Here is a 144,179-nt window from a genome sequence, read left to right as displayed (position 1 = left end):
TACCTTCAAGCTTCACCCCTGCTGACTGGCTCGGTCCCTAGCTTGACCCACTTTGGCAAATTTGATTGGACTGCAGGCCGCAGTCCCAACCCTGCGCTGCCCTCTTACATATGGATAGGCCCTCACACAGCCTGATGCCCCCGGGATAGGCCCAATCTCTGGCCTAGAAGCCCGGGGCAGACAACACACGTCCACCCAGACAGCGGTCTGGGTGGCACACAAAAATACTGGATCACCTGACCTCACCTGAATATATATTCTCTCCCAACAGGCCAAGTGATTGAACAAAATTCCTGCCCATTGGCTGAGATACCCCATATACCCATAACCTGACCTTGAGTTGTCCTTCTTAATCTAATGCCTCCAAGTCCCTGGCCACCTGGTGGTAGAAGAGGAAAGTACAACCAGGCAAAACTTAGGGAGAAGTCATAGGATCCCTAGTAATTAACTACGATAGCTACTCCTGACAAGGAATTTGGCAAGAAGCTCCCTGACTAAACCCCAGGGCGCTACATACAACCTGTCTGTCGGCATGGACCATAGGGCGAGTACCTGGTCTTGGATGGACCTGAAGTATAGCTTTTTTGCCCCAGGGACCTCTATGGCAGAGCTTCCTTTAGCACTATCCTCATCGCGTCCAATCTTCTTAGACACCGGCGGAAAAACTAAGGTACTTCCTGTATGGGTGGGGTTATATGGAGGGAAACTTGTTCTCATTGCTTGTGCCAGTGTCTATTTTGTACATCATTTCTATATTTGCATAGGGTCACATTGCAGCAATTTTGCACGCGATTTCTCAAATCGCATGCCAAATTGCCAGCAATGGTACCGTCTGAATCAGTCGTATAAAAAAGTAGTTTATGTACTACTTTTGGCGACTTCAGGGTGCGATTTTCATAGACATATGTGCAAACCGCACAGATGTCTCTGAAATCACCCCCGAAGTTGGGACTGACATGCGGGAATGAAATTGTGCGAGTTCAGCTGAGCTCGCACAAATTCATTTCTGCCGTCAGTGTGAACCAGGGTTTAATCTGCTTTGTACGAACAATTAAAAAACAATATACAAACAAAAAAAATTATAGGCAAAAAGAGTTACTAGAGTTCCATGTGCCGCCCTGTGTCCACAACAACTTTCCTCGCCTGGCAGACATGCTGGGCAAGTCAGATCGAGGTCATTCAAGATGAAGTGACAGGCGGCTTTCATCTCTTCAGTCTGTAAGGGTCCCCTGAAGGGCCCGATTGTCCTTTGGCACCACACAAACTGCAGCAGGCATACTTGCTCATTTCTAGGCTGGCAGGCTGTGCCCAGTCCATCCCATGCTGGTACCAGGACACTGACACACAGCATGGCCTGGGTTCATTTTGTGTCAACTTGGCTGTCACAGTCAATCACTCTGTTAATTCAACAAGTTTGTTCCTACAGAAACCCATTACCTATTCTCTGACTGCCACAAAGAATGCCAGCACAGCGCAGTTTTATTTTTTGCATATTTACCTTTTGTATTATAAAAATGAATTGTAGGATAAAAAGTGAACTCTGGTGCAGCAAAATGAAAACAAGAAGCTGATAAATAATTCTAATGGTCAATGTTTCCATCTTCTCATCATGTTGTGCAATTGCAGAATGAGGTCCAATATCTTCCTATGGCGATGCAGAGAAAATGGGGTCCCCCATCTCACCATTGGGGGTGCAGACATAGTGTGATATACCATTTCTCTATTGGGGTACAGAGAAAATGGGATCCACTAACTCCCTATTGACGTGCAGAGAAAAAGGGATTGGCTATCTTTCCATATGGGAAGGGGGGAACCATATGGAAATCGCCATCTTGCCATGGTACAGGCCACAGAGAAATGTCAACGATTTATTAACCACTTCCATACAGGGCACTTATACACCTTCCCGCCCAGACCAATTTTTAGCTTTCAGCGCTGTAGCACTTTGAATGACAATTGCGCCGTCATGCTACACTGTATCCAAACTAAATTTTTATAATTTTGTACCCACAAATAGAGCTTTCTTTTGGTGGTATTTGATCACCTCTGGGATATTTATTTTCTGCAAAAAAAAAAAAAAAATGACCAAAAATGTAGAAAAAAAAAAGTTTGTTTTTGTTTCTGTTATAAAACATTGTAAATAAGTACGTTTACTCCTTCACTGATGGGCACTGATGGTACTGCACTGATGGGCACCGATGAGGTGGCACTGATGTGGTGGCATTGATGGGCACTAATATGCGGCACGGATGGGCACTGATAGGCGGCACGGATAGGCGGCATGGATGGGCACGGATAGGTGGCACAGATAGGCGGCACGGACGGGCACAGATAGGCGGCACGGATGAGCATAGATAGGCAGCACGGATGGGCACTGATAGGCGGCACGGATGGGCACTGATAGGCGGCACGGATGGGCATAGATGGGCACAGATGGGCACTATTGTATGTGTTGTACTAATGGATGCCAATCAGTGCCAAACAATGCCTGTCAATCAGTGATGCCCATTGTGGGCACTGATTGGCATCCATTTTTGTGTCCTACTCATCCCTGGTGGTCTAGGGTGGCATCTTTTTTTTTTTTTTTTTATCCCTGGTGGTCTATATGGCCATCCCTGGTGGTCCAGTGGGCATCCCTGGTGGTCCAGTGGGTATCCTCGGGAGGGGCTGATAATCGATCAGCACAAACCCCCCCCCTGTCACAGGAGCAGCCGATTGGCTCTCCTCTACTCGCGTCTGACAGACGCGAGTGAGGAAAAGCAGATTACCGGCTTTTCCTGTTTACATCGTGATCAGCTGTGATTGGACACGGCTGATCACGTGGTAAAGAGTCTCCGTGAGAGACTCTTTACCTTGATCGGTGTTGCGGGCACCCTGCAACAACGATCGCTGCGATGCACGTCCCCGGGGGCGCGCAGCGGCTCAGAATCCTGAGGACGTCATATGACGTCCAGTCAGGATTCTACAACCACTTTGCCGACGTCAATATGTCATTGGCGGGCGGCAAGTGGTTAAAGTTATCAGATATATTTTTTCACTTTAAGTGCAATATGTGCAGTAATGTGTTAGTTTAACACTTTTAGGTATTTACTGCAACATCCCTCCTAGAGATCACAGTACCCACCCTGACAATGCCTCCAGAAGGCTGGCGACATTGTTCTGACACCATTCACAATCATCATCTACTTCCTGGGCTAGGATAGTGCCTCAGATATGACACAATCATAGTTCCATAGTTAGTCAGGTTAAAAAAAAAGACACAAGTCCATCCAGTTCAACCATAAAAAAAAAAAAAAAAAAAATTATCATACAATCCCATATACCCAATTCTATACCCAGTTGATCCAGAGGAAGGCAAAAAACACCAGCAGAGCATGATCCAATTTGCTACAGCAGGGGAAAAACATCCTTTCTGATCCCCGGAGAGGAAATCGGATTTTCCCTGGATCAACTGTCATATAAATCCTGGTGTCTGTAGTTCCTAGTTATGTTCTTAAATGTTTGACACAGATCAGTCATTCCATTCAGCTTGTTGCTAAAAAGTTGTTAAATGTTGAAATCTAACCACTGGGCAGTGGCATATCATCCATGTGTTCAATGTGTGCAGTGCACACTCCTGTGCATCCCCATGTGCGCAAACACACCGCTCACATGTGCGTACACTTTAGTACACCTTATGTGATTGGAGGTCACTGGAATTTAACAGGAATTTAGTGCCAATAGTGATTAGTATATTTTTAGTGAAAACTGATTTTTTTAAAAGCAATTTGATAAACATTTGCACAAATTTTGCAGGATCTAAAAAAATAAAAAATAAACCACTGCAGGGACTGTACAATCAGTATGTTCCTTAGTATAATCTCCCTTGGCTTGCCTAATTTTGCGGGGATTGTACACATAGACTGACCTGGGAGGGGGGGGGGGGGGGGGTTATGCTGTTCCTGGGACAGGGAAGTGACAGACTGACATGGCGGGGGATTATACTGGGGGACAGATTGACCGGGGGGAGGCGAGTCCTCTACTGGGGGATAGACTGACCTGACTGGGGAGGGGCATTTATACTTGGGGGCGGAATTACCTGGGGGATCTTACTGGGGGGACAGACTGACCTGGAGGGGGGTAATTATATTGGGCAACAGACTGACCTAGGTGAAGGATTATACAGAGGTACAGACTATCCTGGGGGGATTGTACTGGGGGACAAACTGACCTGGGGGATTATACTGGGGAACAGATTGACCTGGGGAGAGTGAAGGATTATACTGGGTGACAGAATGACCAGACTAATGCGGTTTTATTTAACCATGCCACTGAAGCCCCTTCCACAAATAACACAATTTGTCCAAACCCACTGTTCACCACTGCGCACTATACCCTTCCTCCGGCCTGTAACCAACTTATGACATCATCCAAGCCAATGACTGGAGCTGAAGGATCTCTTTTTAAAGATTGAAGCTGGAGCTTACATGTAGACAGTTTTTTTCCCACACGGGAGTCATTGATTTGGTCAGTAAAAACATACTTGTTCCACTTGTACACCAGCAGGCTGTAGTTGTATAGAGTCCTCGGAACTCCGATAACCTATGATAGCAGAACACTGGCAGAATGTGCTCAGAGGTCTCCCTGAGACCGGGTGCCTGCAGCGCGGAAACAAATTTCCAACATCCCTGTCCTCAGACCATTGCATCATTAATAGCTGTCTGTACAAATTGAAAACAGACCGTGAACATTTCACAGGATAAAATGCAATTTTGTTTTGAAAACATTGTGTCTTAGTTTACTATTGGAGATATTCTAATGAAAATATTGGCTGGTCTTTTGGCAAACTATTCCAAACAAAAGACTCCCACATACCATGTGACCGAGATGTGAAGGTCAACAAAACCATACCAGGACTCACACTCTTCATCCCCAGAGAAACGGTGAGAATACAAATAGAAATGTGCTGAAACATGTCAAAGTACAAACTCATTGTGAGAGCATAATATCAACATAGCATTGCACAATAACACAACAATAGGATGGAAAAGGAAGCAGTCAGCTCCCCCGATATGTCTTGCTCTGTGTGCAAAAACTTTAAAGGTGAACCCTGCTCATACACTTTGTGTATGCGGAAGCCTGACATATAGACATCACACTTCATCATACTAACATCCCCACACCAAGCACTTCAGTCCTCCTTCAGCTCCCTCTGTCTGAATTAAAGGGCATCTCCAAATCAACTCCTTCGGCTCTCTCTGCCTGAGTTAAAGGGCATCTACAATCATATATAAACATTTTAAGTTCCACAAGTATGTAGACCGTACCCCTACGGTTACATTTCATCTGGCATTTACTTTCTGCCCTTCTTGCTAAATCACAGATACTGATATCATTATTTTCTGAAAGCCCAAGAACTTGAGCATTGATAATGTAGCCAGGGTGTTGTGGTTCCAGCTCTTCCACCTCTGACCCAACCCAAAATATTAAAAGACCAAATTCAACAGATCTGTGGTCTTAACAACTCTCCTAGCGAACCCTTAAATGGGGGTCACAAGGAATACTTTGTGGCAGGATACTTTGTGGCAGGATACTTTGTGGCATTTTTGTAGTAATGCCTTTCTTCTGGCAACTCGACCATGCAGCCCATCTTTCTTCAAGTGCCTCCTTATTGTGCATCTTGAAACAGCTAGACCATGTTTTCAGAGAGTCCTCCACCTGAAGTTATTTGTGGGTTTTTCTTTGCATCCCCAAAACATTTCCTGGCAGTCGTGGCTGAAATTTTAGTTGGTCTACCTTGGTTTCAACAGAACTCCTCATTTATCACTCCTTGATTAGAGTTTGAACACTGCTGATTTGCATTCTCAATTCCTTGGATATATTTTTATATCCCTTTCTTGTTTTATACAGTTCAACTACCTTTTCCCGCAAGATTATTTGACAATTCTTTTGCTTTCCCCATTACTCAGAATCCAGAAACGTCAGTGCAGCACTGGAGGAAAGATGAAAGGGTCTGTCAGGAGTCCAGAAACTCATTGACCTTTTATACACACACACAAATTACAATCAAACAGATCACAGATGAAGATGGTTACCTTTAATAGCCATTCAAACCTCTTTGTGTCAACTTGTGTGCATGTTATCAGGCCAAAATCACCAGTGTATGTAAAATTTTGATCAGGGTCATGTGGGTAGTTTCTGTTGCCATTATGATTTAAAGAGTAAACACAGTTGAATGATAATAAATGGCTTCAGCCAAACACTAACCCTGAGTGAAAGAAATGTTTTTGTGCTATTTATATTATTTGAAAAATGGCCAGGAAATCAAATTCTTATGAGCACAACTGCAAAAAAACATTAAAAAAATGACGGCTTTCGAAACGTTTGTTGAATTTTCTCATGGTCAGTGCGGTGAACTCAATGACTGTTTTTTGTCGAAGTAGGAAGGAAAATCAAAGGAAAAAGGATGGACATTTTTTCTCATTTCTTATCTTTGTGAAAGAAGTTCTTTTTTTTTCAAATATAATTTTTTTTTATTGAGAAATAAAAAAAATAAAAAAGGGGGGTACATACAAGATACAGTACAACTGAGGTAAATTTCGACAGTTCAACAAATATACAGAGGTCTACAATAGAAGACTCGCAAACAGTCTCCAGGGAGGGTAGCATATCTTATGTCAGACATAAAAAAAAAAAAAAAAAAGACATATTAGTTCAGTGTATGAATTGTACCATTCCACCCGACAGCCAGTCCATACCACCTATTCAGATATACTCAACATTGCTATAATAACTGGTTAGCATACACTGTCGGGCAACCAACTACCCTGTGACCGTAACCAAGCTGGAGAAAGAGAACGGCCTCAATGTAACGGGAGGCAAAGCCCACAGTTGAAATGATAGAAGGTAAAACAGACAGAAAGAAAGAGAAAAAAGTGAAAGAAATTCTAACTATGAAAGCAAATCCCATTGGAATAACATTCATTCACTTCTGTCCATCCCAAAATCAAATTGTTAAAATTTGTAATACTGCCATGTCAAATTAAATTTGTAGTTACAAAACTGATGAAGTTGTTAATATTTATTTTTGTAACTTAATTCTGCATAAAACATTTAAGTTAAATTTAATGAGATAATTAGGGGTGGGAATAGCAGCGACACAGGGTAGGGGTTGGGTGGGGCAACTGGTAGCGAGTAACCCTTAAGGCCAGGCTAGGAGCTAAGGACTTGAAATGTTGAGCCCTGGGGTGGGGCAAGTGGTACAGAAAGGTTGTAACTGGAGGGGAATGAGCTGATGGAAGTGATAGGAGATTATTTAGAGGCGTGTAGGAGATGCGTTTTCAAGGATTGCCAGAAGCCAGCCAGAGTAGGAGAGATTGAAGTAGAGACTTCCAGAGGATGGGAGAGGCTCTGAAGAAGTCCTGGAGTTGAGCATCGGAGGAGACAAAGGAGCTTGAGAGCAGGAGGTCTTGGGAGGAGCAGAGTGAACGGTTTGGGTGATATTTGGAGACAAGATTGGTGATGTAGCTTGGGGAAGAGTGAATGGCTTTGCATGTAGTAGTTAGTATTTTGAATTTAATTCACTGGGCGATCAAAAGCCAGTGTAAAGATTGGTGGAGAGGGGTGGCAGACACTAAGCGGTTGGTAAGGTAAATTAGTCTGGCAGCAGCATTTATGATGAGGAAGAGATAGCCTATGGAGAGGTAGGCCTATGAAGGAGGAAGTTGCAATAGTCAAGGCAAGAGATAACGAGGGAGTGAATGAGTAGCTTGGTGGTTTTATTAGTCAAAAAGGGGCACATTTTTGAGATGTTACAAAGGTGAAGTCTATAAGCATTTGACAATGATTGGATTCGGAACTCAAAGGACAGGCCAAAGTCTAGGATTACACCTAGTACCTTGGCGTAAGGGCAAGGATTGATGGTTACAATATTGATTTTGTTGCAAAAGTAACGGAGGGGGGCACGGGCAGGAGGGATTATCAGCTCAAGAGATTTAGAAACTGACAGGGGCTATAACCCTCCCTTACTCTATCCAAAATGAAAAAGAAAGTGTTGCCGATAGTTCTAATTTAAGCACACATTTCTGATCATTTTATGGAGAGGACTAAGAAGATATAACCATGCCAATGGTGCAGCAGAAAATATAGCACAGTGAGGAAGGTTTGTGGTCCAGGATGATAGGACAGTCAAAAAGCAGCTTGCGATACACTAACAGTGTAGCACAATCCGGCGGGGCCTCTTGCCATGCTGCCCTAGGCCTGGGCCTTGTTGGCCTAGGCCAGGATACAGCTTTGATTAGAGATAGATTAGATAGGTGTCATGTTAGATCTGTTACATTCATCTTGCTAGAAAATGTGCAGTGGACTTTAGCACAATTTCAGAGCTTTCTGTTTTCAGTGATAACAAAAAGTGTGCGTTTGGTGAAGCAACCTGACCTGTTGTGCCACATTACCCTCAGGGAACCCTCTGGCACTTAGGTAGGGTGACCTCGAAGCACCTTATGCAGGACCAGCTCCAGATCCCATTAGTAGATAATAAAGAACATTGGCATCAAACAGGGTCCAGACTTCCCATGCTGCCCCTCCGATCGCATGCACAGCAGTCCTGCCAAGGTGTTCTCATTTTGGAACAGTCTCCTCCTCAGCACAATAGTTCATGGCACAGCACTGCTGTAGCCGGGAAGGGGGCAGGCAGCTGCCGTCTCTTGTAGATGTGGGAAAGTGGCAATTAGTTACGGATAATTGAGCTGGGATAACAGGCAGCAGCATAGCCCGCTCTCTCTAATCAGTCAGCCAGATATACTTCATGATGAAGGAACAGATCACGCCTGGACCTCTCCAGAGCTGACTGCAACCTGACATCCCCGAGAACCAAATTGGACTGATCTCTGGCCAGCTGTTCCCAAATCTCTCCCTTGACAGTAACTCCGGGCCACAAGAGAAATCTGTCAGATAACTTCCAAGAAATATTGCAACCAAAGGGTTTATTAATTTTACCTTTATAAAAACAGATTCAGCAGGATTTTCACAGCTGCATCTTTGTCACATGATAATAGCTCCTAATTGTTCCCTAATTTGAAAGGGACTGTCTCACATTTGGATCTAAATCACTCTGTTCCACTTTCCTTCTCAGTTGCCCCTCATTTTTTGACTGATGCATGGACTATCAAAAGCGTTAGATGCATAGTTGTGCGCATGGGGTGTACCGGGTGTACCTGGGCACAACCTAATCACAGCATGTGGCACAGATTCCCCCTGCTGTATTAGTACCGATCACTCTCTGTGTTCATTGTTACCTGAAGCATAGAACTGTGTTTACTATGCTTCCGTTTGTGAATGAAAATGAGAGGTTGCTCAACACAGTACACGGCTCATTCAATCACTGTCCAGTGAAGCTGAGGCTGCAAAGAAAGGGAATTGGTAATTTATGTCTTTAGTCTCTTTCTATGGCTCAAAAGTAAGACATCAGCGGTCTGTTTAGACTCATGATATTTCACAGACGGGGCTCCCAAAAAAAAACAAAAAAAAACCTTCTTATACCATCCACTGCCCTACTGACACAATCCACTGCTCTACTGACCGACACCATCCACTGTCCTACCGACACCATCCACTGTCCTACCGACACCATCCACTGTCCTACCGACACCATCCACCGTCCTACCGACACCATCCACCGTCCTACCGACACCATCCACTGTCCTACCGACACCAACCTCTACAGTATATATTATATACACACACACACATTCATACGTGTTTGAGCTCTGGGGTGCACACCCTAATGCAATAAGCTGCTCACACCTATGGTAATACAGCAATAAATATTTAATCCAACCTCTATACCAGGGTTTCTTAGCCAGGGTTCCTCTAGAGCAGTGGTCTCAAAGTACCGGCCCGCGGACTGGTTGAAAATGGCCCGCAGGCAGGGCAGGGGGTGCTGCGGGAGTGGGGGGAGTAAATTTCCTTCACATGCAGAGTAGCGCAGGAAGCGTCTCTGTCATAAGTTCACTTCTCAGTCTCACGCTGCGGCTGCTCCCCACCCCCCGGCGCCCCTCCTCTCTTCTCGTCCAATCACATTTGCTTGTGATATCACCTGGGATGGACGAGAAGAGGGGGGGGGGGCCGCCGGGGGGCGAGGAGCAGCTGCAGCGTGAGACTGAGAAGTGAACTTATGACAGACGCTTCCTGCGCTACTCTGCTTGTGAAGAAAAAAAACACAGAGTAAACACTGACATGTGCCGTGATTGTGCCCCATGTACCCTGAATGTGCCCTGATTGGGCCCCCATGTACCCTGATTGTGCCCCATGTACCCCGATTGTGCCTCCATGTGCCCCATGTACCCTGATTGTGCCCCATGTACCCTGATTGTTCCCCCATGTACCCTGATTGTTCCCCCATGTACCCTGATTGTGCCCCCATGTACCCCGATTGTGCCCCATGTACCCCGATTGTGCCCTCATATGCCCCATGTACCGTGGATGTGCCCCATGCACCCTGATGTGCCTTAATGTGCCCCATGCACCCTGATGTGCCTTAATGTGCCCCATGTACCCTGATGTGCCTTAATGCGCCCCATGTACCCTGATGTGCCTTAATGTGCCCCATGTACGCTGATGTGCCTTAATGTGCCCCATGCACCCTGATGTGCCTTAATGTGCCCCATGTACCCTGATGTGCCTTAATGTGCCCCATGTACCCTGATGTGCCCCATGTGCTCCATGTACTCTGATGCACCGCATGTACCCTGATGTGCCCCGATTGTGCCCCATGTGCTCTGATGTGCCCCATGTACCCTGATGTGCTGGGCTCTGTACCCTGATGTGCTATGCCCTGATATGCCATGTGCCTTGTCCTGATGTGCCATGCCCTATACCCTGATGTGGCCTGATGTGCTGTGCCCTGTACCCTGATGTGCGCTGTGCCCTGTACCCTGATGTGCGCTGTGCCCTGATGTCCTGGGCTCTGTACCCTGATGTGCGCTGTGCCCTGATGTGCTGGGCTCTGTGCCCTGATGTGCTGTGCCCTGATGGTGAGTGGTCAGTGTGTAGTGTAGTGGTCAGTGTGTAGTGTAGTGGTCAGTGTGTAGTGTAGTGGTCAGTGTGTAGTGTAGTGGTCAGTGTGTAGTGTAGTGGTCAGTGTGTAGTGTAGTGGTCAGTGTGTATTGTTCAGTGGTCAGTGTGTAGTGTAGTGGTCAGTGTGTAGTGTGCAGTGTAGTGGTCAGTGTGTAGTGTGCAGTGTAGTGGTCAGTGTGTAGTGGTCAGTGTGTAGTGTGCAGTGTAGTGGTCAGGGTTAATAATGCGTCCGCTCACACCAGTGCTGGAGGTTAATAATGCGTTCGCTGACACCAGTACTGTTGTTTTTGAAGTTTGAAAGTTTGTATGCGGCCCCCCATGGGATATAAAAACTTGTCTTGTGTCCCTCAGGTAATTTGAGTTTGAGACCCCTGCTCTAGAGATTGCTAGAGGTTACTTGATTAATTTCTGCCTCTCAGATAACTTCCCTTTGACACCACTGACCAATGAGGGCTTATTCCTCCCAATCACCACAAGTGGCAAGCAGCATTCTTCCCACTGAACATCACACTAATGTATCATGAATTGTAGACATAGGGCTAGATTCAGAAAGAATTTACGTTGGCGTATCTATTGATACGCCGCGTAAAATTCAAAGCTGCGCCGGCGTATCTTCTTTCTGTATTCAGAAAGCAAGATACGCCGAAATTAGGCTAAGATCCGACTGGCGTAAGTCTCTTACGCCGTCGTATCTTAGTTGCATATTTACGCTGGCCGCTAGGTGGAGCTTCTGTCGATTTACGCGAGGAATATGCTAATTGGGTAGATACGCCGATTCAGAAACGTACGTCCGCCCGGTGCATTTTTTTACGTCGTTTACGTTAGGCTTTTTCCGGTGTAAAGTTACCCCTGCTATATGAGGCGTATCCTATGTTAAGTATGGACGTCATTCCCGCATCGAATTTAGAAAATGTTACGTTGTTTGCGTATAGAGCTGTACGTAAGTTATGTTCACGTCTAAAGCATTGACGATTTGCGGCGTAATTTCGATTTTTTCATGCGCCGTTCGTAAAAAATGTCAAATACGTGGGGTCACAATTAATTTAAATAAAGCACGCCCACATCATCCACATTTGAATTTTGTAGTATTACATTCACCAAATGTTAGGAGCCGCACTTGGAGTTCCCCTATATCAAAAGTTGCTCACCGCTGGTCTACAATAAAACATTACACTAATACAGTATAACATATTGCAGTTTCTCTGCAGGTATAAAGACTATATAAAAGCACTACGAGTACCATTCAAAAACATGTGCAATAAAGTAATTTTCTAATTTCTGTTTAGTGCTCCTTTAAGTGACACTGGCACTCACAATTCAGACCAGATCAATAAGCGGAAACATAAATTGTCACAAATCACAGGAGGTGTTGGGAACATGAGGTGAATTGTTGCAAGTGTTACAAAGGACAAGCATCTATCTAGTCCTAGCCCTGAACCAGCAGCTGGCCTGGAGCAAGAGATGAAGCGGAAATTCTCTGTTCTGGAAGGTTCAGACTGCAGCCGTCACACAAGAGATGCCAGCATTAGACGGCTCCAGAGCCAGCCAAGAGTCGCTGTGCCCAGGGCGAGCTGGCATGGCAGCCGCAGCTCAGTCTGACGTGATTAGAGCGGGGCGGTATCGGCTGCACGCAAGACAGAGGGGAAAAAAAAAAATGTTGGCTTGGCTAAGCGCTGGAATACTTTGTATTCTTAGAAACTGGAAGAGGACAATTGAGCCAGTTCCATTACGTAACATTATGTTTTGCACTGGTAACTAACCAGAACTGATGTAACAGGCCTGGGAATCGCAGCTGAGTGCAGGGCGAGATATTGTGCTCAGTACTGTGCGTATTGTATGGTGGCAGCAAAGTGTACTTTGTGCTTTGTCTGTCACACAACACCAAGTACACAAGCACAAGATATGCCACTGCTCTCATAATGGAGAACAATTCTGATACAAATCAGAGGACAGAGCCAATGCTCTTTATATCATAGTATGATAAACAATAAGCAGATCAAAGAAAGAAAAAAAGAAGAAGATTACTAGGGGTTACTGCATACAGAGAAAATGATGTGGGATTCATGGACATATCAGTAATTACAACTTATGAACTAACAGGCAGTTTAAATGTTAAGGCCTCATTTACATGTGAATCAGTGTTTCAAATTGAGATGAGTGGCAGTGTCCTTGCAGCCACTGCTTTGCCTTGCGCTTACATGGGTAGTGGCTCAAGCCACATAAGGTCCAGTCATAGCCTATGAGACTCAGCAACTGTGTAAATGAGACTTTATAAATGATTAACCCCTTCCCGCCAACGTAACACATACACTAAGGCCCGGATTCACATACATTGGCGCATATTTATGCCGGCGTAGCGTATCCAATATACGCTGCGCCGACGAAGCACAGAGAGGCAAGCACCAAATTCACAAAGCACTTGCCTCTTAAACTGCACTGGGTTCCCTCGGCGTAAGCCGTCGTAGGTGCAAGTGGATGCTAATGAGGCGTGACCCCATGCAAATGATGGGCCGAGTGCCATACAAGTACTTAAAATGAACAGCGCATGCGCCGTCCCGTGGACGTATCCCAAAGCGCATGCTCAGAATCACGTCGGAACTACTCCCTAAGATACGACGGATCACTGCCTACGACGTGAACGTAACCTACGCCCAGCCCTATTCACATACTACGTAAACTACGTAAAATACGACGGCTGTGTTCCCTGGTCCATACCTTAGCATGAGTTGCGCCTCATATATGGGGAATAACTTTACGCCGGACGTATGACTTTGCAAACCGCGTATATTATGCGCCGGGCGCAAGTACGTTCGTGAATCGACGTATCTCCCTCATTTCCATATTTGAATAGGAAATCAATGGGAGCGCCACTTGCGGCCAGCGTAAATATGCGCCCACGACGTGAAAAACGCGCATGCTCAGAAGCAAGTTATGAGACGGGAGCACTCGTTCTGGTAAAACTAGCATCTGTAATGGAGATAGCAAATTCGTCACGCTGTAACAGACTGAAAAGCGTGAATCGTCCCTCAACAAACTTTTACCAACACAAAATCAGCAAAAGCAGCACAAAGGGTGGCGCCATCTAAATGGAACTTCCCCTTTATAGTGTTGTACGTCACCGCGTTTTGCTCGAGCATTTTTTTTTATACAATCACGTGTATGCAAGGCAGTCTTGTCAAGAATGACGTAGAAAAAAATACTTTTTTCTAGGACATTATGGTCGTGTGTGTACACATGTTAAAGGTTTGACCTCATATTAGATGGTTTTGGTAAACCTAAAGAGAAAAACAACAGATAGTGTGTATGGGGCTTAACCCTTAGGCGTAAAAGGAAAAACCACACAATTGTTTTTAAATACACTTCAAGCAAATAATGTAGGTCATCCAGTTCACATTTATGCATATTAAAGTGTATGTAAACCCTAATAATGAACTTCTCTTATTTGTCCCCTTTTGGTCGGTTGAATATACCATTGATAGTGTTTTCTATTTGACAAGTGCAAAAGTAAATGTTGATCTTGCAAAAAAACATTGTGAGCTGATAACTTCCTGTGCCTTTGCTGCATTTGTATCAGTTAGCATTCTTCCTTGCTATCAGAACACTTCAAATTTATGTAATGTAGAAGAAGAGGGGGGGGAGATGTTCTGTATAGTCACGAACAAGGCTGAGAATGCTGCTCATACTTGGATATAGTAAGTACCGTGAAAGAAAGTGGTCACTCTATTGCAGGATATGAAAATGGTCACATAATACACAAGGGGTGTTGCTTTTGCCTAGAGAGGAGTGTTAAAGAAACGCTAAACTCTGGATTAAAAAAGTTCAATTTCACATATGTATTCTTAAATCAAAAATAAAAGTTTCTTCGATTGCTCTCAGCCTCTTCAGAATATCTTTATTTTGCTGCTGTGAACCAACTTTCTGTTAGATGGTGACTACATTCATTTTCCTTGGTCCCACCGTATGTAGGAATGTAGCTGCTGGCTTTTAATAAACGGACACTTACCTGCTCCACGGCTCCAGCGACGCGCCGGCCGGGGCTCCGCTCCTCGCCGGCCGGCGTCTTCATTTCTAGTGTGGGCACCCGGCAGTGACAGCTTTCGGCTTCACGGCCGGGCACCCACTGCGCATGCGCGAGCGGCACTTCGCATGCGCGAGCGGCGCCGTCCGATTGGACAGGCGCTCGCCTACAGGGAGGGGCTGTGAAAAGGCGATTAAGCTAATCGCCTTTCCAGCCCCTCGGCGGAAGTGGGACAGGAAGTCCCCTTCTCCTGAAGCCCCCACTCCCCCCCCAAAAAATTACATGCCAAATGTGGCATGTAAAGGGGGCGAGGAGTGGGTTAAGAGGAAGTTCCATTTTTAGGTGGAACTCCTCTTTAAGGCGGCGTAGCTTAGCGTATTTACGCTACGCCGCCTTAAGTCAGAGAGGCAAGTACTGTAATTCTCAAAGTACTTGCCTCCTAACTTACGGCAACGTAGCGTAAATGCGGCGGGCGCAAGCGCGCCTAATTCAAATTCGGCTGAGGGGGCGTGTTTTATGTTAATATGCTTTGACCCGACGTGATTGACGTTTTTTTGCAACTGCGCATGCCCCGTTCGCCTACATTTCCCAGTGTGCATTGCGGCTAAGTCCGCCGCACAGGCCTATTGATTTAGACGTGGACGTAAACAACGTAAATCCCTATTCACGGACGACTTACGCAAACAACGTAAAATTTCGAAGCGGGAACGGCGGCCATACTTTAACATTACTATTCCAACTATTTGATGGAATAACTTTAGGCCTGATAATGCTTTACGGAAACGGTGTATCTGTACTGCGTCGGCCGGGCGTACATACGTGAATAGGCGTAACTAGTGATTTACTTATTCTACGCCGACCGCAATGGAAATGCCACCTAGCGGCCAGCCAAAATATTGCACCCTAAGATAGTATCTTAGATAGGTTTAAGTGTATCTCTGTTTGAGAATACACTTAAACCTAGGTCGGCGCAGATTCAGAATTAGGTCGGCGTATCTACTGATACGCCGACCTAACTCTACCTGAATCTAGCTATATGGGATTTGTAATGTGTATAGAGCAGGGCTCAAAATTCCAAGTTCTGAGCTACTAGCCAGGCCTTAATGCCGCGTACACATGGCCGGTTTTTTGTGATGAAATAAAACAATGTTTTTAAAAACGTCATCGTTTTTTGTCTTCTAAAAAACGACCAAAAAAAAAATCGAATATGCTTCAATTTCGTTTTTCAAAATGTCGTTTTTTTGTGTCATAAAAAAATGATCGTGTGTGGGCTAAAACTAAGTTTTAAACCCGCGCATGCTCATAAGCAAGTTATGAGACAGGAGCTTGAATGGAACAGAGTGCCGTCGTACGTGTTGTACGTAAACGCGCTTTGCTAGAGCATTTTCAGAAAATGATGGTGTGTGGGCAACGTTGTTTTTTATGATGAAGTTAGAAAAACTTCGTTTTTTTTTCATGATGAAAAACATACTTTTATTTCATCACAAAAAACGACCGTGTGTACGCGGCATAAGGGTTACTTGCCACCAGTTGCCCCCTAAACACTCCCTCATAAATTCTCTTATGAAATGACACTTAATATTTATTTTTTAACTTAATTCTGCATAAAACATTTAACAACAATTATCAGTGCCCATTAGTGCAGCCTCACCTATGCCCAACAATAAAGCCTACCTGTGTCCATCAATGCCGCTTCAACTGTGCCCAACAATGTAGCCTACCTGTGTCTGTTTAGGGTGGGCTCAGGTGTGTTTGCAGCTCCACATGCCTCAGACTGCCAAGAAGCTTACACTGCGCAGCACTACTCACAGGCAATGAGACATTTTCCAATCTGTGCAGGATCGGGAAATGTCTCACTGCCTGTGATTATACTTTACCCAAGAACACCTGAGCACGGGCACTATATATTAATGCAGCTAGGCAACTTCTGGCTGGTCCTATTCTTGTTCAGCCATCAACACGTGTCAGCCTTGGCCTGTAGGACATATCTCTGATTTTTAAATCTGATCACCAGGTGGAAAAATGGATGTGCAGCCTTGGTGGAGAACTATGCACTTATACTACCCAACATAAATTATGTTAACCACATGCTTTTTGGCATTCTTCAACAGCCATTTTTATGTGCGATGCAATACCCAGGATCAGTCACATTGGAATAAAAACGATTGCACAAGCCAGCACTGTGCCAAGACACAAATACAGAGAAAATCTTATAATCACAGGCTTACTGCATGCCTAAGTCATGTCGATCTCACATTAATATACATGAATGTGCTGCCATGCACTAAGAAACAAGAGATCTGTAACAGGTGGGGCAGAATACTCTGAAGAGAGTTCATAATCTGAATGCCATTAACCACTTCCCGACCGCCGCATGTATATGTACGTCCACAGAATGGCACGTACAGGCAAATGGGCGTACAGGTACGCCCTTGCCTTCTAGCGGGTGGGGGGTCCGATCGGTAACCCCCCCCCCCCCCGCTACATGCGGCGGTCGGATTCCCGCGGGGAGCGATCCGGGACGACGGCGCGGCTATTCGTTCATAGCCGCTCCGTCGCGATCATTCCCCGGAGCTGAAGAACGGGGAGAGCCGTATGTAAACACGGCTTCCCCGTGCTTCACTGTGGCGGCCGCATCGATCGAGTGATCCCTTATATAGGGAGACTCGATCGATGACGTCAGTCCTACAGCCACACCCCCCTACAGTTGTAAACACACACTAAGTGAACACTAACTCCTACAGCGCCCCCTGTGGTTAACTCCCAAACTGCAACTGTCATTTTCACAATAAACAATGCAATTTAAATGCATTTTTTGCTGTGAAAATGACAATGGTCCCAAAAATGTGTCAAAATTGTCCGAAGTGTCCGCCATAATGTCGCAGTCAGGAAACAAAATCTCTGATCGCCGCCATTAGTAGTAAAAAAAAATTATTAATAAAAATGCAATAAAACTATCCCCTATTTTGTAAACGCTATAAATTTTGCGCAAACCAATTGATAAACGCCTATTGCGATTGTTTTTACCAAAAATAGGTAGAAGAATACGTATCGGCCTAAACTGAGGAAACATTTTTTTTATATATATATTATATATATATATATATATATATATATATGTTTTTGGGGGATATTTATTATAGCAAAAAGTAAAAAATATTGAATTTTTTTCAAAATTGTCGCTCTATTTTTGTTTATAGCGCAAAAAATTAAAACCGCAGAGGTCATCAAATACCACCAAAAGAAATCTCTATTTGTGGGGAAAAAAGGACGCCAATTTTGTTTGGGAGCCACGTCGCACGACCGCGCAATTGTCTGTTAAAGCAACGCAGTGCCGAATCGCAAAACCTGGCCTGGGCATTTAGCTGCCTAAAGGTTCGGGGCTTAAGTGGTTAAGTGAACTTGTCGTGTACATAGTGATTGTGTATGCATGCTTTATCATAGGAATTTTATCAGGTATATCACAGCAAACTTCTCCATGCTCATTCTCAATGTATGGAACATTTTCAGCAATGTATTTGGCATCTTTATGACTGTAGGAGACATCCTCAACAATGTTCGGCTCATCCTCAACAATATCATCAATGCATATCAATATGAGGAAAGGGAGATCAGGTGCAACAGACCTATGTGCACTACAAACTTAAAAACGATGGTACTTGGTTCCACTTAAAATTAGGAAGCTATACTATGCCACAGCTTACCATGGCCTCTGGCAGAGCTGTGCAGGATGAAGAGGGTCACTTAGGATAAATGTGGAGGCAACAACATAAGAACTGCAGACACCTGACGTGTAGCAATGCCCACACTATGCTACGGCACTGGTAAAAGGAGATTCTTATAGGCGATATGGTCACCAGGACATCAACAATGTACGGTACAGCCTCATCAATGTAGAGGTCACCCTAATGAAGTGGGGATGTCCTCAAGAATGTAAAGGGCATCTTCAATGTACCAAACAATTTCATTCACATACAAGACAAAAGCTTGTACAAGAAGCACAATGTTTGAGAACATTTGGTCCCAAGAGTAAACTCTTTGTTTATAAAAAAAAATTAGTACAGCCCAGGAATTGGTTTGAGAAGGGTCAAATCAAAGAATTACTTTGTTTGAGTGTGACACAAGTTATTTGCAACAAAGGGACGTGACGTAATGCAGGTAGTCTTCCACAACAGCTATAAGAATGAGGCTCAGATTTTGGATATGGAGAAACTTGGAAAGGGAGAAACAGGGAGATGAGCACAGTTCTTCTGCACTGTACCAAAGTTTTCTAACTATGTGCGCTAAAGGTGCAGCGTATCATGTGATAAATCGTGTTTAATTTCATGAACTGCAAACAGGAGAACATTTCATTTACTCTGTACACTGTGTAGTATAAACAACTGACATAATAAAAAAATAAAAAATAAAAACAACAATCCATGTTTTTTACTTCTTCATCCCTTGCTACATCTCAGTGCTGCTGATGAACTTGTAGCCTCCTTGCAATTCCTTCCAGTCTATATGCAGTCTATTGAATTTCATAGGTTTCTTGTTGGTAACAATAGTGGACCATGCCTGTGGTAATGCATGCTGAAACAGGCAATTTGAGTCTCGATTGGAAGCTTGTATGGCAGGGTGACAACATAAGACCACAGTTAGAAGGCAGGGACATAGTGTTGTCACCCAATAACAGGAAAGGTCTGAACAAGGACCTTTGTGATAGGATCACCAGGGTTTATTTTAATAAAAGCTGCACAGATATTTAAAAAAAGACTTCTGAATGAATCAAACAGGCGAACTGATCGGGTCCACCTGTCAGTTTTCTAGGCGACCCGATCGGACCATCCATTACCCACGATGGGTTCGTTAACACCGGTCGACATGCGATCCAATAAATACATTGAAAAGGTTTCCCATTGAAAACGTCAACGTATGACGAAACGCGTCTGGGTTAACGGCGTGCAGTAACGTCACCGCGTTCTCACGAGGAGGAAGGGCTCCTGTCTATGCCGGCCGGCATTTGTTTTTACACGCCTGTATTGCACTTTAATGCTGTAAGTAGGTTTTTACTTTTTAAATAAAGGACGTGTATCTGTGTGTGTAAACACACAGATCCACGTCCTGTCAGGGAGAGGAGACCGATGCTGTGTCTCTTGTACATAGGGACACAGATCAGTCACCTCCCCCAGTCAGTCTCCTCCCTCCACATTTAGAAACACTATGCAGAGCACACATTTAACCCCTTCCTCGCCCCCTAGTGTTAACCTCTTCCCTTCCAGTCACATATTTATACAGTAACCAGTGCATATTTATAGCACTGGTCGCTGTATAAATGTGAATGGTGCCAAAAGTGTCCGATGTGTCCGCTATAATGTCGCAGTCCCAATAAAAATCGCAGATTGCCACCATTACTAGTAAACAAAAATTTATATAAAAAAAAAAATCATAATTCTGTCCCCTATTTTGTAGGCGCTATAACTTTTGCGCAAACCAGTCGCTTATTGTGATTTTTTTTTTAAACAAAAATACGTAGAATACGTATCGGCCTAAACTGAGAAAAAAAAGTTTAAAAAAAATTTAAATAAAATTGGGATATTTATTATTGCAAAAAGTAAAAAAGTTTTTTTTTTTTTTTTTAAATTTACGTTCTTTTTTTGTTTATAGCGCAACAAATTAAAACCGCAGAGGTGATCAAATACCACCAAAAGGGGGGCGTGTCCTGGCTATGGAGGAGTGAGGACGCGTGTGTCTGCCGCTCCGATCCACCGCCGCACCTAACCTGAGCTACAAGGGAGGATTGCCTGCCGTTTGTCCCCTGACATGTCGCAGAAGAACCGGGCACCCCCGCAGACCCCCCGGGGAGGCGGCTCGAGACAGGGACAGCTCGATTCCTTCCTCGTGGAGCCGACCAGAGGCGGCCGCGAGGCATTCAAGATGGCGCCGGCCGGGAGATCACAGAGCGCTGCCCCAGCCTCGCAGGCCCCGACGACCCGATCCCAGCTGCAACCGAGCTCCCCAGGGCCTACTCCGTCGCTGGTGAGTGACCTGACGGCCCCGATCTCCCCGCACTCGCCCTCCTCTCTTCTGGGCCTCTCTGAGGAGCCTGACCCCCTGGAGGACGCAGACATCAGACGCCATATTTGGGCCCTCCCCACCAAAGCGGACCTAGAGCGCTTTGCAGACCGGGTTGAGAAGGCCCTAAAAGAAGATGTGGCCCAATTAAAAACGGACACTACCCATCTGGGCAATAGGGTAGAAGCCCTGGAGCAGAAGCTGGAAGATGTGCTCCCGGTCATCTCGCAGCTACAGGAGAAATGTTCGGCTCAGAGCCATCAAATTGAGGCCTTGCTATGTCATTTAGATGACATGGAGAACCGCAGCCGAAGGGCGAATATCAGGATAAGGGGCTTGCCTGAAGCGACCGGAGCAAGGGATATAACCCCTACATTGGAAGACATATTTAAGGACATTTTAGGCCTGCCTGCTACGGCTGTGGTGGAGATTGACCGCGCACATAGAGCACTTAAACCACCGTCGCAAGACGTGAACAACCCGCGTGATGTCATCTGCAAACTCCATAAATACACACTTAAGGACCGTATAATGCAGAAGATGAGAGGTAAAACCCACTATGATTTTGATGGTGCCCGTCTGACATTTTACCAGGACATCTCAAGGCGCACCGTTATGCAGAGAAGGCTGCTGCGACCCCTTTTGGCGGCCTTACAAGACGCAGGCCTGACATACCGCTGGGGTTTTCCCTTCTATCTTCAGGCTACCAAAGATGGCAGAACTGTGACTCTACGCACAAAGGATGATTTGCCACAATTCCTTTCGTCTCTTGACCTGGACCCGGTGGACTTCCCGGACTGGCGGACGTCGTCGGAGGTCCCTAACCTCGCTCTCCCGCCTTCGGGCCCCTGGCAAACGGCTAAACGCAGGAACCGCAGACGGAGACGGAGTCAACGCCTTTCCGAGTCCTCGCAAGGGCCTGCTCCAGTCGGAGACTGATCCTCCTTTACTTCATCTCCGGCCGGAGATGCTTGATGATTCCTATACCGATGTGCCCATTCCCAACTGTTTGGACTCCCTGTTACCTATACCCCTTGGGACTGCCACCTTAGACTTTTAGCTCCCTTTCCTCCCATACACACCGCTCCACGCCTGGTGCGGTGGCCGGTGGCGGATGCCCCCTCCTTTCCCTCTTGTTGTGTTAGCCACGTTCCCCCAGTAGGCTACCCTTTTTTGTTTTTTTGGGTACTGATCCCCTTTGGGATCTTGGACTAGGGTCCGGGCCCCCCCTCCGCTAAGGATCGGGGTCCCGAACAGGGTCCATAGTAAATTGGCTAGACTGTTTGGTCTCGACCTTTCCCCCCCTCTCCCCTTTATTTTTATTTTTCATATATATTTTTCACTGTTTTTTGCCGTGTTTATTATGCATTTCCTGACTATTGATGCATGTCATTTTGTCTCCACTTCTCCCACCCTTTCATCTGTCCTTTTCTCCCTTTTCCTCCTCTCCTCCCCTTGCCCTTCTCCTACTCCTCTCTCTCCTAGGTGCGTCTTGCTGCTCCGCCTTCCACACCGTGCGCCCCGTATCTGTCAGCGACTCCATCCTCTCCGGACACACCTATGGCCACCCTACAGGTAAGCTCTTACAATGTTAGAGGCTTATGCTCCCCCCACAAGCGCAGTAAGCTCTGGTGGGAGTTGAAGAGGCTCAAAACGCAGGTGGTCTTCCTACAAGAGACCCACTTTACGCCTCAGTCGCTACCCAGGCTCCCTAAACACCTCTTTAGCCAGTGGTTTATTAGTACATCTCCAACCCCTAAATCCAGGGGTACCGCAATAGCTATACACAGGTCATGCCCCTTTCAACCCACTGACACCCGAATAGACCCCCTAGGCCGCTACGTATTTCTGAAGGGCTCCCTGGCAGGGCACACCTACACGTTCGCATCTATCTATGCCCCTAATGTTAATCAGCTGGGGTTCCTCGACACTATGTTGGAACGTTTGGGCGAGTTTAGAGAGGGCTCCCTGATCCTGGGGGGAGACTTCAATGTCAGCCCTGACCCCTTACTTGACACTTCTCATGCTAGACCCACACACTCCTACGCGTTCCTTAAACACTTCCGTAAATCCCTCCAGTCCCTCCTCCTGACGGATAGCTGGCGAACACTACACCCGTCTGACCGCGATTTTAGCTACTATTCTAAGGTACATGACGTTTACACCCGCATAGATCACCTGTATGTGGACCGGAACTCCCTGGAGCTTTTGAGATCTGCCTCCATAGGACAGATCACCATTTCGGACCATGCGCCGGTGTCGGCGGTCTTTGCTTTACCCTCCGGCTCACGTCGATCCTGGACATGGCGACTGAATGACAACCTATTAGACGACGCGGGGGTGGTGGGAGAAATCGCAGACACTCTGTCCCACTATTTTTCCGAGAATTCCACAGCTGACGTGAGTGAGGGCACGTTGTGGGAGGCCCATAAGGCCGTGATCAGGGGGGCATTGATTTCTCAAGGCTCCCGTCTGAAGCGAGAACGCATGGCGGATTTTCACAGGGTGTACACCGCCCTCCAGAAAGCTGAACTCGACCATAAAACGACAGGGGGCCCAGAGGCACTGCGTACCCTGACGGAACTGCGGGAGTTGTTCCTGCGGCTTCTGGACAGGCAGACACACAAACGTTTCCGCCACATGTCCCATAGGTTCTACGAGCATGGGAACAAGTGCGGTCGCATGCTAGCACGGGCGCTCCGGACACGAACGGCGCAGATGCATGTTCACAAATTAAATTCCCCTTCAGGGGCACCGACGGTGCTGTCCTCTAAAATCGCAGCGGGCTTCCGGGAGTACTACGCCGCTTTGTATGATTTGAACCCTGATCTCTCCTCCCCAGCGCGGGCCGCGAAATGTCAGGAGATTCGTGATTACCTGGCCTCGTCGGCATTCCCCTCGCTCACGGACGACCAGTCCTCAGCTTTGGAACAACCAATCACCCTGACAGAACTCAGATCGACGATTGGGTCTCTACCCGCTGGGAAGAGCCCGGGCCCAGACGGGTTTACCAAGGCATACTTTGCGACCTTTCTCTCCCACCTGGAAAACCCACTACTACGCTACTTTAATTCTATAGCGGGGGGTACGGCAATTCCGTCGGAAGCTTTACTAGCCCACATTACCGTGATCCCGAAGGAGGGTAAGGATCCCGCCGCCCCACAGAGTTACCGCCCTATCTCGCTTCTTAACTTAGATGTGAAGATCCTAGCGAAAATATTGGCCAATAGGCTCAAACATCTGTTGCCTGGACTTGTGCACCTTGATCAGACAGGCTTCATCCCAGGCAGGGAGGCGCGGGACAACTCCATACGGGCGGTCCAGCTCATTCACTGGGCCCGCTCTTGTGCGGACCCCCAGCCCTACCTAATCATCTCCACCGATGCCGAAAAGGCATTTGACCGGGTGGACTTCTTGTACCTGCATGAGGTACTTAAACACTTGGGCTTGGGCCCCCGTATGTTGGCGTCCGTCCTGGCTCTGTACTCCGATCCATGTGCACAGGTGAAGGTGAATGGTACCCTCTCCTCCCGCTTTCCCATCAGGAACGGCACGAGGCAGGGGTGCCCACTTTCGCCCCTCCTTTTTGCTCTGGTACTGGAGCCCCTGCTCCGTACAGTTCGGGCTAATGGTAATATTAGGGGCTTGCGGGTTGGGAATACGGAACATAAACTCTCGGCTTACGCTGATGATGTCCTTTTCCATCTCGCGAACCCGCTGCTCTCGCTGCCGGTCCTGTTGAGGGAACTTAACCACTTTGGCACCCTATCCAATTTCAAAATAAATTTTGACAAATCGGAGATCCTCCCCATTAACCTGACCCCAGACTTAACAAACAGACTCAAGGCTGCCTTTCCCTTCTCGTGGGCCAACACCTCCTTACGCTACCTGGGAGTACGACTCACGGATAGGTACGAAGCCTTATACAAGACAAACTTCCCCCCTTTGTTAGCTGCGATTAAAGATGATCTCACTAAGTGGACTCGCACTGCCTTCACCTGGTTTGGCCGGGTGAACGTGGTGAAGATGAACATTCTACCGCGTATCCTTTTCTATTTCCAAATGCTCCCGATTAGATTGCCTAGACTGTTCTTTGATCGCCTCTCTAGCATGCTGACTGAATTTATCTGGAGCGCGCGTAAGCCCCGAATAGCTCTCAAGACGTTAAAGCGCTCTAAGACAGAGGGTGGGCTGGGACTTCCTGACATTAGACGGTATTATAGGGCAGTCGCTCTCCAAAGGATACTGAACTGGCGTTTCCACTCTCAATCGAAGCTCTGGGTATCCCTAGAGAAGTGCCTTGCGGGGCGGAACCTATCGTACGCACCGTGGTTACAGCGGGAACACAGGGGCCTATCAGAGACAACCTCCCCATTGACATCCCATGTGCTCGCGCTCTGGGATAGATTAAATGCTTCGCTTAAATTGTCTCCCCCTGTGTCGCCGCTGGCCCCATTGGGTGGCTTCCTTTGGTTTCCTCCGGGGGAACAAATGGCCTTTTTTGGGCCATGGGTGGAGGATGGGAACGCCAGCTGCGGGAACCTCATGAAAGATGGTAAGCTTCTGGATTACGAGACCCTTCCGACGGGAAGACAGGGGCCACGGATGAACTTCTGGCGGTACAGGCAACTACACCACTTTTTTGAAAAACAGGGTCACAGGATAAGAGATCCCTCTTCTGTCACCCCGTTTGAGGGTCTGTTCATTGCTGATGAGCCTACCCCACATTTGGTGTCTGAACTCTACCGTTTGCTGGGGTCTGCTGCCCCTTTGCCCGTGCCCGCCTACATACGGAAATGGGAGAGAGATTTGGATCAGGCCCTTACGGACGCACAACTGACCCATCTATACCGCCTCACTCATTCTTCCTCTGTGGACTCTAAAACACAAGAGACAAATTTTAAACTATTGTCTCGCTGGTACCGGGTGCCGGCGGACTTAGCGTGTATTTACCCAACTGAGTCCGGGCTGTGTTGGCGTGGGTGCGGGCACAGGGGCACACTCATCCACATATGGTGGAGCTGCCCTCTGATTGAGCCCTTCTGGGCGGACGTTAGAGACCAGATACTGACGATCACCGGGGTTGACATACCCTTCTCTCCGGTGCACTTCCTTCTCCATGTCCCAACAATTCCTCTTAGTCACTATAAGAAAAGTGTAATTCCACACTTACTCAATGCGGCCAGGAGGCTGCTTCCGGTGTACTGGAGGCAGACTAGAGTACCTGGTCGTGAGGATTGGATACGGGCGGTAAGTGACATTGGAGAGGCTGAGAGATGGGTGGCGACCTGTCGCGACCGACAGGATCGACATATGACCGTGTGGGCACCGTGGACAGACTATGTCTCGGACCCTGTTTTTGTCCCCTCTAGCCTAGACGTGGCTTTGCTGGAACTGGCGGAGCCCTCCCTTAAGACTCGCAGGCTGCAAGCTCTTGCTGGGGAGCAACTGGACCCACCAGCACTTGGTTAAAGAGATGGCCGTCCGGCACTGATGTTTGTTGTTGGAGTGGGGCGCACGGTGTGGAAGCGGACAGGTTTTACTCTTACTGACAAGGTACGCACTTTTCCTTTCTCTAATCCTCCCCCCCCCCCTTTTTCTTTCTTTTTTCTCTTCCCCCCCCTCTTCCCCTTTCCCCCCCTTTCTCCCTACATGTCTTACCTGTGCTCCTTCTTCTTCCCAGACCCTTATCTCCCTCTCACCCTTTCCCCTCCCAGAAGTCCGACCCCCCCCTTTTTTGTTGATACAGCTTGTGACCAGTGATGGAATGTCACTCCTTGAGAATGTTGAGTGTGGTGATGGACTAGTTCGAGCAAATTGCTAGACCTTGGTGTGCCCCATAGCCCGCCTGGGGGCCCTTGCCGACTCCTGGCCCTGACCTGGAGCTCACTTGGGGGTGGTGGGTGGTCAGTTGGAGGTCTCAGTACCCCCCCCCCTCCGCTCCGGATGTGGGCTTCTGGTTCGGTTTTGAGCCCTACGGCTCGCCTGGGTTGGTGGGGCTCTCACGCGGACCTCCCTCCTGGCTCATATCCGGGCTTGGGGGGTCCGGCGGGGAGTTCTGCTCCTCCCCCTCTGGGATATCACACCTTAGATGCTCGTTCCCACAACATCTTTGATCGTGGCCCGTGTGGCCTACATGTTGCAGAGGGGGGCCGGGCCGGCCGCGGACGACCTTAGGGTGTTGGCTGCTGGACCGGCCCCCCATGGCTGAGTTTGAGTCTGACACTGGCGGCCCATACCTGCTCACACAATGTGCATTGATTGATACATGGCTCCAATGTTTAGCGGCCCTGCGTGGCCAGATCTTTATGTAATAATAACCTGTTGGGTGTATCTGACATTTGGTCTATACGCTCTTCCCCCTCCTCCCTTTTATGTTTCTGTCTCCCTTTTAATTTTTCAATAAATACTGATTATACAAAAAAAAAATACCACCAAAAGAAAGCTCTATTTGTGGGGAATAAAGGACGTCAATATTGTTTTAGGCCTTGTACACACGAGGAGACATGTCCGATGAAAACGGTCCGCGGACCGTTTTCATCGGACATGTCTGCTGGGAGCTTTTGGTCTGTGTGTACACACCATCAGACCAAAATCCCGGCAAACAGAGAACGCGGTGACGTAGAAGACATCGACGTTCTCCAACACGGAAGTTCAATGCTTCCACGCATGCGTCTAATCAATTTGACGCATGCGTGGGATTTCGGGCCGCTGGTTATACGTCATAACCAGCGGACATGTCCGATGAGTCGTACCAACCATCGGACATGTCCGACGGACAAGTTTCTTAGCATGCCAAGAAACTTTTGTCCGCTGGAAACCTGTCCGCTAGGCCAGGAAACCTGTCTGCGGAAACTGGTCCACGGACCAGTTTCAGCGGACATGTTCGGTCGTGTGTACGGGGCCTTAGGAACCACGCCGCACGACCGCGGAAATGTCAGTTAAAGCGACGCAGTTCCGTAAGCTGAAATTTCGCCTGGGCAGGAAGGGGGTATATGTGCCCAGTAAACAAGTGGTTAAATACCATCTTTTGTGTGAACAAAAAAATAAAAATGTAGTTTGGGTACAGTGTTGCAGCGTGCAATTGTCATTTAAAAGAGAGACAGCGGTAAAAGCTGAAAATTGTCCTGGGCAGTAAGAGGGTAAATGTGCCCTGTATGGAAGTGGTTATGAAAATTGATAACTGGGAGGCTGCCGCGGGGCCCCTAAATCTGTACTTACACCCCAGTTGTACAGGATTGCAACCCTTGGCCCCATTGCATGACGTACCAGACAGAATCTGTTCATTATGGAGATCTGACAACTTCCAGTGACAGCGGGTTAAGAATAACGTTTAGCCATGCTGTAGGTGATTTTACAGCCAGACACACAGTCAAGTTCTGTCTGAACATGAGTATAAACAGCTGCCATTCCAATTCCACAAGGAATATAGCGCAGGGACAAAACTTTCCTTCAGATTTCACAATGAAATTGACTATTTTCAGTTTAACGAAAGAAAATGATGGAAGTGAATACTTCAGGATGACATTACACAGTAGGGTAAAGTCCCGTTTTGTGGACAATCACTCCTGCAGACTGAAGACTCCCAGATCTTGGTAAAAACTGCTTCTTCTCAGAGTAATTGTACAGGTCAGGGAACAGAAGGCAGAGATCTGCTCTATGTACCATGACAAACACTGCTGTACATCACAATGTAGACATATTTATACCGCAAGGAAGCACCCAGGAGAAACTCTCCTCCCCAGATGTGCAGAACACAGATAATTGGAACAGACATGTTTAAATTCATAGGTGGCACCTGCAACCTTAGCGCCGTTTTATCATCTTTCATTTTTTGAGATTTCACAAAAGAGCTGAATAACTAAGCACACACTTGACAGCTCCTCAAAGCGGTATAAAACTGCAGGCCTCCAGCTACCGGGAACAATTTAAGAACAGTATGATACTCAGAACTGAGAGAGCCGCAAGCAAAGACAGCAGGAAAGCAGGAAGTTCCCTATTATGTAAATATATTTGTGCGCTTCCATTAACCTCTTCTCCAATAAAAGAAAATGCACGAAAAGTCTGGAATCAAACAGGTTCGCATTCATCGTTAAACTATACAAATCATACCAGCTTGTGATCAGGATATACCTTGAGGCCTGTGAAAATCTTCAGCACTACTACAATATGATCAGATACCAAGAAAGGCAGCCATGTTAAAGAGGACCTGTACTTAGAAGCTGTGCCTTAAAGCAGAGTTCCACCTGTTTTTGTTTTTTTTTTTCGTTTATTAAAAGTCAGCAGCTACAAAAAGCATAGCTGCTGATTTTTAATAACCTGACACTTACCTGCCCCACGGTCCAGCGATGCGGCCGCCCAGAGGCTCGCTCCTCTCCTTGGCACCGTCATAGTAACCGTGGGCACCTGGCCGTGACAGCTTACAGTTTCACGGCTGGGCCCACACCGTTTTGCATCCCAGATGATTGCTGGCAGGGAGAGGCTGCCTAGGGCGAGAGGAGGAGTCGCCTAGGAGGCCAAAAAGAGAAAAGGAGGAAGTGGGACAGGAAGTCCCACTAAAAATAAGGTACTCCCTCCCCAAAAAATTACATGCCATTGTGGCATGTCAGGGGGTGAGGAGTGCTTAAAGCGCAAGTTCCACTTTTGGGTGGAGCTCCGCTTGAAAAAGGCAGACAGAAAAATGTTGGGCGATGACTTACCATGCCTTCTTCTGCACCACGTCTCTGTCTGGAAGTACCAATCTGCATAGAGGAGCGGGGCTTTGACTCTGCATGTCAAAACTGCCCCCTTGATGACTGGTAAAAACGTATGACTGGTGGAATATTATAGGTGGATGATCCACAAAACAAATGAAAAAGAAGCAGGGAGATCCTTGCACTGCAGATCATCGGTTACTGTTAACAGCTTCTTCTCTAGCAAGGTAAACAGTGAGCAGCACAGTAGTGATATCACCAAATTCCCAATCCAAATCTAAAAAGACTAGAAATCAGAGGAAGCAGTGCCTTGGATCTCACACTGCAGATATACAGCCGTCATGTACCTGGTCAGTGAGCCCAATGTGCAGAGGAAGGCCTCCCCTACAGCTTCGGCTTGATGGCCACTAATGGCGAGACAGTAGCGGCAAGAGCACGGCTAGGTATGAGCACCTATGATTAGTCCAGTAGTCTGCGCTGGTAGTAGCCAATACATCACTGGAAGATGAGGCAGCTGACAGCAGGCAAATGAGACTGCAGGACAGGCTGAAAGTAGACAGGCTGGCACAGGGCTTGGCTGGTGACAGACTGTGGAAACACAGCAGGAAGCAGAAGATAAGTTGGACTGACGGAGCTGAAGAAGGCTGGAAGAGCTGGATGCAGGGTCAGACGAGCCAGGTCGTTAACGGGCGGGCAGATCAGGCGAAGACGACAGACAGCAGGGTAGTCAAGTCACAAGCATTGTCGGCAACAGAGAGTGGATCAAACAAAAGCAGAAGGCAGAGGCAGGTAGCAGGCAAAGATGGTCAGAAGCATGCCAGGTCAAGATCAGAGGTCAAACACAGGAATCAGGGACACACTCACCGAACGCTGTAGACCAAACAGTAAGTATCCAGTCCAGTAGCTTTGTTTAAATAGGCAATTTGGCACCAGTATTGGTAACAAGTGCGCAGCTGTGAATCAGTGTGCGCACGCCGGTTCAATATCTGCCTGGCCCAGTCCCGACCAGCGTGTGCACCTTGAAACTTCATCTGTACTATGGCGAAGCCTTTCCTGACAACAGCTAACAGGAGTGCTTAGGCACAGTAAGTGTGCTACTATTTTTTAAAAAGGATTTAAGGCAAAGGTTGATTGATTTTTCAGGGTACTGCTTAAGCACAATTACCTTTTCTAGAGGTTCCTTATAACATCGTTATACAGAATACATATAGCACCAACACTTTGCACAGTGTGATAGGTCTCTCTGATGAGATGTGTTTTTACAGGTCGCCTAAAAGTGGATAGAGTAGGAGACAGTTGGGGCAGATAGGGATAAGGAGTTCCAGAGGATGGGAGAGGCTTGGGATAAGTCCTGGAGGCAAACATGGGAGGAGGTAACTAGAGAGCAGAAAGACTTGGGAGGCACAAAGAGAACAACGTGGTTAGTATTTTGAGACAAGATTATTGATGTAGCGGGGGGCAGAGTTGTGGATGGCTTTGTAGGTTGTTTTTAGTATTTTGATTTTATTTGTTGGGTGAGTGGACGCCAATGGAGGCAGGGGTGGTGGAAAGAGGGAGACCACACCAAATGACTGGTAAGGTGGGGGGAGTCTGGCAACAGTATTCATGGCAAACTGAAGGGGGGGTGGGGGTAGCATATGTAGAGGCAGGCCAACGAGAAGGGAGTCAAAAGTCAAGGTGAGAAATAACCAGGGTTGTAATTAGTAGCTTTGTAGTATGGTTGGTTAAGAAGTGGCATATTTTGGACATGTTCATAATACAGGATGCGGCATGTGGGAAAGGATTGATTGTTGTGCCATTGATCTTGATAGAGATGTCAGGGGATGGGCCATGGGTGGAATAATGTGAGCTCAGTTTTGGATAGACGGAGTTTGAGGAAGTGTGACATTTATACCGATAAATCTGCATAGGTGTGCGCATGGGGTGTGCCGGGTGTGCCTAGGCAAACCCTAATGCCCGGCACACCTGGCTTTTTTGCTATTAAAATCTGTGAGAACTCTTTTTCCCTCACCTCTGTTAATTGACACTGGTAGCTGCAAGTGGGACCATTTGTCAAGGATGTGCAACTCCTGTGGGTACTGCAGCCACTGGCCACGGAGTAAGCAAGCAGTCTGACGCATTTTCCGATGCCGACTCTGTAGTTCCGGCTACAGCATCCCTGACATCTCAATATCAATTCGCTGCCCGATGTCAGAGATGTAGCACGTGAACTTCAGACAGTATCGGATAATTCCTGACTGCTTACTTCACAGCTGTGGTTGCAATCCTCACAGGAGTTACCCACCATCCTATGCCCTGTGTTGCCAGAAGACAGCTTGCCGAGCTCCTATCTGATGTAGCATTTGGGGGGAAACTCTCTCCCCTCGGGTTCCTGTCTGGCTGAGTCAGGGCTTTCACAGCTCCAGTACAGGTGGGCAGAGCAGGAAGAAATCACAGTGCACCTCTAATCACTTTCCTCCTGTCCAACACACACAAGAGCTCTCCCTGGGGATGACCGAAGATCTCAGAGGACAGATGGCAGCCTTTACCTGCGAGAACTCTCCTTCTCTGCCTTTTCCACTATACAATTCTGTGCTGTAAACCCGTTTCATTCTTGAACAGGTTAGGAATTACTGGGACTTCTGAGGTGCTACATAAATGTATTCCACATACACATTATATCCTGTTATAATCATTTTATAACCACTTGCTGCCCACCCTATTACAAAATGACGGCGGGAAAGTGGTTTCAATATCCTGACCAGACGTCATCAGGATATTGAGCCGCTGCTCGCCCCCGGGGGAGTACATCGCGGCGATTGTTGTTGCGGGGTGTCAGTCTGACACCCCGTAACACCGATCTAGGTAAGGAGTCTCTGTCTAATCACGGCTGAACACGATGTAAACAGGAAAATACGGTAATCGGTTTTTCCTTACTCGCGTCTGTCAGACGCGAGTAGAGGAGAGCCGATCGGCTGCTCCTCTGACAGGGGGGTTTGTGCTGATCGATTATCAGCGCAGCCCCCCGAGGATGCCCACATTGGACCACCAGGGATGCCCACCACAGGTATGCCACCCTAGACCACCAGGGATGACAATCAGAAATTAATAATGGATGCCAGTGCCCACAATGGGCATTATTGATTGGCAGGCATTATTGTTTGGCACTAATTGGCATCCATTAGTACAACACATTACAGTACATTAGTGCCACCTATCAGTGCCCATCCATGCCGCCCATCAGTGCCCATCTGTGCCGCCCATCAGTGCCCATCCATGCCGCCCTTCAGTGCCCATCCATGCCGCCCTTCAGTGCCCATCAGTGCCCATCCGTGCCGCCCATTAGTGCCACCCATCAGTGCCCATCTGTGTCGCCCATCAGTGCCCATCCTTGCCCATCCGTGTCACCCATCAGTGCCCATCCGTGTCGCCCATCAGTGCCCATCCGTGTCGCCCATCAGTGCCCATCCGTGTCGCCCATCAGTGCCGCCTATCCGTGCCCATCCGTGCCGCCTATCAGTGCCCATCCGTGCCACCTATCAGTGCCCATCCGTGCCACCTATCAGTGCCCATCCGTGCCGCCTATCAGTGCCCACCGGGCTGCCTATCAGTGCCCATCCGTGCCTATCCGTGCCGCCTATCAGTGCCCATCAATGCCACCTCATTGGTGCCACCTCATCGGTGCCCATCAGTGCTGCCTTATCAGTGCCCGTCAGTGCAGTACCATCAGTGCCCATAAGTGAAGGAGAAAATTTTCGGTCATTTTTTTTTTTTTTTTTAACAGAAAATAAAAATCCCAGAGGTGATCAAATACCACCAAAAGAAAGCACTATTTGTGTAAACAAAATGATAAAAATGTAGTTTGAGTACAGTGTAGCATGACCGCGCAATTGTCATTCAAAGTGCAACAGCACTGAAAACTGAAAATTGGTCTGGAAGGTGTATAAGTGCCCTGTATGGAAGTGGTTATTAATATATAGTGTGTGTGTGTGTGTGTGTGTGTGTGTGTGTATGGAATACATCCATGTAGCGCCTCAAAAGTCCCAGGGATTCCTAACCTATCAAAAAATCTTAGCATAATAATACAGCCCAACTCCAGGACAGTAAAAAAAAGTCCACCCTTGCAGTGTGTGAGTTTAGGGGGAGGGGGGTAACCTCTTTCACTTACCTGATTCTAATCTCTCTTCCTTCACCCAAAGCCTTGACATCATTACACACCATACAGGGACATCAACCCTGTATGGTATAATAGGGAGGCTGGAGTGTGACCACAGGCAATAACTTAAGAAACCTTTCACACCCCGGTGTGAGAGACTGAGTGCTTTTACACTGGTGCAGTGCGCTTGAAGGACATACGAAAAAGTCCTGCAAGCAGGATCTTTGTGGCCAGTTTGGTAGCGCCTTATACAGCGCTCCTGTAGTTCATTCACACTGCCTACAGCACTGCAATGACAGCCATATCTATCCTTTAGGTATTTATAACTTAATCCTTTGCCCCTAGACTAAGTGAGCATTTAACCCATGCAGTATAGAGGACCCTACTGCAAGGGTAGATTTTAATTTATAAACAAGAATGTATATATATATATATATATATATATATATATATACACACACGCACACACACACGTGTGTTGGAGTTTTGGGGTGCACACCCTAATGCAATAGGCTGCGCACACTTATGTAGGTCTGTTAGTAATTTAGTGGTGTGTGAGGAGACTGATGCAGTAAGCCTAAAAAAGGTAAAAAGATAGATCTGTGTGTCGTCAGCATAGAAATGGTATTGAAAGCCATGGGGGGTATCAGCTGACACAGGGAGAAGGTTTAGATAAATAGCCAGATTAAAAAAAAACTGGCTTAACTTTGTGCAGGCGTAGCGTATCGCATATACGCTACGCCGCTGTAAGTCAGAGAGGCAAGTGCTGTATTCACAAAGCACTTGCCTCCTAAGTTACGGCGGCGTAGCGTAAATAGGCCGGCGTAAGCGCGCCTAATTCAAATTGTGAAGAGGTGGGCGTGTTTTATGTAAATAAACCCTGACCCGACATAACGGTGTGGCCATACACCGCTATTCAGAGCTTGCATTTCTGCATCTTCCTATATAACATACTGATTATAAGCCTGCTTGATGGGACTATGAATAGCCATCATCACACCAAAATGGGTCATCTGCTCCTGAAAGTTATGAATACCCAAAGATAGATTTGAAATAATAAAACTAGTAGTATTTAAAATCTTATGGGTTTTAACTAATAAATAATTGGGTTAATAGAGTGTTGTGTTTGGCTGGAGTTCCACTGTAAATGCCCACAATGAATATTACATTAAAATGTAAATGCAATCAAGTAAAATGGCATACATGAATGTATGAATGGGCCAGCACAGCTCACAGATAATCCAGTCAGCAGCTGTACTAACAGATAACACAGGAGATTTCCGCATAGTGTATTCTGATTAAGCTAATGCCAAGTGAGAGTTTTGACCCCAAAGGATAGCAAAGAGTATTTTTTGGGCTACAGAGTCATCAGAAATGGGACATATCCTACCAGCTGTGATGATTTGGAGGTTGTTGAACAACGACAGCAGCCATAGAGGTCAATGACTTTCTTGTTCTGTGTGCACCCCTATCAAAGATGCCGCTTAATCTTTGAAGTTTTGCATTCTAGGTAAATTGTATCAGATATGCCTTAGCGGCTCGAAAATTGGTGCCACATCCAGACAAACAGAACAAGAAGAGCAATACTTTGGAAAGTATTTTTAGGCACCATTCCAAACCATTATAATAAAATCCAAAAACAGTATATAGTTGTTTTAAAAAAAACATAATGGGTTTGTTAAAATTCATACAATTGACATATGCACAATCACATATACAAAGAAAGGGGGAGAGAATCTCCATCCATCAAAAGGACAGGAATGACAAGATGGACCCCAATGCATTTCGACTTGCAAAGTCTTCTTCAGGGGGTTCTTTAAAACAATGAGATGGATAGATTTAGCAAGGTAAATAACAGCCAACAAGTAAAACCAATACAAAAAACAAAAAATATACACGTTGAATTTAACATTCTTGGATAAAAAACAACTCACAATGTACTAAGTGAAGACCAGATGTATGCAGACACCATCGGGACCTCCCCAGGTAACACAGCGGCCAACAGATAGTTCAAGGGACAATGGGCTAATGTCAAAAAAGTTATAGATAAATGTAAAAACCCACAAAAAGAAGAAAAAGGCATAACATATTTGACATAGTACCAGGGTAAGCTTGTAGAGTATCTGGACTTCGATATAACCAGCTCCACAGAACAATGCTTAATGTGGTCATAGATCAGTGGTTCTCAACCCTCTAGTGCCGTGACCCCTTGATAACATTTCCCGAGTTGTGGGGACCCCTAACAGTAAAATTATTTTCGTAGCGTGGGTTGTCAGCACCCAAGGCAAAACAAGTAATTTGCGCCCCTAACCCACAGGCATTTAGCCCTCCCCGAGTCCTTTTAATGGCAACTATAATCACAGGTAGTGTCACTCACTGTGTTTTCGACTTTGTGGTGTCTCTGATGCCGAAATCGGGATATAGGGTCTCCTCCAGCCCCTCCCACTTCACATTTCTCACCAGTCAGCTGACCTCTAGTCTTTGCCCCCCAGCCATGCCGTGAACTTAATGGGCAACTGCGAAGAGGCTGAGTGGGCGGCTGCGGGTTCCAGGAACAACCCATCTGGGTGGCCACAGGCTCCAGGGATAGAAAAAAGGCTGGGAGAGTGATGAAGGCTTCAGGAAAAGACCAGGATTCAGTGACCCCTGGCAAATCCTCATTCGACCCCCGAGGGGGTCCCGACCCCCAGGTTGAGAACCACTGTCATAGATGGACAAGTATTTACTTAAAATGTGAAGGTGGATAGGGCTGGAATTGTAAATATATCATATAAGAAGCCCTGTTGGTTCCACAAGAAGGAAGGTCATATACCGCTTACACCAGGGGTGCCCAACCAGTGGCCCCTGGAGCCCTCTGATGTGACCCGTGACCTCCAGCTCTGGGATGGAACAGAATAGAAGACCGTTATTAAAGGTAAATTTATTACTAAAATCAGTGTATATATGGGCATGTCTGTTCTGCAGTGGTTACTGGGCTGCTTTTAAACTGATCTGCAGGTGCAGAGCAGTGCACCTGTGGGTTACCTGCACTGAGCCATAGACTTCTATTATCTGTGAGTTTCGGGTGCTTTCTGAAAGTGCACCACACCTACAGGATATAATAGAAATCTATGGCAAAGTGCAGAGAGTAGAGTGAGCTAGGTTTCATGGAAGCAGGCCTCTGCACAGGCCTTCCGCTTGCTAGGAGAGGTGGTCCCAAGAGAGCGAGCCGAAGGACTTCCCCCTCCTTAAATTCCCTCACCCAGCAGGCTGTGCGGGGTGCAAAGCACTTTGGGGTGGCACAGTTGCACTCTGGGCATCGTAGTCTTGTCTCACACCCAAGGCAATGGAGTCTCTCTCCCTGCACTCCAAACCCCATAATCCACTGCTGTAAATAAAACAAAACCAAACAAGAGAATGCCATATAATAAGTGGCCACCGAAAGGGAGCCGAGTTCCTTCCTTATATACGGTTGTCTTTTAGCCACATTGCAAAGTGGCACCCTGCTACATACATACATACATAATATATATATATATATATATATATATATATATATATATATATATATATATATATATATATATATATATAATTTTTTAGTACCTTTTGTAGGATGTGATTGTTATATACTCTGTAGAAGGTTGGCTTTTATAACTGCCTTTGTAAATAGTTTTCTTTATAAAAAAAAGGGACACAACAAACTCCCTGGCTACCCCATCTTCCACCAGTGGCAATTACTTATCTGCAATGACTTATAACAAAGTCCCTCGTATCTTTGTACTTATGTGGTTGGTTTCATCTATCAAGTAAGTTTATTTAGCAACCATGTGTATTATGTCCCTACTGGGATATCAATCCAACTACTGACATATTGACTCAGTTTGACTTGGCTTCACCCTGTACTTGTCCATCTATGACCACGTTAACATTGTTCTGTGAAACTGGTTATATCCAGGTCCAGATACTTTACAACCTTTTGAATAGCGAGGGCCACTTAAGCAACTTGGTAACCAGTCGCGGGGCCACAAAGAGCGAAGCGGGTGGATGACAGGTCACGGCTACTCTATAGGCCCTCTGATCTGCCCAGATGGAAAAGGACGAATTCCCTTCTGTTTTTTTGGATTGGAGGTAGGTGAGCGTAAATGGACATCTATCACTGTAAAGGTGAATTGAGGGTCCCATTTGGTCGGGCTGATCGTGTGAAAAGGGCCTAAGACTGCTTTCACACTGATGTACTGCAGTCTACCCACACCGTGAGTGCAGCGTAGTGCACCTGTGTCTATCCTGCAGGTTAACTGAACTTTGTTATAGACTCCCCCTGTGGCAAAGCCGGCGCTGTAGAGGAAAAAAAAAAAAAACAGCTTATACCACCAGCTTCATTCACAACACTGATGCTGTGGTATGGCTGGTCGGCAACCTGCGATCTGGGCTTGCCAACCCACTATTCCAGAGCAGGAGGTCACGGGTCACATCAGAGGGCTCCGCGTGCCACATGTGGCCCCCGGGCCACCCCTGCTTTACAAGCTTACCCTGGTACCATGTCAAATATGTTGTGCCTTTTCCTGTTTTTTTACATTTATGTATAACTTTTTTGACATTAGGTCATCGTCCTTTGAACTAAATTCTTGCCGGTGGGTCACCTGGGGAGTTCCTGATGGTGTCTGCATATATCTGGTCTTTATTTAGTACACAGAGTTATTTTGAAGCCAAAATGTTAAATTGTTCAACATGTGTATATTTTTTGTTTTGGTGCTTGTTTTACATCTTAGCTGTTATTTACCTTTCAAAATCTATCCATCTCATTGTTTTAAAAAAAAAACCCGAAGAAGACTTTGCGAGTCGAAATGCGTTTGGGATCCCTCGTCATTCTTGTTTTTTGTTGGATGGAGATGCTCTCCCCGTTTCTTTGTATATGTGCTTGTGCACATGTAAATTGTATGAATCTTAACACATTGTTTTTTAACCTCCCTGGCGGTATGATTCTTTCAGAAAAAAGATGCTGAAAGCGGTACCATTATTTGCAAGGAAATTTTTCGTTTTATACTGTAGGCCTGTAATTCTTAGGAATAACTTGCTTAAATCTGACCAAACCAGAGTCTAATAGGCATCCCGGGTATGACATTATTTTAAAAACAAAATTATAAATTATAATATAATAAATAATTATAAATAATTCTAACAAATAATAATATAATTATAATAAAAATGATTCAATAATGTAATCAAATCAAAATCACTGAAATTTGCTCAGTTGCAGAATTGTTGCGGTCATTATTTTTATTTTTTTTTATGCCGAATTTCCCCACAAATCGCTATCGCACAATTCTGCAAGTGATTATAATTTTTTTATCGCTGTTTTCTAGCTGATCTAAAACCATTTTTGACATAAAGGGACACTTTTGGTTGCTATGGACAATCTACAGTTCACCACACAGGAACCTATCTAGGGTAGGGAGATCGGTGTCCTCCTGTGCCGCCGGAGATCGGCGGCACAGGAAAACACTGTGTGAATAGAGCGAGGTCCCGCTCACTCACACAGCGCGATGACATCGCTGGATCCAGGAACAAGGTAAGCCAGCGTGCGCTGCAGGCTCTGCATAGCTACCCTGAGCGTGACTCGGGGTTACTGATTTTGGCACAAAAAATCAGTCACGCTCGGGAATACCGCCAGGAGGGTTAAGCAATTATATAATAAACTTTCTGTATTTTATTATAATATTGGTTTTAGATGTTGCCTAAAAATACTTTCAAAAGAATCGCTCTTGCTCTGTTGAGGGACATGACACCAATTTTTGAGCCGCTAAGGCATATCTGATACAATTTACCTAGAATGTAAAACTTCAAAGATTAAGCTGCATCTTTGATAGGGGTACACACAGAACAAGAAAGTCATTGACTTCTATGGCTGCCATCATTGTTCAGCAACCTCAAAAATCATCACATCTGGCAGGACGTGTGCCATTTCTGATGACTCAGTAGCCTAAACAAATAGACTCTTTGCCATCCTTTGGGATCAAAACTCACTTAGCAATTGCTTAAATCAGAACACAATATGCAGATATCTCCTTTGTTATCAGTTAGTACACCTGCTGACTGGATTATCTGTGAACTGCACTGGCCCATTCATACATTCATGTATGCCATTTTACTTGATTGCATTAAAATTTGAATGTGATCTTCATTGTGGGCACTTACAGTGGAACTCCAGCCAAACATAACACTCTTTAAACCCACTTTTAGTAGTTAAAACCCTGTGTATTATGTATCTACTGGGATATCGATCCAACTACTGACGTATTGACTCAGTCTGACTCGGTTTCACCATGTACTTGTCCATCTATGACAACGTTAACATTGTTCTTTGAAACTGGTTATATTCAGGTCCAGATACTTTACAAGTTTACCCTGGTACCATTTCAAATATATTGTACCTTTTTGTGTTTTTTTTTACATTTATGCATAACTTTTTTGATATTAGGCCATTGTCCCTTGAACTACCTCCTGGCCGCTGGGTCACCTGGGGAGGTCCTGGTGGTGTCTGCATATATCTGGTCTCCATTGAGGACATTGCGAGTTATTTTATATCTGAGAAGGTTACATTGATCAACATGTGTATATTTTTGTTTTACTTGGCTGTCATTTACCTTGCTGAATCTTTCAATCTCATTGTTTTAAAGAACCCCCTGAAGAAGACTTTGGGAGTCAAACACATTGGAGTCCCTCTTGTCCTTTTGATGGATGGAGATTTTCTCCCCCTTTCTTTGTATATGCGATTGTGCATATGTAAATTGTATGAATTTAAAAAAAAAAAAAACACATTGGTTTTTAATAAAGTATATAATCAACTTCTTGTATTTTATTATAATGTTTTTCAACGGTGCCAAAAAAATCATTCCATAGTAAATGGAAATGGTAAGTATTGCATTCTACTCTGAATGCTCAAAAATTGCATGATCCCAGTTCTGTATTGATAAATCGTTCCAACAGAAGTTGCAGCACTGGGGTTCTGAGTTCATAGTGTTTTTTTTATTTTATTTCCTAAGTATTCCAGTTTCTTCCTAATACCCAAAACCATAGCAGATACAGGCTACCTCCTCTCTTGACAAAGTATAGTTACTGTGTTGTTCCCTTTGTAGATTTTCACCAGCACACCAAGGATCATCAATTTCATCCAAACGTTTTTTTTTTATTGAAAAAATTAGGACAATGCAAAACGGTGTAGTGCAACGTTTCAGAGCCACGCAGGACCCCTTCATCAGGCATGTGACGAGTGGGTCCTGCGTGGCTCAGCTTTATAACGGTACAGTGCATTACTGCAAAGCACTGGTGTGAAGATGCCTTAGATGTGAAGGTATATCACCACAATCCCCAGATTCAAACTTAACCAAAGACAAGACATATTAATTTGGCCAGACCGAGGTGACTAGATCAATTCTATGGAATCTGGGGGGATTTTTTTTCTGCATTTGGCATATAATCAAAGAAATTGTTGATCAGATGACAGAATACAACAGCCAACAGTTGTTTCTGGTATTTAAACAATCCCACTTAACAGGGCTGTGTGTAGACTGTCATTGGCTCTTTTGCTGGCTCTCCTCTTTACTTCAACAGCCTCAACCCCCCCCCCCCACAGATCTGGCCACCTCCACCACCACCCTAGCCAGGAGGGCTGCATTTAGCCTGCTTCTCAGGCCAGGGCCCTTCACAGCCACCAATTTATGAGCCATGGCTGTGAAAAACTTTTCCATACTGCCCTTGTAGAAGGGCGTTTTGGATTCCAAAATGTGTTGGGTATTGTGTTCAAAATGATAAATAAAAAAAGTTTTCTTAGACTCATTTTGGTCTGGCAGTCTTTATACGACTTCTTAGTTCTTGGATGTTTACTGTAGGAGACCCAAGTTAGGGGATCTTGTTTGACAAGAGCAGTCTCATCAGGGTCATTACAAAGTTTAATTGGAATGATTGGTGGCAACTCTGTATCACTAATCACCATTGCTCCTAGTGTGTCTATGAGATTTCTTTGGACTTTGTCTCATGATGACTACCTAATAACCCCAGGCCAGCTAAAACACACATTTTCTCATTAATTATACAGCTTTGTCTGCACTCCTTTCTTCCTGCTTGACATATCACGTCTTACCTGACCTGAAATAAGATGTTTAATTCAATGAATGTCTGTTGTTTTCCTGAATGATTCATTTGTCTTTATCAAGAGTGCAGAATGCTTTACACACTGTCAAAGCTTTAGGTAATTTACTCGGAAGACAGGTTAGCCGAATGCTTAAAAAAATAAATAAAGAAGAAAAAAAATAAAGAAAAAAAATAAAGAAAAAAAATAAAGAAAAAAAATGAAAAAAAAGGGAAGAAGAGCATTGTGCATTATGGGAAAAAAACGGCTGATTTGGTAGCACATCAGATATTTCTCACTATAATAGACAAAGCTCCATGTATACTTATCACAAATCTTTTTCAGTGTTCATAGACAAGTCCAAATATTAACTCTTTCTTACACCAACTACTACATGGATATCTCCCCATTGTGAGATTGGCAAAAACAAACAATTGTGGAATAATCTCACCATTGTAGGGGGAGCAGGGACACAAACTACTGCAGGTAAATCTAACAACTATATGAGGGGTGGAAACGCAAACTGTGAAAATCTCACCATTGTGAGGTGTGGAGACACAAACTACTACAGGGAAACCCCCCCATTGGTGTAGAGCAGTGATTCTCAACCTCAAGTACTCACAACGGGCCATGTTATGGGAACTTCCCTTAGATAAAATAGCTCTTATCAATACTGTGGGGTTTGTTTACTAAAGCTAGAGAGGGCAAAATTAGTCACAATTTTGCAGAAAAACTGCTTCTAACCACAGCTTGTTTAATTAAGCTTTAGCAATAAAACCTGGAAGCCAATTGGTTTCTCTGCAGAATTGTGACTAATTTTGCCCTCTTTAGATTTAGTAAATAAACCCTTATGTCATTGATATTGATTTAAAGCAGCTGTGCAAAGTAAAGGAAAACCTTAAGGCTGCATTCACACCTCCGCGACAAGCAACGCCGCGTACGCGGCGTATTTAGCCGCGAATAGTGTATCTTTTTTTTTTTTCAAATCTTTCCCATTGCTGTCAATGGCCGAACGCCAATGTCGCCTGAAAAAAAGGGTCCGGGACTTTTTTTCAGGCGACAGGCGTACGGGACTTTTTTTCAGGCGACAGGCGTACGGCGTCTATGAGATGTGAACCATCTCCATAGACAGCAATGGGAATTCTCCCCTCTAGCGGCACAAGCAGCCGGTGTCGGGCGTTTTGTCACCTAGATGTGAATGGGCTCTAAAAAATGGCCCGTTGGGGGTACTTCAGGACTAAAGTTGAGAACCACTAGTGTAGTGTAAAGGCAGAAACAAACTACTGGGTGTGAATCTCACCCTTGTGGAAGCAGCAAAGACACAAACTACTGCAGAAAAACCTCAACATTGTGGGAGGGGCAAAGACAAAATGCTGTGGGGAAATACCACCATTATGGGAGGGGCACAAACATATATTACTGTTAAAACTAAAACATTGTTATATCTCTTTGATACTCAATATTTTGTACAATACAAAAAAAAATAGAAAGAGAAAAAAAATTCTTCTGACTGCCATCTTTGTGCCAATTCTAATAACTGTTCAAGAGGTGCAAAAGAATACAAGTGGATTCTGTCATGTATCAAAATCTGCCCTTTACACTCTGCAGTCTTATCTCAAACAATGGTATCAAGAAGTGCGTTAAACATTATACAATTCTCTGTATTTCTTCCTTCCATTACATAGTTGGTGAGGTAGAAAAAAATTGAATTTTTGTACTCACTGTAAAATCCTTTTCTCTGAAGTTCATTGATGGACACAGCATTTTAAATCATGACCTTAGGGTTATATCGCCACCTTCAGGAGGGGACTAGGCAGAACATGATTAAAACAGCAAAACTCAGTAGGACCCAGGGGGCACACTGCATCCAGCAGCTCAGTTCGTCAAAAAGCAGTACAAACAGAAAAGGAGGGGTGGGTGCTGTGTCCGTCAATGAATTTCAAAGAAAAGGATTTTACGGTGTGTACAAAAATCTTATTTTCTCTTTCGTTCATTGACCTACACAGCACTTTAACAAGCAAAAAACTCCACCAAAACAACCAGAGCTCCTCAAGGGAGGGGTTGCAACTTTAAACAGCCGCCTGGAAAACTTTGTGGCCGAAGGAAGCACCTGCAGATGTACTCACATCAACCTTGTAAAATTTAGTGAAAGTGTGAACGGACGACCAGGTCGCCGCCTTACACACCTGAGAAACGGATGCTTGATGTCGGAAAGTCCAGGAGGCACCAATTGCCCTGGTTGAATATGCCGTGACAGGAAAGGGAGCCACCTGCCCCTTTAAAGGCATAAGCCTGGATCACGATCTGTCTAATCCACCGAGAAATGGTGGCCAACGAGACCGCCAGGCCCTTCATTGGACCAGTTACCGACACAGACAGTGAATCCGACCTCCGAAATGGAGCCGTAGCCGACAGATACATCCTGCAGAGCCCGGACCACATCCAAGGAATGCAAAGCAACCTCTTTTGGATGCGACGGCCAAGGACACAAGGATAGAAGCACAATGTCCTCATTCAGCTGAAATGCCGAAACAACTTTAGGAAGAAACGAGGGCTGCGGGCGTAGCATTGCCTTATCCTTGTGGAGGATCAGATAGGGAGACTTACAGGACAAGGCCGCCAACTCAGAAACCCTCCTGGCAGATGTTAATAGCCACCAGAAAGGCTACTTTCTGAAAGAGTGACAATAGGGGGATCTTCCTGTTTTTCAAACGGCGGTTTCTGAAGTACAGAGAGCACCAGATTCAAATCCCATGGATTGTGCAGGGGGCCACATGTCAAACCCCCTGCACAAACGTACTTACCAATGAATGAGCCACCAAGGGACGCTGAAAAAAAAAAAAAAGACTGCCAAGGCTGAAATCTGCCCCTTAATGGTGCTTAAGGCAAGTTTCTGATCCATTTTTGCCACTGTAATAATAGTCACTGTAATAATAGTCATAGCCAACATTGCCCCCACACTAGAAAACAGTAACACTGTGTGTATAGCCATTTCCCCCCTGTAATAGCCATTAGCCAGCTCACTGTACTGATGGTCCGTCTCACTGTACTCAGGTTGCATGCAGAGTCAGCACGCTCTTGCAGAATAGAAAAGATCCACGAGCAGAGGGAGGGGTGATGACGTCAGCGCGCACCGCCGCTGAGTGTACCAAGATGGCCGACCGCTCCGGAGCTAGGCCGAAGCCACGGTTTTTCCTAAGGCCGCGGTGCGCTCCGCGGATCGCATACTGTGCCGATCCGAACAGGTCGACCCGTTCGGATCGCGGATCGGGCAAGATCCGTTGCACCCCTAGTGGATGTCATATGATGTTGCGCCTTCCAAAGCCAATAGGGGGCACGCGCTGCTGGCGTGTCACTGGGGACCCGATGTGCGATTTTGGAATTGGAACGTGGCACCCTGCAATCATAGGGGATATTTACATTCCCTGTGAGAACAATTAAAAAAATTAAATAAATGAAAGGGACAGTGTAAAAATAAAAAGCAAAATTAATAAAAAAAATAATATTAAAAGCACCCCACCCACATGGGCAAAGGTGAATGCAGGCGTCGGTCTCGTGTCGTATTTAAACCGCAATTGCACCATGCATGCGAGGTATCACAGCAAAACGTCAGATCAAGGGCAGCAATTCTAGCATTAGACCTCCTCTGTAAATCTAAAGTGGTAACCTGTAAAGGCATTTAAAAATGTATATAGTTTGTCGCCGCTGCACAGGGGTGCATAATTTTAAAGCATGTCGTGTTTGGAATCTACCGTATTTATCGGGGTATTGCGCGCTCCGGCGTATAACGCGCACCCCTAATGTGGACCTGCAATTCCTGTAAAAAAAAATGTAGTACTTACAGTTTTGGTGTCTTGAGCGGCGGCCTCGTCGGGTCCGGCATCCGTCTGCGGCTTCGGTGGTGTCCTCCTGCGCTGTCTCCCCATCGAATCGCTGCTTCCCGCGCTCAGTTTGAATGCCTGCGCCGACATATACCGAGTGCAGTACACTCGGCTACATTCGGCCAGGCTCGACTTCGCTCGTGCTCATGTTTTTGTGCAATAAAATGTTTAAAATAAGTTATTTTTTTCCCCAAAATTGCGTATAAAAAAAATATAAAATTGCAACACCCACAATGTTAACCACTTCAGCCCCAGAAGGGTTTAGCTATAGATGCTATAAACAAAAAGAGAACAATTTTGAAAAAAAAAAAAGAATAATATTTAACTTTTTGCTATAATACATATTAAAAATAAATAAAAAATGAATTTATTCATGAATTTAGGCCAATATATATTCTACATATTTTTTGTAAAAAAAAATTCTAACACAACAAAATGAAAAATCCCAAAAAGCGTATATTTATTGGTTTGCACAAAAGTTATCGTGTCTACAAACTACAGGATAGATTTAAGGACTTTTATTTTTATTTTTTTACTGGTAATGGCGGCGATCTGCGATTTTTAGAAGTACTGTGACATTGTGGTGGACAAATCTGACCCCATATCACACTTTTTGGGGACCAGTGACATTATTACATTGATCACTGCCTTCAGGCTTTCTAAGGGCCTACCAAAAGAAAGCTCCATTTGTTAGAAAAATAGGACGCAAATTTCGTTTGGGTACAGCATTGCATGACCACACAATTACCAGTTACAGCAGCGCAGTGCCAAATTGTAAAAAGTGTTCTGGTCATTAAGGGGGTAAATCCTTCCTGGGCTTAAGTGGTTAAAATGTTTTACCTGCACTTTGTGCGCTCTGTTTTCTTATCATACAAAATGGTTCATGTAGGAACCATCACAGCAATTCCACTATTTGTTTAATGAGCAGTGAAGAGCAGGGTACAGGTACTCAGTGACAAGGGCGATGCGTGCTTTGCCCTGGGGCCATTCTGTACTCAACCCTCTGAAGAGAGACAAGATCTGAAAAGTGGCAGATAAATACAAGTCCTTACTATCATTATAACCTCAGGACAATGTTCTCCAGCTTCCTCCACAGAAAATGAGTCAGTTCCAAAGTAAACACACAGCACAAATTACTAAACAACCATAAAAAAGAACCAGAAACCTTCCAATACTCAGCTCCACGTGATGCTTGGAGGAGCGGGCCAAGATGAAAGCCATGAGCTGCTATTCCTGGTCAGGGGGTGAATCATGCTGGGAGAGAAATTAATAACAAGGACGGGGCTCCTTCCATCAGAGGATCGTCCACTCCAACGTGGACAAAGAACAGTAAGTCACAACACTGGGCTGATTTACACATCGCTCTGTTTATTTTATGTTCGGGATCCATGCCAATAACAAATGTTGTAAAAAGAAATACCAGTACAGAAACGCTTTCACCTAATAGTATTTCATATCCCCAGAGGTGAGGCTAGCCTACACAACATGGCAATAAGTCAAATAAAGATGACACCCCCTTCCCCCAAAGAAAATCACTAAAATGTTATCATAAGCAATAATAGCGCTTTTAAGAACAGAGGCACACTGCATTAAAGCTACATTTCGAAAGGAGCCTTTCCTTCACTAATGTTTTCTTTCAAATGCCATTGAAATATCTTATAGTTTATCCACTTTACTAAAAAACAATCGTCATAGTACTATGGTTTCCTTCCAATTAATTCAGGCAGTGGGAGTGGCTGCCCTTTAAATTGTGGGCGTGTCCTCCTTGCACAATGTAGGAGGGGCTACCTTGTAAGCACTAGGGGTGGCTGCCCTGCAAGGTGCAGGAGTAGCTGACCTGTAATTTGTGTGTCTGCCCTGTAGGGTGAGGAGCTAATGGCTGCCCTGTAGGGTGAGCAAGTGGCTTCCCTGTAGGGTGAGCGAGTGGCTGCCCTGCAGAGCATAAGAGCTTGCCCTGTAGGTCGTGAGAGTGCTAGCTCTGTACAGTGAGTGTAAGGAGTAGCTGAACTGTAAGGTGTACAAGTAGCTGACCTGTAATTTGTGTGGCTGACCTGGTAGGGTGTGAGAGTGGCTGACCTGGTAGGGTCTGAGAATGGCTGACCTGGTAGGGTGTGAGAGTGGTTCTCCTGTAGAGGATGTGAGTGGCTGCCCTATAGGATGTGAGTGGCTGCCCTACAGGGCATAAGAGGTAAGTATTCTTCCTCTGTAGTGCGTAAGAGTGCTTGAAGCCCTGAGTGCGGACACCTAACGGCATTTGCCATGTCTACCTTGTAAGTTAATAGGTGATGGGGGTGTACCCGAGTGAGCTTGCAAGAGGGAGTAAGCACAGGGTGAGCTTCACCAGTGCTGTCATATCACTTGTATCCAGTAACAGCATAATAGCAGGTAACAGGTGTGGCAGTGACAGAGCCAATTACAAATGTAGTTCTACTCCTTATACCATGTAGCTGTAAAGCTGCAGAGGTGGGGAGACCACACAAATTGGTAAAAAAAATGTAAATATTAAACCTATCAAAACTACACCCCCCCCCCCCCCCCCCCGCACAATAATGTGTGAAGTGCACTGAACCATAGCAACCAACCGCTTTAATTGTACCTTAGTCAGGTGAGTGAATGTGAATTCTGACTGGTTACTGGTTTTAGATTTCTTTGCTTATTGAAAGGGGATTTTTCCACTTTAAACACAAGTGTATCCAATCCCCTACTGAAGGTTCTAGATAAAAAGGATGCCAAATCCTCCATTATTCAGGTTTCATGACATTACTCACTCATAATCTTCCTTTTATGTTTCTTGTCCATACTGGTAAAATAACACATTGAGCCTGGCATTTCATGGATTAAATGTTGTTTACTGACCTGCTTGTCCATGCTACCCAACAGCTTATACAGGTGATTTTCAGAAAAAATGCATAACTGGTCTGTAGGATCTCGCAGACCAATAATTAAGGGAAGGGACTTTTCTAACTTTAGAACATGTCATGGTGCCAAGGTGGCTAGGTAAGGCATAGGCAACCAGAAAAGTTCAAAGCTGCAAACAACAACAGTTGAGTGCCAGAGCTGTAGTTCATCTATTATTTCCTCACATCTTTATTTGACCTACATTTTACAAGGCAGTAGGTGAGTCAGTCTGTATTGTTTCAAAACAACATACTATAAACCAAAATTTCCCTTCAACAAGCCCTGAGTCAATTTGTTTCCTCCTCGTATTAAAACCAGTTCTAGAATAGAAACACAAGAATCTTCCTGTCAAGACTAGGAGCAGATTCTGATCAGGCCTAGAGTATTCTCTGTTTTAACATCTCCCGTATATCTATAACAACCTAACTGGTCTGAAGAAACAAGGAACGTGAACAACTAATAAAGTACAGTGCCTTGCGAAAGTATTCGGCCCCCTTGAACTTTGCGACCTTTTGCCACATTTCAGGCTTCAAACATAAAGATATAAAACTGAAATTGTTTTGAAGAATCAACAAGTGGGACACAATCATGAAGTGGAATGAAATTTATTGGATATTTCAAACTCTTTTAACAAATAAAAAACTGAAAAATTGGGCGTGCAAAATTATTCAGCCCCTTTACTTTCAGTGCAGCAAACTCTCTCCAGAAGTTCAGTGAGGATCTCTGAATGATCCAATGTTGACCTAAATGACTAATGATGATAAACAGAATCCACCTGTGTGTAATCAAGTCTCTGTATAAATGCACCTGCACTGTGATAGTCTCAGAGGTCCGTTTAAAGCGCAGAGAGCATCATGAAGAACAATGAACACACCAGGCAGGTCCGAGATGCTGTTGTGGAGAAGTTTAAAGCTGGATTTGGATACAAAAAGATTTCCCAAGCTTTAAACATCCCAAGGAGCACTGTGCAAGTGATAATATTAAAATGGAAGGAGTATCAGACCACTGCAACTCTATGAAGACCTGGCCGTCCCTCTAAACTTTCAGCTCATACAAGGAGAAGACTGATCAGAGATGCAGCCAAGAGGCCCATGATCACTCTGGATGAACTGCAGAGATCTACAGCTGAGGTGGGAGACTCTGTCCATAGGACAACAATCAGTCGTATACTGCACAAATCTGGCCTTTATGGAAGAGTGGCAAGAAGAAAGCCATTTCTTAAAGATGCCCATAAAAAGTGTTGTTTAAAGTTTGCCACAAGCCACCTGGGAGACACACCAAACATGTGGAAGAAGGTGCTCTGGTCAGATGAAACCAAAATCGAACTTTTTGGCAACAATGCAAAACGTTATGTTTGGCGTAAAAGCAACACAGCTCGTCACCCTGAACACACCATCCCCACTGTCAAACATGGTGGTGGCAGCATCATGGTTTGGGCCTGCTTTTCTTCAGCAGGGACAGGGAAGATGGTTAAAATTGATGGGAAAATGGATGGAGCCATATACAGGACCATTCTGGAAGAAAACCCGATGGAGTCTGCAAAAGACCTGAGACTGGGACGGAGATTTGTCTTCCAACAAGACAATGATCCAAAACAAGGCAAAATCTACAATAGATTGGTTCACAAATAAACATATCCAGGTGTTAGAATGGCCAAGTCAAAGTCCAGACCTGAATCCAATCGAGAATCTGTGGAAAGAACTGAAAACTGCTGTTCACAAACGCTCTCCATCCAACCTCACTGAGCTTGAGCTGTTTTGCAAGGAGGAATGGGCAAAAATGTCAGTCTCTCGATGTACAAAACTGAGAGACATACCCCAAGCGACTTATAGCTGTAATCGCAGCAAAAGGTGGCGCTACAAACTATTAACTTAAGGGGGCTGAATAATTTTGCACGCCCAATTTTTCAGTTTTTGGTTAAAAAAAATTGAAATATCCAATAAATTTCATTCCACTTCATGATTGTGTCCCACTTGTTGATTCTTCAAAAAAATTACAGTTTTATATCTTTGAAGCCTGAAATGTGGCAAAAGGTCGCAAAGTTCAAGGGGGCCGAATACTTTCGCAAGGCACTGTATTTTAGGTCAAAATGTAAACTAGTGCAACAAGGAACTGGATGACGGATGTTAGTAAATGTTCAGAAAGTGGCCAATGAGCTGAAGTCTGACCGCTCTGCATTTCAGATGGATTACTGTGACAAGCACAATTTAAAGCTGTGCAACCAGAGGATGATTAACAAACCTGTCATCTCAGAAGAAAAATGTGAAAAGCGTGAACACATAGGGCCTGATTTACTAAGCTATGTGCGCTGCGCTGGTTCATGCATTAATTAGTACTCCGGGTGGAGGCTTAATCAGGCGCATGAACCAGCGTAGCAGCCGGCGCATTGAAACTAATATGTAAAGCCGCGCCGAACTCCCTATAGAAGTCTATGGGAGAAATCAAAAGTGTTCATTTTAAAGGCTAATCTGCAAGTTTTGTCCTAAAAAGTGTTTGGGGACCTCAGTCCTGCCCCAGGGAACATGTATCAATGCTTTTTTTATTTTTTAAAACGGCCGTTTTTTCGGGAGCAGTGAAATTAATAATTCTTAAAGTGAAACAATAAAAGTGAAATATTCCTTTAAATTTCGTACCTAGGGGGGGTGTAATGTCAGCATGTGAAATAGCGCATTTTTCCCGCACTTAGAACTCCCCCTGCACAAAGTGACATTCTGAAGGAAAAAAGTCATTTAAAAATTCACACGCGGCTATAATGAATTGTCGGCTCTGACAATTCTAAAGGGATTCATTCATAAAACAAACAAAAAAATGTGTAGGGGTTCCCCCAAATTAAATTACCAGGCCCTTCAGGTCTGGAATGGATATTAAGGGGAACCCCGCCGTAAAAACAAAAAAAAAAAAAGACGTGCGGTTCCCGGCAAATATCCATTCCAGACCCTTCAGGTCTGGTGTGGATTTTAAGGGGAACTCCACCCCAAATTGAAAAAAAAAATGGCGTGGAGTCCCCCTAAAAATCCACACCAGACCCTTATCCGAGCACGTTGACCTGGCCGGCCGCAGAAAAGAGGGGGGGACAGAGTGCGGACCCCCCCCTCTCCTGAACCGCACCAGGCCACATGCCCTCAACATGGGGAGGATGTCCCCATGTTGATGGGGACAAGGGTCTCATCCCCACAACCCTTGCCCGGTGGTTGTGGGGGTATGCGGGCGGGAGGTTTATCAGAATCTGGAAGACCCCTTTAACAAAGGGGACCCCCAGATCCTGACCCCCCCCCCTGTGTGAAATGGTAATGGGGTACATTGTACCTCTACCATTTCACCCCAAAAAAAATGTCAAAGTGATAAAAATGACAGTAGCCGGTTTTTGACAAATCTTTTAATAAAGTCTTCTTTTCTTCTTTCCTTCGGGGTTCTTCCGCTGCTTCTATCTTCTCGTCCACATCTTGCCCGACGTCTTCTTCTATCTTCTCCGTCCGTCCTTCCGCCTTCTGGTACCGCATCTTGCCCGTTGTCTTCTCCGTCCGCCTCCTCGTCCGCATCTTGGGTCTTCTGCGGTCTTCTTCTCGGTCCGCCGCCTTCTCGTCCCCTGCGTTTGAATTGTAATTGGCCGCCGTTTTCCCGCTCCTGGGACCCGCCCCCCTCTGACGCCACAAGTAAACTCCTTAGAAGGTCATGTGCGTCAGAGGGGGGCGGGGTCACATGAGTGTGACACGGCGGGAACTTCTTCTCCGGGCGGCGCGATTGAAATTGAATTCCCCCGCTGTGTGACGCTCTGCGACCCCGCCCCCCTCTGACGCACATGACCTTCTAAGGAGTTTACTTGTGGCGTCAGAGGGGGGCGGGTCCCAGGAGCGGGAAAACGGCGGCCAATTACAATTCAAACGCAGGGGACGAGAAGGTGGCGGACCGAGAAGAAGACCGCAGAAGACCCAAGATGCGGACGAGGAGGCGGACGGAGAAGACAACGGGCAAGATGCGGTACCAGAAGGCGGAAGGACGGACGGAGAAGATAGAAGAAGACGTCGGGCAAGATGTGGACGAGAAGATAGAAGCAGCGGAAGAACCCCGAAGGAAAGAAGAAAAGAAGACTTTATTAAAAGATTTGTCAAAAACCGGCTACTGTCATTTTTATCACTTTGACATTTTTTTGGGGGTGAAATGGTAGAGGTACAATGTACCCCATTACCATTTCACACAGGGGGGGGGTCAGGATCTGGGGGTCCCCTTTGTTAAAGGGGTCTTCCAGATTCTGATAAACCTCCCGCCCGCATACCCCCACAACCACCGGGCAAGGGTTGTGGGGATGAGACCCTTGTCCCCATCAACATGGGGACATCCTCCCCATGTTGAGGGCATGTGGCCTGGTGCGGTTCAGGAGAGGGGGGGGGGCCGCACTCTGTCCCCCCCTCTTTTCTGCGGCCGGCCAGGTCAACGTGCTCGGATAAGGGTCTGGTGTGGATTTTTAGGGGGACTCCACGCCATTTTTTTTTTCAATTTGGGGTGGAGTTCCCCTTAAAATCCACACCAGACCTGAAGGGTCTGGAATGGATATTTGCCGGGAACCGCACGTCTTTTTTTTTGGGGGTTTTTACGGCGGGGTTCCCCTTAATATCCATTCCAGACCTGAAGGGCCTGGTAATTTAATTTGGAGGGACCCCCTTTTTTTTTTTTTTTTTTTAATGAGCAATGACTCTATTCTTTATAGCCATGAGTACTTTAACCACTTGCCCACCAGGTTAATTCTGGCACTTCTCTCCTTCATGTGAAAATCACAATTTTTTGGCTAGAAAATTAATCAGAACCCCCAAACATTATATATTTTTTTTTAGCAGACATCCTAGGGAATAAAATGGCAGTCATTGCAATACTTTTTGTCACACCGTATTTGCGCAGCGGTCTTACAAGCGCACTTTTTTTGGATAAAAATCACTTTTTTGAATTAAAAAATAAGACAACAATACATTTTGCCCAATTTTTTTTCTATATTGTGAAAGATAATGTTACGCCGAGTAAAATGATACCCAACATGTCACGCTTAAAAATTGCGCCCGCTCGTGGCATGGCGTCAAACTTTTACCCTTTAAAAAACTCGATAGGCGACGTTTAAAAAATTCTACAGGTTGCATTTTTTGAGTTGCAGAGTAGGTCTAGGGCTAGAATTATTGCTCTCACTCTAACGATCGCGGCGATACCTCACTTGTGTGGTTTGAATACTGTTTTCATATGCGGGCGCTACTCGCGTATGCGTTTGCTTCTGTGCGCGAGCTCGTCGCGACGGGGCGCTTTAAAAAATTTTTTGGGGGTTTTCTTATTTATTTTTATTTAGTTTTATAATGTTTTACACTGAAATAAAAAAATAAAAAAAAAATTATCAGTTTTCTTCCTATTACAAGGAATGTAAACATCCCTTGTAATAGGACTAGTGTGTGACAGGTCCTCTTTATGGAGAGAGGCGGGGTCAATAAGGCTGGAAAGCATGGTATTGAAAAAAAAAAAAAAGATCTCATGCTTTCAGCTGCAATCATGTTCGTTCACCACAGTGGTGTAGTGTATAGCACTTTGACCTAGCAGCAAAAGAGTCGTTGGTTCGAATCCCGCCCGTGACAGCATCTGCATGGAGTTTGCATGTTCTCCCTGTGCCTGCGTGGGTTTCCTCCCACAATATAAAAACACGCTGTAAATCGGTTCCGGTCTAAATAAGCCCTAATATGCAGTAGTATATTAAGGTTTGGTTCTGCCCTAGGCCTGACTACATATCTGCACCTCCTAATAGAAAAATGACCCACCCCTTCCTGTCAAGGTCACACCCTGTTTTTGTATAACCCCGCCCAGTAATTTTCAGGGGACCCACACACTAGTTCTGGGGGGGCACTGGATTCCCTTAACCACTTCCATACCAGGCACTTACGCACCTTCCCGCCCAAGCCAATTTTCAGCTTTCAACACTGTCGCACTTTGAATGGCAATTGCGCGGTCATACAACACTGTACCCAAACAAAATTGGCGTCCTTTTTTCCCCACAAATAGAGCTTTCTTTTGTTGTTATTTGATCACCTCTGCGTTTTTTTTTTGCGCAACAACTAAAAAAAGACTGCAAATTTTGAAACAAAAAAACCTTTTTCTTTTTTTAGGTTAATTTTTTTGTAAATAAGTTTTTCTCTTTCAATTACGGGCACTGATATGGCGGCACTGATGGGCCCCGATGAGATGGCACTGATGGACATCGATGAGGTAGTACTGACGGCACAGATGAGGTGGCATTGATTGGCGGCGCTGCTATGCGGCACTGATGGGCACTCATAGGCGGCACTGATGGGCACTCATGGGCGGCACAGATGGGCGGCACTTATGGGTGGCACTGATGGATACTTATGGGCGGCACTTATGGGTGGCACTGATGGATACTTATGGGTGGCACAGGTGGGCACTGATAGGTGGGCACTGTGCATGGATGGGCACTGTGGGGTGGCACTGATTTTCCCAGTCAGTGCCCATTTGTGGGCACTGATTGGCATCTTTTTTCTTATTTTTTAATGCTTTTTGTTTTTTTGTTCTATATTTTTTTTGTTTTTGCACACCCTGGTGGTCCAGGGTGGGCATCCCTGGTGGTCCAGTGTGGTGATCCGAGGGGGGGCTGCGCTGATAAACAATCAGCGCGAACGCCCCCTGTCAGGAGAGCCGCCGATCGGCTCTCCTATACTCGCGTCTGTAAGACGCGAGTGAGGAAGAGCCATCGATGGCTCTTCCTGTTTACATCGTGATCAGCCGTGATTGGACACGGCTGATCACGTGGTAAAGAGTCTCCGTCTCCGTGAGAGACTCTTTACCGAGATCGGAGATGCAGGGTGTCAGACTGACACCCCGCATCACCGATCGCCGCGCTGCGTGCCCCCACAGGCGCGTGCGGCATGAAATCCTGCAGGACGTCCTGTCAGGATTGTGTAACCACTTCCCGGACGTAAATCGGCCATAGGCTGGGCGGGAAGTGGTTAATTTGCATAGTTTTTCTCTCACTTCCTGTTTGGCTATGGGGCAGGAAGTGAAGGCAAATCTCCCCAATTGGACACAGATAATACAAAATAAACTGACAGGGCCTATAACCCTCCCTCACTCTATCCAAAATGAAAGAAAATAAAACTTGTTGATTATAGTTCTTGTCAGGGGCGGACTGACCATTGAGTCACTCGGGCACTGCCCGAGGGCCCCATGCCACTAGGGGGCCCCATCCGGGTTGCCAGGCTCAGTAAAACCAGGGACAGTATGTAAAAATCTGTGTTTTTTTTAGATCTGTCCCTGATATGTCCGAAAATGACATGCTTTTAATGTGAATATCCCAAGATTTTAGCTGCCCGCCTCTGCACTACCTCCTGGCGTGGTGGTCATCTGTAAGCCAGAGGGGCCCCATAATCTTCTATTGCCCGGGGGCCCCATGAGTTGTCAGTCCGCCCCTGGTTCTAGTTTAAGCACAAATTTCATAGAGTTTTATTGAGAGCCCTAAGAAAATATAACCATGCCAATAGGCCAGGATAGAGCGTTGCTAATATGTAGGAATGTGTGTGTTAGAGCACCCCACCCAATGTTAACTAAAAAATTATTAATTTGCAAATAAGTATTATCTGCTCATTTTTTTGGGGATGTCTGCACCCCTGATAGTGACAACATTTGTGAGGTGTCTTCACCCTTTCTAATTCATTCACTTCCTGTCACATAGCCAAACAGGAAGTGAGGGTAAAACCTTACTAATATATTTTCTTGTGGACACAGATCAATCTAAATAGTTTCCCATTATGTAAATTGCACTCTAGCATTTTGCTGTGTACACCCCAAATTATTAGGGATCTTGGACTTTGGGGTCCATTTACTAAAGGCAAATCCACTCCTACAAGTGCAAAGCAAGGAAGAAAACAAAACAACTTTGCTTCTACAGGATTGGATGTTAAAACCATCAGTGCTTCCTCTCTGATTTTCAGCAACTATGCTTGTACTGCAGAGTGGCTTTGCCTTTACTAAACCCCAAACTAAATAATCATTTGGGGCAGGGATCCTCAAACTACGGCCCTCCAGCTGTTGTAGAACTACACATCCCATGAGGCCTTGTAATGCACTGACATTCACAGACATGACTAGGCATGATGGGAATTGTAGTTCCTGAACAACTGGAGGGCCGTAGTTTGAAGACCCATGATTTGGGGTGTACACAGCAGTGCTGGAGTGCAATTTGCTTAATGGGGACACTAGTTAGATTGACCGGTGTCCCCAAGAAATGACACTGGTAGGGTTTTAACCTCACTTCCTGTTCAGCTGTGTGACAGGAAGTGAAGCCAATTTTAAGAAAAGGGACACAAAGCTCAACACAAAAATAAAAAAACACAAAGCAGGGGTTCTAACACTCACTTGGCTTCCCTCAAACACCCACAATTTGAATAGGATTGCCTTGCGCTAGATTTAAGCACAGTGCTGTAAATCAGCACGTCAAGCCTGTCCACCAATAGCAAACCCCCCCCCCCCACAGGCCATGTTTGCAGGTTTTCCTTCATCTTGCACATGTGCTTTAAAATAGTCTGGACAGCAATTCTTGATAAGAGAAATCCCCAAAACATGTCCTGTCGGGGGTACTTGAGGGCTGAGGACCACTGCAGAATAAATAAAATACTTACCAGTTTTTGTCTTTAAAGTCAGGGAGAATAAACATGGCAAACATTTCATGATTACACACCAGGAAAGAAGCTTAGACAAAAATCACACATAATTTGTTAGGCCCAAACCTAGTTCAGCTGCAGCTGTCAACATATGTAGCATGAAAAAGTAACAAAAGACAAACTTAACAATTTTAAAGTAATTTTTATTGGTCAACAAAACAAGGAAAGCAAAAAAAGACAAACAAAAATACATTTCAAAATTCTAATTAACCATAGCTTTACACATTTTTCATAAAATAAGGCCACATAGACAAATACATCAAAGTGAACATTATTTAAAAATAAACCAAAACCATTGGCAAAATAAAACAAAACCCATGCAACAAACCACATTTGTGTTTAGCAACAGCATTTCTGCCAGCCTGCCCCTTCTGAGGGCAGCTGAGGAATGATCGATCCAAGCTTTTTATAACAGTGCTAGTAATGAATCAATTGAAATCACATGAACAAATTGCAGTCTCTAGTTTGGGTGAGCTTGTAATTGGGCACACCTGCAATTAACCCAAACCACGCTCTATGAGCATCCAATGAGTGTTTTTCACCTTTTAAAAAGAAAGGATATTTTTTTTCTAAGTGTTTGAGCATGCTCAGTTCATCACACATGTAGGAACCAAGCTGCAATGGAATGAGAGCTTTTTTTTTTTGTTTCCCCTGATCTGATGCTTTCCAGCCTGAAGGGGAGGTGTTAAAGACAGAAGTAAACACGCACATTTAATAATCTATTTGTGTGAAAAAAAAGGTTGCCAATTTTGTTTGGGAGCCACGTCGCACGACTGCGCAATTGTCAGTTAAAGCGACGCCGCGCCGAATCACAAAAACTTGCCCGGTCATTGACCAGAAATATGGTCCGGGCTCAAGTGGTTAAAATTTAACAAAACACAAAAGTGAGCCCAATTTTTGGGGATAATGTGAAAGATGATGTTACACTGAGTAAATAGATACCTTACATGTCACGCTTTACTATTGGAAACACTCCTGCAATGGGGCCAAAATGAATTCCGTGAATATCCCCATAGGCGACCTTTTATATTTTTTTCCATGTTACCAGTTTATAGTTACAAAGAAAGTCTAGTGGTAAAAGTATTGCTCTCGCTCTAACGCACGCGTCAATACCTCACATGTGTGGTTTGAACGATGTTTATATATGTGGGCGGGACTTGCGTAAGTCCCGCCCACATATGTAAAAAATATTTTTACTTTTTGCTATAATAAATATCCCCAAAAATATATATTCAAAAAACTAAAAAACCCCTCAGTTTAGGCCGATACGTATTCTACATCTTTTTGGTTCCAAAAATTCGCAAATAGCGTTTAGTGTTTGGTTTTTGCAAAAGGTATAGCGTCTACAAATTTTTTTTTTTTGTTGTTTTAACTAGTTATTGGGGCGATCAGCGATTTTTATCGGTACTGCGACATTATGGCGGACACATCGAACACTTTTTTGGAACCATTGGCATTTTTCTAGCGATCAGTGCTGTAAAAAATGCATTGCTTACTCAAAAAATGCCACTGGCAGGGAAGGGGTTAACACTAGGTGCGAGGGAGGGGTTAAATATGTTCCCTGGGTGTGTTCTAACTGTAGGGGGGGGATGGGACTGACATGTGTAAATGACAGATCGCTGTTCATGAAGGGGAACTCCAGACCCCCCCAAAAAAAATAAGGTGGGTTCCCTCCAGGTGCATACCAGGCTCTTAGGCTTGGTCTGGAACATAAGGGGTTAAACCGGGGCCCAAAAAAATAGCGTGGGCCCCCCCCCCAAGATCCAAACCAAGCCCTTATCCCAGGCACGCAGTCTGGTCAGACAGGAATGGGGGTGGGGACGAGCGAGCGCCCCCCTCCCTCCTGAGCCATACCAGACCACATGCCCTCAACATGGGGGAGTGTGTGCTGTGGGGGAGGGGGGCACTGCCCCCCCCACCCCAAAGCACTCTTGCCCCCATGTCGATAGGGACAAGAGCCTCTTCCCGACAACCCTGGCCGTTGGTTGTCGGGGTATGCGGGCGGAGAGCTTATCAGAATCTGAGAGACCCCTTTAATAAAGGGGTCCCCAGATTCCGGCCCCCCACCCTATGTGAATGAGTATGGGGTACATCGTACCTCTACCCATTCACATGGGGGAAATGTAAAGTAAAAAAAAAAACACCACACAGAATAAAATATTTTATTAATCTGCTCCGGAGCCCCCCCTTTCTTCTTTAGCTCTCTTAGAAGGGGGGGTTTCTTCTCTCCCGATCTTCCGCCGGGACCCTGGGCTTCGGTGATTTCTGCCGGGGGAGGGCGCCATCCCTCGGTCCTCTCCGGAGCCTTCCGCCGGATGCCCCCACCCCATTTAAGCTCTTTTTCATTAGGGAGGGGCATCCGGACTTCGGGGTCTTCTGCCGGGGGATGGCGCCTATCCCCCGGTCTTTCCGGTGCCTTCCGCCAGGGTTCCGGTCTTCCTGGTCTTCTGCCGGGGGTGCGCCAACTCCCCGGTCTTTTCTCTTCTGTCTTCTCTGCTCCCTCTTCTGCCTGGCTCCCCCGCGGAGCCAGGGCTTTCTTCCGTCTTCTTTCTTCTCTCTTCCTTCTTCTGCCTGTCTCCTCCGGGAGCCCAGGGCTTGTCTCCGCTGTCTTCTTCCTTCTCTTCCATTCGATGTTGACACGACGAGGTTCCGCGCTGACATGCCGTGTCAGCGGCGGGCATGGACTTATATAGGGTAATGCCACCATGTGACCTCAACCCATGTGACATCACATTCCCTGGGCATGATGGGAATGTGATGTCACATGGGTTGAGGTCACATGGTGGCATTGCCCTATATAAGTCCATGCCCACTGCTCAGACGGCATTCCAGCGCCGGACCTCGTCGTGTCAACATCCAATGGAAGAGAAGGGAGAAGACAGCGGAGACAAGCCCTGTGCTCCGCGGAGGAGACAGGCAGAAGAAGGAAGGGAGAAGAAAGAAGACGGAAGAAAGCCCTGGCTCCGCGGGGGAGCCAGGCAGAAGAGGGAGCAGAGAAGACAGAAGAGAAAAGACCGGGGAGTTGGCGCACCCCCGGCAGAAGACCAGGAAGACCGGAACCCTGGCGGAAGGCACCGGAAAGACCGGGGGATAGGCGCCATCCCCCGGCAGAAGACCCCGAAGTCCGGATGCCCCTCCCTAATGAAAAAGAGCTTAAATGGGGTGGGGGCATCCGGCGGAATGCTCCGGAGAGGACCGAGGGATGGCGCCCTCCCCCGGCAGAAATCACCGAAGCCCAGGGTCCCGGCGGAAGATCGGGAGAGAAGAAACCCCCCCTTCTAAGAGAGCTAAAGAAGAAAGGGGGGGCTCCGGAGCAGATTAATAAAATATTTTATTCTGTGTGGTGTTTTTTTTTTACTTTACATTTCCCCCATGTGAATGGGTAGAGGTACGATGTACCCCATACTCATTCACATAGGGTGGGGGGCCGGCATCTGGGGGCCCCCTTATTAAAGGGAGCTCACAGATTCCGATTAGCCCCGCCCGCATACCCCGACAACCAATGGCAAGGGTTGTCGGGAAGAGGCTCTTGTCCCTATCGACATGGGGGCAAGAGTGCTTTGGGGTGGGGGGGCAGTGCCCCCCTCCCCCACAGCACACACTCCCCCATGTTGAGGGCATGCGGTCTGGTACGGCTCAGGAGGGGGGGGGGGCCGCTCGCTCGTCCCCTCCCCCATTCCTGTCCGGGCCAGACTGCATGCTTGGGATGAGGGCTTGGTTTGGATCTGGGGGGGACCCCCGCGCCGAATCGGCGCGGGTTTAACCCCTCACGTTCCGGACCAAGCCTAAGAGCCTAATGTAGCCCTGAAGGGGGACCCGCGCCGATTTCAAGTTTGAAATTTGGCGCCGAGTTCCCCTTCAGGGCTGAAAACAGCTCGGAGATTCCCGTGCGCCGCGTCACGCAGCGCATTCACGGGTACGCCGCTTGGTATTTACCAAGATTTTCACGGCGTACTGACAGGGCGCACGGGAATCCCTGACTTTTCTCTCTGCGCATGCCCAGTATGCAAATGAACCTCCCGAGGTTCAGGCGCACTGTGCAAGCGTACGGGGATCTGTTTTCAAAAAACACTTTCCCTTTCAATTCGGCCCGCCAAACACTTCAAAACACATGTCACTTCACTTCCCCTGCATCCCCCCACCTCCCCCCTTAATAAACTCCCGCCCAAACCCCCGCAATTTATAGTTTAATGTGCCGTGCGCCAGGTCTGTACTGGTGCACAATGCACCCTCTCCTGGGCGCACGGAGCACATTAGTAACTAGGGAAATACACTGCACTAGCAGCGTATTTCTTTAGTAAATGGCCAAACGGCTGCTACTCCTGCTTTTACTCCATGAGTCATGGAGTAAAGGCTTGGTAAATCAGGCCCATAATCACAAGGGGCAATTTAGAGCCAAATGGGAAAAGGCAACAGGTTGTCAGACACAAGAGAAGGTGTGAATATTACCAGAATCAAAACATGTTGGTTCTCTCCTTACAACAATGCAGAAGAATGATAATGGGCAATGTGCAAAAACCTACAGTACAGGTGTCAGCAGAGCCTAGGCAAAAATTCACCGACTACTGAACCCATTTAGCCTTTTCTGGTCAATGAAAGTATGTTTCCTGGCTTCTCCATGCACAAGATGGAGCCGATTTACTGAAGGGGCAGGACATGTTTACTTTGCAAAGCAAGCATACTCTATGCGTTTATGAAATCAAACACTATGGGGTTGATTTACTAAAACTGGAGAGTTCAAAATCTGGTGCGTAGAAACCATCAGCTTCCAGGTTTTATTGTCAAAGCTTAATTGAACAAGCTGAAGTTAGAAGCCGATTGGCTGCCATGCACAGCTGCACCAAATTCTGAGTGCTCCAGTTTTAGTAAATCTCCCCCACATGTCTTTCAGCCTAGGTTCACACTGCTGCGAATTCAAAATCGCGGTAAAATGCGCGATTTTACCGCGATTTTGCCGCGATTTCATGTAAATCGCGGCCCGAAATCACAAAAAGTAGTACAGGAACTACTTTTTGAAATCGCAGATGCGGCGTCGCACTGATTAGGACAGTGCCATTGCCGACAATTGCCGCCGATTTGAGATGCGATTTGACATGTCAAATCGCATCTCAAATCGTTCCAAATCGTACCCAGTGTGAACCAGGGCTCAGGGTCTAAAGCAGGGATTTGCAATTAGCGGACCTCCAGCTGTTGCAGAACTACAATTCCCATGAGGCATAGCAAGACTCTGACAGCCACAAGCATGACACCCAGAGGCAGAGGCATGATGGGATTTGTAGTTTTGTAACAGCTGGAGGTCCGCTAATTGCATATCCCTGGTCTAAAGTGTAAGCGGACTATGTGAAAATAAGGTTGACTTTAGTACCCATGCAAGTAGAGCGTCATCCATGGAAACCTTTAGACCCCTTTCACACGGAGGCAGTTTTCAGGCATTTTAGCGTTAGAAATAGCACCTATAAAACTGCCTCCCACGCTGCCCGAATGTGAAAGTGCTTTCAAACTGCCTGAAAAGACCCACCTGACACCCCCAACTGCAAACCAAATGGAGTCCAACTGGCCCTCATATTCTCAACCAACCATTTGGGTAGTACATGTACAGTCCCTGACAAAAAAGTCTTGTCGCTTCTCTATTTTGTAGAAACTCATGCTATAAATCTGACTTTTAATTAATCAATTGGTGTTAGAAAAAACTCATATGAAAAGCTAAAGCCCTCCCAAATGATGTTTAATGCACTGAAAAAAGATTTATCATTTAATCAAGACAGAAAGGTCAAATTTTGGCAAGACAAAAGTTTTGTCGCCTATACAGAAATTTAACAACTTTACTGAAAATCCAAAAATGTGTCAGCAAATTAAAGCGGTTCTCCACCCTAAAGTGGAGTCCCGCTGATCGGAACCCTCCCCCCTCCGGTGTCACATTTGACACCTTTCAGGGGGGAGGGGGGTGCAGATACCTGTCTAAAGACAGGTATTTGCACCCACTTCCGGCCCGGCATTCACGGGCAAAAGACGGGCATTCCGTCACATCCCGTCGCCCCCCCGTTGTGTGCTTCGAACACTCGGCTCCCAGCACACAGCGGGAGCCAATCGGCGGGCGCGGCGCGACTCGCGCATGCGCCGTAGGGAACCGGGCAGTGAAGCCGCAGCGCTTCACTTCCTGGTTCCCTCAGCGTGGATGGTGGGGGGAGCAGCAGAGAGACGAGCGATCGCTCGTCCTCTGCTGCGATCGGCGCTGGACTCCAGGACAGGTAAGTGTCCTAATATTAAAAGTCAGCAGCTGCAGTATTTGTAGCTGCTGGCTTTTATTATTATTTTCCCATGGCACATCCGCTTTAAGTAGTGGTGCTGTGAGATCCAAATTTAATATCTTGTATGACTTCCATGAGCTTGAAGGACAGCATCCATGTGGTTTGGCAAGGATTCATACAATTTATTGATGAAGTCATTAGGAATAGCAAAGAAAACAGTCTTGCATGCCTCCCAGAGTTCATCAATATTCTTTGGTTTCGTCTTCCATGCTTCCTCTTTCATCCTATTCCACATATGCTCAATGATGTTCATGTCTGGTGACTGGGCTGGCCAATCCTGGAGCATCTTGATCTTCTTCGCCTTAAGGAACTTTGATGTGGAGATGGAAGTATGAGATGGAGCATCATCCTGCTGCAAAATTTGGCCTTTTTTATGGTTGGGAATATAAGTGGTAGCTAAGATTTCTTGGTATTTTAGACTATTGATGTTGCCTTCCACCCTGCTGATCCCTCGCACACCCCCATACTGGATGTAACCCCAGACCATGATTTTGCCTCCACCAAACTTCACTGTTTTCTAGGTAAATCTCGGCTCCATGCAGGTTCCAGTAGGTCTCCTGCAATATTTGCGGAGACTGTGGTGCAATTCAACAGAAGATTCATCTGAAAAATCCACCTTCTGCCACTTTTCCAGAGTCCATCCTTTTAGCAGGCTGTGGCCCTTGGCAAATGCCACACGGTTTTTCAATTGTCTTTTGTTTAGTGCTGGCTTATGGGCACCGATTCGACCATGGAGGCCATTTCGAGATAGAATCCGACAAACTGTTCTGGTTGACACAGGGACTTCAGGTGACCAGGTCTCGTGGAGCTCTGCTGCAGTGGAAAATGGGCTGGCCTTGGATTTTCGAGCCAACAAACGGTCCTCTCGAGCAGTTGTCTTGCGGGGTCGGCCTGACCTGGCCTTGTCCAAAACGTCTCCAGTCTCTTCAAATCTTTTTTTTTTATCCTCTGAACTTGACGCTGAGACACATTGTGGGAATGTTGCTCGGGCGGGATCAATGAGCACAAAAAGCAGCAGGCTGAAGAGTCAGGCTGGTTCCTGCTTGTTGTACACCAAGGGCAGCGGGAGACAGGCAGAGCTCAGGTGGCCCCTGAGAATCCCTGCCTATTTTACATTGTTATGTAGTCAAGTCTTACCAAATAAAAGTCCTTATAAGCTATGCCTAAGATACATCCTTATTTTGGAGGTTGTTAATCATGCAATTTTCTTGAGGCTTCCAGACAAGTTGGGAAAAATAATTCCACTGGCATGAACCAAATTTACCCCTAGGGCTTTTGCCCTGAGGATCATCCTATACCTTATCTGGTATCATTCAATTCAAAGTAGCACCAGCTGGGTCTTGGACACATAACCGGTTGAGGGGAAGCTGCTATAAAAACACATGTATAACATGGAGCAGTCACAGACAATGTTGGAAATTTCCATCTGCAGAAATGAGGAGAAAATTTGACCTTATGAACTCGTCGGTTTTGGGCAGAAGATTTTGCTGAGGTTCTATTCTGCACAGAAGCTTCCAACAGAAAGACATGAACAAAGATATCATTATCACCCAATTACAAGATGGTCACTTGGGGGACGGAGATGGTGAGATTTGTCCAAGATCACACAGCGCGATGCAAAAAGCCACAACTCTGTTACTTCAGATTATCATTAGTGTAACTGGGCCAGCTCGGTAACCTATACCTTAGCGCAGTAAAATATTTTTTTTTCTTGTCCTTTTAACCGCAGGCTGAGTTTACTCTTTTTATAACCTAATCTTAAAGAGTCTGCCAAGGATCGTGTTTGAGAACAAAAACAGACGTCCGTGCATCTCAGGCAAGTTAAAAGGCAGAACATCTGCCACACTAAATCTTTCAGGATGTGGAACTAGCCAGAGAGGAAAAAAAAATATTTCATTTATTCAAAAATGGAGCTGGGGAGGATTTAGGATGCTGTGCCGAGAGGTAAGGAGCTGTGGGAGTTTCAGATCGCAACCTACACAGGTGCACAAACACCAGCACAACAACTGACACAATATATAAACACAACAAGAATATCACGTGTCTTACAAATGGGTCCAAAACGAAGAAATAATATATTATAGATCAATTTTTGCCTTCTTCTAAAAACACATCATCTGATTATGATGCCAACGCTAAACTTTGGTACAGCCAGCTACTTACGTATTCAGAGAACTTGTGATATTTTGGAGAACACTAGTGTTGAGCATTCACTTTGTTTCTTAGGTCAATATACTGCTTTCTTTTAACAGAGCTTGAGAAAATACCACTGGCTCTTAAAAATGCCTTTAGATTGGATGGACTCCTTAATTCTCCATTTACTCAGCGTTATGTGCTCCATACCATTATCAGCTCAATAGTACCCCTATTCCGTAAATCCCAAGCTTATTAGTAGTATTACTGTTCAGAAGATCGCCAGCTTGTTTGTACCCTCGTTCAGCAGATCCCCTGCTCAGAATTACCCCCATCTCTGCCAATCTCCCACTCAGTAGTAACCCCCAGCTCTGCCTCTGGTTTTCCGATTATCCTCCCTCTAATCCCCGCTCCCCTCCCACTATATTGCTCCCACGCGGCTCACCATGTGCGACATCTGCTAGTTTCTCCTGTCCTGGTACCCCAGCTCTGCCGATCTGCTGCCGCTCAGTCCTCCCTCACCGGTCCCTGTTCACCTTCTGCTATAGCATTCCCATGTTGCACACCACATGTGCCTTCTGCTAGTTTCTCCACTCCAGTCCAGACCCTGCTCATCTTTCTGCTGCTCCATGCTGTACACCAAATATGACGTCTGCACCAGACACTTCTGGAATATATACACATGAACCGGACCAGTGCACCCTGGGATATCCCAGACCTGCAATACCTCCAAAACACACACCAACCGCTGAATACAAGGCCATCAAAAGCTTCAGGTGCTGTAAGCAAGTATTGTCATAGACTTCAATTAAGGTTTTGAAGACGCTTTGAAGCACCAAGAAAGCGACATGGGATATAATTTTCAAAGTGAAGCAAAGCAAATACAAGGTGAGAACAGGACTGTAAAGTAACTATTTTATTTAGTGATTAGCATTCACAGTGCTCCAAGTGTGTCCAATGCAACAATTTGAAGAAAGTGTAAACAAGTCCTTAACCCTTTTGTTAGGACAGAGGGTGCTCAAATCTAATTACAATTGATTTTTTTTATTCTTAGAAGTTAGGATTTCCTAATGCAAACTTTTTAGCCAGTTAAATAAATCCAATGCAGCAGGTGTAACCTACCTCAACAGTACTGCCCAGTCCCCCTGCTACACTGTGGGCGGTCCCTGAAAATCCCAAGCACCCGAGTATGGAGTGTTTCTATGCAGACCTTCCTGCCTCCCACAATGCAAAGTGTTCAACTGCCTAGAGGTCTATTGCCAAGCATGAGCACTAACAACTGCAGGCAAAGGAAGTGCTAAGGGATACAACAGTGCATTGATGAACTTGGCACGCTCCAAAATCTATGTTCAGCTTTACAACAAAGCTCATTGGAAAACACAGAAAGGATGGATTAACAGATGGATAGACCATAGGTATGGTCCAATACATGGGTGACTAAACATCAATTCCTTATTTTGTAAGATTCCACATTATTCTTTGGGGTACATATTTTAATCCAAAGCAAATAGTGTTGTATACAATATTAATATGAGTTTTCCTTTCACCGACATGCATGAATCTCATACAAAGGCTTTCATACAAACCAGTGCCACCATCAATGAAAAACACTCATGTGAAAACCATTCTCCCAGAATGCAGGTTACTACACCGGTTACTGTGCCATGGAGAGATTCACCGAAAAGCTGTACAAAATGTTTGGCATGTTTTCATATCTATGAACAGAGCAGAGCCCACATTCAAATATGCTTTATGTAATTCACAGAAATCAATACCCGGTAAATATGCACACCAACATCACTAGTGTATAAATAGGACACTGTGTGTGCGAATGGTAAGAACACATGATCACAATCTGCTGTCTTAAAAGGTTTGACTAGATCAAAGACTTTGTACATGGTGGAAAGTATGAAACTTATTACACTGCAAGTCCATTATGTACCATGAGATGTACTTGTTATATCTAAAGACATGGCGTCATTCATACCAGAATTTTGAATTTGTGGTTTATTGATTGCAAGATAATGAGTGGTAATGCATTACCCTAATGTAGACCTTCTATCCTGCGATAAAGTGAAGCACTAAATTTGTGTTGAACAGTGGAATTTTGAAAATATTTTGTTTATAAAATGTCCTTTGATTCAGCAGCATGCAGGATTGGCGATAACCAATTACATTTCTCATGGTCTCACAAGAGTGCACTGCACCTCAACAGAGGTCTCAAATGGCTTCCAAAAGTTAAATTGGGTGTTAAACCATAAATAAAGAACAGAAATCAACCATCACAAATGTAGATGCCAGAGATATAAACAGTTATGGACCATCATTTGATATCAGAGGCAGGTATGGGAAGGTAGCCATACTGGCAGCACAGTTCCTAATGGGTTAGAGCTCTTCTCCCTCTCTAGCATTGATGTCCTGGATTTCATTTCCACCATGGATCTGCATTATATTTACCTTGTGTTTGTGAGGCTTTGCCCTAATGATTTGATACATACTACACTATCCAAAATCATACTGGGATGTTTATCGGTTTATCTATCCTCTCAGTGGGTGCTCAGTACCTGGAGGCCTGGTGTTTCATTTACTATACATCTTAAGTCACAAAAAGCAGTTGCCTTGTTTATTTGATCTAAATTCTCAAATTTTTGTTACCCGCCATTTTTAGGAGTATATTCCCAGGCTTATAAAGGTTGAGGACTTTGGCCTGAGAGACAGTCTACAGACATCAGAGAGTGTCCAGAAATGTAAGTGTGATCGAACTGCTGAAAGTTCTGCCCATAAACATGAAACCCAAAAACAAGTTGCCTTGTTCAATAAAAAAATTCTTACATTTTATTATCCAACATTTTTTGTTTATTCACATTTTCACAGGCTCATAAAAGGATGGCGACTTCGGTCTTAGAGATAGTCCACAGACATCAGAGAGAGTGTCCAGAAATGTAAGTGCGATCCAATTGTTGAAAGTTCTTTTCATAAACACGAACTGGGGGGGTCACATGGGAATCCATGTATGCTACCAAAGGGGGCAGGATGATGCAGTTTCATCCTGTCAGTCAAACAGTAAAATCCCAACAAGACTTTTAGAGATGGTTCACACAGGGGCAACACAACTTTGTGCGTGACTTTGCGAGACGACCTCAGCGCGACTTGAGAGCGAACCACAGCGCGACTTGAAATCGCCTCCAGGACAGGGGACGTTGTCAGTGGCCAATCAAAGAGTAATCAGCTCTGTGGGAGGGAGGGGTTTGCAGAGAAAACTATTTTTACTTCCTGGAAAGTCGCTTCAGTTAAGACAGGGGATCCGACATGGAAGTGACTTCCATTGAAATCAATGGATACAAGTCGGATTGAAGTAGTACAGGAACCTTTTCTGAAGTCGGAGCGACTTCAGTAGTGTACATTAAGAAAGCTCCCATTCACTTCAATGTAATTTGATATTCATTGACGTTAAATCTGCAGCTATTGCCGGCAAAGGCACCATTCAAATCGGTGCGACGCTGACTTTTCGGTGCAGCACAGATTCCCAAAAGTAGTTTCTGTACTATTTTTGGCAACTTCGGGGACGATTTGAATAGACCTCTGTGCATGAACCCGCACATATGTCTGTCAAATCGCCCCTGAAATCGGACTGCATTGCCAGTTTGAAATTGCGCAAGTTAATTTCAAACCCGTCCTCAATGTGAACCTGGGCTAAAGGAAACAACTTTTCTTGTCCTAAATGGACAAAGCATACATTTGATTTAGTGTCCATCTGCTGCAATGCATTGCGTAAGTGCACTGCTATTATTTTGAATAGCTCCCCCTTATACATACACAATGTATTTGTGCTGCAACACGCCACAATCTTGTGTTGGGGGCATTGCAGTGGAGAAGAATATAGAAAAAGCAATTACTCATGCATTGGGGCTCATACCAAATGAATGGTCTGCAGGAATGCAACTCGCCACAGCGCATGATAAATCACCTTGTGGCTTGCGCTACCACAGCACAATACAATGTGAACAGGCCCTCAAGTTGGCTGAAGAAAAAAAAAATGCATCTACTATCCAAAACGGAGCTACTCACCCTTCATGCAAATAGGAAATCTATCTCCAGGACCACATGGACACCACCCACCATCCTCAGACAAACCATCGCGCCAAGCAATAAAGTCAAAAGTCTCAGAGTCATCTTTGACGCAGACATGACGATGGATGCACAAATAGGATCAGTCGTCAGCGGTTCTCATCATCTGCTCCGCATGCTACGTAGACTCATCCCCTTCATCCCGGAACAGGACATAGCAGTAGTGGTGGGAACTATCATCAACTCACGACTCGATTACGCAAATTCACTCTATTTAGGACTACCGAAATACCAGATTTCACGTCTACAAGTCGTCCAAAACACAGCAGACAGACTGGTAACTGGTGAAAAGCCGTGGGGAACCAATTTCCCTGGCCTTGAGGTCCCTCCACTGGCTGCCCATACAGGACCGGGTGACATTCAAGACACTCTGCCTCACCCACAAATGTACACAGGGTAAAGCTCCTCAATATTTAAGCGAGAAAATAAAACCCTACGTCACCAAGCGCGTGCTCCGATCAACCAATCAAAACCTTCTCCAAATCCCCAAATCTCACTACAAATCTAAGGGAGAACGTAGATTCTCGGTCCAAGGACCACGGCTCTGAAATGCTCTACCCACGACCATCCGCTTGGAAGAAAACCATTGGGTTTTTAGGAAAAAACTGAAGACCCACCTCTTCTGAAAGACCTGTACAACTCTGGATGCCAAGCGCCTTGAGGCGATTAAGTTCGCATTTGTTGCGCTATATAAGTTTCTCACTCACTCACTCACTATTCAGTTTATATAGCATGTTCAATAACCCCATACTGTATAAACATTAAAATAAATAATATAGGAATGGCGCAATAAAAGTGGTCTGGGGAACACATTGTGGAATGGCACCTTTATGTTTACAAAGGGTGTTTAAATCATTATCCCCCTTCTAGGCCGGCTTATGGCACGAATATTGGATGCATTATTTATTTCAGATCAGCCTCTAACATCAGGTAAAAGTATGTAACAATCCCAGGAAGGAATGTAAAGAGGGGATACACCAGTGAGCTGAAATGCGTCTGCTTTGTATAATGCTGAGACCTTGGCCGTTCACAAAGCAGGATATACAAAGTGTATAGTACATTGGGAATAACTTTGTGAGGCTGGATTTGTGTCTCTGTGAAGATTATTGAACAATTTCTCATGTTTCTACCTCTTCCTGAAAAGGTCACACTGAATCCCCTGGAAACCATCTACGTTGGTGGTCCTGCATAGAATACGGTTGAGTCGAAAAGGCTGCAGGTCACTGTGAACTACAATGTCAGTGTGCAGCGTTCACTATCTACCGACACTGGAAACTATGGCACAGCTCAGAGGCCCTGCTGGCACTTCATCTGAAACCTTTATAGCAGAACAACTCCAAGTAATAGGTGATTTGGTGAGCTGCAATACAGGATACACTGCAAATATCCTAAAGTAAAAAAAAAAAAAGCTGCATAACCATTTTTAGAAGGCCTCTTGTAAAGTTTCTGGGTGGCACTGTATCTTCTTGTCACACGATTTTGTGCTGTGCAGCCTCTATCTCATGTTTTATTGTGTATGTGTTAGGTCTCAACCGGGTCAAGGAGAGGGTAGAGCTTAAGATTCAGATCTGATCAAAAGAGCAGTATGCTAGCAATATTATAGATGACTTTGCAGTGTTTTCCCTAGGTCGGTTTTTGGCGGTTGCTTTGCTTGGCTGTTTTGGCAGCCAACTAGATTCCCTGAATAGCCTGCTTTTCACTTGTGCTCTTCTGCCTTACCTAGCTCCCTTTTGAGCTCAGAATCGCAGGGGAATACATGATGGGGAATTGACAAGCCCTCATTCTTAGAAAAACCAGAAAGATTTGAACAGTTTCAGGATGTCAGAATCTCCATAGCAGGTGCCAGGTAACATGCATATCAGGGACTCCGTCTCATGCCCATACAGGTCAAGTACAGAGGAGGCAACAGATCTCTTAAGTCATCACATAGGGGACTTGTCTGATATCAAATTATAGGATAACTCTGTGAATACCTCTAAAAAAAATAGGTATCCTTCCTTCAGGACCAGCTCTACCGTTTTAAAAAAATAAAAATATTCACTTTCCAATGCAGAAAATACTGGGTGCTGCCGTGACAGGAACTTTAGTTTCTCAACTTAACGTATACATCCTACAACTTCATAAAAGGTGCGACTGATTTAGTCTCTCTCAATTCCAGTCTACGAACCTACAGTGCACAAGCTCCAAGTTGGAAAAGGCCTCCAGAATTTGCACCCAAGTCTGTACAGAAAAATGGTTGATCACCTGTATTCTCACCGAAAGGTTTTTTAGGACAAATATCAAGAGAAACATACATTGGCTTCCATTGCTGACCCCTCCTTCCAGTACTTTCAGTATCATTGTCACATGACAAGCATGCAGCCAACAAAGTCAACATTTTACATGAGTCGAGCCGAGTTGAGCGGCATCTTGATATAGAGCGGTCAATTACCCAGTAGGATCCCGACACGCTTTTTACATGCTTGCTCCAAGTCAGTAACTTAGAAAAAGCTGAAATCACATATTGAGCATTCCAAACATCATGTTGCAAAAATGGGGGGTCTTCTATTACAGAGGAAGGCTGTGCAGCATTGGGCAAGGTCAGACAGTAAAAATCTCCAAAACAGGTAAAGAAGGTAAACATCAGACTGGGTGGAATGCACTTAGGGGGTGGCACAATGCCTTAAAAAGATAACAACTTGTACCAAAGGTACAGTTGTCCTTTACAATCCAAGTGGTATTAGGGGGGTTATTTTTTAATACACAGTGAAGTTATGTCCCTTTACCTTATGAACCCTATGGGGGAGAACTGCTAACTCTAGATTATGTTTTTTTTTTCCAGCAGCATCACATTACACGTCAAATGCTTCTACATCTTCAGTATCGTGTGGGTACTTTCTGAGGAATGGGGTGCCGCATTGTGATCATATCTGTAGAGTCTAGTGGGCATAACACAGACCTGGTAAGAACCAAAATGTGAAATTGACTGAACCAGACAAACCAATAAACTGATACAGGTGAAACTCGAAGAATATTATGCAAAAGTTCATTTATTTCACCAATGCAACCTAAAAGGTGGAACTAATATATAGACTCATTACATGCAAAGCAAGATAGTTCAAGCCGTGATTTGTCATAATTGTGATGATTATGGCTGACAGCTCATGAAAACCTCAAATCCACAATCTCAGAAAATTAGAATATTGTGAAAAGGTGCAATATTCTTAGGCACAAAGTGTCCCACTCTAATCAGCTAATTAAGCCATAACATCTGCAAAGGGTTCCTGAGCCTTTAAATGGTCTCTCAGTCTGGTTCAGTAGGAATCACAATTATTGGAAAGACTGCTGACCTGACAGTTGTGCAGAAAACCATCATTGACACCCTCCATAAGGAGGGAAAGCCTCAAAAAAGGTAACTGCAAAAGAAGTTGAATGTTCCCAAAGTGCTGTATCAAAGCACCTTGATAGAAAGTTATGTGGAAGGGAAACGTGTGGAAGAAAAAGGTGCACAAGCAGCAGGGATGACCACAGCATGGAGAGGATTGTCAGGAAAAGGCCATTCAAAAAAGTGTTGGGGACTTTCACAAGGAGTGGACTGAGGCTGGAGTCAGTGCATCAAGAGCCACCACACACAGACGGATCCTGGACATGAGCTTCAAATGTCGTATTCCCCTTGTCAAGCCACTTCTGAACAACAAACAATGTCAGAAGAGTCTTACCTGGGCTAAAGAAAAACCGACCTGTCTCTGTTGCTCAGTGGTCCAAAGTCATCTTTTCTGATGAGAGCAAATTTTGCATCTCATTTGGAAACCAAGGAGCCAGAGTATGGAGGAAGAATGGAGAGGCACACACTGCAAGATGCTTGAAGTCCGGTGTGAAGTTTCCACAGTCTGCTTTGATTTGGGGAGCCATGTCATCTGCTGGTGTTGGTCCACTGTGCTTCATTAAGTCCAGGGTCAACGCAGACGTCTACCAGGAGATTTTGGAGCACTTCATGCTTCCTTCCGCAGATGAGCTCTATGGGGATGCCGACTTAATTTTCCAGCAGGACTTGGCACCTGCCCACACTGCCAAAAGCATCAAAACTTGGTTTAATGACTGTGGGATTACTGTGCTTGATTGGCCAGCAAACTCGCCTGAACTGAACCCCATAGAGAATCTATGGGACATTGCCAAGAGAAAGATGACAGACATGAGACTGAACAATGCAGAAGAGCTGAAGGCCGCTATTGTAGCATCCTGGTCTTCCATAACACCTCAGCAGTGCCACAGGCTGATCGCTTCCATGCCACGCCGCATTGAGGCAGTAATTGCTGCAAAAGGGGCCAAAACCAAGTACTGAGTACATATGCATGCTTATACTTTTCAGAGGTCCAATATTGTTCTATGTACAATCCTTGTGTTATTGATTGCATGTAATATTCAACATTTTCTGAGATTGTGGATTTAGGGTTTTCATGAGCTGTAAGCCATAATCACCACAATTATGACAAATCACGGCTTGATCTTGCTTTGCATGTAATGAGTCTATCTCATATATTAGTTGCTCCTTTTAAGTTGCATTAGTGAAATAAATTAACTTTTGCATCATATTAAAAAAAAAAATCAGAGTTTCACCTGTATGAATTAAAAGCCTGAGGCGATGCAGCAGTTTGCTGTAGTCATTCCTCTTTATCTCTATGTCTTTTCTCTAAACAAAAGGCTTTTTGTGTGTACACTGAGATGCACATGCACAGAAATAAAAACAACCTGGGCCAGCCAATAAAGATGGCCAAAGATGCTGAATCAGGAAGAGGCCAGGTAGAGGATGTTGGCGCTGGCAATGAAGCTCACTGAATGTCACATCACAGGAACACGTTTTAAAACAGGGAGCCCCAAGTGGGGCCCTCAACATCACCAAAGAGTCACAAATATGTACAGCGTATGTAATACTACAGAAAATAGATAGAGATCGCACACATGCTGCAGGCGTGATTGGTGATTGGGGACATGGTGTAAAAGCCTGTGAGACTGGGAACACTTTAAAACAGACTACTGGGAATAACAGCCCTTACAAGTAAGCACTGCAAGCAGCCCCTTTAAAAATTACCACCATATTCGACATTGCCCTCAGCAAGATACAAAAAATTACAAAAATAGAAAAAAGAATGGGCAACACAGAAAAGATAAGTAAGCAAGAAAGAAAGAAAGAAAGAAAGAAAAAGAAAGACATCTGCTAATAGGATCTAGTTTAACAAATAATTTCCTCATTTGTCCCAGAGTAAGCACCTAGTCAAGGAAAAACACTGACTCCTGCCTGACACCTAAGCATCAGACAATAAATGCTAAAGGGTCACTGAGTGTGATGAAGAAATTAACAGAACTGGAAAGAGAACATGACATGGATGTCCGTCAGTCCCCATGAAGAAGATACTTACAAGGGGCTGTGTGGTGCCAAGAGGGCCAAACAACTGAGATGTCTGTGGATCTGGCACAGATGGAATGAAGACTCGATCTTACCTTCAGCCCCCATCTGTGCGTTCACCTTTTACTACCCATATAATCGTTAACTCAAGTTTGTACATGTTTTTGGATTGTGTTTTACCCATTCTATGGAGTCAAATTGTACTGTAAATCGCACCAAAGTAGCACAGGACTCTGCAATGATGTGAACAGGCACCATTGGAAGAAATACTATTTTTACGGTCATGCGATTAATGTGAAATCACATCAGTGTGAACCAGTCCTAAGTCACACACAATTCATAAAGGATTCCCAGGTTTCAGGTTTAAAACGAAATCAGCAATATCAACTTCCATTCCGATAGGTTCGATGTGAGCAGTTAAACTATACATAAAAAATAAATAAAACAAAAAGCTGAATAAATCCCACATAGGATACAGGCAATAGGTTTCCACATACCAGGGTTACTTAGCCAACCGTGCAAAGGTCATAACCATGCTGGGCAACAATCTCCATGCAATCCAGGTAGTTATTTTTGTGGAAGAAGTTGGTCAGTGCTGATGTATTACCCCAGATAAGACTTTAACACATCTGTTTGTTACAAAGAAGATATAACCGAACCACATGTTCCTGGTCCACACTTTCTCTTCCATGTTTTCCACTTGCAGACGATGCACTATTTAATGTGAAACGCGTCGGAAGACTCCACCGCTGCCACTTTGTACATTTGAAAGCGCTAATCACCTTTTATAATGCAAGTGTTTTTACCTACATTAAACATTGGTACCTTTCAATATTACGCTATGTGCCTTTCTCTTCTTCTACATCTCTACATATTGGTTTATGGCCCATATTGGGTACCCCCTGGAAGCAACCTTTTTCCTGATTCGATCCCTGGGTTCCGCTCTGATTGACGTGCGAGACGTCTCTGAGAATTGCAGCCGATGATCTAGGCCTGAGAGTGGCTTATACCCTGCTTTACTGACCCTCTGGGCATATGTCCATTAGGGTAAAGTATCTCTGGTAAGCCTTCCTTTCAATGATCGGTGGTGGATTTCTTTACTGCACCTTCATTCCGAGGCATTGGGACCATTATCACCAATTTTCATTACATTGGGCTTTTTTTTTCACATATTTAGATTTTATATATACACCATCCAGTGTCTATACATATACATCACTTTTTTGGTTGATATATTGTCATTATAATTTTTTCACCATTTGTTTGATGCACTGTTTATTCATCCTTTCATTGGGTCATCTATTAATTTTATGCGCTACACTTTTTATGTTTGTTTTGTATTCGTCCATTGGTAGTGTGAGTTGCTTACTATTGATAGCACAGAATTTTCTGTTTTCCGTTTCCATGTGTTCCACTTAGAATGCTTCCCCTGTCAATAGGGTAGGGTATATGCTTATCACCACACTTACTAGTGCCTATTCCAGGTCAGATGCCAAATGATAACCCATCTCTATTTCACTGAGGGCCTCAAAGAAGGAGAGAGCTACTTCTCTTTAGCAGGGTACCAGATCTTCCCATACCCCAAGGTCTCCTCTCCTTGCTGTCTTTTCCTAAACCTCGAACAGCTCTACACACCCTTTCTCTTCCTGTAGTTTTCAATAACCCCCCTGCCCAGATTACCTTATTGTATCTTTATTAGACATGTGCAGCTTGGTTCGTTACAAATATTCGGAGATTCGAATATATCTGAAAACCCGAATTACAATATAAACAAATTTTACCGAATGCTCCGAATAACATAACGAAATTCAGACTGATAGTTGAGCAAAATTTTACATTGAACTACAGTCGAATTCTAACTACACATATTGCTGAAATCAAAGACTGTGTGTGTTAAGAGTACCATTTAAAAATATTGCTGTTTTTGTTAAGCCAAAAGTGATTTAAAGAGTCCTAACCATTTGATGAAGATTTTTCTTTTGTTTTTTCACTTTGCCACATTCCAATTGAAAACAACGGGCCAGATTCACAGTACAAGTATGCCGGCGTATCTACTGATACACCGGCGTACTTTCAAATTTGCTGCGTCTTATCTTTAGTTTGAATCCTCAAACCAAGATACAACGGCTTTTGGCTTCGATCCGACAGGCATACGGCTTCGTACGCCTTCGGATCGTAGGTGCAATACTTTGGCGCCCGCTGGGTGGAGTTCCCGGGTATGCTAATTAGCTTTTTCCGGCGATCCACAAAAGGTACGCGCGGCCGTCGCATTCTCTTATGTCGTCGCTAGTCGGTTTTTCCCGGCGTATCGTTAAACCTGCTATTTTGTGGCCTATATTTAGACTTGCCATGTTAAAGTATGGCCGTCATTCCCGCGTCAAATTTTAATTTGTTCTTTTTGCGCGCAAGTCGTCCGTGGAAAGGACGTAACTCACGTCGACGTTCAAAAAATGTCGGTGCGACGTCATTTCACGCAAAGGACGGCGGGAAATTTCAAAACGGAGCATGCGCAGTACGTTCGGTGCGGGAACGCGCCTAATTTAAATGATCCACGCCCCCTACCCGGATCATTTGAATTAGGCGGGCTTGCGCCGGAGGGATTTACGATACGCTGCCGCAACTTTACAGGCAAGTGCTTTGTGAATCAAGCACTTGCCCGTAAAACTTGCGGCGGTGTAACGTAAATGCGATACGTTACGCCGCCGCAGATGTACCTGAATCTGGCCCAACATTTTTGTTTCGACTGATTAAAAAAATTATCGATTTGAACGTTTCAAATAAAAAAAAAAAAATGTAAATTCAAAGAAAATCAACCGAATTGTACTAAACAAAATAACTAAATTAACAAATCAAAAACTAAGCAATTTTTTTCGTCATGCACATGTCTAATCTTTATTGTGTGATCAGACAAGTAGTCCACACAAATGGGGCCGAACAAAAGTATTACCCCGTTTACTGAAATGTCTCTTTACCACAACAATCACCCAATTCGCTGAACTTCACCATTAAGGACCCTTTTACATGGGGTGGACTCCACTTGCTCAGCAAGGGATCTGTCCGCTGATCCCCCACCAAGCACAGCGGAGCGGGTGGATGTCAGGAGCCTGCTCCATTCATGCAGAACATACACACTTTGTTCTATGGGTGGTTGTCCATTTACACTCAACTGCCATTTATTTTATTTTTTGGCAGATCAGATTGGAGGTAGGTGAGTGTAAAGGGACACAAGTCGGTTTATATCAGCAGCTCCATAGAGGAGAATGGAGGGTCTAAATTGTGTCTGCCTGAAAAATGGATAGGTGGACCCGATCGGACCACTCGTGTGAAAGAGGCCTTGGGTTAAACACTTCATCATAACCAGTGGAACCATCTCTTCATACCAGAAACTGTTCCCCCTTTGTCTCTATCAAGGATAGGAAGCACTATAAAATCTTTCAGGCAGGGGCACAGTCAGAATAAACCACACCCATATTTAGTATAGTGAGTAGGGGTTAGAAAATCTTAGAATGGTTTTATGGCTGTCTGTCACCTCTTGACTCGGCAACAACTGCCCTTCCTATTTTTTGCATGGTGTCATAGGTACAGGAAATGAGGAAGACCACGCCAGTCCTGCCTTTCCAATGGCTCAAGTAATTTTTTAAGGCCCTACGTTTTAAAATTTAACAAAGAAGCATTGTATTCATATGAAGGTTAGATGTGACTGCACAGAACATTATTAATGCTCTCTGTGGGATCATACCGATATATCACCACATATCGTGGAAAGTGCTTGCCAAGTCATGCAAAACAGAACAGCTTACCGGCAGCAGTTTCTGCAAAGCTGGCAAGTCCCAGGTCAGTTTTTCTAAGATAACAACAATCCACTAAACAATAATTGTTGAGTTCCGTGAAACAAAACAACTGTCTGACCAAAACAACTGTCTGCAACCAATCAAATCAGCAGATGTCTTGTCAAAATGCTTTGGAAATCCAGCTGGAGAATCTTCATCTACATCATCACTTCAGATGGACCGTTAACAACTGAATGCGGGCAGCTCAGGATATACGATGAATGGGGAACCACTTCAGTACTCCAAACATCGCAAATCCATGCAATCAAAATAAGGAGCATACCAGAAATGTATGCATTAAAGAAAATTGTAGTGACATAAATACATAGGTGTACTGTTGTAATGTAAATTGCAGGCAAGTCCACCCAAACAGGTGGTTGCTATCCTCAGTTGTGACCGACTGTGTAATTCAATGGTAGAAAAGAACAAAGGGAAGGAAGAGTATCCTGTTAACTTTCAAATTTTAACAACAATGGATAAAAAACACTAACAAGAGGTATAAGATAAAGAAGCTCATCTGGTGCAGAGTATATGAAGATTCCTCCTTGATCCAACCTACAGGACCACTGTGGGGTGTTCCAGCTGCTAGGAGAGGAAGATGGCCCCCTCGGGAGCCTGAAGGAGCACACCAAAAGTGGCATCACCGGAAGGATGGAGGACCAGATGAGAAGGCAAGACTACGTGCTCGGAGCATCTAGCAAGTTCTACAGGCCTGTAGTAGGAGCTAGATGCTCAGATCGCTTAACCTTGCCTTCTCATCTGGTCCTCCATCCTTCTAGTGACATCACTTCCCGTGTGTGCTCCACGCTGGTTAGCGTGGGTTCCCGGGACTTCGTCAGACTCCCGAGCGGGCCATCTTCCTCTCCCAGCAGCTGGAACACCACACAGCAGTTCTGCAGGTTGGATCAAGGAGGTATCTACACCGACATACTCTACACCAGATGAGCTTCTTTATCTTATACCTCTTGTGAGAGTGTTTTTCATCCATTTTTATAAAAAATTTAATCAGGCTACTACACTTTGCTGGCGCTTCTTTCCCTTTGTTCTTTTCTCCCACCAAAAATGCAGCATGCAGGACTTCTCCCCATAGTTCAGGATGTTTTTAAAAACAATAAAATTACCCCTGTCACGGATTTGTCTTGACAAATTAGCCATCCTCAAAATTGTCCCCTTTTTGTTATTTGTACAGCATTGTTTTTTTTTAATCGCTTCTCTTTATTTAGAAAATTGCTCTTATAATACACTTTGTGCATTTTTCATCAAATACAATATATATTTAGAAAAAAAAAAAAAAATACATATTTAACCCTAATTCCCCCAAGTGTTTCCTTGTCTTAGCCGTGTACCGTTTGTGCATTATTTCTGTTTTTCCCCTTCCCTTCCCCCCCCCCAGCACCTTATTATTATTCTTTTCAATCTACATCTCATCTAATTTTTTTTTCTCTTCTAACCCCAGTGTTCTTCTTAGACCTAGTGAGTATATTTTTCCTTGTTTTTTTTTAATTTTTTATGCTTTTAACTCCTCCCCCCTCAGCTTCTCTAGAATCTCTACCTCTGGAGTCTATCCATTACCAGCTGCGGAGGCGCGAGTCTGGCATCCCCCATCCATGGTTGCCATATATGATCAAATTTACTAGTTTCCCCCCTGCGGCTATAGGCTAGTCTTTCTCTAAGAAGTAGGGAGTTCACATATAGAATCCACTGTCTTCCCGTGGGTACCTCTGGTGCCATCCAGTGTCGTGCTATGAGTTTTCTCGCCAGATACAGCACTCTAGTTAACATTAAATACATTTCTTTTGGGAGTGATTCAACATCTATGGCCCCCAGTACGTACACCAGGGGATCCATAGGAACAGATACCTGTGCCAGTCTGCTTATGCACTGGGAGACCTCCTCCCAATACCGATGTAGTTTTAGGCATCTCCATATTAGATGTATGAAATCTCCCTGATGTACTTTGCACTTCGGGCATAGAGGGGAATCTCTTCCCCCCCACCTGTGCATCTGCACTGGTGTTCTATATGCCCTGTGCAAAATAAATAGTTGTGACAGTCTATGAGACGCAGATAATCGACACAGGGATGGATTCTAGGACCCTATTCCACTGGTTTTGATCTATATCTCCTATATCTTCTGCCCATTTGCTACGGCATCTCAGGGATGCATGGTCCTGAATCTTAGATAGCAGTTCCGTAGATTTTTGATATTAATCCTCTCCGGTCATCTGTTCCGAGTACTACCTTCATCAGGGAGGACTCCCTTTGAGTTTAACTGAAATTCCTGACACAACTGTTCATATGTTTATTTTTTTTATACTAGCATTGTTTGTTTACTTGTATTTCCTGATACACAGTGTGGCCATCCTGACTATGGGCATCTGAAGACCACTGGGACCCTCTTCCGTGATTAGGTGCATGCTGGAGATATCCAGGGTAGCTACAGGTAAGCCTTTTTATAGGCTTACCTGTAGCAAAATGTGTGTTGTCAGGGTTTACAACCACTTTAAACAGCGCTAAAGTGCTGCTAAAACGAGCTGCACTTTAGCGCCAATGTGGCCCCAGTGTGAAAGGGGTCTTACTGAATGACAGAAAAGAACAATGAACTACCTAGAGCGCTCATCAGCAACCTGATAATTCATTAAGAACTAGAAGCCGCCAGCCGCTAAGGCCGATAGTACATATAGTTCATTGATTCACAGGGATCTGTGAATCAATGATGTGGTCATGTGAGCAGAGCCCCATACAGCATTTTTTTTTTTTTTTTAAACTGTGACAGCAAGTGCGGGGAAACGATCTGACTCGCTGTCACAAGGAGGAGGCGGTTAGATGCTAAAAATTTTATATTCCAAATATAAGTGTAACATGTTCAGAAAAATGAACTTATCCTTTAAATGAAATGCTACAGCTTTAAATGCAAAAAATAGCTGTTGGTCCTGCCAAAAATGCAGTGCAGTCCTTTGCACACTGCAGCCTTTTCTCTCTGTGCACATTACTCTTTCCTCCTATGCTATGGAGACGTATTCCTAATGCCCTGTACACATGGTCCTAAAATCGGACAACAGATCGTCCCGACTTTTTTCGCTTACTAGTCGCAGGTAGAAATTGAAAATGTTACTAAAGTCCCTGAAATTTTCGTACGAAAAAACAAATCAGAAGTGATTTCATGTGTTGTGGTGCATTTGTATTCTATTTTCAGACGACAACTGTACTGACTAAACAAAAATCCTACGATCTGGTATCGTTCGAGGAAACATTTTTGCACTTGCCCGATCGGATAATATTGGACGAACTCTTGTGATCGGCTATCGAAAGCTCTATGCTTATTGCATTTTTTTTTTTACCAAAAAGAAGAATACACATTGGCCTAAACTGATGGAAAAAAAAAAAAAAGACTAACGAAAATACCTCTTTTGAGCAGAGAAGGAGGGCCCTGGCCTACGGCATGGTTCCTTACCCTTTCTGGATTGTGGGAGTAAAGTACTCTTACCCCCAGTGGCATTCTTAATAATGTCGTCCAGCGAGGCTCCAAATAGCCTCTCACCCTGGAAGGATAAATCTGTCAGAACCTTTTTGGAAATCTGGTCCGCAGACCAGCATTTTAACCGAATCAGGCGACACAGTACCAAAGCAGATACTGAGGCTCTGGAGAGCAAGGGAGCTGGATCAAAGCTGCATCGCAGACGTACGTAAGGCAATGCACCAGCTGGTCAGCCAACTCCACACAGACCGGGGAAGCCTGTTGCTTCTCCAGATCGCGGTGCAACAATTTTGCCCACTCAGTAAGAGTCTGTGACACCAGGGCCGTGGCCAATACTGAATATTGACCCCCTTAAATGCAGGGGTCCCTTCTACTGGAACTTGTTCAACCTAGACACCGGGGGGTCCACAAATGGGGGCGATGCCCATTTTTTCAAAAGGGTAATGGACCGCCATGCGTTTTGGGACCGCAAAAGGTCTTTTGCGGCCGTCTCCATTCCTTGTCTATAAATTTATCAAATGAAGACACATAAAGGAAAAACCTTTGCAGTGTGGGTCGACTTGCAGGACCCAAAACGGACCCGCACCTAAGCCGATGCCCCAGTCGCATCCTCCAATTTGAGGGTTTCCCGCACTGCAGTGATAAGTGCACCCACAAGCGCCTTCTCCTACGCTGCCCTGGACAGTGAGTCCTCCTCACTGTCCGAATGGTCCCGGTCCACGTCCTCCGATACCTCAGAACAGGGGCCCTGCGCCACGGCCAAGCCAGAGTCTGAATCAGAGCTGTCCCCAGATGATGGTGGGGGGGAGGGGGCACTTTTTACCTTCCTTACGCCCACACACTGCTTCCACCCTGGCAACAAATGATTCCAGGACCGCTAACAAAGCGTCTACCTGTACTGCAGGTGCTGGGGGACCAGTTGCTATCACTGGAGTCTCCAAGGGAGAAGCGCCAGCCTCTGACGCCATACTGCTCACCTGACAGCCACTCAGGGACCAAGTCAAGGTATACTGAAAAAAAGATCCACCCTCCTTGCTGCCACAAACCGAGGGGTTAACCCCAGAGGAACTCACTGCCCCAACCTGGGTACTGTTCAGCGCTGCAGACTGCACTAACACCCAGCACAGTGTGTGCCTGAGGTGATCTGCCGTTCGCAACGCAATAAGCTTTGCGCAAAAGTTATAGCTTCTACAAAATAGGGGCTAGATTTATGGCATTTGTATTAATATTTTTTTTTTACTAGTAATGGCGGCGATCTGCGATTTTTATCGGTACTGCGACCTTATGGCGGACACATCGGACACTTTTGACACATTTTTGGGACCATTGGCTTTTTTATAGCGATTAGTGCTTTAAAAATGCATTGATTACTGTAAAAATGTGACTGGCAGGGTAGGGGTTAACACTAGGGGGCGAGGAAGGGGTTAATTATGTTCCCTCATTGTGTTCTAACTGAAGGGGTGGTGGGACTGACTAGGGGAAATGACAGATCGCTGTTCATACATTGTATAAACATGCGCCGGGCACTCGCATCGGCACCAGGGGCGAGCAGGCCCCTAGTGGCTGCAATGCAAAATTACATTATATTACGTGATTTTGCACAGCCGAGCCGACCTGCCGCCGTAAAACTACGGTGGGAAAGAGGTTAAGAAATTAGAATAAACTGTGTTTTTTTCTTTTCTAGGACAAAGGTTTTACATAAATTAATAAAAGCGGACCATTGCACACAAGCCTGTCAGTGTCTCAATGTCCATATGTTTTTCCCCCTCAAACCTCTTGATATTTTGGCCCCTTTCACACAGGCTTTCCGATCAGGCTTGTCAGTTTTTCAGGCAGACCTGATCGAAGCCTCCATTCATTCCTATGGAGTGGCGGATGTCAGCGATGCCATGTCCACTGAAATCCTCCCCTACTTGATCCGATCCTGTCTGTGAAATCCAGAAGAATGGTGACCCAATTTTCCATCGGTCTGGCGGATCTGATGAAAACGGACAGGCGGTCCGTTTTTATCCGATCTCCGCATAGAGGAGGGAGGGACGCTGACAGGTGTGTCTCTGCACTGTGAGCAGAGACGGACCTGCCATCAGCCTGATCAGCGGGTTGATCCCCCTACTGAGCAAAGCAGAGTCCACCCTTGTGAAAGGACCATTTTGCTGGACAGCTTGTCCAGTTAAAAGGAAGTTAATAGTGGACTTCCTGGCCAGATCACTAGGTAAAAATAACAGAAAATGTAAAGACTAATAAAAGAAAATAAATGCAGCCATCTGATGCCGCGTACACACCATCACTTTATGTCATGAAAAAAACGACATTTTTAAAAACGTCAATTTAAATGACCGTGTGTGGGGGAAAACGTCGTTTTATGTCTTGTGAAAAACGTAAAAAAAAATTGAAAAAAAATTGAAGCATGCTTCAATTTTATGTGTCGTTTTTCAAAATGTCGTTTTTTGTTTCACAGAAATTGACCGTGTGTAGCAAAAAACAACGTTTAAAACGACGTTTTTAAACCCGCGCATGCCCAGAAGCTAGTTATGAAGCAAGTTTCAAAGGAAAAAAGTGGTGAACGTAACCGCGCTTTGCTAGAGCATTGTGAAAATACGATGGTGTGTAGGCAACTTCGTTTTTTGAAAATTGAAGTTTCAAAAACGTCGTTTTTTACTTCACAGAAAATGACGTTTTTTTTCATCACATAAAGTGATGGTGTGTACGCGGCATAAGAACTGGTAAGTTGCAATATATAATTTTTTTTTGCTTTTGGGTTTGGATACATTTTAAGTGACCCAAAGCAAGTGGATGTTTTAGCAGAGCCCAGTAGTGAAAGCAGCTTCAGCCAGAGTCCTGCATGAGCTGCAGGCAAACTGCCTAAGGTGCACACCTACTGTCAGGGTACACAGGTGAGACCCCCCCCCCCTCCCCTCCTGCAGCCAGGCTCTTTCCCTCGTCAGGTACAGCGTGCCAGCTGCCTGCAAGTTGTTCAGGACTGCGAGATGCATGGAGGGAGGAGCCGGTTTTATCCTCTCCTTTAATAAGAAAGTCCCGCCTTGCAAGTTTTTTGAGCAGCTCTTTCCCTATTCAGAGCATCCCCAGCCAAACTAATGCCCTCTCCTACCCTGACGTCAAACAGCAGATCACAGGCAAGATTAGGGTTTTTCATTTCTCTTATTGCAGCAATTAGCCTGGGACTGTATAAAAGGGCTACAGAGAGGGGAGGGAGGCAGAGGGGAGATCTGGGGACAAAAAGAGATAGCGAGGAGAGAGAGGCAGAGACAGGAAGGCAGAGGTAGAGTGAGGGGGGACAATGCAGGTCACACAGTCCACCTTGGTCTCTGCAGCTTCCTAGAAACTTTTTTTTTTTTGTTTTCAAACAAACTTTGAGTGATGAGAGAGACCAGCTGAAGTTTTTCCTGGAAGCAGAGAAGCGTGCAGACACCTGTCCTAGCAGCTTCCCACTATTATACTGCAAGACATTCATTCCCTTTGAATGAAGGAAGAGAGAGGCAGGTAGAGAAGGGCAGCACTAAAGGGCACAGGAGGGGGGAGGGTGCTGCCACGCTGCCAACATGGGTCTGCTCAGCGTGGACCTGTTGATCACTTTGCAAATCCTGCCCGGCTTCTTTTCGAACTGCCTCTTCCTCGCTCTCTATGACTCTGTGGTGTTGGTGAAACACGTGCTCCTACAGCTGAACCGGTCCAAATCCAGCCAGGGTCAGTGGCGTCGGATGCTCACCCCCGAAGGATTGCGCTGTGTTTGGAACAGCTTCCTATTGGACGCCTACAAACAGGTACGCAGGGAATGGAAAAAAAAAAAAAAGCGCCACTTTTAAAAGGGAAAGTTGCAGAACACCTGTGTGAGAAGGCTGTGACGGAAGGAGCTGTTCCCCATACTAGTCCCACAGCAGCCAAACTAAACCAGATGCTATCCAGGCAGTAGTGGGCAGCATCGCAGGGGAGGGGGGTGGCTGCTTCTGTCAGAGCTTTCTCACACAGGTGACTTTTTTTACTAGAAGCATTCCTGTTTTTTTATGCAATTTTTGACTTGTGATCAACAGACATAAATGCAAAGATTGAAACATTGGGGTGAATTTACTAAAGGCAAATAGACTGTGCGCTTTGCAAGTGCAGTTTCTTAAATGAGGTAAATCTTCACTTTACAAAGATTACCCAATATCATTCAAGGAACAAAAAAAAAATTGGAAGATGGAAGTCAGCAGAGGTGCCACTCATTTACTAAGATTTGGAGCAACTGCATTTGCAGACGTTCATAGTCTATTTGCCTTTAGTAAAATCAACTTTAACCAACATTGTACCGCGTCAGTGAAAAAGGAAGATGTTATATGGTAACTGATAATCGTAACCGATATGTAGATGGGCTGAATCTATAGTGTAGTATACCGTAGTTCAGTACAGTGTTGTATGGATGACGGAGCTGTGCTGATGGGCAGCAGGTGAAAAGTGAAGTCTTTTATGAGCTAGGTGAATACATTTATGGGGCAGTTGTTGTGCATGCACATTTGGCATCCATGGGGTGGTCACATAACTTAGGTGGTAAAAGCAAAAAAAACATAGGATAGACAGCAACAAAGTGCTAGTTACTGCAGAGATTTAGCAGCATGCAGGAAAATCTTTGTACAGCAGTATTTCTTCCCCACCTACAGAGGGGTAAGATTATTACACTGCTCATGAGCTGCATTTATGGGACAGGATAGGGGGCACTGCGGATGTCAAAGTGATCACTCGCCACCACCAGATCTCACCATGTGTTTGACCTGCTCCATACACACACACACACACACACACACACACACACACACACACAAAAGCAATGACCATCAAACAACAAAAAGGTCATAGAAAAGTGAGGACGTCCAGTTATATACATACACACGTGAGCCCAGGTGCTCCCACCGGGCTCTTTTTCTCCTGGTCTTTTCAATCAAGTTCTCGAGCAGCAGCTACACAAAAGATAAGAATGCATGTTAAAGCCACAGCAGCACATAAAACTCTCCGACATTATAATAATAGTAATCGGCGTTCCCTCCGCTGAGCAGAGATTGTACATTCCTTGGGCTATTAGGCATAAAAGGCAGCTCATTGCCCGGAGGAATTTGTAGTTTATGTAATAAGTAGTTTGTGATGAGTGCCGCGACTCTGGCTCCGCTTTTTTTTTTTTTTTTTTGCCGGTGTGCGGGGTCTGAGTGCAGTGTTGTTTTTTTTTTCTTTCTTTTACCGCTGCTTTCATAACTACTCGTGCAGATCGTAAAGACATGACTGTCATGTGGAGCAGAGCGGATGTTTTACCCCTTACGTCGTGTGGGTCCCACGTGCTCTTAACAGACAATGAGCACCTACAAACTGCTGGACTGGATTAGTGGGTGTCTGGGAAAGGCATGGACTGAGCTGCTGGGGTGACATTTATCGGGGGGGGGGCGACGACAGTGCAGGAATGGGAACATTCACATCATTAGTCAGTTTATCTCATTAGAGCTGCACAGAAACTTGTGTAAGCCCCATACAGGGTCAGGATTGTTCAACAGATCAGTGACATACACCTACCAACCTGGTTTTGCATTACTGCAGCCAGAGCGGTTAGGAGAGGATTGGTTGCTACAAGTGGCACGTGTAACTAGGCAGCGTTTTTTAAAGGGGAACTTGGGGCAGAATAAAAAAAAAAAAAACTGACATATATAATGCATTTCGTCGGTTTGCTTTTCCAAGTCCTCCCTGTAACATAGGTTAACTATCTGTTGAGCCTGCCAGTAAATCTGTCAATTTGACACTTCCTGTAAGTGGAGGACAGTGCTGCTCGTCCTGCAGTTAATTCACAAAGCATGGTGTTCACCCAGTGGACGAGGGAGTCTCAGGCTGCATTCACACCTAGGCGTACAAAATCGCGGCGTTTTGTCCCGCGAATTGCGGCGACAAATTGCGGCTTTTTGTACCGCGATTTGCGGCGACAAAACGCCGCGATTGTGAATGCAGCCTCACCCCCTCTATGGAGATGGTTCACATCTCCTATGCCGAACGCCGAAAGACGCCTGAAAAAAAGGTCCGGGACTTTTTTTCAGGCGTTCGGATGTGAACCATCTCCATAGAGGGCAATGTGTTTTCATCCCTTCAGCGTCTCGGGGCTGCTGCGGCGTCACACTACAGGCGACAAAACGCCTAGGTGTGAATGGGGGCTTAAAGTGGTTGTAAAGTCAGAGGGGTTTATTTTTCTTAATGCTTTCTGTGTGCATTAGCCCCCCCCCCCACCCACGTCCAGCCCCCCTAACACTTATCTGAGCCCAATCTCTGTCCAAGAGTGTCTTGGCCATCCGAGATTCTTCCTCCCGATTGGCTGGGACACAGCAGCCGCATCATTAGCTCCCGCTGCTGTCAAAGTCAGCTAGCCAATCAGGACAGAGGGGTAAGATTATTACACTGCTCATGAGCTGCATTTATGGGACAGGATATGGGGCACTGCGGATGTCAAAGTGATCACAGAAGCATGATGGGACTTGTAGTTTTGTAACAGCTGGAGGTCTGCTAATTGCATAACCCTGCCCTATAGCAACCCGCTTGCTGTGGGGGGGGGGGGGGGGCTTAACAGGAGGGAAAAATCACAGAAGAGGGACCTGAAAAGAGGAGGATCTGGGCTGCTCTGTGCAAATCCACTGCACAAAGCAGGGAAGTTGTTTTTTTTTTCCTGACAGGGGCTGAGACATTGACCCGTAACAAAAAAAAACAAAAACACACAGCTGAGCATTCGGCGTGTGTGTATGCCACCCTATCAAAGCCGGATGTTTTCCTGGCTTCTGTCAGATTAGCATGCTGGAAAACCAGCAGCTGACTGACTCCTGATCATGCTTTCAGCCAATGGCGTAGAGCGCTGATCAGTGTTTTGGTGGGGGGGTGGGGGGCGGAACACAACAGCTCAGCAGGGGGATTGCTATAATAACTTTGCATAATTCTGACTGGAGCTGACAGTTTTTTTCTCATTCATAGTTTGTACCAGGCATTAGGCAGGCATAGATCATACAATTTTCTTAAATTAGTGTAATTCCCCATCAACATTGACTATCCCTCCCGCTGCGCTATTGTGTTCTGCCGGCGGAGAGCCTTCCCTGCTGGCACAAAACGATGACCAGTGTTGCCAGCTATAGCCAATGGCACTGATTGTTAGGGAAAAACCAGACAGGCTGGTTGTACACACAACAATTGATGGACTGACTTGTGTAGAACCAGGGTGCCCATACATGGATGGAAATCTGGCCAGTTCAGCAGGGACCGGCTTTAAGCTTAGCATTCACTCAATTCCAACATTCACACTAAATAGCGTGGGTGGCTAAATCTCTTCTGCTGGCTATTGACAGCTGGTGTCAGCAGCTGTCAGAGAAATGGCTTGGCTGCAGTCACTGTGTGGTCAACAATTTTCCACCTGGGCCACCGATGGTTAGAAAATTTGGCCAATTCCTGTGAAATGTCGACCCAAAATTCTAACTGTCAGTGGCCCTGCTGCTGCAGTTTTAAGCTGCCTCTATGCCACGCAAATCGTGTTCCGTTATTATTATTTTACAGGATTTATATAAAGCCAACAGTTCACGCTTTACAACATGAGGGCAGACAGTATAGTTACAATATAATTCAATACAGGAGGAATCAGAGGGCCCTGTTTGAGCGTACAATCTAGGAGGCAGGGCCAAGTGTTACAAAATTTAATAACTGTGGGGGATGTTCTGATGGAGAAAATACAAAGTACAGTTGTTAGGTGTGGGCAGAGAAGGGTTTTCAGGGATCACCTAAAAGCGGATAGCGTAAAAGATAGCTGGACAGATTTGGGGTAAGGGCGTTCCAGAGGATAGGAGAGGCTCAGGAAAAGTCCTGGAGGCGAGTATGGGAGGAGGTGACAAAGCAGAGGTTGCGGGAGGAACAAAAGGAACAAGTAGGTTGGTATTTTGGGACTAGGTTAGTGATGTAGCTGGAGGCAGAGTTGCGGAGGCTTTGCACGTTGTTGATAGAATTTAATTTTGTTGGGCGAGTGGCAGTTAATGGAGGAATTGACAGAGAGGGGTAGGAGACACTGAACAGTTGATAAGGTAGCAGCATTCATGGACTGAAGGGGGGATAGTCCATGTAAAGGTAATACCGTGAGGAGGGAGTTGCAGAAGTCAAGGCGAGAGATGCCCGGGGAGTGAACTAGGAGCTTTGTGGTGTCATTGGTTGACCTGGATTTATAGCTGTGGGTGGCTCCATCGGCACCACTCCACCCGACATCCTTTGATCTGAAGAAGCTAGGAAGAAAACGGTTGACTAAAACTTGACAGTAACCAATCAGCTAAAGCCACCAGGGGTCAGAATACAATAGCCTGAAGCCGCAGATTAGTCAAGCCACACTGTTTAGCGTGGATGGGGAAATCAACAGACTCCTCTCGTTAGGAAATCTAAGGGCCAGATCCACATACATTTCGATCGGCGCAGCGTATCAGAGATACACTACGCCGCTGTACCTTACCGTACCTGGCGTATATTCGAATCCTCAGCGAGTTTGCGCCATAAGTTACGGCGGCGTATTGTATTTCTGGCGGCGGATTTCAAATTGGGCGGGTTCATTTAAATTAAGCGCGTCCCCGCGCCGAATGAACTGCGCATGCGTCGTCCCGAAATTTCCCGCCGTGCATTGCGTTAAATGACGTCGCTAGGACGTCATTTTTTTTTACTTAGACGTGAGTTACGTCCATCCCTATTTACGGACGACTTACGCAAAAAATGTAAAAAAATCTAATTTCGACGCGGGAACGACGGCCATACTTAAAGCGGGGGTTTTTTTTTTTATTTTACCTTAAAATCAGGCATTGTAGCGCGAGCTACAGTATGCCTGTCACAAATTTTTTACCGCCGTACTCACCTTGTAGTCGTCCATCGTAGAATCCGGGGAATGGGCGTGCCTATGGAGACGGAGGATGATTGACGGCCGGCTCTGGCGCGTCACGCTTCTCCGGAAATAGCCGAAATAGGCTCGGTCTTCACGACGCGTGCGCATAGCCTGTGCGCAGGCGCCGTGAAGAGCCGAGACCTACTCCGGCTGTCTTCGGGGAGAGTGACGTGCCAGGGCCGGCCGTCAATCATCCTCCCTCTCCATAGGCACGCCCATTCCCCGCGGGAGCCGGAATCTACGATGGACGACTACAAGGTGAGTACGGGGTTAAAAAAATCGGGACAGGCATACTGTAGCTCGCGCTACAATGCCTGTCTCGATGGTAAAATGTGTCGGGGGGGGGGGGGGAACTACCGCTTTAACATGGCAAGTCTATCTATACGCCGCAATATACCAGCTCTAACTATACGCCAGAAAAAGCGACGGCTGCGCCTACGTACGTGGATCGTCGTAAATCGTTAATTTGCATACCCGACGCCGAAAACGACGCAAACTCCACCCAGCGGGCGCCAAAGTATTGCACCTACGATCCGAAGGCGTACAAAGCCGTACGCCTGTCGGATCGAACCCAGAAGCCGTCGTATCTTGGTTTGAGGATTCAAACTAAAGATACGACGCGGGTAATTTGAAAGTAAGCCGGCGTATCAGTAGATACGCCGGCGTACTACCTATGTGGATCTGGCCCTAAGACCGCATTCACATCTAGGCGTTTTTACGCCTGTAGCGCTACGCCGCTGCCGCCAGAGGGCTGGAAATACATGTCCCTCTATGGAGATGGTTCACATCTCCACGCCGAACGCCTGACGCCTATCGCCTGAAAAAAGGTCCCGGACCTTTTTTTCAGGCGTCTTTCGGCGTTTCGGCTAGGAGATGGGAAGCATCTCCATAGAGGGGGTCATTCTGGGGCACATCTAGGAGGACAATACCGGCGTTTTTTCGCCGCAAATCGCGGTACAAAACGCCGCTATTTGTACCGCGATTTGCGGCGACAAAACGCCGCGATTTCGTCCGCCTAGATGTGAATGGAGCCTTAGAGTGTATGGCCAACCCTAGACGAATGTTTGTCTATTACTTGAAATCCATTTCAAAAACCCAAACAATTAAAGCACAACTATAAACAAAAACTTTTTAAGCTTATATCTTACAACTGATTTATTTGGTTTGGGAAAAAAAATAAAGATGTACATAATAGAAGCTGACTTTTGTGAATTCCCCTCAGCAGTGTTCTATGGTTCGTCCCTATTCCTGTAACTGTCACTTTTGCCAGACAGCTTGGCTTGTTACAGGAAGCTGAAAAAAAAACATCTACTGGCAGAAATCGAGAGGTAATAAAAACTATGTTGCAGTTAAGACTCAGAAAAAATAAATAAAAAACTGCTGTGCTAATGCTAGTACGCAGAATACATCTTGCATGTCATTACTGCCCAGAGTTTCAATGTATTGAATAAATCATTTTCCCAAAGTGTGGTAACCCATAGCAACCATGTTTCATCTTTACGATTGGACTTCTGAATTGAATTGTGGCTTCACACTTTGTCTAACCATTCTCATTGACTAAACTGGGGTATAAAGACTTGTCTTTTGTTAATACACCACGTTTATCATATTTCATGCTGGTCAGAAACTGAAAATGCCCCAGGCTTGTCCACTCTCAATCTATGTTATGTCCCTTTAAACCTCTGCAGAGTTTTTTTCCCCATCAGGTTAGAGGTCCTGAATGAGATCTGTAACTCTGTGTCAATAGAAACAATCATGGGCACAAGTCATTGAAGCACCTGTAGCTTGGCACGGGGGCAAAGTACTTCAATGATGCCCTCTGCTGGCAACTTCTCACAGCTCATGAAACTGTTGACATATGAATGGAGTGCTGATCGTTCTAAAATAAAACCATTTAGCAGATTAGGATGGAAAGTCAAATGTCATGGGTAATGGAAAGGAACCAAATACAGCAGTATTTAATATGAAGATAATTTGTTAATGTGCTGGCAAGGCAGATGTGCAGAAATTCTAAACCCCCAGCACACAGTTCCATATGTTCAGGATGTGCTTACAAAACAGGGAGGGCTTGATTCGTGAATAGACATTAAGGCCTAGATTCACGTAGGGCGGCAAGTGCTGTATTCACAAAGCACTTGCGTCCTAAGTTACGGCGGCGTATCGTAAATCGGCCGGCGTAAGCACACGTATTTCAAAGTAGGCAGGTCGTGGGCGTGTTGTATTTGAATTAAGCTTGACCCCGTGTAGATGCATGGCCGAACGAACGGCGCATGCGCGCGCATGCTCAGTATCACGTCGTATTTACGCCCAAAGATACGCCGGCTCAATGCCTGTGACGTGAACGTAACCTACGCACAGCCCCATTCACGTAAACGAGGTAAAAAGATACACTTGTTCCGACGTCCATACCTTGCATGGGCTGCGCCACCTAGAGACCAGCTTTATCTTTACGCCGGCGTATGTCTTACGTAAACGGCGTAACTAATTACGACGGGCGTACGTACGTACGTACGTACGTACGTACGTACGTACGTACGTTCTTGAATCGGCGTATCTTGCTCATTTACATATTCAACGCGGAAATCAACAGAAGCGCCACCTAGCGAGCAGAGTAAATATGCACCCAAGATACGACGGCGTAGGAGACTTACGCCGCTCATATCTTGGCAGAATTTATGCGTAACTGATTCTATGAATCAGGCGCATAGATACGATGGCAGCCATTCGGATTTACGACGGCGTATCTCGAGATACGCCGTCGTAAGTCTTTGAGAATCTGGGCCTAAAATGTTCCCACAGTACATACATGTGCTTTCTCATACCAAAATTTTGAGTGTTTGTTGTACAGTTATTGAGTACATACGACTTCAGATACTAAAAACGTTGTCAAATCTTGTATGACAGGGAATGCTGAGCTGTCCATAAGCAAACCATACAGGACATGTAGTATCGGTATGCCGTGTTTGTATGAGGAGCATTTAGAAGAAAAGTCATGGGGAAGGTGGGGGGTTGGGACCATGCATGTGTAGCCGAATGCTGTCAAATGTTTGCTGGCACCTTAAAGCGGGAGTTCACCCGAAAAACAATTTTTAACATTAGATTGAGGCTCATTTTGTGAAGGGGAATCGGTGTTTTTTTTTTTAAATCGAAGCAGTACTTACCGTTTTAGAGAGCGATCTTCTCCGCCGCTTCCGGGTATGGTCTTCGGGACTGGGCGTTCCTATTTGATTGACAGGCTTCCGACAGTCGCATACATCGCGTCACGAGTAGCCGAAAGAAGCCGAACGTCGGTGCGGCTCTATACGGTGCCTGCGCACTGACGTTCGGCTACTTTCGGAAAATCGTGACGCGCTGTATGCGACCGTCGGAAGCCTGCCAATCAAATAGGAATGCCCAGTCCCGCAGCCCATACCCGGAAGCGGCGGAGAAGATCTATCTCTAAAACGGTAAGTACTGCTTCGATTTAAAAAAAAAACAAAACACCCGATTCCCCTTCACAAAATGAGCCTCAATCTAATGTTAAAAATTTAGTTTTTGGGTGAACCTCCACTTTAATATGAAGTGTGCAAAGTGCTGCTTTCATGGGAGATCATCAGAAAGCTTCTAATATGGGGAGCACCAAACTATCGACCCCTACACACACCTTGTAGAAAGCTAGCTGCCAGGATAGGACACAGGACATGCAGTATGTGTATGTCTTGTATTGGGACAAAACAAGTGTCAGATTGCTGCCTGTGAAGGCAGTTTTTTCCACCCTCCATCAATAGTTGCTAAAATGCTGGCGGACAGGGCTGTGCAACACCACTGGTTGCAAGTGTGTAGGTGGCCAGGCAGCATGGCATTGCTGTTATGGTGCAGGCGGCCACCAATGGCGCTTTGGGCACTCCTACCTCAGTACATTCCCTCACTCTGCCTCAATGAGTGCAGCCTAACTGGCCTCATGAGCAGTATGGCACTGCCTCTTATGATGAGCATTTGTAAGAACTACTATCGAGGGTCTGACCGTGCAGGTGTGACAGAGGCATAATTAGAACAGTCCGGGCCCCAGTGCAAGAACCCATTATGCCCCCCCCCCCGACCTCTGGGGACCTTTTCTCTGGTCCAGGGGCTTTTCCCTCTGAACCCAGGGCCCTTCCCACTGATCTCAGGGCCATTTACTCCCATTGCAGGGCCCTTTATAAGCCCCAGTTCACACTGCAACATAAAGTCACATGACAGGTCAAAACAACCAATGAGGGTCGTTGCAAAAAAAAATAAAAGGTTCCAGCTCTACTTTTATGCGACTTTGGTCGAAAGGAAGTCTCCAGGTACTTGCAAGCAAGTTGCATGACTTTGGGGTCACAGCAGTGTGAACAGCGCCCCCACGGAGGTGGAATGCCAGGGCCCAGTTGCAAGTGTGACCCTAATAGTTCCCCCACTGATGTGTGACCAGGCACTGTCCATTGTCTATTAGCAACTTTACTCGAACTGTGTCATGTGCTCCTTACTGGGAAATCCCCAGAAAGTGTTTGTAAGAACAATCATTTGGGGTTGGATCATCCGTGTCCAACCACTGCCCAGTGTTTACTGGCACCTCCGCTTTCTTCTCGGGGCAGTGAAATCATTAATTGTATAAACATGCGTATGGCCTGTTTTGTAACATGTACAGTATAGTCTTTTAAATTATCCATTGGTCCAATGAGTAATGATCACATTTTTGCCACTTCAGTGAAAAATGCAACTCTTCGTGGGAGAATACAATTGTTTATTAAAAGTGTGAAAACATACAAATCGAGCCAACGCGTTTCGGGGGAACTGCCTCCCCCTTCTTCAGCACTGTTGGTGCATGCCAACTGAGATGCAGAAAGCCTTTCTTATCTGCATTTCACAAGCTGGCATTTGCCATCACAAAGAAATCTGGTACTACTACAGAGTCCATCCATCCCAATTAGCACATACACTATATTGTCAAAAGTATTGGTACGCCTGCCTTTACATGCACATGAAATTTAATCCCAGTCTTAGGGGTGATTCAGAAAGAGTTAGGCCGGCGTATCAGTAGATACGCCAACCTAACTCGGAATCTGCGCTGTCCTAAGTTTAAGTGTATTCTCAAACAGAGATACACTTAAACCTATCTAAGATACGACGGCTTGCGCCGTCGTATCTTAGGGTGCAATATTTAGGCTGGCCGCTAGGTGGCGCTTCCATTGAGTTTGGCGTAGAATATGTAAATCACTAGATACGCCTTCACGAACGTACGCCCGGCCGACGCAGTACAGATACGCCGTTTACGTAAGGCATTTTCAGGCGTATAGTTATTCCATCAAATAGCTGGACTAGTAATGTTAAGTATGGCCGTCGTTCCCGCGTCGAAATTTGAAAATTTTACGTCGTTTGCGTAAGTCGTCCGTGAATAGGGCTGGACGTAATTTACGTCCACGTTAAAACCAATACGTCCTTGCGGCGTACTTTGCCGCAATGCACACTGGGATATGAACACAAACGGCGCATGCGCCGTTCCTAAAAAACGTCAATCACGTCAGGTCAAACCATATTAACATAAAACACGCCCCCTCAGCCTATTTTAAATTAGGCGCTCTTACGCCCGCCGCATTTATGCTACGCCGCCGTAACTTAGCAGGCAAGTACTTTGTGAATACAGTACTTGCCTTGCAAACTTATGGCGGCGTAGTGTAAATGCCATATGCTACGCCGCCGCAACTATGCGCCCGCCTACCTGAATCCAACTATTAGTCTGTAGGGTTCAATATTGAGTTGGCCCACCCTTTGCAGCTAAAAAAAAAAAAAAAAAGCTTCAACTCTTCTGGGAAGGCTGTCCACAAGGTTTAGGAGTGTGTCTATGGGAATGTTTGACCATTCTTCCAAAACCACGTTTGTGAGGTCAGGCACTTATATTGGATGAGAAGGCCTGGCTCGCAGTCTCCGCTCAAATTCATCCCAATGGTGTTCTATGGGGTTGAGGTCAGACTATGCAGGCCAGACAAGTTCCTCCACCCCAAACTCACTCATGTCTTTATGGACCTTGCTTTGTGCTCTAGCCAAATCATTTAGTGGAGGGGGGATTATGGCGTGGGGTTGTTTTTAAGGGGTTGGGCATGGCCCCTTAGCTCCAGTGAAGGGAACTCTTAAAGGGGTTGTTAAGGAAAAACATAGTTTCCCTAAATAGCTTCCTTTACCTTAGTGCAGTCCTCCTTCACTTACCTCGTCCTTCGATTTTGCTTTTAGATTTTGCTTTTAAATGTCCTTATTTCTTCTGAGAAATCCTCACTTCCTGTTCTTCTGTCTGTAACTCCACACAGTAATGCAATGTTTTCTCCCTGGTGTGGAGAAAGCCTCTTGAGGGGGAAGTGGGCGAGCAGGAGGGTCAGGACACTCTCTACTTTGCAGATAGAGAAAGGAGCTGTGTGTTAGTGGGCATTCTGACACTCCTGCTCGCCCCCTCAAGAGGCTTTCTCCACACCAGAGAGAAAGCCTCCCATTACTGCGTGTAGTTACAGACAGAAGAACAGGAAGTGAGGGTTTTCCTCAGAAATTAGGACATTTAAAAGCAAAATCGAAGGATGAGGTAAGTGAAGGAGGACTGCACTAAGGTAAAAGAAGCTATTTAGGGAAAAACATTTTTTCCTTTACATCCCCTTTAAGGCGTCAGCATAACCAAGACATTTTGGACAATTTCATGCTCCCAACTTTGTGGACCCTTCCTGCACCAACATGACTGCGCACCAGTGCACGAAGCAAGGTCCATAAAGCATAAAAACTAGGGCTGTGCAAATTAACTTTTAATTAATCGATTAAACCTTCAATCTTTTTGATCGATTAAAATTCTTTTGATTGGTACTCACCTCTCCGCCGGCTTCTGGGCGTTCCGTCGGAGATCCAGTAACGTCACGGACACCAGCGGGGCTTGCCGTGTCCATCTGAAGGGCTCCTTTGCTGTTCCTTCATATCTGAATGCCGGCGGGACCTTACTATCTGCCACACACAAGGGCTGTTACACTTCCCTCTATCACTTCCCTCTATCAACCTGGGATTCTACAGCCATCCACTGGGAGTTGTGATAGTTCCCTTCATGGGACATCTACATGCCGACGGACTGATGTTAACCTCTCCTCATCTGGATTCAGCAGTGATATCGTTGTACACATTTTTATACCAGTATCATACTTAGCTACATGTTTTTATGACTGCTTTTGGTACCGTTTGGTATTACTCCCACCATTTTTACATTTTATGTAGCAACATCGATTTTATCTCCAGTGCAATATTTATTTGGTTACCTACTTGAAGACTATAAAAGTTTTAATGCTATTCCCATCGAGCGCTGCCTTTGTGTGTTTTTTGTATCCTGCTATCCATTTTTCCAGTGGTTGGTAGCTGCACTGGGAATCAGCCTGCAAGGAGATCAGCTAAAAGTAGTTGGATCTGTATGTGCGTTATAATTAATCGAAATTAGTCGATTAATCGATAAAAATAAAAAAAACGATTAGCCGAACAGAAACATTTTGATCAGCAACAGCCCTAATAAAAAGTAACATCCCTGTTGATTGATTGATTGATTTAATAGATTTATAATGCGCCAAATACTGACCCGTCAGGGCAGTGTCTAAGCGCAGAAGACATACCTGTAAATGGATAAATCAAGTCAGGGAGGGAAAGAAATAGAAGGAAAAGAAAAAAGGAGAGCAAAAAAATAAAAAAACGATCACCAGGGAACAAAAGGGATAACTAACATGACTCTGCCTGCTTTTCCTGAAAAAAAAAAACAAGTTTTTAGCCTTTTACGAAAGGACATAATAGAGGGGAGAGACCGAATGGAAACAGGGAGACTATTCCATAGAGCCGCTGCCCTCACAGAAAAGCGTCTGCCCCCAAAGGTAAGCAAACGGGCAGATGGGCAAGTGACAAAACTGTCACCCCCTGTAAAAGGGGGTGACAGTTCCCCGAAACACAATTGCTCAATCTGTACATTCTCACACCTTCAATTCTCTCATTAAAGGTTCTATTATTTTTGACATGGGGCGTTCATTCCTTCTCATTCAAGCATTTGTTCTACTGAAGCAACAGTTCTGTCGTATCTGTAAGGTAGCAGACCAAACCTCCTAAAAAGATCAGCAACACCACTTACCTGCAAAACAACCCAATAAACAATTTTTAGTTTTAACCAGTTTAGCACGGTCTCTAGCTCTAGTTAGTTACTTTTCAGCTGTCTGTAAGGGAGGCAATCTGACCACCACTGTAAAAGGGAGCATTCTTTTGAACTGGCCACCAATGTTAGGAGAACTCTTCCTACGGACCACCAATGCAAGGGGCATTTTTTTCCCCCAATGATACTCAATGAACTGAAAAACGATTCTTACACTGTCAAATGTGCCTGGATGTAAAGGGTTCACTTACTCATTCAACAAAGCAGAGAGCAATGTACAAAGAAGAGAAACCAAATTACAAGTAAAGAAAATTGGGGGCTGAAAATCTGATCACGTAGTCACTAAATTGGCATACACAAACTATCTCAGTTTGGGCAGGGTGTCCAGATCTGTGTGTGTCTGGCAAGCTTCACTAATGGAAACATTTGTGTGTGCTGAACTAGAAGTACTAGACATGAAGGGGGACAGACAGAAACCATAACACGGCACTTGGACAAACAATCAGCACATCCACTGGGTTTTGCCATCGCCAAAGTTCATTGAAGCTCCACACGGACCTGCAAACTGAAGCACAGAATGTTTTCGGCACCCCCGTAAGGTTCATGAAGTTCTCGTGTTATTAGGAGAGTTTCCGGATCTCTGGCTCTGAGCGTTCCGTCACACAGCTGAACTACACAAGACGCTGCCAAACCAGCTTCATTAGACTGTGGAGCTTCCGAGTGGCAGGCAAGCAAGTTCATTCATCCTGAGCCCGTGTGTGTGCGCAGACCGCACAATGGACGAGACGGATTCATAACGCGTGCCAATATGTGTTTCCAGCCCGTGCCGACACGCCACAAAACGCTGCACCGATTCTTGGTGTTTTGGTGTCATTCGAGCATAATTTTACTATAGTGGAGAAGAAACTGAGAGACTGAATTGTTAACTTCACCAAACTGGCAGCATTGGAAGGTTAAATAGATAACACCTATCTGCTTGGCACGATTATGGTTTCCTACCTTGGACTTTAAGATACTGTGTGTTTATTCCCAAGCAGAGCATTTGCTGAATAAGGTCAAAATGAAGAAAGAAAAAAAAAAAAAAAAACGGGCTCATAAAGTGCTGGAGCATGGGTGGAGCGCCGACTTTCTGTTCTCGAGTAATATCTTGGCATTGGTTAATGGGTGAGATCCAGGGTGTCTCCAGGGAACACATAAACCGTGCTGAACCTGCCAGCTGTACAAGAGCTCCCCGTCTGCGTTACATTAAAGCAAAAAAAAAAAAACACACAACAGCGTGGGTTTGTTTGCAGAAATATCTCAGCCTGGGCCTACCGAGGGGACAAGCTGCAATAAGACCAGAACAGTCCGCTACCACAAAGCTTCAGCCAGTTTAGCCTTCATTTACACACAAAAAAGGTACTCGCTGCAATGTGACATTCCACCAAGAATAACACTCTTTATTTTATGGCGTATTCCCAATGCATATTTGTAGCTCCCATAGAGCTCCTACAGGTGTTTCTCCATAGCGGAGGGAACATTTCCAGCTCATTATGCGGTCGGCAGGCGTGCACCAGTAGCTCCAGGTCCTAATCCGCTTTGCAGAGACGTTTTGCAAATCTGTGCATTCTCGCTGGTTTGCAGTGCGCCTGGAACTGTACGCTGCCATGAGTATAGACTGCCAATATCCTGTGCAACATATCTACGTTAAAGAAAACCCAATTACTAAAATCTCCTATAGACTTTAACACGTTACTATGATGTCAAAAGCCATGTTTATTTTAAAATCTGCAGCTTTCATTAAAATAATCACTGGTGATCCCGCCACGAGGGTCCTTGTTTAGGCACTTCCTGTTAAAATAAAAAGAAGGTGACAACACTCTTTCCATGCCTCCCAATTGTGCTTCTGCGTTGTCACCCCTTCACACTGGCTTCTGATGGAGACTAGAAGCGCTTTTAAACAGGAAGTGGCTATAAAGAGGCTACAGGAACAGCATGGAAATGCAGCAATGAAAAAAAAAAAAAGAAGGAAAACACTAAGAGGACTAAAATGTCACCCAGTATATGGCTACAGAACAAGGCCAGCTCGTCATTGTTCTGTCTGGAGCCTGGGGGGCCACAAGGGTGACAAAATGCCAACTCAGATGGGGGGCCGTATAAAGCCGGTCCGCGGGCCGGACTTTGGACATGACTGGTTTATAGGATTTATAGGAAAATGGTTCCATAGGATTTAATCCCCTTCATGACTAGACTATTTTTGTGATAGGGCACTGCGTTACTTTAACTGACAAAGTGTGCAGTGATGGGAGGCTGTACCCAAATAAAGTTTATGTCTTACCTGAAACTGAAGCCTGCGATGTCCCTGCTGGCTGGAAGCGTCCATCTTCAGCATACGCGCGGGAGACGCTAGTCACGGCATTACCCCCAGCTAGAAAAACGGCACAGCGTGCCCTTTCTAAAGTGCGCATGAGCCGAATACATTGGCGCATGTGCAGAAGAAATTATCGCATGGGGAATTGGAAATATCTCCTAAACCGTGTAGGTTTAGGAAATATTTCCAGCCACTACAGGTAAGCCTTAATCTAGGCTTACCTGTAGGTAAAAGTGGTTGTACAGTGTGTACAACCACTTTAAGTGTGTGCACAGTGGGAGGTGTTTATTCTAGGGAAGACATGGATCCTTGTCCAGTGGTGGCCCGTCTAATCTACATGCAGGGCGCTGGACGCATGGACGCGATTAGAGCCTGAGGCTCCAATTGACTTTAAAAAAAGGGTGGGCTTAGGAAACTGCAACCAAGCCCATATTCAATATTGTCTTCCTGATTCTCCTCCTGGCCAATCAGAAAGCGGGCGAGGCCCTTTTGGCTGAGAGGAGAAGCGGCAGGATGTCTTGTTTGCCGCCGACACCACCCCCTCAAAAAAATTAATTAAAATGCACAGCACCAGCCGTCACTGTCTGGGAACACAGGTTCCATGCCTCCCCTACTGACAGAACAGCGATCTGCCTTGTTTACATAGGCAGATCACCGTTCTGCCTCTGTGCTGAATAATCGGCAGGCGCCAGGGGACATACAGTGGGCTGTACCTGCAGATCAGTACTCGCCAGCCGTCCTACCTTGCCGCCGTATAAGCAAGTTATACAGGCGGCAAGTGGTCAAAAGGGGAATAGTTTTCACCTCCTTTTGTTGTACTAGAAAAGTGTGTTTTAACCCGGCAAAAGCGCACCGGTATGAAAGAAAAAGAGCCGCTGCTCCAGGTGTATCATAATAACCTGAGGTGGAATGTCTCGTAGAGTGCCAGCCCCGGCACGCCTCCATGGGAAACTTCTAAGAAAAGAAATGGCTGCACATCCAGGAATTCCGATTGCCTTTTATTGTTCAAAGTGATAACACCAAAGACACCAACACAAGGTCATGTAGACGTGTTTCACACAAACATCTTGTGCTTAATCATTACTATCCGGTGTGAAAGGGGTTTTATTGAGCACAGGTGCCCCATGCTGGTTAATCTGGGACCTCATAATAGACAACCTAGGACATGGAGCACTGCCCTGTACCAGAAACGGTGGAAATGGGTGAAGTGCATGGCGTGCTTTGCGCTGTACCACGGTATGATGGCAATATAAAAAAACTGCTGATGGGAAGAATCGCAGACACGCTGGCAGCATCAGCGCGGTTACTGTACGGAGCTGTGAAACTTGGACGGCAGTTATGGAGAGAGGAAGAATTTGGCTTGGCTTTCCGTTTTTAGCATAGTTCATTTCAATTGTCTTTCTCAAGTGAAAAGACAGCAGTTTTGGTTTTGGGCACAACCAACCGCTAACCTCATGGAAAAAAAAAAATACAGCCAGCCAAATCACTCTTAAAAAGCAACACACAACACACATCTCTCAGTGGAACGTCTGTTTCTATAAAAAGCCACCGCTGTATATTAAACCCTTACCCAATGGGAAACGGCTCAGATAGATAAGATCCATTACGCAATGATAAGAATAAAAACAACCGGGATAACCTTTCAGTCCGGAGTGCAGTCGGCATGCACAGGACTGTACAAAAAAGGGCAAATAAATAGATTGCTCAATCTATAATAAAATTTAATTTTTTATTTTTTTTTATTATTCATGCAATCATTTTTCGTTGTCGTTTATTATAATGTTAATATTTAATTGGGACATTATTATACGAGCGATACTAAGCTACATGCTGAATTTTCACAATTTCTTAATATTTTATCTGACCTCCATCCTTCCCTTCAGTCTTGCACAGTTGTACCGGCTCCTCTCCTGTAATGAAATTGCGCTTACTGCGATTTCACAGCACACTGTGAGCTTCTCAATGTGCATTAGAAGTTGCAGCAAGTCAGATAGTCTAATTTCCTGGCTGGAGGATGTGCAGGATCAGGTCCCTTTCATTCAATGGATTTTTTTTTTTTTTTTTTCAATAATTGAGGCTCAGCATTGCATGGAGTCGTTAACGAGAATAGTCTAGAAACAAATAAAGCCTGCCTAGGAATGTCCACTCCACCAAAGCAGTGAAGGACTGTGGAGTCAGTGGTACCGTAAGTGTGCCCCCCCCCCCCCCAATTGTACAATTTCTGTGCTCTTATCATTTGGAGATTACTACTGTTTGGCTCTTTATAGTCGTACCATAGTGCCTACCTATCTCCATTGATACGTACCAATAGCCCTGAAGAAGGGGGTGGTAGTTCCACAAAACGCGTTGGCTATTTTTTTACTCTTAATTCTCAATAAACAATTGATATCCTTCCCCCAAGCCATCAGGAGCCACAAGTGCTGGCGGGGGACCCAAGAAGAGGAGGATCGGGCCGCTCTGTGCAAAACCACTTCACAGAGCAGCACAGTGGTGCAGTGAGTAGCACGTTCGCCTAGCAGCAAAAGGTTCGCTGGTTCGAATCCCGACCAAGACACCATCTGCCTGGAGTTTGCATGTTCTCCCTGTGTCTGCGTGGGTTTCCTCCGGGTGCTCCGGTTTCCTCCCACACTCCAAAGACATGCTGGTAGGTAAATTGGATCTCTTCCAAATTGGCCCAGTATATATGTGTGTATGACTGTGTGTCCCTAGCGTGTCATGATCCTACGGGGTAAAAATGACCGCACCAGCCAAGCAGATGCTGGCTGGAAAAAAACGCCCAGAGGCGATTCAGTTCGCATGCGTTGCGCTATACCAGTCATTCATTCATTCAAGAGCAGGTTTGTAGGACAGGTTTATTTATTGTATTTTTTAAAACACTGAACCTTTGATACCTCTTGAATACAGATTCAAATAAAATTAGTCTAGAGCGGTACTCATCTCAAATCAACCACTCCCCCAACTGACACCCACCCATCAAAGCATTTTATTATCTGCATATATCCTCCCCAAGATAAAGCCTGCTGCTTGCATCAGGACTCCGGGTTCTTCCAGGCTCGATTCACACCGGAACCAGCTGTGGATCGCACAGAAATGCTGTGCGTCCCCATTCTCCGGTTCAGGAATGAATCTTCACCTGAATTCGGCCCCGAAACGTAGCTAAAGATATACAGCGTTTCTGTGCAGCGCGCTCTGCAGCCGCCCCAGAGATATGAGAGCCGGTCACATTCTCCTGCTATGCGAATTGGATGTGGAGAAACCCGCATCCAATTTCCATAGGTGTGAACCCAGCCTCAAGAAGCTATACACCACCTTGTCGGCCCCTCCCGTTAGCCAGGATCTGCCTGCATTACATTGAGAAGCACAGGGACCAAGGGTTGATGTCAATGGGCCTAAAATAATGTAATGCAAAGAGGAACCAGGGAAAGCGAAATTAGAAAAATAAACAGCTTAATGCTTTAAAAATAGACGTAATCCCGATCACTAAAATTTTAACACGTTAGCGTTATTTTGAATCTTCATTTCACATTAAAATAAATCGCTGGTAAACCTGCCAAGATGGCCATTGTTCAGGCACTTGTTATAGAGCAGGAGTCTCCAAACTGCGGCCCGAGGGCCAGATGTGGCCCTTTGCCAGCCTTAATCTGGCCCTTGGGGCACTATTCCTCCCACTGACACCAACAATGGGGCACTATATCTTCCATGGATACCAATGATGGGATACTATTCCTCCTACTATTAAGGGGAATACTCCTCCATTTGACCACCAACTCTGAGGCCATATTTATTCTCACCAAATTTTCTGCCCCTTTTGGCCACAATCCGGCTCTCCTAAAGTCTGAAGAACAATAAAGTACTTGGCCCTTTGTATGAAAAGTTTGGAGACCCCTGTTATAGAGTGACAACGCTCTATCTTTGTCTCCCAATTGTGTCCATACATTGTCACCCTGTCACATGGGCTTCCGATAGAGACTACCCACCCAATGAAATACTATGCATCCATTACTGGAAGTGGCTGCAGGATATCAGCAGGATATTTTTTTTTTATTTTGTTAAACAAACGTTAATTGTTTATGGCACGCAGTGTGCTGAGCAAACTAAATGTAATCCACTTTCATGTGTACTTTAAACTCCTTTGCCCCTTTGGTCACTTTTTGTGCCCAAACTCCAAAGTATGAAGATGCCCTGAGATAGAAGTGACTGAGCATTCAGTGACATGTACAGCCTTGTGACATATCTCCAGCCAGACCTTCAAACTGCAGGCCATTAACACACTTTGCATCCACTAGAAATGGCCAACATATCGAAAAAAATGCAGAAAGGGCAGTCCATATAGAAAAAGGGGCAAAGTCTTCAACTATAGGACAACCTCTAGTAAAGTTTTGCTTGTTTTCTAAAGAGACCCTGTCATTCATTCCATCAACAATCTACCTGTAAGATTAAAGTAGCATTTAACATGTTATGCATATTATTTACCCTTCAAAGTCTTCCTTATGTAGACATTCAAAAGCCCCAAGACTGCTGCTGGGCACCACCATCATTAATGGGATGTCGGTAGCCCCAGCAGACTCTAAACCAGGGGTCCTCAAACTTTTTAAACAGGGGGCCGGTTCACTGTCCCTCAGACCGTTAGAGGGCCGGACTATAAAAAAACTATGAACAATTTCCTATGCACACTGCACATATGTTATTTTGAAGTGAAAAAAACAAAATGGGAACAAATGCAACCCTCCCCCTTCATCATTATAAGCCCCCCCTCACAATCATTAATTGCAAACCGATCATGATCATTGCAAGCCCCCCCACCTCACCATCATCATCCCCTCATTGCAAGCCCCCCTCGCCATCATCATTGTAAGCCCCTCATTGCAACCCCCCACAATCATTAATTGCAAGCCGATCAAGAACATTGCAAGCTCTCCAATCATCATTACATCATCAGCCCCACCATCACCATCATTAATTACATCACCATCAGCCCCCCTCACCATCATCATCATCAGCCCCCCCCCCATCATCATCATTACAAAATCATAAGCCCCACCATCATCATCATCATTAAAAAATCATCAGCTCCATCATCATCATGATTACAAAATCATCAGCTCCATCATCATCATCATTACAAAATCATCAGCCCCACCATCATCATTAAAAAATCACGTGGGCCGTTTGAGGACCCCTGGTTTGAACCCCCCCCACCACCACCATCATTATCGTAAGCCAGCCCCCCCTTCATCATCATCATTAAAAAATCATCCGCTCCCCTCACCATCGTAAGCCAGGCCCCCCCCACCATCATCATCAAAAACCCATCAGCTCCCCTCACCATCGCAAGCCAGCCCCCCCACCCCCATCATCATCATTATTAAAATAATCTTAAGCTCCCCTCACAATCGCAAGCCAGCCACCCCCCACCATCATCATCATTATTAAAATAATCTTTAGCTCCCCTCACAATCCAGCCACCATCATCATCCTTATTAAAATAATCTTTAGCTCCCCTCACAATCCACCCCCCCCCCCATCATCATCATCATCATCATCATTAAAATAATCTTTAGCTCCCCTCACAATATAGCCACCCCCCCCCCCCCCCCCATCATCATCATCATCATTAAAAAATAAACTTTAGCTCCCCTCACAATCGCAAGCCAGCCCCCCCCATGTAAGCACCTCACAGCCTCCTTACTGTTTTGTGCTGTGTCAGTCTGGCTGTCACGATGCTCCCCCACTGTAACAGTTCTGGCGCGCTGTTAAATGTCCCGCCCTCCTCCTCCTCCTAGACCAGCTTGTGTGACAGACAGCACACTGGCTCTATCACACAAGCTAGTCTTCTAGGAAGAGGAGGGCGGGACATTTAACACAGCGCGCCGGAACTGTTAACGCTGTGTTTCACGGAGATCTCCGTGACACAGCGGGATTGCTGTGTAACCGGCCGGCATTGCCTGTCAGGGCCGGTTTAAAGTCCTCCGCGGGCCGCATGTGGCCCGCGGGCCGTAGTTTGAGGACCCCTGCTCTAAACTGTCTCTAGGTAGGATTCCCCTTTAGCCCAGGTTCACACTGGGTACGATTTGGTACGATTTGAGATGCGATTTCACATGTCAAATCGCATCTAAAATCGGCGGCAATTGTCGGCAATGGCACCGTCCTAATCGGTGCGACGCCGCATCTGCGGCGCTGCACCGATTTCAAAAAGTAGTTCCTGTACTACTTTTTGCGATTTTGGGCCGCGATTTACATTGAACCCTGCACAGATGTCTCTTAAATCGCGGCAAAACCGCAGCCGCAAAATCGCGATTTTACCGAAATTTGGAATTCGCAGCAGTGTGAACCTAGCCTTACTCCAATTGCTGCTAAAACCTGGCACACAAAACTATTATGAGGGTTTTTCATCCAATGTTTTTCTGGCATTTTTTTTTTTTTTAAGTTTATAGTGTGCATGAAGCCTTAAAATACTTGATTTTTCTCTGCATTTGCTTGTAGTTTTCTTTTTCCTGAGCCCACGATGGGCAAAAACAAAACACCATAATTTAACCAAAAGAGTGCGCTTAGGATGTTTCAAGTAGTCTTGCCCCGAAGAAGAAAGACCCTTCCTTGAACCCCCCAGAGTCTGACAGGAGCAAGGCACATTCAGGTGCACCTAGCAAAAAGGCTCCGCTTCTCATGATCAGTCAACAAGTACTATTTGGGGGACTCCACTTAAGAGAGAACCCCCAATTCAGGGGAGGAAGGAACCAAAAGGCCACACAACCTCTACCTAGAGATGCAGGGCAGGCCCAAATACAATACCATCCTGAGAAGAAAAAAAAAAACCACACACGTGCAAAGTAATGCACAGTGTGGGCAAAATAAATATGGTTTGGGTTGATGACAGGGTCTCTTTAGGAAATGTTGTGTCTGTGCCTGCACCATGGTGCCTTACAGCTTACACAGAGCAGAACAGGACATGTTACTGTGTTATTAGGACAAACATTTATTTTGATTCACAACTGCTCTCCCCTATGTGCCGGACCCCAAGAGGCACAGGAGACAAAGAAAAACTTTAGAAAGTTGATTATGAAGTAACAATAGAATTATCCAGCCAGATAGGACTCTGTACCTGATAAAAATATTACAATGGTCAAGGTCTTTTCCCCCCTGTCCTAAAATTATTGAAGAAAGTGCTTAAAAAAAAATAACCCAAAAAAAACATGTGGGGTAAAATATGTTAGCCAATATTCTTAATTATCTCTGGCTTCCTCCTGCAGGGTGGGCAAGGGTAATTAAATTCTCCTTCCGTCCAGATCTCCGAGAACGCCGAGTAGCCCAAATCTCACAAGACAATGATTCTGCAGCATACTCTCGCAAGATTTGAGTTACCGTATTTATCGGCGTATACCGCACACTTTTTTGCTCTGAAAATCAGGGCAAAATCGTGGGTGCGCGGTATACACCGATACCCGCGCCGAGTTCGAATACTACGCCGGCATATACCGAGCGCAGTACACTCGTGTATCGTCGGGCAGTCTCGGCTCCTCTCGCTCTGACGTCCTGGACGTACAGGACACGTACAGGACGTCAGCGCGAGAGTAGCCGAGCCTGCCCGACGATACACGAGTGTACTGCGCTCGGTATATGTCGGCGCAGTATTCAAACTCAGCGCGAGAAACGAGCGCGGAGGACGCCGCAGAAGGACGCCGGACCCGACGAAGAGGACACCCGAAGCCGCAGACAGACGCCGGACCCAACGAGGCCGCCGCGCAAGACACCAAAACTAAGTACAAAAGATCTTTTTTCCACAGGAATTCGGGGCAACTTTAGGGGTGCGCGCTATACCCCGATAAATACGGTATTCAGCATTCCCAAGGATTTTGTCAAGAGGAGGATGAAGTCACTTATTACAATACAGAGGTCAGGAACAGCAAATACATTATCAACCATTTTTCCCCTCCATGAGGTCTGCATTAAATAAGAGGTTAAGTGCAAGGTGCGCACAGAGAAGCCATCGTGTCAAGTGCAGACCATATCGTAAGCGCGGTAGCCGCAGGGTTAAGCCTAGCGCAAGAACGGTGCAGGAAAACATTGCCTAAGGAGGAAAATATGAACAAGAAATGGTGCGTGCCAACAGCTTTGGTGTTCACGATGCCGTAAACTTTTAAGTACTTTTCTCACAAAAGTTTTCCAAAGCCCATGTGGAGCGTGAGAACAGAGCGTCGCTCGCTAGCCAAAAGGGGAGAGTCAGATGGAAATGGTTTGGCCACGGTCCGGGGTCAGGATGCGAGCAGCTGATGACTGAGTCACACTGGACAGCACTACTCATCCACTCACCCAGGACCTGGCGTCCGGGGAGCCTTACATCAGTCAACTCGGCACAGGATTGGGGTGGGGGGACGACGACTAAATATGACCTAAGCTGCCAAAAATTAAAATAACAAACGCATAGACTTTCAATGCAGAAATTTTTGTGGCTTGTAAAATTTATAAAATACAACATTAGGTAAACAAATTTTTGCTGGATCTGCAAAACCAGCCGTTACATGATTCACCTGGCCTCGCTGATCTGTCTGTATTGTTCCCAAGCCTGTGGAAATTACTGTTAAGAGAATTGAGGTCATGTACAAGCTGTACAATACAAACAGAATTAGATGACCCATAGTCATGGGGCATACGGAAATACTGACCAATCAACTTTCATCTGTGACGAAAGAGCTGAAATAAGCCTCCGTTTACCACTAACAGATGTTCATATTTAGCATGGATAATCAGACAGATGGAAAAATAAACCAGCGCAGTGATAGAAATAAAATAGGATTTCAGAATCTTTTGCTGCGAGTTGACGTATTTCAGATATAATTTTAGGTCCCATTCACACTTGTGCGCTGTGGCTACATGCGAAAACATGAACATTAACATAACATGTGGCAAACATATGTACAGGGTGTTGCAGTGCCAATCATTGTGAATGGCACCCCAAACACACTGAACACTACAGTGCGCACATGCAACATATCGTGCCCACTATGGGGTTGAATTACCAATGGCAAAGAGATAGTGCACTTTGCAGTTGTTCCATAGCTTAGTAAATGAGGTAATGCGTCACTTTGCAAAGAATCACTTTGCAAGGAACATAAAATCATAAACTCTGGAGCAACTGCAACATTTTATTTCCTTCAGTAAGTCAACCACCACGTGTTGCAGTGTTTTTTTCAAATCTATTGCATTGGCAGCCCATTCATAATGAAAGCACTGCTTTAATGCATGGCACATTAATGGGTGCCTTTAACGCAAATTATTGCGGCACAACAGATCGCTTAGGTGAATGGGAGAGACCGGCTGATGGGTATTATGAACTGGGGTGGCTCACTTTCTAAAGGCCTACTAGTAATAATAAATACTAAACAGACAGGGTCCAACATAACTACCTCTTCATAAAAAGCCAAAGGTTGTGCTATCATCATTAAACATGCCAAATCCATGTGTTGAGACACTTCCATTGTGGTGTCATTTATTTAAAACTGAACGCCAGCTTTTGTTGCCCTTTACATACAGTGGATATAAAAAAAAAAAAAGTCTTAAAATGTCAGGTTTCTGTGATGTTAAAAAATTAGACAACGATAAATCAATTCAGAACTTTTTCCACCTTTAGAGTGCCTATTAACTGTTCAACAAACTGAAATATTTTTGGTGGAGGGAAGAAAAAAAATAATATGGTTACATAAGTGTGCACATCCTTAAACTAATACTTTGTTGAAGCACCTTTGACTTTTATTACAGCACTCTGTCTTTTTGGGTAGGAGTCCATCAGCATGGCACATCTTGACTTGGCAATATTTGCCCATTCTTCTTTGCAAAAACACTCCCAATATGTGAGGGCATCACCTGTGCACAGTCCTCTTCAGATCACCCTACAGATTTTCAATGGATGTCATGGATATGCAATAAAGTCTGGCAGCTTATCTGTTTCATGTGTTCATTAGAGGCCTGACCCTCTTTCTGGCTGTCTTTTATCACCTTCCTCCATGTATGGCCCCACCCAGGCCATCCCAGGAAGTCTATATCAACTCCCCAGGAAGTCTATATAAACTGTTGCACTACAGGTCTGCAGTGCTGTTCAACCTTTGTTTGTAGTTTGTTCCTGTCTGCAGTGTGTTACGTTTACCTTCCTGTGTACCGACCTTGGCTCGTCTCTGACTTCTCCTGTTTGCCCATTTCCCTGACCCTTGGCCTGTTCTTTGTTTACCCTTGTCTGCCTGTTGCCCCGACCTCGGCTTACCCATCACTATCGCTTGTCCTGGTTGCTGCTTCCCCCCTCTCCCTGCGGAGCGTAACCTTGGGGACCCCAGGGGTTGCGACCTGGATCCAGCTGCGGCGAAGGCCATCCTCACCACCAGAGGCTCTGGTGAACACAAAGCTGGGTCTTAGACTCCGCGCCCTAGGAAATCTTGGGTTCACGCTTCCTCTTTGATCGCAGCAGTTGGCCATAGGGTTCACTACCCTGTGGTGCATCCCTGACCCCAACGGGGTGCACTTGTCACCTGGCCACAGGTGACCTGACAATGGGATTCAGGTCTGGGCCATTTCAAAACATTAAATCTTCTTCTGATGAAGCCATTCCTTTGTCGATTTGGATATATGCTTTGGGTCGTTGTCATGCTGAAAGATGAAGTTCAGCTTTCTAGTAGAAGCCTGAAGGTTTTGTTCCAATATTGACTGGTATTTGGAACTTTTCATAATTCCCTTTACCCTGACTAAGGCCCCTGTTCCAGATGAAGAAAAACAGCCCCATAGCATGATGCTGCCCCCACCATGTTTCACAATGGAGATGGTGTTTTTTTGGTGATGAGCAGTGTTTTTGCGCCAAACATATCTTTTTGGAATTATGGCCAAAAAGTTCAACCTTGGTTTCATCAGGCCATGATTCTTTTTCCCCACATGCCTTTGGTAGACTTCAGATGTGTTTTTGCAGAATTTTGCCGGGTTTGGGTTTGGATGTTTTTCTTAGTGTTAAAAAAAAAAAAACACACAACACCTTCTCTGTGCTGTGGCCCCCCACCCCAATACTTACCTGAGCTCTGAGGTACCTGTGCATGAGAACTGAGGCTTCCCAGGGACTCTCCAGGAGCCACAGACTGTCAATTACAGCCAGTGAGCCAATGAGGACAGAGGGGGCATGGCAGAGCCACAGCTCTGTGTGTGAATGGACATGCAGAGCAGGAGCTCGGGAGAGAGTCTGCTTGGGTGCCCCTATTGGAAGCTGCTTGCTTTGGGTACACTTGGCAAGATAGAGGGGCCAGTGGGAGACCCGAAAAGAGGAGGATCGGAGCTGCTCTGTGCAAAACCACTGCACGGAGCAGGTAAAGTACGACATGCTTTTTTTTTAATGATTGCCTTTAATATCACTTTAAAGTGGAGTTCCACCCTGAAAAAAAAATAAAAATAAAAATGTACTTACCCGAAATAGCTGTTGCTATGTGGAAGTCCCAAATCTGCCTCTTCATCCTCTGCGGTGGATTCTCTTCCTCCTTCTACACTCTGTTTCTTCTTGTGAATGGGGCGCGCTGCATTCTGGGAACTGTGTGTATCCCAGAAAGCAGCCGGCCTATTCACAAAGCGCTGCGCTGCTTGCGCAGTAGGAAACGGGCAGTGAAGCCGCACGGCTTCACTGCCTGTTTCCCTTACTGTGGATGGCGGTGCCTGGAGCTGCCAGGATCGGCCTCGGCTGACATCGCTGGCGACAAGGACAGGTAAGTGTCCCTATTAAAAGTCAGCAGCTACAGTGTTAGCAGCTGCTGACTTTAAAACATTTTTTACCGGACCTCCGTTTTAAGTGAAGGCCTGATTTAACACACAACATGCCACACAATTACATGCATGCCATTATACCACAAAACAAAAAGGTATGAAGGGGCCCACAAATAATGTTTCCAGTTTGGAATACCATGAATGCTTTGGAAAAGTGAAATCTGAATGACGTCGCATTCTAAGAACCATCACAATATCTTAACAAAGAGACATTCTTCCGAATTGAGCCTTGTAGATAGACTCCCAAGCAAACATTCTCTCATATGCACTATAGACACTTAGTAAAGACCACTTTTAAATATACTCTTCAACAGATCAACCCTCACACAATGCCTGCCAAATGAGAGATCCTTGATAGTGTTTTCATGTTCCTAGACTTTGTATGGTAAATCTGGACTGTGGCCAAACACCCAGTGATTTGCACAAGTGATGTGACAGATTCAAGTGTTACTTATAATAATTTTACAGAATAAGAGTTACAAGTGTCTTGTAAAATTTGTAAAGAACTTCATTCTCGTGCCAGGGGGAACCCCCTGGGATTTTGCTGCCTACCACTGCTTGCCTTGTGCGGAAAAGCAGCAAAAGAGACACAGGCCTGTACTGTTGGGTCTGCTTCACGGTGGAATCTCTTAACTTTTAGTGGCGTTCCCCACCTGGCACACACTTACACTGGTGAAGGAGTCTCCAACTTACTTTATGATAGGCTTAAAAAACAGATCTCCTCAATGGAACACAAAGAATTGACCAACCTAGTAACCAAAATCTCATTATCATTTTTTTTTTTTTTTTTTTTACAATAGACAACATGATCAGTTTAGATGGAAAGTTGTTCCAGCAAGAAGCAGCAATTGCTCTCTTGGCATCTAAAGGAGCAGTAGCACTTCTCAAATCTTTCATGGAAATGAATGATGCATCTGTCAGGAATATGGCGTAGGTGTTACCCTTGCTGCAAATCATTTCAAGTCAGTGATGGCAGTGCCGTTACCATCTGCACTGCACGCATAGGTCTTTATAGCATGTTTAGCAGTAGAAGAAATGTGTCTTCCTGGATGTGAAAATTAATCAAACAATAAAGAAATCTCACTTACATGACAGAACTTCCAACCAGCGTATATCGCTCTAGGCAAAATAAAATACATTTTATATCATCAAACTAAACTAGAGATAAAGAAATAGATGAAACATATCTGTGATAAGTGAACATGGTAGAAGAATGCTGCTAGTTTATCAGTTTGCATTTCCAAGTCATGCACTGTCTTGCAGCAAAAATTTCCAACCGCTAAAACACATTGCAATAAAAAATAAGCAAAACAAGTCGTTTTTTTTCCCCCCTTTGAAACAAACCACTCAATTCTATATTGTACATTAATATTAGGGCTGCAACTAACGATTATTTTCATAATCGATTAGTTGGCCGATTATTCGATTAAATCGGATAATGGCCTTAAAAAAATATATATATTGCATTTCTCCATTTTTTTTGGGCCAATTTTTTGTTGGGCAGATTACAAAACACAAATTGACGCAAAAACACATTACATGCTTTTCTGCATTGAAGTATATTGAACAAAAAAAAATAAAAAATAGCATCGTTTTGCGTTAAGTCCTTGCCCTTTCCAAATACGCAGCAGCTGAAAAAAAATCATGGATGTGAACGTGTCCCATAGGAAAACATGTAAATGTACTGTAGTGTGTTTCTGCAAAAAGCACCAGAAAACGTGTGAACCCAGGCCTGAGATGTTTAGTAACATAATGGGGTTAAAAAAAAACAAAAATAAGTACAAAAAGAACAAAATAAGCTCTACTGTAAGGGGTTCATTTTTTTACTGTGGGACAGTGAAAGTAATATTTACAGTAGCGATTTGCTTTTTTGTACTATAAAAGGCTAATTTTAGTTTTTTTAACCCCATTATGTTACTGGCCGATTAATCGATTATGAAAATTGTAATCGATTAATTTCAGAAACGATTAGTTGTCGATTCATCGATTAGTTGTTTCGGCCCTAATTAATATAGACAAATTCATAAGCACATAACAAATTTACACAATCTGCAGCTGACAGAACAAAGCCAGAAACCAATGCGGCAAGCAGGGTGCCCCTATATATTCCCACACAGAGGGACAAGCATGAAAGAAATCAGGTCAGTGCCATGGTGAGAATTATGATATACAAACATTTATACTGTATATACATTGAGCGTATCAGAATACAACCACATGTATTAGGGTGGAGGTTCACCCGGAAATGTTAATTTTTAACATTAGATTAAGGCTCATTTTGTCAAGGGGAATCGGGTAGTTTTTTTTAAAAACTAAGCAGTACTTACCGTTTTAGAGAGCGATATTCTCCGCCGCTTCCGGGTATGGGCTGCGGGACTGGGCGTTCCTATTTGATTGACAGTCTTCCGACAGGCTTCCGACGGTCGCATCTATCGCGTCACGATTTTCCGAAAGTAGCCGAACGTCGGAGCGCAGGCGCCGTATAGAGCCGCACCGACGTTCGGCTTCTTTCGGTTACCCGTGACGCGATGTATGCGACCATCGGAAGCCTGTCGGAAGACTGTCAATCAAATAGGAACGCCCAGTCCCGAAGACCATACCTGGAAGCGGCGGAGAAGATCGCTCTCTAAAACGGTAAGTACTGCTTCGTTTTTAAAAAAACTACCCGATTCCCCTTGACAAAATGAGCATTAATCTAATGTTTAAAAAAAAAATTCGGGTGAACTCCCGCTTTAACATAAAACAAAAATATTTAAAACATCCCTTGTAATAGGAATCAGTGTGACAGGTCCTCTTTATGGAGAGATGTGGGGCCAATAAGACCCCACATCTCTCCTCCAGGCTTACAAGCATGAAATCGGTGAAAAAACATTCACCGATCTCACACCGACAGCCGCGATTGCGGCTTTGTTTACTTTCGGGTACCGGGCGTGACGTCATAACGTCGCGCCCGGACCTCCGACGGTCATAGAGATGACTGTGACCGTCTGGTCACCAGTCATCTCTATGGTTCTTCAGCGAGCGCCGGCCGATTCGCTCTCCGGGCCCCCGATAGCACGGGAGAGCCCGGAGAAGCACCGGATGGCGGCGGGAGGAGGGACGTCCCCTCCCGCTGCCTATAAGAACGATCAAGCAGCGAAACTGCCGCTTTGATCATTCTTATTGTGCACAGAATCGGTGGCTGAAGACGGTGATATCTGAATGATGCCTGTAGCTGCACGCATCATTCAGATATCACCGCACAAAGGGGAGGACGTATATTCTCGTACTGCGGTGGGCAAGTGGTTAAGGAAGATGTTTCCTCACATTCAGCTTTATATGCCTTGGAAGCATGCACCAACTTCTTTTTCTGACAGTTTTGACATTTTGCCATTTACCTACACCATATTGCCAAAAGTACAGGGACGCCTGCCTTTACATGCACATGAACTTTAATGGCATTTTAGTCTTTGTCCGCAGGGTTCAATTTGAGTTGGCCCACTCTTTGTAGCTATACACGCTTCAACTCTGCTGGGAAGGCTGTCCACAATGTTTAGGTGTGTGTCGATGGGAATGTTTGACCATTGTTCCAGAAGCACATTTGTGAGGTCAGGTGAGAAGGCCTGGCTTGCAGTCTCTGCTCCAATTCATCCCAAAGGTGTTCTAATAGGTTGAGGTCAGTGCAAGCCAGTGAAGTTCCTTCATCCCAAACTCACTCATCCATGTCTTTAATGTACCTTGCTTCGTGCACTGGTCCAAATCATTTGGTGGAGGGAGCGTTATGGTGTGGGGTTGTTTTTCAGGGGTTGGGCTTGTCCCCTTAGTTCCAGTGAAGGGAATTTTTAAGGTGTCAGCATAGCAAGAACTTTTGGACAATTTCATGCTCCAAACTTTGTGGGAATAGTTTGGGGATGGCCCCTTCCTGTTCCAACATGACTGCACACCAGTGCATAACGCAAGGTCCATAAAGACATAGATGAGCAAGTTTGGGGTAGAGAAACTTGACTGGCCTGCTCAGAGTCCTTACCTTAACTCGATAAAACACCTTTGGGATCCATGATGGCTCTTCTCTCCAGTCCATTTCCTTTTATTCCATCCAAGTCGGTTCTTGTTTCTAGTCAATTTCCTCCACTTTCATCAATGTCCTCTCTCCTCTTTCTATGTCTACTCTCATATAATCAGTCATTTGTTCCCACTTTTATCCATGCACGCTCTCCTCTCTAGCCGATTTCCTCCTTATCCATCAATGCCCGCTCTCCTGTCTAGCCATTCTCTTAATTATATAACAAAAATGTATATAAAAACACATTATATCTTACACTAAACAATAAAAACTAAAAATAGCTACAAAAACAAAACTTTTCTGCTGTCAAAATTATTACTATAGAGTATATTTGCAGTAAACGTTGCACTTTAAATGTGCTCACGATTTCCAAATGTATATTTGGTTGCATAGGCAGATCAGTGTTCTCATAACAGGTATATGAGAGGGGAGCTGGGCCTGTGCACACTACTCTATAATTTGACCTTGGGCTAGAATGGAGGCTGCCTGGGACAATCCAGGTGCAGAGGCAGATTTAGGGGGCCTGTCGTTCTCACTAATGATGTGAATTTACTAGCTGAAATTTCTGGCTTGATTTCAGTAATAAATATTAACCTATTGCATGACAGAAGCTTTCTTGACACTCTAAGCCCTTCCGCCCATGCTCAGGGATCCTATGTTACTAGCACGATCAGCTCCTCAAACTAATGAAGAGAACATGGGCAGGATTTCATACTGCATTCATTTAGCAGGATTTATTACAAGCAGCAATTACGTGTGTTCTGATGCTACACACAGCACTCTGGACTCTCTAGAAGTAGCTAAAACACTGAGGAAAGCCTTTTCTTTTTGCAAGACTCAAGACTTTTTAAAACTCTTTGGACGATAGCTGGCAGGTGGGAAACGTGATCAGTAAAGTTGTGAGGCATTTGCCTCCGAAGCTTCGGGAACCTATTGACCCTTTCTGTAGTGAGAAGGATCCCAACACTGGCCATGCTATGGAGGTCCAAAGAGACAAAAACACAGATACAGATGGGTCCATTTGCACCAGGCCCACAAATTCTAAAGAAAGGATCAAAAAAGAGCTCATATCTCAAACTAATAATGGTCCACAAATTTTCATGACCTTTGATTTTAGGCACTGTATACAATGTTAGTTAGATGGATAAATCCACACAAGAACTGGTCAAATGCATTGAAGGGGAACAAAACTCCCTTTGCCATTATAATGATGTAAGAAACTTCTGCAAGTGGAGTGTGCCACAATAAAAAGCAGATAAACCTCTTTCAGGTATTTTTGGGCTACTTGCACCTGTTTGTATTTCACACTAAATTGGAACCTGTAATGGGTTCTGCACCTAATTCAAAGATGGATTGCTGCAGATAGAGTGGACCTGGCCTTTGAGATGTGAATTGTCTACCAGGAACCTCACAGAAAACACACAATTCTCTCTCTGCTCATGCAATGAACTCTAGAAAATGGGGTTAACAGTCTTGGGGAGGCTGGGGGTGGGTAGAGGAAGCCATCTCCAGCTCTCTATACAGAGTTTGGGGCAGACACTATATAGACTCTGGTGCACATTGCTTTAAACCAGGGGTTTCAAAACTGAGGCCCTTTGCTAGCCTTTAACTGGCCCTTTGGGGCACTATTCCTCTAAATGATATGAGGCACTACTTCTCCCACTGAAATCTACTATGGTGCACCATTTCATCCGCTGATACCAATAATGGTGTACTATTCCTGCTACCAATACCAATAATGAGGCACTACTCTTCATACTGACCATCCAGGTTTATTCTCACTGATGCTGGGTGTGGGGCATTCTCGAACCCCAATTGCCATAATCTAGCCCCCCTAAAGTCTGAAGGACAGTAAACCGGCCCTTTGTTTGAAAAGTTTGGAAACCCCTGAAGTAACATGCTTCCCCTTTGATGATGAAGAGCAGGATCTTTTTCAGTTTAGATAATTAGTGCAGGCTTTATGTACCACTCTTTGGCATATACATTTTTTTTTTGTTCCTGCTCTCCTTTGCTCTCTAAGCACTTTTGCATCCAGCATCCACAATGTGGATCTGAGGTTTTGAAGAGATATGTGGTCTCGTTCACATCAGGAGATCAAAATAGTATTTATGACCTACACTTGGAAAAAGCATGAGTAAATAATACTAAGGCCTCATGTACACTGCTGCTGGTTTCAACTGCTTCTGAACTCTCCTCTGTGTTATCTTATCAGTACATGTACACTGGTTCGTTCATAGTCGTTTCTAGGTAGTTGCGTTTAGATGGTTTTTCTTGAACCCCAAAAAAATGCGTTCAGAAGCTGTGTTTAGAGGCAGTTGAAGCGCCAAACGCAGCATGTACATTTTTAGACACTGGTTTCTAGCTGTCAAGTTAAATCGTTCAGGGGAGGTTGAACAACGTCCCGCGTACATGAAGCCTAACAGTTAAATTCTGCCTACTTAGCTAAAAAAGGCTTGTACACGGAACGTTTTTACAACCTCTACTGAACCATTTAACTTGACAGATAGTAACCCACGTTTCAAAACGTCAGTTTTGCCGCGTTTACTATTTTTTAAATGGGCAAAAACGGGTTGAGTGAGTGAGAGACTTGTAAAGCGCAACACATGCGAACTGAATCGCCTCTGGGCGCTGTATGCATTTCATGGGTAAGGAACCCCTTGACCTCAGAAGAGATGGGTTTTAATCTTTCTCCTGAAGGCCAAGTGGTCCGACTCCAGTCGGATGGTGGTTGGTAGTGCATTCCACAGGCGGGGTCCTTGGACTGCAAATCTTCAACCTCCTTTGGACTTGTATCTGGCTTTGGGTATCTGGAGGAGGTTTTGATTGGTGGATCGCAGAATGCGATTGGGGTTATGGGCTTTTATTTTTTCGCATAGATATTGGGGGGCGTTGCCTTGAATACACTTATGAATTAGACAGAGTGCCTTGAAAGGGATTCTGTCTTTTATTGGCAACGCATTTGGCGTCTGAACTCATTTTTTTGCCTTCAAAAAAGGCCTATAAACGCAACTGCCTAAAAAGGACAGTAAACAAACCTGTGTACATGTCCACATAAGTAAACATTGAATGAGTTCAGGAGCAGCCTAAAAAAAAAAGTGTCCAACTGCCTCTGAACGTATGTTTACCAGCAAGAGTGTACATGGGGCCCAAGCCTAGTCAAACCCCAAGATTTTATGACCATCGATATTTGCTATAATGCTACAAAATTTTGGAATAAATCTTCTAGTTTGCTACATTTTATTTTCATATCCTACTTCTCTACATGCTAACTATAATATGCGTTTGACAGGAGCCAATTGGCATCTTTCCTGTGTACCCGCCCACATCATTAAGGAAGCCTTTAAAGCCAAACTAAGACTGGCCACAGATGATTAGTGCTTTTTTTTTCTTTTTGTCGATCAGCCAGTGGGCTGATTTTTTTTTTTTTCAAACAGATTCCCCCCATCCACACAAGCAAGGTGGATGGAGGAATCTTCCTGGCTGTCCTATTGTATTCTGACAGTGGGGACTCCTCCGATGTCAGAATACACTCATCAGCGCTGCAGCCGCTGATTGAAAGAACATTTTTGAACAGTCCCAATTGTTAGATAAAAATTCAGCCAGCCCCTTAATCCTTAATGTTTTTTTTTTATTTCCTTATCACACTTACCTAGGTGGATGCAGCATCGGTGTCCCCCGGAGCCTCTGCACTGAGAACCAAGCCATCGAACACTGCCAATGGCTCGGTTCTCACAGCTCCCCGAGCGGAGAGCTGCTGTCTGCGAGTCAGCAGCTCTCCGTTCTACCCCCATCACTGGAGCGCTGAACTGTGGAGGGACTGGGGGCGGCCGTCTCTGGCTCTCAGCAGCTCGCTGAGAGGCCGAGACAGGCATCAGTCTAAGCACCTTGTGTATCCAGATTTTATTGTCCTGGTGACAAGGTGCTTGGACTGATTCCAGCGACATCAGCAGAGATCGGACTTCAGACCTCTCCCTGTTGAAAACAGGTCACAGGAGTGCAAAACGAATTGCACTTCTGTAACCCCCAAGGAGAAGCCCAGTCAAACAAGCTCAGACTTTTTCTTCAACTCCATTGGGTTAACGGTTTTCTAAAATAGTTGAATTCAAGCCATGTTATAAATGATAGTTGTCACAGCTGCTTGTGATCTAAGCTAAACTGTCAAGCTATCCATTGCCAGTGTCACAACTGATCACATGTGCAGCACCGTGACAACTGCAGGTCACATTTGGCAAAAAATTTAAATCAGTAAGAGCACAAAGAGTGTCTCCCTATTTCAATCAGTCGGCTTTGCCCTTTAAAAGCTTTCCCTCTAAAAACTTGATCTATAAAAAAAAAAAAAAAAAAAGGTAATCAAACTGGCTGTCTAATACAGGCTCTTAGAATTTCAATCATGAGGTCTATGGATACTAAATACACACATCTAGCTATGCACACTAAAGAAATAACCAACACAACTCGGCACTGGAAGTCACCTGTGAAAACAAGCCAGGCCTCAAGGGGTGTTCATTTGAATGTCTTTACATGAGCCAACTGTACATTCACTGCTAATATTTTATTCTGTTCAGCACTAAACAAAGAGCAACTGAAGGCAAGCAATACCCAATGTCCTGAAGCACAATTTTAGTTATTTATTTTTATGTCACTGGGACAGGAAGTAAAAAGGGAAATCTCACCAAAGGGAACACAGAAGGTAATAAAAACTTGTCAGTATGTAGCCAATTCCTTCTCTATCCAAAAAAAAAACTTTTGGGAGTTGCACCTAAAAGTAGAATTCAACTCCAAAGTGGAAGCTCCGCTTGTTTGCTTCCTCCCCCCCCCCCCCATCCGGGGCCACATTTGGCACCTTTCGGGGTGGGGGGGGGTACCTGTTTTTGAAAAGATACCATCCCCACTTCCAGGAGACCTGGCTGCAGCGAGATGAGGCGAGGTCCCCTGGAAGTTTGTCATCCCTCCTCCTTCCTCGAAGTCTGACATGCATCCGACTTTATTGAACAGGGATCCAACTTCGATCCCCGACAATACCAGGCACTGTTGTTTGTGTTAATCTTTAAAGGGGAACTCCACACCAAATGAAAAAAAAAAAAATGGCATGGGTTCCCCCTCTAAGAGCATACCAGACCCTTCGGTCTGGTATGGATTTTAAGGGGAACCCCTACTGTGTGGGGGTCCCCTCAAAGTCCATACCAGACACTTATCCGAGCGCGCAGCCTGGCCGGTCAGGAAAGGGGGGTGGGGACGAGTGAGTGCCCCTCTGCTGAATACCAGGCCACATGCCCTCAACATGGGGGGGTGGGCCCTGCGGCCCCCAATCCCAAAGCACTTTGGCCCCATGTTGATGAGGACAAAGTCCTCTTCCCGACAACCCTGGCCATTGGTTGTCGGGGTCTGTGGACGGGGGGGCTTATTGGAATAATGGAGCCCCCTTTAATAAGGGGGCCCCCCGATCCCAGCCCCCCACCCTAGTGCATGAGTATGGGGTACATTGTACCCCTACACCTGCAAAAAAAAAAAGTGTCAAAAATAAAACACACTACACGTTTTTAAAATCATTAGGCTGCTCCAGGGGTCTCTTTAGATTTATTCTCCCCTCTCCGGCTCTTCTCCACTCTCTTCGGATCTTCTCCCTCTGTCTGGTGTGTTCTGCCGGGTCTCCCCCGCTATCGTCTGCCCACTCTTTTGCTAGCTCTTGCCCAGTCTTTTCCCCTCTTCTCTTCTTCCGATGTTGACATGCTGCTCTCTCCCACTCTAATGCGTGGTGTGCCACTACTTATATTGGCAGGGGCAGGGGTAGCGGAGGCCCACCCCTTATGAAGTCACCACCCATCATTCCCCAGGTGGTGATGTCATAAGGGGTGGGGCCTTCAAATGATGTAACTCTGTGACCCCGCCCCATGCCAATATAAGTAGTGGCATACCGCGCACCGGGCATTAGAGCAGGAGAGAGCGTTGTGTCAACATCGGAAGAAGGGAAGAAGACGGAGAAGACCGGGCAAGAGCTAGCAAAAGAGCAGAAGATAGCGGAGGAGACCCGGCAGAAGACAGAGGTAGAAGAACCAGAAAGAGCAGAGAAGAGCTGAAGAGGGCAGAAGTCGGTAGAGACCCCCGGAGCTGTCTAATAAATTACTTTAAAAACCTATGTATTGAATTTTATTTTTGACACTTTTTTTCCAGGTGAATGGATACAATGTACCCCATACTCATTCACATAAGGTAAGGGGGCCAGGATCTGTGGTCACCCTTTTTAAAGGGGGCTCCCAGATTCTGATAAGCCCCCCGCCTGCAGACCCAGATAACCAACGGCAAGAGTTGTCAGGAAGAGGCCCTTGTCCTCATCAACATGGGGACAAGGTGCTTTGGGGTGGGGGGCACAGGGTGTCCCCTGCCCCAAAGCACCCACCCCCCGATGTTGAGTGCATGCGGCCTGGTACGGTTCAGGAGGGGGGGGGGCGCTCGCTCGACCCCACCCCTTTTCCTGACTGGCCGTGCTGTGTGCTCGGATAAGGGTCTTGGATGGACTTTGGGGGGGGGGCCCAGGCTGTTTTTTCTTTGGCATGGGGGTTCCCCTTAAGATCCATGCCAGACCGAAGGGCCTGGTATGCTCCTAGAGGGGGAACCCATGCCTTTTTCTATGTGGTGTGAAGTTTTCGCTCAGGATTATCAGAGCACAAGTCGCATGCCAAAGTTGAACCAGGCAAGACAGCGATCCGACTTTGATCTGACTTTAGTGATATTAAATGGGCTGAAGTAGGATCAGTCGGACCAAAGTAGTACAGGGAGCATTTTCAAAGTCAGACCGACTTGTGTCGGACCAGTCAAGACGGCTTCTATAGGGAAACACGTCATGCGACATGAGCTCCCCATGTCGGAGCATTTGTCGTACCAGTGTGAACCCAGCCTTAAGAGAGTTCACCTAATCTCAGCTCATTACCTGTATAGAAGACACCTGGGAGCCAGAAATCTCACTGATGAGTGAAATAAGTATTTGATCCCCTATAAAAATGCAAATCAATTTAGAACTTCTTTAAAATGCGTTTTTTTGGATATTTTTGTTATTCTGTCTCTCACTGTTAAAATAAACCTACCATTAAAATTATAGACTGATCATTTCCTTGTCAGTGGGCAAACATACAAAATCAGCAGGGGATCAAAAACTTTTTTCCCTCACTGTAAAAAGGAGAAGTGTGGCCAAAGCTTCTCCTAAGAATAACAAGTGTAGTTCGTTCTGCACTCATGTGGCCTGTCTGCAGATGAAAGTAGGCTAAAGCCCATTGTCAGCTGACATCACTCAGCCAGTCCAGGCTGGGGAAAGATCCTGACTTTATAGCTGGGATGTAACCCTAGAACCCTGGACCAGCAGCTGGATCTGAGCTCAGAGTGGAGGGAAGAACTTGGCAATCAGCGGTGTTTGATCGCTCAGTTATCACTGCAGAAGCGGAGGCCACAGATTCAGCATCCACCTAGGTGAGTATGTTTGTTTTTCCATTAACTTCATACTTCTTTTCAAAAAAAGAATATCCCTTTAAAAGATAAAATGAAGAAACCAGCCCTTTCTCCAATATTTCACTTTCAATACAGATTTTAATTTTCCTGACAGTTTTTTTCTGCCACTAAGAGTACTCAGATTCAACCACCTTCTTCTGGACCCAGGTCATCCTAGACGCACCTCAGCCTGTGATTGCACAGTGAAAGGAGAAACAGCGCAGTGATGAGCTCCTCTCTTGTCACCACATTCTCCTCTTTTCAGCATGCTTTGTATAGAAAATTGTATATGGAGCCTCCATATCATACCATATTCTATGCATACTCTCTTGGGACAAAGGTACAGCTATTCTAAAGCTTTGCTAGCACATTGGCTACTGGTACTGCTTTCTTCCTCCTGCACTGCAGCCCTGCTGTACAGAGACTGCAAGAGGCTGACTCCAGGTCACATGCAGACACTTACATCGTTAAATGCATTTTTCATGGTGGTGTATTATAGAATTCAGAGCTGCATTGTTTTTTATATTTTCCTAGAGGTCAGCCCTCAGTGCAATACAATTTACATAAAACCAGTGAAAATGCACACTCATTTAACTTGACTAATAAAAACTAATAAAAAAAAAAAAAAAAAAAAAAAAGGGGGAAGGAAGATTTAATATCACAGTAATTTCTGCATGTTACATTTTGTAAAATGTAAGTTAACACTTTTTTTTTTTTTATATTTCTCTTTAGGTGAAGCTAGGAGGTGATGCTCCAAATTCCAATGTTATTCACGTTACTGACAAAAACAGCTCTTCAGGAAAGCCTGGCACACCATGTCACCTTTTAGACTTTGCCAGCTCAGAGCGCCCTCTTGTTGTCAACTTTGGATCAGCCACCTGACCTCCCTTTATAAGCCAGTTGCCAGCCTTCAGCAAGATGGTGGAAGAGTTCTCCGCTGTAGCCGACTTCCTGTTGGTCTACATCGATGAGGCTCATCCCTCAGACGGCTGGGCGGCTCCTGGCATCTCCTCTTATGAAGTGAAGAAGCATAGGAACCAAGAAGAGCGTTGTGCTGCTGCCAACAAATTCCTTGAGCAATATTCCCTCCCCCCACAGTGCCAGGTGGTTGCAGACTGCATGGACAATAACACCAACGCGGCCTATGGGGTCTCCTTTGAAAGAGTGTGCATCGTACAGAGACAGAAAATTGTGTACCTTGGAGGTAAAGGGCCTTTCTTCTACAACATCCAGGAAGTAAGGCAATGGTTGGAGCTCACATTTGGAAAAAAAGCAGAAAGTGAACAAACTGGCACAGAAAAATAACGGATGAAGAAGGAATTAGACAGAAAACAAGTCTATTTTTGTTTATAGTACATACACAGGACTATAGAAGGACCTAAAAGTTATGGATGTTCAGAAGGAAACTTTAAAAAAAAGGACCAAAAGGCAGGAAAATAACCACAAAAAGTTTACTGCAAGAAGCCACAACCCAGATGTGTGAAATTATCCTCACTGTGACCCTTGTTTCTGGCAGACCTCAAACCGCTGTGTTTTCACCCTTTTAAAAACAATACACAGAAGAATCTAGGCTGAATTTTGGAAGATGAGGGTGTGGTAAAAAGCTGCACGGTGAAGAGCCACACAGAAAAAAAAAAATATATACATATAAGAAGGGAAAAGTCACAATAGTTTCAAAAATCTTAAAGCAGCTGACACAGAGCTCACATCTGACAGCTGTTGGAACTTCTGCTCTTCCTGGGAAACATTGTACGGAGATGACATCAAGTAAGAAGAGGAACGAGCAGTCCACATAACCCCTCTGTTGCATATTTATTTCAGTTTTTCAGTGATCAGGTGTAGCGCATGTTATTTATTGTGTTATGATTCTGCAGGATGTCTGTTGCTGTAGATCCAGGAATGACACAGTTACCTCAACAAAGGATGTCCTCTGCTCTTCCAGCAGAAAAAAAAAAAAGTCTGCAGGTTCCAATTATGTTAGCTGCAGTAGAATTAACTCATGACTTGTAAATGTTTTCATGTGTAAACCCAGAGGAACATAAATGCTATCATAAATATGCCTCCCAAGGGTTACCTAGGCCTGTGCGGTGACAACTGTGGCACCAATTAGATATATGCTCTAGGCAAGATTCTGACAAGAAACCCTAACACTCCTTTAAAGGTCTAATGCGGGCCTACACCAAAACAAAAGCCTTCCCAGCACTGTACAATCTGGATAGTCTGGCACAGTCCTTGTTTATAGGTGACGGACCAGTCTACAGTCATAAGGCCACCTCCAACAAAAACTCTGTCCAGCTAGAATTACACACAAACTCTTTCACAGAAACGGATCATGACGACTTAGGCCAGCCATACACGGTTCAAAACCCGGCTGGTTCAGCAGGAGTCGGGCGAGATTTGAGTCGTTAATTGGCAGGCTGAATGTACTAAAATTTGACTGATCGATCAACTTGGGTACAACCAGCCTGCCGGACTTAAGAATATTGCTAGCGGCAGTTAGAGCGGCTTCCACCACCGACTCAGGGAGTCCAATCATCTCTTAGCTTTTGAGCGGCACTCTATGTTCCATTACAGGATAACTGTACTTCCCTAGTTTACTACAGAAGTGGTGAGGCTGTAGTTACAGAGTTTGTAGTTGGGGATTTGCCTGCCCCCGGGCATTCACTGGGCCCTAGGTTTCTGCTTTGAATGCCCAGTGGATAATCTTGTTCTGTTCAGGAGTATTGCTCCATTACACAAGCCAATGATGGAGCACCTTTGCAGAAGAAATGCCATAAATAAAAGGGTCCTACAACATTTCAGACGCATCAAATCTTACCGGACACAATGACATCAACCCTCCTTTCCCCAATTTGCCACTGTTCTACATCAAAGAATAGCACAATACACTGACAGTCAAAAAATAAAGAAAAAAATAAAGAAATAAGTGGCAAAGCAAGGAAAAGGTCACTGTATCCATGCAGACTTCTGAAGGTGAAGTCCATAGTAAATTGTTGGCTTGGTCACTTTAATAAGCAATGGCTTCAAACTATGCTGATATAATGACTTCTTTGACAGAAAACCTGCTGGTAGAAGGCTGGCACCCAAATTACGAATAAAAAATAAAACTTAGAATCCAAGTTTTAGAGGCAGCCATTAGTTAACTGGGGTATCCCTGACTGGAAGAAAAAAGGGTGAGAGCACCCCAAGACCCCTTTTACACTGGGGGGGGGGGCGTTTTGCAAGCGCTATAGCGTTAAAAATAGCGCCTGAAAAACGCCCTAAAACAGCTGCCCCATTCACTCCAGTGTGAAAGCCCGTGGGTTTTCACACTGGAGCGGTGTGCTGGCAGGGCGTCAGAAAAAGTCCTGCCAGCAGCTTCTTTGGCGCGCATTAGGAGTGGTGAACTCACTGCTCCTAATGCGCTCCTGCCCATTGAAACCAATGGGCAGTACCGCCGTCAAAATGCAGCTTTAGTGGCGCTTTGTGGGTGGTTTTTTAACCCTTTTTTGGATGCTAGCAGGTGTTAAAACCGCCCTGCTAGTGGCCGAAAAGCGCCACAAATCCGACGGTAAAGCACCGCTAAAAATAGGGCTCTAAAACAAATAAGTACATTTTTTTTTATAATAGAGGTCAGGGGATAAAGTCAATGTATTTTAGGGGCTCATAAATCCATCAGGTCTTAAGTGTTGGCATTGAATCAAATTAACACCAGGCAACAGTTGCAAAATAGAAGGATAGGAAGATATTAATTCAGATTGTGTGTCAGACTGTCAACCTGAATCATTATCTCCCTATCCTTATATTGTGCAACGTTCGTCAAGTATTATTTTGAAACGCTGCCAGCATTCATAATGAAGGGTGAGTTCTGAGCCTCTGAAATGTGTTGGCTTTATCTTCTGACCCCTTATCATAAAATATAACATTTTACTGGACACGTTCAAGTATTGTGGCACTCTCATCCTTTAACTGTCCTCCAATCTGATCACCAGAAACGTCACAAGAAAGATAGGAAACACAAAATAAAAATGACGCAAAAAGCAAAATATCTGACACAGAAAAATATTTATGAAAGCATTTGTGTTTGATGGTAAGGTTTAGAAACTATGGCCCAGATTCTCGTAGATGGGCGTAAATTTGGGCGGGCGTAACGTATCTGATTTACGTTACGCCGCCGCAAGTTTTTCAGGCAAGTGCTTCATTCACAAAGCACTTGCGTGTAAAGTTGCGGCGGCGTAACGTAAATCACCCGGCGGAATTCAAATTTGGCGGGTAGGGGCGTGTATCATTTAAATGAAGCACGTCCCCGCGCCGAACGAACTGCGCATGCACCGTCCCTAAAATATCCCAGCGCGCATTGCTCTAAATGACGTCGCAAGGACGTCATTGGTTTTGACGTGGACGTAAATTACGTCCAGCACCATTCACGGACGACTTACGCAAACAACGTAATTTTTTTTAATTTTCGACGCGGGAAAGACGGCCATACTTAACATTGACTGCACCTCATAGACCCAGGGGCAACTTTACGCCGGGAAAAGCCTAACGTAAACATCGTAACTTTACTGCGTCGGCCGCGCGTACGTTCGGGAATTCGCGTATCTAGCTAATTTGCATACTCGACGGGGAAATCGATGGAAGCGCCACCTAGCGGGCAAAAAAAATATGTCTGGCCTGTTAGTGGGCCCTGCAGGACAGGGTTGATGACCACTGGCGTAAGAGACTTACACCTGTCGGATCTAATGGATATCTATGCGTAACTGATTCTAAGAATCAGTCGCATAGATACGACGGCACAATGCTGAGATCTGGGCCTATGTTAAAAGGAAAAGAATGTGTTCTAGGTGCAGGAGATATCCATTAGAAGGACCATGTATACAGGTGCAGAGCCCAAGTAGCACCGACAAATGTCACAATACACAGGCTGAAGGAGTTCTGTAGGCAAACTGCAAAAAACACTCTACTCTCAGGAGATTGATAATCGATATGTGCATCTCGCTAATCTGCTCCTGTATTCACACTGTTCTCTCAACTCTCCCCACACATCAATCACTGAGCACACAGACTTGTCAGTCAATGGCACATTGCAACACAATTACAGAAAGGCAGAGACAGGAGTGGGACCCTGTGGTTTACAGAAAGAAAGTACAGACAAGGGAGCTGCCAGCTGTGCCGGGGTCATAGAATATACAGCTCGTTCATTCTGTTTTCAGATCTTCATAAGAGCAATTGAATGAATTCATATATTCCTGTGAGAAAAGCAGTGTACAAAAGCTCAACCCTGAGCAAATTTTTTTTTTCTTTTACCATGCAATGCATTAAAGGTTCAGAGAACCGAAAAATACTCACCTAATTCTCCGATCCTTCCAGTGCAAGACCGAACCCTTCGACTCCTGCCCCTCCACTGTCCAGCAGTCGACTGTTCCTGATGTCATCACACCCATAGTCTAGCTCTGGACATGAAGACGTCAGGAACAGTCCACCTTTGGACGTGGGAAAGTGCTGTTTTTCTGGAGGATCAGGCGAGTATAGGCACAGTGTTCACCTCTAGACAACACAAGCCTTTACCTCATGACACGTGGGCACAGCCTCACTGCATGGGAAATAAAAAAAAATTAAATTTGCCCAGATTTGCCCTTTTACCTCCTGACATCACTGTCATGCAATTCCACAAATTAAAGAGCCTGTTCATTTGAAGCTGTTATTTCTGTTTTTGGTGGAAAACAGCAAGTTCAATATACTAAATATATATATATATATATATATATATATATCTCTTGTGGTCTTTGTGGGACAAGTTTTTTCTTTCATCTGTAGTAAAAAAAAAAAAATTCTCTTTTTGAAGTTTTCCACTTCATTGTACGAACAAGAACTTAGACCAGCCTTTCTTACCCAGGGTTCCTCCAGAAGTCACTAGTATTTCCTTAAGCAATGAACATTTGCTTTTACATATTCACTTGCATAAACAATCTTTTTAGCCATCTGTAAGGTGGGTCATTTCTCCCATCAATATGAAAGGAACAATTTTCCCACTGACCATCAGGCCGATGTAGTGCGAGTTGTAGTTAAATCAAATATTAGCAGGGGTGTCCTGAGATCTGAAGGCTTTTTACAGGATTCCCCAGTGTTAAACAAAAAAGGCAGACTTAAAACTTTTGATGCAACTCCACTAGGAAGAGATAAAAGGCTGGGGGAACTGGCACCCAACAAATGTTTTGGACAAAGAGGCCCTTTAAATTGTGTGCTCAGCTTGTCAGAGGTGTTTTTTGCATTTTTTTTACTCAGGTACAATCAGGCCTCTGATCCTTTGCACTGGAACAAGCATTTACATTAAACATGTCTAAAAAGTTAACATTTACTTTTTTTTTTAGTGCAGACGCAATGATGACACTCCAAAAATCACAAACCCGCATGGCGTACGTTCTAAACAGCTGCCCCCTCATCTTGTAAGATGCCGTTTGGAAGCCCCTGTTGTAAGAATGTCGCAGTTATCACGTCAGATAAATGTATTATTGGCAGATTAATTCATTCATATCATGTTGGGTAAAAAAATAAAAAAAAACGAAGGTTTTCATAATTTATCTACTGAATAGTGAGAAAAAGTTTAGGGCCCGTTATAGTTGCAACCATTAGCAATGGGCTCCCAACTTCTATTTTCACAGTCCAGATCTTACAATATATATGAAGGAAAGCTGATTGGGGGGGGGGGTTGTTATGTGCCAAGTGGTTTTCCATTTTCATACATAAGGTCCACAAATATAGGATTGCAGGCGGCAAAGCAGTGTCAAATCCTATAACAACCAGAGGGGCAGCTTGTAGCAAGCCACACAATTCTACCTTACTAGAACAACTGGCATCAATACCTAAATCCCTTCCATGAGCTTGGACCACCATTCCTGCCACTTTCAACAAATATTTAAAAAAATAAATAGGGCTTTGAAGGTACACAGCTTGCAATCTAATTCAACTGCATATATTGCATCATCCTTTACTGGAAGTGTAAAAGCTCTCTACACATTTCAGTAGGGATCCACCGATATATCAACCACTGAAAATTGTCAGCCAAAAATAGAGTTATATCTGTTTTTATATAAAACCACCAAGTCTATCCACCCCACCTTTAATGGGCATATCCAGACAGATGTAGACCTAATATAACGCCCTCACCGTCTGAAAATTCATACCCATGGTGCACTGGATGCTATTTGAGAGACAGAGGCCCATGAGGGTGGGATAGAATAAACAGATGAAGATAGTGTGCATCATCAAGGAAAGGCACTAGGAAATATCCCTTGTGGCCCTTATTTGTTTGCCCAGTTCGGCATCGGTGGAGCAAGTTTTACTTTTTCAGAAGAATGTAAATGTGTGCTGAGCATATGGACAACCAGCCTTAATGTTAAAAAGTTAATGTTGGTTACAGAGAGAGCTGTTATACTTTCAATAAAGAATGATGGAAGATATGAGGTTGGAATATGGCATTAGGGCCACTTCACACCAGGAATAATACAGGATTGTGCTGTGCATTCCTGTGCGATTCACAAGCAGTTCTGTGCGGTGCAATTTTGCACTATTTTTGTAAAAACACTGCAACTGGTTCGCATGGTAGGTCTGTTCCAGCAAGGAGCTCTGAAATTCCGTCACGATACACGGCTGACATACATGTTAAGAAGATATTATTTTCCCCTACAGGTAAGCCTCATTATAGGCCTACCTGTAAGTAAAAATCACCAATCAACAAATACAACCACTTTAATGTGTAGAACATCCAATATGTGGTAGCATTGTATGTAGGATATCTCTGGTGGGATAAACATAACCATTAGAGCACATTTATAGGTTTTTATGGAGATATATATATATTTTTTTTATTGAAGAGACATAGGGCCAGATTCACAGAAGAAGTACGCCGGAGTATCTACTGATACTCCGGCGTACTTTCAAATTTGCCGCGTCGTATCTTTAGTTTGAATCCTCAAACCAAGATACGACGGCTTTTGGCTTCGATCCGACAGGTTTACGGCTTCGTACGCCTTCGGATCGTAGGTGTAATACTTCGGCGCCCGCTGGGTTGAGTTTGCGTCGTTTTCCCGCGTCGGGTATGCTAATTAGCTTTTTCCGGCGATTCAGCACTTGCCCGTAAAACTTGCATTTACGTTACACTGCCGCCATATGTTACGCCGCCGCAAATGTACCTGAATCTGGCCCATAGTTACTACTTTTACAAAAAGTTTGTGTACCATCAAAGTCCCATTTGTTTGTATACATATTTGATGACCGTAGAAAGCCACACTTGATGATTATTGTGGGTTACTGCTGAAAATTTGTGGCCTTATTAAAATAAAATCTCATTTTATACTAACAAAAAAAAAAAAAAAAAAAAGTTTTTCTTTACAAATTAGGCATTATTAATGTCAACCAAAGTAAAAAATTGTATGTTAATCCAAAATCTATTTTTCAGTATGTTTGGCATCACGCCACACTTTTAACAGTGTGGAAAGTGTGAATTTGTTGCAATTTTTTTTTTTTCCCTGGAGATCCTAACATCATTTCCTGTTGCAGGCCAAAAAAGCAAAGCCAGAGAGCGTTGTCAGCCTGTCCTTCATTAAGCCACTGAGCTGACCATAAGTTTTATACGTGCTACAGACAACTGAAGGAGCACACACATACGTCGGGCTGACAGTACTAAAACTGTCCATTCACTAGAATTGACGAGAATAATTGAAGGGGCAGAAAATATTTTTTGAATTAACATTTTTCTAACAGTGAATGTGTTTTTTGTTAAAAGTGGTTCTTAAAGCTGAAGGTTTTTTTACCTTAATTCTCTACATTCTCTTCTTACATTAGGGTAAAAAAAACCCTAGTGAAGCTCCCCCCCCCCCCCCCATACCCAAGCCCGATCTTGCAATGTGCACAAGAGCAGCAGCTCTCTTACACCTCATTGGCTCAGAGACAGCACAAGAAGTCATTGTCTCCTGTTGTCAATCACTGCCAATAAAGAAGGAGCGGGTAGGGCTAAGCTGCACTGTGTGATTCAATGGACACAGACCTGACTTAGGGGCGAGACTGCACAAATGCCCCCAAGCAAGAGGCTTGCCGTGGAGGACACACGGAGGGGGGACCTGAGAGGAGAAGGATCGTAGCTGCTTTGTGCAAAACCATGCAATTGTTTTTCAAATACTTTCAAATGACATTTGTCACGTCATGGCCCTTTTACTGAGAGGCAGTGGCTTAAGCCACACAGGCCGAATGTGGGGCAGCATCGCCATTTTCAAAAGAAACCGGCCCTACATTTGGCCCGTGTGTACTGCAGCCAGTCCGACAGAATCTGGCTGGCTTCTGTCAAAGGGGCATGACTGAAAAAGGTCTGCCAACCTCAACGCTCTCCTCACTTTTCTGGGTGGAATGCATCTGGAACGCAGTAAAAACACACCAAAATGCACCTTCTCCTGAGTATTTTTCAAGTGTCAAAAAAAGTAAATAATGCACTGGAACGCATTGACAATGCATAAGAAAATGCATATGTAAACCAGCCCGACAGCATGATGCCCAAAAAAACTGAAAATTAGATTTATGCTTACCTATTATATACTTTGTTGGACTTGACAGAGTCCCTTTAGCAAGGCAAAGAGTTCCATTTATATTTGTTTGCAGTTGTTCTCAATTGTTAATGTGCAGTACGATTGGTTTCTGTACGTTACACATCATTGCCGCTCCGTGACCCTCACTACTATGGCCTATTCCATCTCTGTCTTGAAAAACCATGAACACTGCAGATTCTTGTACGAAATACATTTATTGCACACAACACTGCCTGCAAGTTATCCACCCTGGAAAAGAGTGCTGCACTTTATCTGTATGCCGAGGACAGGTCCCCCTCCGGCATGAAGAGAGCTAAAATCAGTGTGCACAGTTCCACTGCCGCGTTATTGACATACTGTACCATATATTATGTACTGTATTGATATTCTGTCATACTGTAGCATAAGGATAAGTCAGATTGTTATTGATAAACCCACCAGCCAAACCTCACTTGCAAATCTTCGCTCACATTGCTCCACATCTTAATCACCCCCCCCCCTTCAGCGTCTCGGGAATTCGTCACTCTGTCCGCGCCTGCTGGCACGCGGGGCGGGAGTCTAAAGCGGATTAACATTCCCTAGATCCTGGGGCTGTACCTCACAGATTTTATTATTTTTATTATGATGTGAAGAGTTGGAGATAATGTGTGTAGTACACGGACAGATTTTGTTACCATTTTATACAAACACTCTGATGTCACTTGAACCTGTTACGCTGTGATGACCAAAAGTGTCTTGCTAGCCAGTCTGCAGGATGATGCAACATCATCCACCATTTTCTGAGCTCGTGGTTCTGGAGTGGTGATTTTTTTTTTTTATTCAAAACTGTTTCAACTCTAAACTTTATCTATTTGACGTGCATATTTTTATATATTTTTTATAAGTATTTTTCAAACTAGCTATAGAAAAAGGAAAAGACCCTTCTCAGTTTATTCTCTGCATTTAAGCTCAGTACCACTAGACTTCTCTGTCATATAATGCACCGACAATATGCCCCTGGCAAGCAGGGCTCATGGTGGCCCTGTACGGCACTTCCATTGCCAGTCCACAAGTCACAACAATGATCTACACAGAAGGTGGAACATGAGGGGGGTAACAGACTACAAATGACCTGAGAGGGCTCCGTATCTACCAGTCGTTGGCCTTTAAAGCCAAGGGAGGCAGTGATGTAGGTATGAAGGACACCATTGAAAGAGACGCGCTCTCTGTTGGTGGCTGGATGGGGTCACATCACTGCTGCTCTTGGCCGGATGCCCTCTGCCCTCCTCAGCGCCAGGTAACCCCGTCTAACCCGCTCATGTTCCCCACAAATTGCTGACAAGCAGAACTGAAACCCAAACTCTCCACAGTAAGGTGCTTTAAATAAAGTATCAGTTAGCCAATGTTTTTACATGTATTTTAAATAAAAATCAGTGGGAGTCCCCCAACAGATCAGTGTGTGTGTGCGTGTTATTTCTTTCTTCTTTTTTTTTATTTTTTCGCACCCCATCTACTAGAGCCGCACAATTAATCGTTAAATATTCACAATCTGGATTCAACTCCCCTCACGATCTTAATCCGGCATTTCCACAATTGTATGTAAGTGCAGAGTTCTCTGCTCAGAGCTGTCAAAAAAAAACAAGGCAAATTTTATCAACATTGCTCAGCCCTGAGATAACTATAAACAAAGGGCCTGATCCACAAAAACCCGGCGCAACTTAATTTTTCCCGTTTAAGTTACACCGCCGCAAAATTTCTACCTAAGTGCCCGATCCACAAAGCACTTATCTAGAAATTTTGAGCGGTGTAACTTAAATCCGTCCGGCGCAAGGCGTTCCTAATCTAATGGGGCGAGTCCCATTTAAATTAGACGCGCTCCCGCGCCGGACGTACTGCGCATGCTCCCGACGCGATTTTCCCGACGTGCATTGCGCAAAATTACGTTACGCCGAGTTTTGTGAATCGCGCCGGGTAAAAAAAGTTGCGTCGGGGAAAAAAAGAGATGCGGCGGGAAAAAGAAAAAAATTTAAAAAAAAATTTGACAGCGTCGCGGGAAAGAAGGGTCTACTTTTACATGGTGTACTTACTTTACACTTTGTAAAAGCAGCCCTAATTTTGCGACGGCAAACTAATACTTACGGAGAAAAAACGAAGCGTAAAAGCTTTGTGGATCTCCGTAAGTGCTAATTTGCATACCCGACGCTGGATTTCAACGAGAAATGCCCCCCAGCGGCGGCTGCGGTACTGCATCCTAAGATCTGACAGTGTAAGTCCCTTACACATGTCGGATCTTCTGCCTATCTATGAGAAACTGATTCTGTGGATCAGTTCCATAGATAGAAACAGGGATACGACGGCGTATCAGTAGATACGCCGGCGTATCCCTTTTGTGGATCAGGCCCAAAGTATCTTTTTTTTTGGGGGTGGGCTCATACACACATGACATTTTTACAGCTGCTGTTAGGGGTGTCTGACTCCATGTGCATACTAGCTCATTATGCCTTTTGCCTTACAGGTGACAAAAAAAAAGTTTGGGACTATACAACCGCTTTAACAAACCTATTACTGGACAGGTGTCAGGGTAAAGACCAACTACATCCAATATATTCCAGGGTTAGAACCTGTCTGGTTCTCACCTTGGTTTGAGAAAGCTAGAAGATGCTGGATCCAAATCTAAAAAGATCTCACAGGCAAGACACTGCATAAGGTACTGAAGTGTGCAAAAGGCTCTGGGTGGCAGTACAGAAACAAAGAGGTATCCAGAGGGGGTTTGGAGTGAAATCAAAGTATGGGAAAAACAGGAGCTCTTGACCAAATGTTCAGAGACCATGACGATTTAAACCATCATAAAATGTCAAAAAAGACAATCAAACACATTTTTAGGAATTCTAACACCACCCCCTTCTCCTTCATTAGAGCTTAACATTGCTGATAGTAATCTGGATAATTTAAGGCTTGGATGGGTTTTGCAGTCAATTGCTGGAGCCTTTTCGTTTTTACTGTTTATAATTTTTAAACCCTTTTGAAATCTGAGACGGTCCAGATACTTACCAGCAATCTTTTTAATACATTTTTATTGGAATTTTAAAAATACATTGGAGGCAGTATAATGTGGGAAAATAGTAGGGGGTGAAGTCATCTGGCTGTAAACGATTACAGAAAACACCCTCCTCAAGACAGAAGAGACAATTTTAAATGATCCTCAATTATGTTGTAAGGTGTACCCCTAGGTCTAGGGGAATTATAGTATATGTTACACCAACATTTCAAATATTTAATATAGGTCTGTTGTACTATGTACTTGTGTTAAAAAGTATCCTGTTCTCTTTGTATTTTGTCCTCCTTGTGAAATACCTGGTGATCCTGCCAGTCCCCCTGCTTTCCCATTTCATTCGGACCACACTAGGCATGGAAGCCAATACATCCCAGCGTGTATGCTGCCGTTTCTCCATTCCTACCTCTCTAAGCCCCTTATGCAGCTGAGCACACAGATTGTGATCACTTCTTAATATATATATATATATATATATATATATATATATATATATATATATATATATATATATTAGTGCTGTCAGTTAAACGCGCTATTAACGGCGTTAACGCAAACCCATGTTAACGCCGTCAATTTTTTTATCGCGCGATTAACGAGGCGGCGTTCGGGGGTTATACCGGGATGATGCCTGCAGCCACAGGCATCATCCCGGTACCGTTGTTTAGAGCGGGCGATCGGCTATCCAAACATAACAACCGATGCGGCTAAAAGCCGCTCGGTTGTTATGCCGGAGGAGCGAGATGGGACACCCCCCCCCTCCCGCCGCCTTTCGCCGCTCTGACCGGGCCTCCCGTCCCACCGGGAGACCCGATCCTCCATCCGGCACCTTCTGTGTCCAGGCGGAGACTGACACTAAGCCGTAAGTGGCTTTGATTCAGTCTCCGCATTGAAACCACGGAAGCGGCGTCATGACGTCACTTCCGGGTTTCTCGGCTGCCAATGGCGCCGGATTTAAAAAAGTACACAGTATTCAGAATCGCCGTTTTCGGCGATCTGAATACTTTGAAGTGCAAAGGAGGGCTCAGAGGTCTTTTAGACCCCCGATCCCTCCATAAAGAGTACCTGTCACCACCTATTGCTGTCACAAGGGATGTTTACATTCCTTGTGACAGCAATAAAAGTGATCAAAATGTAAAAAAATTCAAAAACACAATTTAATATTATAAAAAAAAATAAAATAAATAAGAAAACAAAAAAAAAAATGTTTTAAAGGGTGAACCTCCTTAATAGCGCGATTAATCGTGAGTTAACTATGACATTAATGCGATTAAAAATTTTAATCGCTTGACAGCACTATAATATATATATATATATATATATATATATATATATATATATATATATATATATATATATATATATATACACACACACACACACACACACAATGTCAATGTATGTACACAGGGTGTACAACCACTTTTCCCTACAGGTAAGCCAATAAGGCTTACCTGTAGGTACTGGAAATATCTTTACGGTTTAGGAGATATCCGTCCTATACGCCAACATAATCGGTGCATGCGCACTGAAGTTTCTATAGTGCTTGTGCCGTGACCGTCGGCTCCCGTGTGCATGCGCGGGAGTGACGTCACGTGACTTCGGCCAATAGCAGAGCTGGAGTCCACGGCCCCAGAAGGAGAGGGTCGAAGATGGACGCAATTGGACAGTGGGGACAGCACTTACATAGCAGGCTTCTTCTGCAGGTAAGCGGAACATAATGGGCCAGTATGCAAAGCGAAGCATACTAGCCCATTATGCTTTTACTTTGCAGGGAACAAAGAGGAAGAAAAACCCATCAGGGTTTACTTCCTCTTTACTGGCATCCCAGTCTATGTCCGTAGGGTTCAATATTGAGTTGGCCCGCCCTTTGCAGCTCCACTCGAATTCATCCCAAACGTGTTATTTTGGGTTGAGGCCAAGTTCCTCCACCCCAAACTTGTTTAGCCATGTCTTTATGAACCTTTCTTTGTGCACTGGTCCAATTGTCAAAACCATGTGTGGGGTTGTTTTTCAGGGGTTGGGCTTGGCCTGTCGGCATACCAAGACATTTTGGACAATTTCATGCTCCCAACTTGGGGGATGGCCCCGTTCTGTTCCAACATGACTGCGCACCAGTGCACAAAGCAAGGTCCATAAAGACAAAGATGAGCGAGTTTAGGGTGGAGGAACTTGACTGCACAGAGTCCTGACCTCAACCACATAGTACACTTTTGGATGAATTAGAGCGGAGACTGCAAGCTAAACCTTCTCGTCCAACATCAGTGCCTGACTTCACAAATGCACTTCTGGAAGAATAGACACACTCCTAAACCTTGAAGAGTGGAAGCTGTTTTAGCTGCAAAGGGTGGGCCAACTCAATATTGAACCCTACGGACTAAGGCTGGGATGCCATTAAAGTTCATGTGCGTGTAAAGGCAGGCGTCGATACTTTTGGTAATATAGTATATAAACAAACACACACACACACACACAATAATAAATATACAAAGAGGGGTGCTAAGAGTAGGTGGAAGAGGGGGTTCAGAGAATATAGTCAAGGCTAGGTCCCTGCTGACATTTAATTAGAGATGTATACTCTATCAGACATCCAAGCGATAAATGTCAGATGGTAGATAAATATTGATCCAGGATGTTAAGATCCATTTAACTGAACAGAAATATTAAGCCCCTATGAAGGGTTCTGTTTGTACCCTCAAAGTTTTTTTTGCTGGTCTTTTAGATGATTTTAACCTTAAATAAAATCTCGTCCTCATTGGGGAAATTTGCCTTAACCTGTGGTAGCAGCGACAACTTATGGATCAGGGTGTCATGGGGAGACAGCAGGACAGAAAGGGATGGGAAATCCCCCTAATGTGGCTCAGACATAAAAGCCCTCGCCCTCTTCACTCTACTAAGGGTCCTTTCACATGTGCGGACCATTTTTTAGATCAGTTTTTTATCATCAGTTGATCCATTTTTCATCCGTTTTTCATCAGTTGTCATCAGCTTTTCATCCGTTTTTCAATCCGTTTTTTTTTTTTTTTTTTGTTAGAACTTTATTTTTATTACATATTTTGATGAAAAACGGATGTTAGCGGATCGGATGTTAAACGGATCGTCCGCTAACATCCGTTTTTCGTCCGTTCGTTTTTTTTGACGGAAGTAAAATAGGGTTTTCTTCCGTTCAAAAAAACGAAGCTTAACGGAGACGGATGTTAACGGACGTTAGCGGATGCTCATCCGCTAACGTACGCTATCCCATTGGAAAGCATTGCAGTCCGTAAACGGACGTATGAAAAAACGGACGAACGATCCGCACGTGTGAAAGGACCCTAACAGTTTTCATCTCAGATTTCCCCCCCCATTTCACCATCATCCTGAACTTTGCAATCTATCAGCTTGTTGACGGACTGAAAGAACCAGCTACATCTTTAGGCCATGTGACACAGGCCCCTCATTCGATAATAAATGTGGGCCCATTTCCCAGACTTCACAAAAATGGGAGGCTTGCAAGACTAATTCCTGCAGTGGAGACCCAGATAAAAAGGCATTTTCCCGCTAGATATTGAGGGTTTGTTGTGCTTTAGTCTTCCTATTTTACAGCTTGAGACATTTTTTGTATTTTTAGATCTGCAAGCAAGCTTTAAATTAATTTATAAGTGGTTTTTCCAGACTAAATCACAACAGCTGGTTGAAAAAGCTGGGGATTATCTGATAAGCAAGACATTGGCTGAATTTGTCAAGGCGACCCTAACAAAGTGAAAGAGAAAGAATCAGGACCAGGCTTGCTGTTCTCCATTTGTCATGTTCTTGGCAATAAGCTGTGTACAGTGATCGCTCTCACAACGGGCTCCTACTTCTGTTCTGCAACCCTGGCGACAAATCCCTCGGACCCCGGCATCCTCATGAATTAATCATTGGCGTTCAGATGATCATTCCCCTGCAAAAGCTCAGCAGCTGTTGCAGCATCCAGATGTTATAGGTCTGTTGGCTCCATACATCACATGGCGGTCGCACACCTGCACGCACCTCCTCGACTATCTATACCAAGGTTTATTAACCTTGGTGCTAGGCATACCCCATACTACAATATCACTTAGACTAACAGAACTAAAAAAATAGCCGGCAGTGGAGAGGAGATGTGACGAACATCGACCAGACAGAACTCCTGACAATATGAATGTTGTGTCTTGAGTGCACAGAGATCTTATCGGAGGGGTTCGAGAGCAGCCAGCTGCATGTTCGGGCAATGATAAATACAAGAAACCTTGTACAGTACAAGGAGGAGATTTGTTCTGCAGAAATACAAATTCATTTTTCTGGGTCTGCTTTGAAAGAGGGCCACATCTCTAAATTGTTGGAACTACAATGCTGCTTTTCTTTTTTTTTTTTACTATATGGATGACAGGAAAAGTCTTTGGTGCAAAATCACTTCAACCTATAGGACAGTCTCTCTCAGTCCCTGGAGTCCTAGGGGTCCTCAAGAGAAATTCTAGGGGTTCCTTGGCAAATGGTGAATTGATTTTTCACCCACAAACTAACACCACAATCAGGGAACACCACAATTTCATCATGTGTTTTCTTTTCTGCTATTAGCCCCTTGGTGCTGGTGCCTCCGGCCCTTTAAGGGAGTTTTTGATGCTGGGAGGCGGAGCCTGGTTTCTGATCATGTGACGGCCACGATTGGCTTTATGGTAACCACCGGCTCTCAGCACAGTAAGTTGGTTTACCAGGGACGCATGCCAGGGATGCGGCCACTCGGCATTAAGGCTCACTCGCTGAGTGGCTGCATATATGCGTGTGGCCCGCATCAAGGGCTTAAGGAATAACTAGACCCTTGGGAACATGCAACAAGTAATGATCTAATCGGAATTAGTACAAAATAATTTTATTCCAAGAAATGACAATTGTAAAAGTGCAGTTATGAAAAACCTTTCGATAAATGGAATCATATAGAAATCGATTGCCATGAACATTCATGCAAGGGCCGCCTCATTCATTCACAAAGTTCTGCCTTTGCGGCTGTTGACTTGTAGTTCTCAATGAACTGCCAGGGTGCTGTTCAGCGCTCTAGGTAGTTTGTGGTCTATTCCTATCAGTGTATCTGCATGTCCGTAGGATGCATTAAGGTGAAAAAACACAAGGGGTTTACAACCTCTTTTAACGCCTGGCCCTTTGAAGAGATTTCTGATGCCGGGAGGCGGGGTATGGTTTATGATCATGTGACTGCCGGGATTGGCAGTCACATGAAATCGACGTTTGTGTCGTAGTGTAAACCGGGGCTTATGAAGGGCCCACCAATGGGAGTAAAGGGCCCTGGGACCGATAAAAAGCCCCCCCCCGACAGTCAGAGTGGCCCTTCATAGTTTCTTGCACCGGGGTCCTAAAGGTTCTAATTATGCCTTTGAGTTAGAACCAAGACAAAAAAAAAAAATGTAAAAACATGTACGCGTATTGGGGGACAGACCCCCTTCCTCAGAGCCGTTCCCAGAAACACGTAAGATTCTCCATTGTGTGGCGTTTTATTCTGCTATTGTGAGTATATTACCATTTTACAATAAACAATTTTGGAGGTAATGCACCGATGGCTTGCGCCCTCTTGTACATGTTTTCACAGTTTTCTGAAGATCGCCCAGTTTGAGGAGGGCTGCATCATTGAACTTATTATGTGACACAGTCCCTGGGTGAAGTTCTTTGGTCTTTGAGTGCTGGATGGTCTTTTTACTTTTCGTTTAAAAAACAAAAAAAGGGTTTTAAATTAAATTTTTTTGACTAGAAAAAAAAAAATATATATATTCTACAAAAAAAAAAAAAAAAGTGTGTCCCTGCATGGACATTTCACATTTGTGTGTGTAATATCGAATATTGTGCATCCTGCATCTTCTCTGCTATTGTGCATGCTGCAACTTGTGGTTCCACAACAGCTGCAGAGATAACCGGTCAGAAAAATATATGCAAACTTGGTTTCAATCCTCTACCAGTGCCGCTTTCCCGACTAACATGGACAGGCTAACTTTCTGCGTCAGCAAATTAGGTAAAACTCTTGTCTCTCATTCATGTGCAACTTCACAACAGCGTGTGTTGATCATTCACAATAA

The 144,179-nt window shown here is 45.0% G+C and overlaps 1 protein-coding gene across 1 annotated transcript; it reads left to right on the top strand.

The window, feature by feature from the left end:
• The first annotated feature begins 86,327 nt into the window (after window positions 1-86,327).
• Window positions 86,328-128,613, top strand: DIO2 (iodothyronine deiodinase 2). The gene is made up of 2 exons (XM_040333819.1): window positions 86,328-86,584; window positions 126,244-128,613. Exons 1-2 carry the CDS (start codon window positions 86,363-86,365, stop codon window positions 126,814-126,816), a joined length of 795 nt encoding a protein of 264 aa, XP_040189753.1. The 5' UTR covers window positions 86,328-86,362; the 3' UTR covers window positions 126,817-128,613.
• Window positions 128,614-144,179: the final 15,566 nt, after the last annotated feature.

This window comes from Rana temporaria, chromosome 13, assembly GCF_905171775.1.
Source record: "Rana temporaria chromosome 13, aRanTem1.1, whole genome shotgun sequence".
NCBI classification, from domain to species: domain Eukaryota; kingdom Metazoa; phylum Chordata; class Amphibia; order Anura; family Ranidae; genus Rana; species Rana temporaria.
This window is presented reverse-complemented; position numbering and strand designations above follow the sequence as displayed.